This window comes from Perca fluviatilis, chromosome 19 (genome assembly GCF_010015445.1).
Source record: "Perca fluviatilis chromosome 19, GENO_Pfluv_1.0, whole genome shotgun sequence".
Lineage (NCBI taxonomy): Eukaryota > Metazoa > Chordata > Actinopteri > Perciformes > Percidae > Perca > Perca fluviatilis.
The window spans coordinates 25,007,965-25,119,397 of NC_053130.1; the positions used below are offsets into that span (position 1 = coordinate 25,007,965).

Consider the following 111,433-nt stretch of genomic DNA (forward strand, 5'->3'; position numbering starts at 1 on the left):
AAAATAGAAACACTACTACTAATGATTTGTGTTATATTGTATAAACTAAAAAGTAATGTATGTGCTATAGATCTGCTCGTTGTAAAATAAAGCTTTGAGTTTGCACGTTCAGTGCGTGTAAACACGTGGATTGAACTGCTTAAATGCATGCTTTTCAGGTGATTACACTGTGTTTTGATTTGGTGTGTGATTGTTTTGTGCTAATAAGAGGACATGCCATTTTACACCCTGAAATCACTCGCAGACTCAAAGTTGATCACATATCTCTGGGTAGCCTACTACTGGTGAGAATAACAGCAGCACAACAATAGTGTAAATAGCATAATACTATGCTCATCATACCATGTGGTATTATGCTGATGAACTCAGTACATGCCTGGGCAGCTCTAGTGAGAACTTGAATGGGGAGGATTAGTACCAGATGTTCATTGGGACTCAGTGGTCAGCCAATAGGGAGGAGGGCCGTTTGGTCTGTGGGAGGAGCTCAGGCTCTCCTCTAAACTCAAGATTTATTCTAACAGGTAGTTTAAAAATCAAACAGGCCCCCAGCAGCAGCAGCAGCAGCAGCAGCAGCATCACAACAGCAGTAGCAGAAAGACAGTAACTAACGAAGTCTGAGCAAAGGACGTTTCTTCAACAGCATCTTATTTCTGGATATGCCCGGACGCCGCTCTCCAGCATGCTGAGCAGGAAGGGGTCTAGTGCAGGGATGATGACCGCTGCTGCAGCGGGAATAGACCGCAGCAGGGTCGGGGAGAGGCTGCAGGCTGCTCTGGCCGGGCTGCAGGAGCTTCATCTGCTGAAGGACAGACAGAGCGACATGGTGAGCTGGGCGCTGCGGATGGACCGAGAGGAGCCGGCCACTGCTGTCCACGCAGGCCCGGAGAGTCCCAGGATGATGGGGACTGAGGAACAGCGGCTGGAGGCGACCCTGACAACCCTGAAACAACAGCTGGTAGGAAGCCGTTTCTATCAAAAGCCATAAAACAGAATCATTAAAATACCTTTCTAGAGACATTATGTGCATGCACTAGTTTGGTGTCACCATAATATATGTACCCTTATTATAGATTTTATTTATAACGATGGGACTAATACTCGCATTTACTTTTTTTTAATTGTCCTTGGAATAAAGTCGTCCGTTTGAATATTGTAGTCAGCTGATGCTCATGTGCATTCCGTCTTCAATTATTAGCAGACACACTTTCATGCTCTCAGCTGGGGGTAGGAAGTAGGATAGGTGTCATAAATCAAGGTTCACCGCAGGACCAAGAGGACTTTGAGTTGTGTATGTGCGCGCACACAGTGCATGTGCAGACTGCAGGGGGGGCAAACCTCAATCATTAACCACTAATGCCAGGGAATATAAAAAACAATGATAAAGTCTTTTTTTAAAGGTGGTTAATTTGCTGTGAATGACAGTCAGTTATGAGAGGCCTCTGAGTGTTAGAGACAGCTGGCTGTGTGGAGTTTTCCATGACAAGCTTTTTCCATCTAGGCTGCTATTATAACCGTTTACAGGAAGTGGAGGGATTAGGGTGCTATGCATGACTTTAAGTAGAACTGGGCAAAAGCATGGAAAGACACATTGTAAAGTACTAGGGCAACATATGGTTTAAATTGTGTTGCAAAATGGAGCTACTGCAGACTCTCAACACCCCATTTTCTTTTTTTAAAAACACCACAGCTAAATATATAGACCTAATGGCCAATAAACACTTTCCAAGAACTCTTTTCACAGTTTGAATAGAAGTCAACCAAACTAACTTAATTTTACAAGAAAATGAAACATTAATTAAATGGTGCATTTTGCAGGCAGTGACCCCCAGACCTCATTTGAAGAGCCACTGTAACAGTAAATGCCCAGCCTGAGCTGCAAAGCAAACAGTCCTTCATCCCAACCCCCAAGCTTTCCTCCTCTATTAGTTTACACAATGGCCAGGACCTCGCTGTGGGGGAGAAATGAGTTACCCACCACTGCTTCTTCCATGCTCCCCCATGTCCTGCTGGGGTTAATCATCAGCCACAGCTGAGTCGCCTTTGTTTTTCTGATGGCTGTACATTAGAGCATCTTTTATCTGAACAACGGGCATTGTCTTAATGAAATTAAAGCATTTGCTAACCCTCGTCCTGACTTTTCTGCTTAATTTTCACCTTTACAGAGAATTACATTTTTTGTGTAACGTACATGTGTGTGCGTGAGGAGATTTATTGCATAATCTTGAACTCCCTCCTTTCCTTAGATAATGGAATAAGACTTGCCCTTTGGTTCAGGTTGTATTGCACATATTTCCAAGGGTGTTGGCTAAAATGTTATTTGTTGTCTGTTTTACAGTCTCGTCTTCGGAAACAGGATGTAGGCCTGAAGACTCACTTGCAGCAGCTGGATCAACAGATCAGTGAGCTGAAGCTGGATGTGAGCAAGGCCTCCACAGAGCAGTTGGAGAGTGACAGCAGGCCAAGTTCAGGTGTGTAGGCAAACGTTCGCACAAAACGCCCTGCTGTTGTTTACTCATAGCAAGCATCCACCAAAGCTACCATCACATGATTACAAGAAAATACTCATGTGCACAATTGTCCCTTCTCTCTCCAGGCTTCTATGAGCTCAGCGATGGCGGCTCTTGCTCGTTGTCCAACTCCTGCACCTCTGTGTACAGCGAGTGCCTGTCATCTTCCCAGACAAGCCTTCTCCTCCTTCCCACGAGCCCTGCTAATTCCCACATCAGCCCGCCATCACACCTAGACGTATGCCGCCGGCGTTCTGCTGACGAGAGCACTACCCAGCCCAACCCCCCCCCCCCCCCCCCCCCCCCCCGCCGCCACCAAAAGCAAAAAAAAAAAAAAAAAAAAGCGACCAAGACCTGTGTCAACAGGTAACCAAATCTCTCAATCTCTAATTCTTGGCTTTAAGTCTCTTATGTTGTCATGGGGACCATGCAACTGTTGTTACAACATGTATTTTGCCGCATAATACCATGTTATTTTTCAGTGGATGAGTGATTTGAAAGGTTAATCGGTATTTTGTGTTGTATTTGTGTCAATCAGGTGATCTTGATAGGATGATGGCTCAAGGACCAAGCTACTGCAAATCTGTTGATGCAAAGAAACCCTCAATGTGCTCAAACCTGAAGACCACCACAGTGGACGCCAAGTTCCACAGCAACCTGGTGTCCCGCAGTGGGACGGAAGTGTACCACTACCCCAGCCCCCTGCACGCTGTGGCTCTCCAGAGCCCAATCTTTTTCCATGGTGGCGACCCAGCCACACCTGGACTTCTAGTGGGACAAGGACCCCCTATGAACGGTTCTGACACCCTCCAAGGAGCACAAATGGGCTATGAGACCAAGACTCCGGGTTACATTGACAAGCTCCTCCTGCGCAGCTTGAACAAAATCCAGAGTGAAACGAGCACAGAGACTCTGCAGAACCACAGTGACAATCACAGGAGGCCTACTGAACTTTTAACTGTGTTTTCTGACATGTCTCAGAAAGAGGTGTCTGTGCTGCAGCCTCTTCCAGCCCAGACCACAAACATTATCCCACTTGATAGCGACCCAAAGAGACACTGCATGACATTCTCCAGCCAAGAGCAAGCTGATAACGCAAACCGCAATCAGTCAGTGAGAGCCCCGGAGGTTTCATACCGATACTCCTATCCTACTGCCATGAGGGAGTACAGCTCTGATGAGGTCACCACTTTATCCATGAGAAAGAATGATAAAGGTGAATATGCTAGTGCAGCAAAAGGCAATTCAAAGAATATATGTGGGGATCATCCAGAGTCAATGCCACAAGAGAGGAAGGGCAATAGGCAAAGACCGGTGATGCCCCACAGCTCCAGCACAGAAGAGAGTCAAAGCTTTGAGGTCCATGCTGGTCACAGAGCTTCCCCTGAGTTTGTTCATGCCAAATTTGTCCCTGCTGGATCTCAGAGGGTCAAAGTGAGACAGGCAGACCGTAAAACCAAAGCTGTGAAACTGAGAAGAAAAAGCAGCGAGAAACCTCGAGCAATGAGGCAGCAACATGGCTACTCCTCGGGGGAAAGGACCAGAGAGGCTAGTGGCGGAACCAAGGGGGAACAGAGAAGATCAGGAAAAGGAAAAGGGACCCAGAAATGTACCACCTGTCACACAGAGGAGCGCAGACAGGGCTCAGGCTCAGACTCCAGCCACTGTAGCCCTGGACTCATGTACACCCACAACGCCCATCCCAAGCCACATCCCATCCCTGTTGTTACGAAGTCAAGCAAAAGCCGCAGACTGCAGTGCCTGGAGCATGAGCAGCCCGTAGAGCAGAGGAAAAGGAGGGAGGGGGCCGCCAAATGGCCGTCCGATGTGGAGATGTTCCAGATCTCATGTGCTCAGCGTCAGAGGTCCAAGGAGCGCCATGTTCAGGCACCAGGGAGCATGCAGATGGTCCGCAGTATGAGTGCCAAGTCAGGCCAATGGATAGGACCTCCTCGCTCCTTCCAATCCTCCACGTCCTCTAACTCTTTCTTCCAAAATCTGAATGCCAGATACCCACCAGCAGCCTTCCACATGTCCAGCAACTACCCACCCAGATGTGAGTCTGAGTACTCGGCCGAATGCGCCTCGCTGTTTCACTCCACCATTGCTGAAAGCAGCGAGGGGGAGATGAGTGATAACACCACCAACCGCTTCGGAGACAGTGAGTCCAGCCAGAGCTTCCAGTCCTTCTCGGACTCTGACAGCAGCCTTTCCCTGGATGAGGAGGACCAGGTGGACGGCCAAGAGGAGAGAGGGTTGGTGTGGGCTCAGGCTGCTCTGGGGCCCACCGCAGCTGGACAGCCCCTCCAGCAGCTCCCACGCCCGGAGCCATCAGCCTGCCGCATCAAAGCCTCCCGAGCCCTGAAGAAGAAGATTCGTCGATTCCAGCCGGCCTCCCTTAAGGTCATGACCCTTGTGTAGCAAAGTTCCCCCTGGGCAGAGTGTGAACTTTTGGGAAAACACAGAGAGCTGTGGTCTTTGAGCTCAACACCCTTAATCATCACTGAAAAGCAGCAATTAAACTGGACTGCATTTGTGCACTGATTGTTTTGTTAAACTAAAAGAAAATGGCAAGAACTTACAATGGTTGAACCTGAAACTGTAAAAATGGTGCATGGTACAAAAGCATGTATAACACAATTATTACACTGACACTTAATTTGTAAATATTTATGTTGTAATTGAAGTTTATCATACCATGTGGCTGCATTTGACAATTTGACATTTCTGTCATATAATTGTATGTACCTGAGAAATAAAAATAATCTTTTTACATTTCCTATTGCAAATAACTGTTTATTTTCTCTTCATTTTGCTCATTGATTATAACTATCCATATCTGTCTTATTAGAATAAACATATTTGATATATATTGGGATAGTTTGAGTGTATGTATTCTTCACTTTTATTTCATCTTTAGACAGCTAACGACATCATTGTCCGTAAGCTGATTGAAGTAAGTACTAGCTCTGGTATTAATATCACCCAACTTTTCTTCATCAGTAGTCATGTTTCCATGTAATTGTCAAGCGAATTTTAAGCAAACTTTTAAAATGTTGCAAAAAAGAAAATGTGAATTAGAAGCGTTTCCATCAACTGGTTTAGAGTGAATAAACTAGACTACGCAAAGCGTAGTTTTGTCGCAAGTTGACGTTATGCATGGTTGTAGATCGTAAACTAGTCTATATCCTTGATCGGTGCTGCAGGAAATTCCGCCGGATGCATGTATTTTCCTTTTCCTTCCGCTTTCTTTGTGTTGGAATTTTAAATTCAGTGGATTAATGAGGACTATTGTTGACTGCTCCTCAGATCTCTACAGGGTAAATTGAGACAGCTAGCTAGACTATCTGTCCAATCTGAGTTTTCTCTTGCACGACTATTTTGCAGCGGCTCTGTGTGGAGTTTAGTGCCACCCATGACAATTCTGATTGGTTAAAATAAATGCCATTAAACCAGAGCACGTTTTCCTCCCATCCCTGAATGCTTTGTGGAGTAGCCAGACCCTCCTTCAGCGTGCTTTGGAGGAGGGTCTGGCGAAGTGAGACTAATTGCAAACCGGCTTGCTAAATCAAAGAGTTTAGAAGCTAAGTTCTTTGGTTATATGGAGAGAGGTAGCATTGTATAAACTGGCCACCTGTGCAGAATACAGGGTTGTGGCAGAAACATTTGGTGTCAGTGAGTCAAGCTGTTGAACCAATTTGTCAATTTACCCGACGTGGCTGAAGCACAAGCTATAGCGCACCGCAACTCCATTACGCACCCCTGTACAAGTGTACGGCGCACTGGATGGGACCCATATCCTGATCCTTCCCCTATCCGATGGATACCGGGACTATAGTCATGTGAGTTACATGTTCGCTACGTCACAACTTATTCGGCAAAGCTGTGTTATTAAAAAAACCCACCTCAACCGAGTGTAAAAACTTTCTAATTTTGCCGTTTCCATCAACATTTTCTAATGCAATACTTCAAAATGCGCATAAAAATACGTTGATGGAAACATGAGTAGTGTGTATGCAATGTTTGCAAAAAAAATCTCATTTGTAGACTCTCATTTTCTGGTGACTATTTGTCAGACATGTTGAAAAGAAATCTCCACTTAATCCTCACAGACGTCCTGCTGAGGCAGACCAATTTAGCACAGATAGTGCTAACGGCTCCTTATCTGGTTTCCTGCCCAGCTGTTGGTTTAATAAGTTGCGTCTTCAACAATCAACCCAGACAGTTTTGTTTAATTAGAGGGTGTAACTTATCAGTCTCAGTCATTTAAATGTAAGTAAACACAGTTGCACTGAAGTATTAAAACATACAGACACACTCCTACAATTTCACAAACAGACATTAAGATGACGGGTAGCAGAAGCTCAGGTTTCTGAGGAGAGACCTGTGGTTTTAAAACAGTTGGTGTATATGGCAAGGGGCACATGGGATTTAGAAGGAATGACAGATGATAAGAGGCTCCTCATTTCTGAGCTGTCATGAGGAGATTAAACAGTGGGCAGCTGCACAGAGTTGCCCAATAATCTCATTTCCAAAATCTGCCTTGGTATCTTTCCATTAAAAATTCTTTCAAAGACAGGGTGAGCAGAAGGGCACTCGTGAAGGTAAGTAGTCCAGTGACTGGCCTTCCACGCATCAGCACTCTCTCCCGTGGTCACACATAATAATGTTCTCTCCCATTAAAAAGCCACTGCGACCTTAAAGTTCCCAACTAAGAAGCTTATAGGGCTGACAAACATTTTCAGCATTTCATCAAATTTTACTTTGAAGTTTTGTTCCCAGTTCACTGTGGAGACCATTATTTTTAACACTCGTGGATCCTTCATTTATTCATTCTCTCTCCTTTAACTAGAAACATTCAGTTCGACATCAAAGAAGAAAAGGCATCTTTCAGTAAAGGGCATGTGTTAATTCGGTTGCATTCTTTTTTCTCTATTCATCAAACACAATGCAGGTCTAAAGGGGACAAACTCCACACACAGCATTTTTAGTTTAGGAGAGTTGCTACAATTGAATCAACCTATTAGGATTTGTACATCCAGCTGACCTCTGTCCTTTCCGAAAGAGGGTCCGTGAGTGGTCGGTGGGATTAGTGCTGCTGTTTTCAACCCGGCTCAGAGGGAGCATGACAGGCGCTGGACTTGCCTTTGATGTTGAGTGTTGCGGGGCTGTGTCGGCTTGACCGTGTGTGTTTGCTGACCCTTCCAGCTGTAGAGCTGTGTCATCTCTGAGGGCACAATAGAGAGGTCAGGGGCCTTTTTGTACCCTCGCTGTCTCTGGGCTTGTCTTTTTTGTGTTCAACATGTCTGTCATTTACCTCCTTTTGACTCATTGTTTGAGTCTGTTGTAAGAAGGTGAGTTCACATGTCTACTGCAAGTCCCCTGCAAAAGTTGGTTCTTTCAATATAAATACATTGCTTTTTGCAGAATCAGTACCTTAACAACTACATAATTGCATAAAGCTAATTTGGCAAGGGAATAAAACGTCTCTAGGGTTTCGAATTGGAAGCGTAAAAGCTGTGCAGCAGGTGTGCAGGTGCACAACTGGAAACAGGATTTGGTCATGATATTTTATAGGGTATTAAATTGAGTGCACAGGGGGCGTTACTGAACCTGCTCCCTGTGGATGGCTGTCAAGTCATACTGAAGGACTACAGATGTCATGTGGGATCTCATTACACAGAAGTGCTCTGACTTTGACATCATATACATGAGAACACATGGGCGAACGGTCGCGTCGATTCAACATCAAACATTTTCAGCTGACACCACACCTGCCGATAAAAGGTCTTAACTTAGATCTTGTAACCGTGACAAAGACAGAGCTGTGATGGCTAGAGATCCATGAATACAGTTGTATTTTACTTTAACTTTTACCTTAGTCTGGATAGAAAAAGTGAACTGCAATAAGAGTGTATCTAAGCAGTAAAGGTAGTGAAAGTGCATGCAAATAAAATTAACTGATTATTGACTTCACACTAACACCCAGCTTTCCTCACACGTTCATTCTAAAGCAGTCTGCAGCAGAAGATGCTTGTCAACGTCCGGTGAGATATAAATAGGTGGAAGTGTCAGGCCAAACTACTCTGAGTACTGAGACAGGTAAACACTGAGGTAATGCAGAGAACGCATGCCTCTGAGCCGCTTTGGACATTGATCTTATTTCACATCAGGTCACTGTTCTCCTCTTTCCTTCTGCTAACAGCATTCTTATTTGATTGACAAACATTCCATTCAGGTCTCCATAATCAAAAGTAAAGTAAAGCAAAAGAATTATCAAAAAATGTATCCTAATATTAAATCCAGCACTGTTAAGTAGATTTAACAGTACCGTGGCATCCGTTAAACAAGAAAAACGTTGCAAAGAAATGCAAGAGAGAGAAAGGGAGTTCAAATAACAAAGGGTGTGCCGCAGACAGGTGTTAATTAAACTTTGACTTGGTTCACATTAGGTCACAGTTGGTGAAGGGTTCTCTCCTTACGTGTGCATGAGTAATCCCAAAACCCAACACGTACCAGCCCTTCCCAGTCTGTCTCCACGCTCAAAACACATAATACCCCATCAAGTCTGTGTTTTCTCTCTTCCTCATTGTCGATCTGTTGCAACATGTAATACTCTGATTTTTCCATTGACGTTGAGAGTAACACTACTGATCTGGTAGTACAGTTTCTTGTCTGTGTATCTTTACCCTGTACTCGTCAATATTTCCCACTGGATGTTCCTGAGGCCGTGTTGCTTCCCTGATGTGAAAACTGGAGAGAGGGTGCTGGGCCTCGGATATAAGATGTGGATTTACTATGTTGACAAGTGGGAGCTCAGAAACTCATTACCACCCCGATGAGAGGAGCTTTCCACTCCTACCCACAATGCACCCCTGGAAACACAGAGGAGGTCATGCTTTTCTGGCTTCCTGTGAAGCAAGAAGGATTATCTTTAGTTTGACATGTTAAATATCCGGCACCAAATCAGATATACTCAAGGAAACATATGAAGTTGCAGACAGATTCAGTAGTTGGAAAATTTGGCTAAAAAAACAGCATCTAAATAGCAGCTACAGGCTATTTTTGTGGACTGTAGATTCTACGTTGCAAAGTGTATTGAGCATGACGTTGTTGATAGTGAAACAATTGAGATCTACCCAGCTTCTTTGCACGGGGGATGGGCTCTATAGTGTGTGAGGTGGCTTTTGTCCCTTTGCTTACTGTACATATGAATGGGGCTGGACCGGAATGTCCAACCTCATGAATGTCAATTGTCTGAAGCCTGAGTTAAGGAGCAGGCTTCTCTGGTTGTGTAGAAGAGGACAATAGAGATAGAGAACGGCGAGATGAGATACAAAGCGAGGGAAATGAGCAGGAAGAGATGAGCACAATTCAAATAGCTGGGAGCTTTTAATACACTATGCAGATCTTTTGCCCGATTCTTGCCTCAGTAAGAGATGAGCTACCGGAGGACAAGTGTGAAAGATCGAGAGCAATAGAGACAGAGCATGAAAATGAGAACAAAAATGGAGAAGAAAGCTACAGGGAGATGCATGATGTTCGGCCTAGCTGGCCCTTTCCTCAACCACCACCTGCCCCTCTTTAAGCACATCCTGTCATTTAATACCTAATCCCTTCATTCACTCCAGTGTGTTTACTAACCATTGTCTCAACTCTCTTCAAGCTGTGGTCAAGAGGTGGTTCAAAAGTTCGCAGTGTATGGGGAGCACGCACCCACAGTAACAGAGGGCATTGTGGAGTAGTTCGCTCCTGCCAAGCAATTGTCTGAGACAGAGAGAAATCCCTGTGCACGCATGTGAAGGAGTATTTGGGCTCTAGCTTTTGAGGCTAACATCACTTACTTTCTTTGACATGATCAAACCAATATTAGGGGACAGATAATTTGACTACAGTGCTCTGTAACATGCCATGTATTACCAATACATGCCATATAAAGATAGAGACATGTATTTTAATCCACTGGCATATTTCTTTCTACAACATACTGTATGTCATATTGTAAAATGGCTACAGTAATATGCTCACAATGACAACACTAAACTAAAATGATGATGTTTAGGGCTGGGCGATATGGCCAAAATCTTCTGATATGGGTCATTTAATATCTAGATAACAATATACATTACGATATAGCATGTTTTCTGGTAATTCAATAAATACTTATTTTATATGAAATATATATGATATATGAACATAACGTTCAAGGATCCAAATTTAATGTGGCGTCCAAATGATTGATTGTCGACATATAGAGAAATATATATACGACAGATATTCTTATATCCTTTTGGCGATATATGTCGTCATATCGCCCAGCCTTAATTTAGTAGGTCTTTTGTTTATGTTATCTTATAGTTTAGTGTGTAGGCATGTTAACATTTGCTAAAAGGCAGTTAACACAAAGCACAGCTGAGGCTGATGAGATTATCTTTGCAGGTATTTGGTCATAAACCAAAGTATTGGACAAATTTATGTTTTGATCTGATGAAAGTGCTAAATGAAAAGCCAGGGGATCATCCTGAGGCTAAAGCATAGCTTACATGGCTATAAAATCACTGTTATGTTGTTTCATACCGTTGGATAAGAAAGTAGGGAGAGCAGAAGACTTGAGGCACACGTGCTCTCTCGACTAAAAACAGTTTAGCCACAAGATTATACGAGTGGGAATCCGAAACAATAACAGTAGTAATCCGGTAATCCTCAAAATGTGTGACTTTACTCTCATTTGGTTGAAACATGTTGGTGCTACTTGAGTCTCAAACTTGATCAAAACAGCCGTCGCTTACAAGAAGCTTTCATGCTTGAGTAGGCAAAAATAATGACTCCACAATCTCCCTGTATCTCACTGGGATTCTACTCAAAGTGTGCAATTTTCAAAGGAAGACATGACCTCACGAGGAACAGTGGCCAAGTTTATCTGTGAAGGGGTTTCAGATGAATACATACGTGGTGCTTCCCCTTTTATCAGTCCCACTGTCTCTGTGAGGACGTCCTGGCTGTTTTATGAGCAGGATGTCCTGTTTCAGTTCAGAGGGCTGCCTCTCTTTTGTCAAGCCTCAGGCTCTAAACAACTCAATTGAACTGCCCCAGCCCCACATCTCCTCAGAGAGCTGTAACTATCTAGCTTTATCTTGATTTTTTTTTTCTACTGTGGGGTTTGTGAACTGGCTCACTAACAAAGCCTCCAATCCTCATTATTAACAAAAACAAGCCTTGACTCTTCTGAAGTGGTGTGTGTGTGTGTGTGTGTGTGTGTGTGTGTGTGTGTGTGTGTGTGTGTGTGTGTGTGTGTGTGTGTGTGTGTGTGTGTGTGTGTGTGTGTGTGTGTGTGTGTGTGTGCGTGAGCTCTGAAGAGGGACATCAAAAGAGCGGGGAGAGTGACAGCTGGTCCTCCTCTTGGTCCTCCTTAGTCAGGGCCCCCTGATAAGATCAGAGTGACAGGAGAACATGGGACCCAACAGGTACCTCCCTCCCCGTCCCAGCACCCTCCTTACTGCTCCCATATGGCCACTAACAAGTCCCTCACCTACCAACATTTCAATTCCCCTTTTGACTCTTCAGACATCTTTTTTTTTCGCCTCCTAGAAGTTGATTGTCTACATTTCTAATGAAATCATGTTTTTATTTTCTTCACCCATAAAGCTACAATCACCATTTGAATTTTTTTTTGTTTCCAGTTTATCACCTCCACACTATTTGTCTGACCTTCATGTGTGACTGCTTTCCGTCTACAAGATGCCATAAACCCGTTGGGAGTGTTTTCACAATGACCACTTGAAAGCTGAGGCTTCCTACAGCTCCAGGCCTAATGGACTCTAGTCTAACACCTATACAAAAATGTTTTAGACGTTGGACAAAGACTTCCACTTGTCTATTGCATGTGCTCCAGTTAAAGACGGGCTCAGCTGGCATGTCTGAATGGGTCAATATTCTATTAATTTTATGAGTACGAAACTGTTAAGCTCACAGTTTTATGGCCCCTCGTGCTCCTCTTTCCCTCTCATGGTTTCCGTTTCTAAATTGTGTTTTTAATTGCTTCTTTGTGATGTAGAAGAAAAAAAGATGATGAGTTGTGAAATGATGATCTAAATTTAAAAAAAAATGTCCAAAGCGTGGTAGGCCATCCAATTAAATTGTATTCAGCTGGGGGGAATTGCTTGTCATGGGGCAAACTGCAGCATTTCCTTGGGGTCAGTAGTTTGCTGTTTGGTTTGTTTGCCTTTGTCTCCCAGGTATAGTTAGTGGTTAGCTTGCGCTCCCCCATCTGAGACAGGTCCCAGCCTGCAGGTGCAGTGGAAAAGATCCAACAGTGAGAAATTGTGTAAGATAATAAGGCTCTTTCTTCAACACACCCTGACTCAGAATTATAGTACAGTATATCTCCTTTCTATCCTCTTTATTTGTTTTTTTGCATTAGTCTCTATTTCATAGTTTTTTTGGATTTTGTCTGGCATGTCAAGGCAAAAAGCAAAGAAACACGAACCTGCAGAGCAGGCGAATGTAATTTCAGCCAGCTCCTCTAGCACATTGCAAGAAACCCTGAGGTCCTATCTCTGCACAGGGGTCAGGGGTCATGCAGGGACCAGACCAAACCTCCATTCGGTATGAAATCTCTGTACCCGTAGCAAACACGATGAGGACAGACGGGTTCAAACAGCTGTCACCGTCAGACTAACCAGAACCAGTTTAGTTTATCGTAATTAGTTTAAAAGCATGCAGGGCTTTTACAACATGCATGATTCAACACATGACAATAAATATTGGCATGCATGCAAATCAAGTCATTATCAGGGAAGGAACATTTACACCAAAATATTTAGTTATACAGTATGTCATGTGAAACTTGATAATTTCAAGCTGAAGGGAGCAACAGTTTGAAATGATGCATGGTATTGTCATTTGTGTATGTTATACTGATGAATGGGTCTTTGAAACATGACACAAAAGCAACTGATGGGGGAGGGCTGGATTTAAGCCTTTGTACTAGGGTATTAGGGAAAGTTGAAGGCGATCTTGTTGTGACCAGGGGTAAAAGGTATTGCAGGGGTAAGAGGTATCACAAAGGTTTTACTAGTGGAAGGCAATGCAAAATACTATTTCTTCATTAATTATGTTGATTTTGAATGGGTAGACAGTGTGTTTTCACAGTGGTGCCTAAACGCAACATATGGCAAGCCTTCCTTTATCTGCTCCGGGCTGTTAGCACCGCAGCTTCCTGGCATAAATATGTTAAAAGGGTGGCAACTGAACTTCCCTTTACGGCTCTAAGATAAACATTAACACCTGACAGTGAATGTGCTCCTAGATAAACCACGATTAGTATTTTGAGCTATGTTTTTCTGGTGACAAAGATGAAGGGACTTCTGAAGAAACACAAGCTGGTCATGGCTGATGTTTCATCATGTTAACAACAGAGAAGTGGATAAATCTTCAAAATCTGGACCACAGCTCTGTGAAAAGTCCCCCCCTCCCCCCCAGAGGCCTTGATGATGACATTTGGATGATATGTTTATATGTGGTGTGTACCGAGGTAATAAATCACCACAGGCCTGCAGTGTAAGCGAGGATGACAGTCTATCTGAGGCCCCATGTGTTTTTAGAGAGAAGGGGGCTAGTTTGGGGGTAAACTCTGTCACTTTGAGAGAGGTTGACCTGGCAGGTTTGACCCCGGAGTTCCTTTGAACAGGACAACCCGGGGTGACACTCTAGGCCAGTTTGTTGAGGGATTTGCACATGAAGGACAGAGGATTTCAAAGATCTTAGAAGAGGACTGCAACTGAGATACCCATCTGCCACGTGTCTTACATTAAAATAGAAACAGATGAGGTTCTCATACTGTAAATCAAAACATGATTCCCTTGGGAAATAGATATGAGTGTCTGTGTGTGTTTTTATGTATCCTGATGAGGTCAAGTTTTAACATCAAAGTATCGCTGAAACTCTATTTAACACCAGTTAGATAGATATGCTCAGTTGCAGAGGTGTCAAAAAGTATTCACATTCATTACTCAGGTAGAAGTATAGATACTAGGGTTTAAAAAGACTTCTGTTGAAGTTGAAGTATCAACTCAAGCTTTTTACTCAAGTAAAAGTGTAGAAGTTCTGTAGAAGGTTTCAAAACTACTTAAAGTATAAACGTAAAAGTAATGTTAGGGGAAAAAAATAATATCAATATGCTTTTTGGAAACAATTAGCTCGTGGTATTTGGGTGCGCAGAGCTTGCAGCACATTCAAAAGGAGTTGTTTTTACATCCGACCATTTTGAAAAATTCTTCCAGGTACAGCCAGGGATGTAGAAGGGTTGGCTGGTCTTCCTGTCTACCAACCTCCTCGCCGGTGCTCGGTTGGGACATTTCGCTCGAGTTCTCTTGAGTCTCCGCCACGGACATCTTCGTACTAGGCTACATACGTCTGCTATTTCCTCCTGGAGTGTGACGTGATTTGTGTCATGTGCAGGTGCGATGGATCATGTACAGGGTGTCAGAATGGTATATGTTTATACTTCTCATCCAACCACAATCAAATTCACTCTATCCGGATGGCGAGATTTATCGGGATAGTGTTTTTTTGAACGATGACAAGCTGGAATGAAAACAAGCCAAACTGAAATAGGAGTAACAAGACTATTTTTAAAATGTAAGGAGTAGAAAGTACAGATAATTGCATGAAAAGTCTATTGTAAAATAATAGATAAAGTATAGATACCCAAAATTTCTACTTAAGTAAGGTAACAAAGTATTTTTACTTCGTTCCTTGACACCTCTGCTCAGTTGGCAGTGATAGGCCTTGACTATCTACACAGTCCACAGAAAAGAGATTAATCGATAGAATCAGCAGCTACATGATAGGTTTATTCATAGAAAATGTACATTATGGTATTGATAAAACAACATGTCATCATGACATCACGTAAACATACACGCCCACTTTCTTAAGCCAAGTGGCGTGTTATCTGTACGCATTTTGAGCTATCCGCGTGTATGTCTATACAGCGGACGTCAACATACACGCCACTTCACGAGTTATCGCGTAAAAATGCTTATCTGTAAGCATTTTGAGCACCGTATACAACGGACGGGTTGGATTTAGGAAAAGAAGAACGGGGTTGGGTTTAGCAAAAGAAGAAAGCGACGGTCGAGTTTAGGAAACGTGACACGCGGGACACGAAGGAAACGTGACACGTTGAACACGATCCCCGGTCTCCTGGGTGAAAGTCCGGTGTTTGACCCATCAACCACCCCCGACCAACCTCCCTACGCGGATTTTCGCCCTTTCATACTACTCGCTAAGGCTTAAATTCACACGCAATCCCAAGGTAACGTAAGTCAATGGAGGCCAAACGGCGTTGATAGACACGCTAAAAAGCGAGTATGCATCTTGATAACACGCCAAAAATGGCATAGGAACTGGCGTGTCATACATACGCCACTTCATGAGATCAGTCTGGATAAAAGCAGTGCAAAAGGGTGCAAAAGCCACGAAACACTTGCCAACACACATTGTTGGTACAAAGTACTTTGAAGTGAGTGGGTGTCAGAGCATTTCAAACATATTAAGCAGCTGAGACCAAAAGCCGCACTATTTTTTCAAGCACTAATCTCCAACAATAAAGGTTTGTTGTTATTCTAATGTAGTAAGGTGTTCAAACCAACAATTATGGTACTTTCCGTAGGAACTCTGCACAATATGGTCTCAGTTGGGATTATGTAGTCACGCTAACTCATGGCGCCACTTAACAAACGCCGTAATCATTACATGTAAATAAATAAGACAAAAGATGACAGACAGGATGACAGAGCCCTAAGAGGCTCCTGTCAGGCTGCTCTCGACGCTCATTCAGTACACACTCAGTTTGACACCATCACACTCATGGCTCCACAGCGGATCCATTATATTGATCAGTGCTGGGGGTGCTCTAGTTGGATCAATGCCCATCCTCTTTCACTGCTCTTTACAATCTGTACCAAAAGTATATCCTTCCTCAGTGAGATCGATGACAGCGAAGACATCCTCTGCAGGATCCTCTGCAGAATGGACATATGGATTTGCTCCTCTCTGGTTATTGAAGCCACGAAAGCCAAAAGAAAAAGGGCTGAAAAGAAAAGAGAAGGATGATGTAGAGACAGTTTGGGAGAGCGAAAGGGTCCAGCTTTGATGCCGGCTCTGTGTGGATCTGGCGTCCAGATGACCTGTGCTCACAGAGCAGATTAGCCTTGACAGTTGTTTCAGGAGAGAGAGAGGGGGGGTAATCTAAAACGCTGTCTGGACATCCTCAGCCATGCAACTTTAAAGCCGGCGCAGGTACGCTGTGTCAAAAAAACCAAAGAGCAATTCTCTGAACCTTATCTCAAGACGCCAGTGTAACGGTCCATGAAGCAGATTAGAGTATTTACATTTAGTTAAGATTTATATCCTGACATTCCTTCAGAATTAGGCATGCTGCAAGCCAAGATTGGATTTTTGTCTCACACAAATTCTGTGTTCCTGCAGCGAGTAGGCTTCTTATTTTGGTGGTGTGACAGACATTCAGCGCATAAGCTAAAGCTTATGCGCAGAAGGGCACTGCTTGGGCATATCTCAGTGTGTATCCACCTAACAAACCCCCCAGCTCTCCAGGAGATCCACTTTGTGTTGTCATGGCAGTCCTCCAAACACAGTAGGGATGTATTTAGGGGCTTTGTATTTCCTGTGTTTACCAAGCGTCTTGGGCAATCCTGTAGTGAGGCACAGGATGCTGGTCTCCACAATGGCAGCAGTGAAGTCTTTGGATCCTCAATGGAGGAACAACACACAGGCAGAGAAGGGAAGCTAATCTTAGTTTACAATAGTGTGCAAGGACTGAGCTGTTATGTCACTACGCCATCGTACTGGCTAGAATGCCAATGACAGACATCCTCATTGCTTCTTACCCTTCCTCCTCATCATTTCTTACCTCACCCGTCGCATCAGTAGGCAGGACTCATTTGGCACATATACGCAGAGGTTAGGACAGCGCTCTGTGCCATAAGTGGATTTGTAAACCAGGAGCGAGGCTGTATTTATAGCAGGATCGGTCAGAGGACAGTAATCTGATCTGTTTTAGCCTGCTATTAGCTAACATAGTCAACTGCAAACTGGGTTGGAAGTTTAAGTGGCTTTTACAGGTATGAGATCAATTTCCCAAACATTGTTCCTTCTCACCAAGCACGCATATGCACCATTAATGGAATACTGTAAATCCTTAATGTACCATTGAGTTTGCTGGAGTGGTGGCAGGGGAATAATTGTGATCAATCACCTATTGTTGACATCAGCTCAATTAAGAGGTGATGTGTGCTGGGGTTTAGCATAATGAATGGCAAGCCTGCTCCGCTGTTGATGAAAAGCTCTTAACTGGGAGGCTGTTTCTTAACACAAGTCAATTTGGTGGCTTGTTAGCTCTCACCGGACAAGAAATTCTTACCATGGAGTAAGTGATAGTTTCTCTTTTATTGTTGAAATAAAACAACACTAAATTACAGACTGCAAATAATTGTTTTTACCATGTTAATAAAATAATTGTCTCAAGTAAAAGCCTTTAGTTTTTCTGTTTAACATCATATTGAATGTTATTTGCATTTTAATTACTGGTTTTACACTGGTATGTTTTCCACTAGCATGTATTGTCTGTTTTGGCACTTTAAATCAACAATTTAACCGCTGGGAACACAAATGGACATGTTAAAGCAATTTTAGACATGCTAGCGGTGGAGCTCAAGGGATGGCAATGTCTGTTGGTTGTTTAGTCTCAATAAACTATTAGGTGGATAGCAATGAAACTGAAATTGTACAGACATGAATGGTCCCCAGAGGATGAATCCTATTGGCTTTTGAGATCCCCTGACTTCTTCTCTGGCGCCCCCAGCAGGTCAACATTTACACTTAAACAGTCAAATATTCAGCTCAGCTGTACTTTGTGTAAATTAGCAAATGTTAGCATCTACAATAAACATACCTGCTACTAGACATATTTATTGTGAGTATGTTAGCATGCTGATGTTAGCCTTCCACTCGAAGCATCACCATGCCTAACTACAGCCTCACAGAGCTGATAGCATGGCTGCATCGACCAGATGCCCTGTTCAGACCTTGCATTAACATAGTGTCAATGGTGATCTGATAACAAGTGGACAGCTCTAAGTACGTCAGTTCACACCTGGTGTTAGAATGGGTCTCCACATGCGTCTTCAGTACCCACTTGTGATCGAATCTCACTAGCACGTACACCATTTCTGTTTGCATATACTGTAGAAAAATAGATATTTTAATGAAAATTAGTTTTTGTGTGAGAATAAATTTCATTTCTTTCATTCATATAAATCATAGACTATTACAGAAACGTGCAATGACTAATGAAAAAAATACTGCCTAAGGTCTTTTTCTGTGTTGTGAGGGGTGTAATGTGTGTAATATAATATGTTGTTTTTTCCCCGACAAAACCAGTGTACAAGTACGTACGTCCGCCTATGCAGAGAAGTAGGTTTGTCCTTTAGTGGACAGGCCAGTACACACTTATGTACACACTGCTAAAAGAATGTGATCAGAGTGATTGGATCTCAACGCGTCCTTAATGCGTCTTGGGTGCGTTCACACCTGTACTTAGAGCTGTGCCACTTGTGATTGGATCACCCAAGACACAGGTTAATACCAGATCTGACCGAGGTCTTAGTCTTGTTTAGAAATGTTTGAATTCCTTATCCTAAAATAACTGCCAATTGAGTTGGCTTGTTAGACACAATGTAATGCATTTTCATCACAATCCAGGCCACAATCGCAGATAAGACAAGTGAAAACTTATCTGAGGCTTGTCTTGTGTTGTATTTGGACAGAAGCTAAAAGGTGCATCAGTTTCAATGAAACTCAGATATTTTCCAACCTATAGAGTAATGTGTAGAAACCTCAACAATGCATTAATGTTCCTATGGTGTATTTAAGGGTATACTCAAATCTGGAAATACATGTTGAAAGCAAAGTTGATTACATACTTTGTAGAAAAGCTGAGGAAAATGAAGTGCAGAGTGTGAACTGAAGAGAAAGAAACTCAGTCCAAAGAGTAGTCAGCTGACTTTTACTTCACTACACATTCCTAGTGCTCTGCCATTTCCTCATAGCATATCTGACATTGGAGCCCCCTGCAGAGTCCCATCCTTCATCCCTGGATGAGTCTGTTGTCTAATGAGGGGCTTAGATTCAGACCCATTACTTCACCACTCTCCAGGGCCTGTCGTTCCCATCATTTCTGCTCATGCCTTCTTTCTACTTTACTGTTCAAAGTGGTCAGAAAAGCAAGCACTTCAAATTGGAGTCACTTATTTTCAGAAGTGCATAGTCATTATAAATTGTTGAGCAAAGTATTGTTGAGTCTTCATAGCGTGGCGATAGAAAAGAGTGAACTTTATTAGCCTCAGGCCACACCATACTACCACTGAACTGGTTGAATTCTTGATTTAAAATGATTTGCTGTCAGTATAAATATGCAGGAATAAAATAGGAGGACCTTGTTTCAAAAACATTATCCTCAAAATGAACTACAAATGTAACTGATATTTCCCATCATACTGTAGATTTATCAGGCAGGTTTGTCACATTATATGTAGAAAATCAGCAGATACCAAAATTGGATAACAGATTGTCAGTTTGTGTGCACCCCCTTTTGAGACACATTTCTGAGTCAGAGTATTGAAAACCTAATCTCAGAATATTAATGCCCTAAAAGAAAGGTTTTATTTTATTTTATGTTAGACGTATTATGGATTCCTTACACTTCATATGCATTTTCAATGCTAAAGCTACCTGACCTGTACTTAGAAACATTGCACAATTGCACCCATCTTGTTGTCCCACTAAAAGTAATTACAGGGTAAGTAATGTATTTAGCCTATGCTGTTCTAATGATAATGCTAATAGGTCCCAAATACAGGTTATCAACATGTAATTACATGCTGTCAAACCAATAAAGAAGAAGCATAGGCAAATGTACCTGAGCTGAATGTATTTATACATAATAAAAGGATTTTTTTTAAAGAAAAGGTTATGACCACGGAGAAACACACACTTCACACAAGTCAGAGAGAGTGTGTTGAGCTCTGAGCAGAGAGTGGTGAAACGAGTTCCTCTTTACACACAAACACAAGGTTCTCTTTACACACAAACAAAACATGTCTGAAATGAGTTTTGGCGTGAGGCTTCTACCTCATGGTGTGAGGTGCTTTTTTCAGCTAACACCCTTTCACCAAATGTCAACTGGCAAATAATCCCAGCCCACCCCTGAAGGAGACCCTGATTAGGCTAACCATTCTCTTTATACAGGGCAGGAGGCAAGAAGATGCTAAATAGAGGCAAATAAAGAATTAAAGACCTTTAAATGGTTGGAGCGTTCAAATACTAATCATTTAAAATCCTGCAAACACACAGATGCGGACAAACCGAAACACCACTGTCTGCATGACAGTTGTCTTATTTATGGTTTGCAGACTTTGAATGCTTGAAATGTTATCATCCAGCGATCACAATATGAATGGAGACAAACAAGTAGAGGAAACACGCAAACATATCATCAGCAGCACAAAAGGTCCTCATCTCTGACAAGATAAAGCCACGATAGTGACCAATGAGTCTCTCTACAAGCCTCTGGTAAGTGGACAGCATTCCTCCATTGGCTTTTGAACTTTCTCTGCTGCAGGCTATTTGTGCTACTCCAAGAAATGACCTGTGTGTGTGTGTGTGTGTGTGTGTGTGTGTGTGTGTGTGTGCGTGTGTGCCTGTGTGCGTGTGTGTGTATGTGTGGTGTGTGTATGGTGTGTGTGTTTGTGTGTGTGGGTGCGTGTGTGCGTGTGTGTGGCTTGTCTGCAGCTCCACGCTCCTCTGATTCTTGTTTTGCCATCTGAACGACACACCCCACATCACTAATGCTCTTCCAGGGAAGGCAGGAGACATCAGCAACAGAGCTGTGTGAGAAAACCAAGACATCCACAACGCTTGACGACAATTCAATGCACACTGTAGCCTATTCATCTTCCATGACCGGCAAAATACAGTGTTCTGTTTATGAGAGCTGAGGTAGAAGAGGACAATTTTCAGAGGGACTGAAAAAACTGCAAACAAACATTTTTTTTCTTAAACAGGTGGTTGTGTGAGAATGTGTTATATCCATATTTTTCCTCCACAGTGCAATTAATTCACATTTCCACCGCCTTTAGCAGTGCCTCTGGCTTTTATTCAGCTTCTTGGCAAGTACTGACCCAATTACCTCTACTCAACATGTTCACATAGGACAGCCAGTCACTGGGTTCAACCCCACAGGTGTCCAGAGTGCAAGCCCAGAAACATCAAAAGACATCTTTTATGATCTTTTTTACACGGTCTACTTGCTTAACCCATTCTGTTTACCATAGATGTCTTTCTCAATGCTAAACGAAGCATCTTCTAACAATCTATTGCAAGTCCAGCTATGTAAATTAAAAAAAACTTTGTACACGCCTTTGGTTTTTACACAACTGGAGATAGTTGTTTTGTTATTATCATGTGCTATATCTCTTTTGTTCTGCTCATTTAAAATGTGTAAGAAATATGGCGTCCCACTTTTTTAGGACACCCAACTGATTACATTGTAGGAATATAATATAAGAAATGTGGTAAAGAGAGCCAAGCAAAAGTATAGGTTTTGTGACTAATTACATGTTTCAGGGACAGGCAACCATTTCCCACGAAGAGCTATGAGAACTCATTTTGTGTACTTTGGCCAGTTTTACATGTTTACAGTATAATTATGTGGTATTAATGTGGCATTCCAAAAATATAGTGTTTCGTATTAAATGTATATCCTGCCAACCATAATCATGTAAGACAAAATACACAAACATTGTATGTTTATGTATATAAATTATATAATTTTTAACCTATGTGGGGTTTGTTCATATTGGATAAAATGTTGTATTTTTACTCTGAAGCACTGAGCCAGCTGCATTTACTGATTAGTTCCTCCTCTCCCTAGCTGACATTGTTATTAATCGGTGTACTAATGACTTCGGATGGAATGAAAACCTGCAGACTTGTGGCCTTCCTAGACAGTAATGAAAAGCCACTTTAACAGACCAACCGAGCTAACCACCAGAAAAACAATGCACATCCGATTGTTTATAGCATCCAATTTGTGTCCAAGACGCAGGCCGTGCTGTTCATCCAGCATCTGCACCTCCGGTCTATCTGCACACAGTCTGAGGGGACTACCCTCCTCCTGCTGCGTCCACTCCTTGTGCAGTGTTCCTGGAAGACCGCAAAGGAGTAATCAATGAGTCATGTGTCCTGATTACAACCAACTCCCTATGGGGCATCTTCAAAGGGCTCCCGAGGATAGGGAGAGAGGGAGCATTGCCCTCCATGGGGTAATTACTAGTTGGGGCTCCATGGTTTCTTCTCCTTTTTCTGTGGAGAGTCAGGCTTAAAGACAGACCAGTTAACAATTCAGCCAGTCCTGTTAGCGCAGTGGGAGGTGCTTCCAGCTACTGATCACCGACTGGTGGTGCATGCCATCCAGAATTATACAAATCCACCCTGATGTACACACAAAACACATGCTGTAGCACACTGTTTAGGGTGAGAGTAACAGATGAGGAGAACACTGACAGAAGATACTAAAATGAAAGACAGGAAGACATTTTCAGGTTTGGTGCAGCTGAGTACATGCCTGTCTGTCCCAGGAAAACAAGCCCAGTGTTTATGAGTTAAAAGGGCCATAAAACTAGACAAACACAATTAAGCACTGTCTGGATGCCTTTAGGCCTTCTGTTTTTCTCCACGGCTTCCACCTATATGGCTTGTCCAACAATATTCACACAGTTTCTTTTCTTTATGAAGTCTTTTACTTTAAACAGCTGAAATCTGGTTCACATGGTTGTTTATCTTGTCTTGTTACAGTAAAACACATGGTTACAGGTCTGAACAGAATCAGCAGTACCAGTTTTCCAAACAGCAGACTTCATGTTACAATAAAATATATTTTTTCCATTGCCTGTTCTGTCAGCACTGCAACTGAAAAGGCCATAGAGTTGTAATTACTATTATTACAGTATGAAAAGCAGCTGCATAACTGAATCCAGTGTTATGCATCTGCTGTCTATTTAGATGTGATTATTTATCATTATGACTGCGAATGATGGTTAATTAGTGCTTAAAATGATGACTACATGCAAAGTTTACCAGAAACGGTAGCATGGAGACAGTATGGCTGATGGTGTCTTTGGGTTAAGACTCCAGTAAACCCTGTCTGCACGGTAGCAAACAGAGAGGGGTGATCAGAGACAAAACAGCCATTAGCTTCCTGTAATGAGGGAGAATAATACAGAAACAGTGTGTGTGTGTGTGTGTGTGTGTGTGTGTGTGTGTGTGTGTGTGTGTGTGTGTGTGTGTGTGTGTGTGTGTGTGTGTGTGTGTGTGTGTGTGTGTGTGTGTGTGTGTGTGTGTGTGTGTGTGCTTGCGTGTAACCTGTGTCAATCAGGGGATTCCCATGCAGGTCCTGAAGGTCTTTTGGATGAAAATCCGCCTCACTACCTAAAAGCAAAATCTAAAAGAGACCAGGAATACATAATACTTGTACTGCTTGTATTGTTTGTACTGTTGGCAATATAATAAGTAATTCTGCTGCGCTGCATTCATGCATTTATATTGCAGCTTTTATTTTTTATCTTTTTATTATCTTTACTATGTCAGACTCTATAAAAAGTTTATACTTCATTACAATAACTAGGAGAGTCAAATCTTTGCAACCACATCATCAGGGAACCAACCGTCCATACTGGATTAGGTGCTTTATTTTGGCAGTTTAAATGCAATTCTCTTTTAGCATATCCATTTACATGTGGCGTAACCACATGCTTGAAATAAAGTAGGCCTATGCATTTTTTCTTTTTACAGTCACTGATTTTCACACAGCAAAAAATAATGTATTATCCGCTACTGCCCTCTTGTGGACAAATCGTAATTAGCTGACACAACAGACTACAGTGGCTTTTGCCTCCTCTTGAATCTGTACTTTTTATTTATAAGCTATATCAGCTAGCCTATATGGTGGTTAGCAATATAGAATATTTAAGCTTTATACAATATAACAGGTGATACAATATTATATTAACCAGGCTTATTAAATTAAAATGTAAGAATGATATGCACTCTATGGAGCGGAAGAAGTCTACCAAAATATAAGCCTATTAGTATGAATCTATGCTATATAGCCTATTTACATCAAGTTCTCATAGGTAAAAATGTAAAAGTAAAGAATAGGCCTAATTTGAAATCGTCTGAAGAACGATCTTAGGCCAAGGCGAGTTCATAATAAGGCTATAGTAAAGTAATTGATTGAATTGGAAAAATTTCCTGAGGAAAAAAACTCAAATAGTTAAACCAAATTTCCGGTCATTTTTAAGTGTTAAGTTATAAGTTTATAATTGGTCAGCTTCTGTTGCATTTGAACTGTGTTAATACTGCTACATTCGTACAATGTTATTGATTGGATTTTGAAGCAAGGCTTAAAACCATTTAGGCTATTATAGAGATTATATTTCTTATTTAAAAATAATCAGTTGTACCAGCAATTTTAGCTATGAGAATCATGTAGCCTATAGACCGAATAGGAGTCAGGAGGAAACCATTACCATTGACAGAAGCAAGACATTTGCGTTACAGTAGGGTTTTTACAATAATACCAGCAGTTTGTGTCATTACTTGTTTGAACCGTTTCCATGCTGTCAGCCCCTAAAAGCCTAACACTGGAAAGTCACTTCGTATGTTGTTACACCAGACCTATTAATCTCAATGAAAAACCCCTCTGAGAGGGGTTTTTCATTAAGGGTTTTTCATTTCATTCATTTTTTCATCACAGTTGACATTTTTATGTGTCTAACGCATGGATGTATTAAGAAAACGTCTAACGACCCATGAAGGCAGCATCACACCCTAATTTTTCCCAACATCCGGGACTTTTGGAGCTAACCAGTGTGTGTGGAAGGTGGAAATTGGGTAAGGAGGGCAGTGGAGAGCGGTGGAAAGGCGGACTGATGACAGCTGTCAGTGTGGACAAAAACACTACCAATCTCCGAAGAGAAGCCGAATGGCTCTCTCCTAAACCTCTAGGAAAGAAGGGACACACCTTGGCAGTATCGCGGGTTATTTAAAGGTGTCGCGAAGGTAACGTTATATTTTTGGGGTGGGAAATATGACGGGAGGATCAGTGCCAGTCTGCCCTGTCTGCCTCTCAGGATAGTTGAGGTTAGCCCTGCTGGCTATCCAAGCTAAAACTGTTCAGCTAGCCTAGCCTTGGCTGCAAGAGATTGTCGGCGGTGCTGGGGGTCATTGCTATGGAAGGGACATGTCTTGATAGTTGTCGTCTTTGTAAGCGCTAGCTTCAGCTGAAGCGGAGGAGTAACCTAAAAGGGTAACTTTTAATGAGAATTTCGGAAGGACGAAATGCTAGTTAGCACTTCTAGTTAGCTTACCATTGAGCTGGCTAACCTTGGTCAACGTTAGTATAATTAGCTAGCTAACGCTAACAGGGCAGTACATTGGAGTAATTTTAGATTTAACCGAGGTAAGGTAACGTTAGTCGCAATCTCTTTTCCATAATGGACATATGTCCATTATGGAAAATATTATGGTGTAGGGGCTGCAATGTTGGCTTTGTTAGTGGTTGGGAAACTGTCCGAGTAGACGTTAATGTTTCAGTAAGTTAACGTTAGCTGAAGTTGGTTGATTAACGCAACGTTAAACTAATAGTAACGTATAATGCTGTGTTCAGTTGACCAAGGGATATCCATTGATTTGTTAGCCAGCGTTTCTGAGGTGGTCAGACTGCTAATTTTGAATCAACGTTATGGATCCACACGGTTCAGATCATCAAACGTCTTCAAGGAGTGCTCATGCCTCGCTTGGGTCCTCTGACTCAGCCGGCGGGTCCTAAACTAGGCGTTTTCCTCTGTCTTTACCAGCCAGCTCCAGTTCTCTTTTGTCTTTGATCTGTTAACTTTGGTATTTTCTGGACCTCCATAATAAACATGTTGATGATGATATGCTAAGGCAAGCCTTATCAGTAAACAATCATGGTTTTGAGATTAGTTTAAAATGTGTACCTTAATATTATTATTCTCTTTGTTGACCTAATTAGCTGTTGTTTATTGGAATGCTATGTTCAAATGCTGATTTTTAAGGCTGCAGTGGTCCTGCCTGTCACATTAAGGCTGGTTCATGTCAGCCACAACTGTTTGTCCAAAGACATTGTAGGTGCCATACATGAGTGGATTGTATGGGCTGTTTGTGAGAATAGAGTGCATAAAACCATATACAATTTAATGTAGTTAAACTGGAGAATGCACACGTCCTATTATCTAACACTTGGCTTTGTTAACAGACAGTTAAAATAAGCTTCTTTTGTCTCTACTTTATACCTGTAGGTATTTTCATACAGTGTATTTCCTGGCCTTACACATCATCGGTGGAGCTACAGTTGCATTGGCAACATGGGGACACAAGGCACTGGCAGAAAGCGTACCCCTCTAAAAGACCGGTTCTCAGCAGAGGATGATGCCTTGAGTAGTATTGCCAGGGAGGTAAGTTCAAACTCCATCACACATACACTCCTCCTATGTCTTTCATTTTGGAGCAAACTAGAATGGATCTGTGCTATATTCATCCCTACATTGCTCCATTCATGCATTGCTTAATCAATGCTACTATGATTTCATCCTGCTCCAATTGTCTTGTTTATGTTTATCCAGATAATGAGTTCAGAAAATTGATTTTTTTTCTTCTCTCTGTCTCCAATGTTAATCAGCAGCACCATCACATTTTAAAATAAAGGGAACATGACTAGACATTGTCAGCACTCATATGATTGGCTGACGTTGCACTGTGGCTGAAATAGAGACAGTTTAAGTTAAAACCTATATGAAATGTATTGCCAAAGTTTAGACATGTTAATGTATATGCAGGCTATTTTCAGTTGCATCTATAGTTTGACGTATCCATTATCATGACCTAAAACAAAAAAATGCTTTGATCATCTTCCAAGTGTTACGCTGGTCAATTGTGCGATACCATACTAGAAAACATATGATTTATGAAATTGACTAAGAAAGACCCGAATGTACAGATTGGAAAAAAAAATCTGAATGTATTCAATTTGGCCTCTGCAATTTGTGCCAGACATGATTGCATTTCTGTTTTGCCAATATTTGCAGAAGCCATTGTTTGTTCTTGAGCATGTCCAGGTAATTTGTTTTTCTAAAGATTGTGGAAATTATTCAACTATTCTTGTACCTTCCAAACATCATTGAAACTTGTGATAATTTGTTGGTGTTCTTTTGAAAACCAAACTATTCATTACAACAGTGATAAATTGAGACTACTAACAAAATGAGCAGAAATATGTTAAATTGATTTTACAGGTGGAGTAAACTTAAACAGTTCTGATGATAATCAAGTACACTTTGAACATAAGATTTGTTTTAAGGACATGTTGTTTTGACAACAGCTCTGGATAGATTTCTTGAATATCGGGATCAGATTAAAATGCAGTGTGTAATCTGGGACATAATGTGTAATGTTTTAGGCTGGTTTACCAAGTTCTCTATTCAACACCCAGGTGTTTAGTCAACTTGTATCTATTACGCAATAAATTATGTTGAGTTGAAACATAGTGGTCAAAGTTAGGGCCTCTGAAGCATATCCTTAAATGTGGACATTCAGGTTCTGCTGGTTAATATGCATTTCGGCCCAAGTGAGTGGAGACAGCTGGTTTAGACAACAGCGATATTGACTTGACTTGCAGTGTTTTTGTATGGGGAAGGGGGGAAACACAGGCAGAAGAGAGAAGCTGCCTAGCCTGTAGCGACATGCCTTGGGATTATTCCATTTTGTTCCACAGCAGGGCTGCCATTCCTTTGCTTTTTTTCAGAGTGAGGTGGTTAACAACATTGAAGGCAAAGATCAGTTTTCAAAGTTTAATGTTCATTTGTTTGGTACGCATAGGTATAAAAAAAAAAAAAACGCACACACACTGTCTGTAGATTTTCTGTAAAGAATTCAGCTCAAGTCAAATGATTTCTTGCTTTTACAGGTAGACATGTAACAGTGGATGAATCTGCTTTTCATAAATATTTGCCATGGCCCATTTTAAGAATGCTTCATCTGTGCAGTGCCTCATTCTTGGGCACTAAGCACAAGGCTCCATTTGCTCTCTTTATAGTCATGCAGGCAGATCATAGAAACATGAGTCATCTGACCCTCCCAGTCACGTCCTGAAGCTGAATCTCTTTGTGGAGCAAAGCAGAGATTAGATCAACTGTGCAGGGGTCAGTGTCTAACTTGCACAACCCCACCATCCCAAACAAATCTTCAAAACACTGCAGCTTCTGCCTCGTGTTGTCTGTGCCAGGTTAAGAAGAGTTACAGCCTGCCTGCCTGCCTGCCTCTGCTTGCCACCGATCACTGATTGAGAATGACTGTGAATTTGAGCCTGCCTTGCACCAGCCCAGTTTTGAGGCCTCTTACATTACTAGGCAGCAAGTCCTTTTGAATACCAGCAGCTTCCTTAGAAATCGGACAGTGGCTAAGTGTTCAAATTAGATGGTCATCCCTCAGATTAGGATCTAAGGCAGCTAATCGTACAAAAACAAGGCAATCATTGACTTTCCTCAGTGTACAGAGGGTGTGTGCTTGTGTGGATGCTATAGTTCATAGTTCATAACAAGTGCAATGGAAAGTGTTACACTTTATTTTTGCGGAGACGGTTCAGGGATTGCTGGGGCTGCAGGGAACAAAGCACATATTACAGCGTCTCTCAACAACTGATGGACGAGGACTGTCAGTTTGATCCGACTTCATCCTCTGATAATGCAAGCTTTTTTAATGGTACTTGTATTGTACATTTAGTCGTATTAGAAGCAAGTAATTAATGATTTTCAAGAACTAGACCATTTTAATGTTGAAAGAGAGAACCAAAGGTTAACATTTTAGTGCACCTAGAGTGACTGTACTATACAGGCCTATTTTTAAATCTGTGCTTAAACAAATCTACCAATTTGTAGGAGCTGATTTATATTTTCCTTTATGCTGTCTTGGCTTTTTGATGATTGTAATTATGGGAATTGTTGAGTTGTCTTGGCAATAAGCAGTGTATTTGTTGTTTAAACTGCTAGGGATAATTGCTAGATAGAATTCTGCATTTATATATTTTAGTGGATGTTAAAGTATTCTGTTTACATATTAGCACCTTCCATTTAATATACCTATTGTAAGCTTATGCCCTACAATTCTTTTCATTTTTAGTTTCATTATTGATTAATCTGTTGATTACTTTTTTGATTGTGGTAATTTGTCATAATTTCCCAGAGCCCAGATGTCTTGCTTTTTTTCCCTCAACAGTCCAAAACCCAAATCTAGTAAATTTAAAATAACTTAAAAAAAAAAAAATGAGAAAAGTAATAAATCCCTACATTTCACTGGAGCTACCCAAACTGTTGTATTAGATTAAATGTTATTTACCATACTCTCACACAGTTCGGTGTTGTAGGTGCTCCAGGTGATCTCATGGCAGATTGCTGGATTTTTATTGCCCAGAGTGCTGGAGGTGTGTTAAAAGGTGAACTTGTGCTGCTCAGGTTACCCACCCCAGCCCCATGATATGGCCGTCAGAGGGCTGGGGCCGGATGGGCCAGGCTATAGATAGGACAGAGACAGAGAGCTCAGCTGTGCTGCTGTGCAGAGCAAGTCATACTGCCAGACAGCTCAACAGGTGCAGAGCACAGGGCCAGCTGTCGCTCTTGCTTTCTCATTCGCTATCTCTTCATACACTAACAACTTTACTTCCTTTTTCACCTTGTACAAAGTTATATTGTATGACCATCAGTTAGACTCCAAAATCACTGAGCGCCCATAGGACATTTTGATACAGAAATGACCCACATTGCACGTACGTTTGCAAAACGGCATTTAATCGTAAGTGTTCTTGGGTTTTGGTATGGGTTTTTATGCCGTTTTAGAAAATAAATATAATAAATATAAATAAATGCGTAGTAAACTTAAATACATGCAACAAGAATCACAAATTATGTGATGATATTCCTTTTGTTCACATTTGTTAGTGATGATGACATTAAGAATGGTCTCACTCATCTTCCGTACTTTGCTCAGACTATCATTCTGGGCCTATCTTGGGAAGTTAAATTAAGGTATCTTATCACTATAAAACAAGATAGTTATTATACTTAACTCAAACTATAGTCAGTCCAACTGGATTCAAGTGACTTTCTCCTACTGTTGATATCGAACTAAGCTTTTAGCCATAAGTGTCTCTTTTTTCTGTTTTTAAAATGTTTTTGTCAATAACTAGGCTTAACAATGTGCTTTTACACAACACAATGTGTACAGGCAAAAATATCAGAATTTGGGAGTTTGTTAAGCATTACTATACAACAGTGTTTGTTCACACCAGGAAACAGGAATGGCCTATACCCACAGGCCCTCTATTCTGGCAGTGCAGATAAGAAATTGCTGGAATGCTGACAGTGTTTGTCTGCAGTGAGATACTGTACACACCCCACGCTGTATGTATGGACTGTCTTTTAGTAAGAGATAAAGGGCTAGGCTCCATGAGCAAGTGTGCCGTTCTTTGTTGGTGGGATGTACAGGATGTTATTGGTATTATGGACGTAATGGAAGAATAGTCTAGTCTACATAGTCACTCCCCCACTCAGTTGGGGACAAATTGTGTGATGACTCTTCTCACTTTCCCCCCCCCCCCAGAGGAGAGTTCATTGGTCTCAGACTTGTTTGTGCTTTATAAGGTTCAGCTAAATCAGCTCCATGTTTACCGACTGAGCAGAACCACACTATTGTGACTCACTTTTGTTTTCTCTTGATTCTCTATTCTTATCTGTTAGCTTGTTTGTGCGCTACTGGCGTCTTCCCCCATGAGGTCTTTAAAATCAGCACACTTAAACTTATGGTTAGCACATGTTGTTGGTGATGAGGCATCCCAAGCACTCACTCTGGACAGGAGGACTACAGAGCTGTGACTCACGGACGAAACTGGTCAGCAAGGGCACGCCGTACAGTGTGAACTCTGTTGAGAGTTTATGCTGGACAGTGTCCATATTATAGCCTGGCGAATAATGATATCGATATTTGAGGGAGTAAAAAAATCTCCTAGTAATATATCAGCCGATATTAATATTTTGTTACGAGGATAAACAAACTTTTTGACCCCCGTGAATGTGTTTTATTAAAGACCAACATTTGTACTGAGTGGAACATTTTACATTGGAATAATAAAACCTGTCAGTGTTCTTTGGTGGATGAATAAACTATGTGACTGAGTAACTGTTTGTAAATTACCCATATCTTTTGGCATTTCTGTTCTGCAGTTTTTTGTTATTTATCTGACATAATATACGGTGATACCTGTACAACCGCTTATATTTGTCAACCTGGCTGATGCATTGGTTGGGTGAACTGCATTATTTATAGTGTGAGGTCAACACAGAGTCTCTGTGGGTGGTCTGTTGTTTTGAATATTCAGGTGTTTTTAGGAAAGCCTTTAAAAGGCAGTTGTAACTATTCCACGTATTATCTATTATCAGCAGAAAATGTATTATAGACTTAACATGTAGACATAACTGTCTAAACTGTCTTTAAAACTAGATGGTATGTCTGAGAAAACAAAGCAGTTTAGCATTTTCTTTTTCATATTTTAATTTGATTTGTTTACTATATCAGTGTTGTAACTATGCAACGCTACCATGAAGTCAACTTCTTCATCAAAATGTTTGTTAATCAGGTTCCAGCTAGTGAAAGGCCTTGACAACCACACTAAGAAAATCAACCCATGTGTACATTTTCCACTGTCTCTTTCTTTTAGGGGAAACTGATGCGTTAAGTACTCAAATACACTCATGTAAATTCAACTGTGTGATTGTGTTTTGATTGAAGCAATTCCCTTCCTTGTGTTTTATTCCTTGGACTTGTTAGGGTGTGTCCTCAGGGAAAGGCACCTTTACAAGTTTCCAGTCATGGCTAACAAGTGTGTTCATGTTGTGTCTCACAGGCGGAGGCGAGGCTTGCAGCAAAGAGGGCAGCTCGGGCGGAGGCCAGGGATATTCGAATGAGAGAACTTGAACGGCAGCAGAAAGAGGTATACAACACAAAATGGAACTGACTGACAAAGGTGCACTGTGACCATTATCCAACCCATCAAGCAAGCTAGTGCCCCATAACTGCTGCTCTCAGCACAGATCAATTGTAGATTGAACATGGGAATTGGCCTGGTTTTCTCCTTGATTCTTTTTATTTTTTATTTTTATTTGTTGGTTTTACAAGGACAGTTACTACACATTAACTGACTGAGTGTTTGCAAGCTGTTCATCTACCTCCATAGCCACTGGTGCAGAGGAGCTGTTTGGCTTCATGCCTTAGACATTTTCAGATTAATCTGACAGGTCATACACAACAAACATAATATACCCACAGAAAGAAAAATGAAAGTGCTGCATGTCCACAGATGAACCCAAAAGTTCTATTCCTGAAGTGAATGTCACCCAGTTTTTTATGTTTCAGCAGTTTTAAGTGAAGTATGATTGTATGTTTTTCCTGGCACTTCCTCCCATCTGTCCAGCGTTCTTACCAGTCATCCAGCAGCAGTAGCAACAGAAAATGGGGACAGATCCACCAGTGGATGGTAGGCGAGCACGAGAGAGTGTTGTAGCCTCTCACTCTACTAACAGCCTGTTGTGTGGGATTGAACCCCAGTCAAGCCTGACCATTTAGCTACACTTGACTCACAGACTACACTGTACCTCAGTGTGGAAATATGCCTCAGCAGTGTGTTTGCTTTGGAGACACCGTAATCTGTGGCTGTGTGTATTCATAGAGCAAGCATTGGCCTTTGACTTTATTTAGGGCTGGTGAGACTGCATGCAAGGAGTTGGTTTGGACGTTTAGTTTAGTTACTCCTCCAACTTCCAGCGACGTCAGAAAGGACAGATGCTTTTGAATGGTAATAAACAACTTTTGCATTCACTCGTGTCTCTGTGTGTTGCTGGTGTATCGACACAGTAAAGAGAAGCAGAGATTTTCAAATCTGTGCCCTTATGTTGCCTTTTTTAAAGTGCTCATATTATGCTTTTTGGCTTTTTCCCCTTTCCTTTATTGTGTTATATATCTTTTTTTGTGCACATTATAGGTTTACAAAGTGAAAAAGCCCAAAGGGACTTACCATATCCAGCAGAAAACACTGTTCACAAACTGCTCCAAACAGCTCTGTTGTAGTCCAGCCTTTTCTTCTGTGACACATTATAATACTCGCCTACTTGCTAGCATGGCACGCCCTCATACTCTGCTTCTGACTGGCTAGTAGTCGTTACCTAGTTACTGCACATGTGCGACTCCCAAAAAAGATGGAACAGAAGTGTGGTGCCTCACTCTGTCACACAGAGGTGAAAAGAGGAGCTGCAGAAATGTGCAGTACAACAAAAATATGGTGTTTTTTGAAAATTAAACCATGTAAACCTACTCTGATATAACTTCTAAATACAATTATGAACCTGAAAATGAGCATAATATGAGCACTTTAAAAGAACAGATGAGACAAATGTGCAATATATTAGCTGTTTTTGTATATCATTAATCTTGCAGCTGTGCTTTAAGAGGATAACATTTGCAAATGTTTATGACATCTGTCTGGTTATAAACATGCTGACAGAAGTTGTTTTGCACGGTTTGGGCTTTGCATTAGCAACTGTTGATCGTTGCAGTGACCTTACTCACCCCTGGGATTGAGCCTCTCTACTTTCACTCTATAATCTTTTCCAACTTTCCTTCCTTACTCCAGGCTGACTCAGAAAAAGCCCGAGGCTCTAGTAGTAGTATGTCCAGCAGCCGTCATCGCCGGGTCTGTATCTCCCCCACACACTTCCTCTTTGTCTGCCTGTAGTTCCTTTCTACTTTCTCCTTTTTAATCCTGCAGTCAATCTCTCATCACCCATGTTCCTCTCTGTCTGCTTTTCTGCTGTGACTCCATGTTTCCACATCAACAGGGGCTGGATGATGATGTCATGTCAGTCCGCAGCTACAGGGTGCGTAAAACAAAATCCCTGCCAGTTTTATTAGGACCATGCTCTCATAAGGGGCACATAGATGTGTGAAAGCCATTGTTCGTGTTAGGAAAACAAATGAATGCATTTGGGTTAATACTTTTTTTGTAATTTGGTTTTGTTCATTTACGTCGTGGCATAAAATAGTTGGCAAGGTAAAGAATTCTTCTAATGTTTGCTCTTGTTTGTTTTTTATTTGAAGTCTTCCACATCATCAGCAATACGAGACTTGGGGTCTAAGAGTCGATCCAGTTCCCGTAGAAAAGATGCGTTGGTGTGTTGTGTGTGCATGTGTGTGTGAGAGCATAATGTGTATTTGTGTGGAGTTTGGCAACTGATTGAAAACTGTACCTGGATTCTTAGCATGTAACCAGAGTTCAGGTCTGCTTAACTTTATTGTGCTCCGCAGCAACTAGCTGTTTTCGGCATTCAAATATCCCTGGTGTTTCCACTTTCCTTCAGTCTGTATCTACTCCTGCTCCAGTTATTCCCTTTTTCATATCAGAGATTCACATAATGACAGATTAGGTTATATCTGGAAGGAGACATAGCATTGAGTAAGGGTGCTCCGATCATGATTTTTGGGGCCGATCACCGATTGCTGGAAGCCGTATCGGTCAATACCGATCACCGGGTCTATTCAAAGCCTTCTATTTATCATGTCATATATTTATCATATATTCATTTTAATATTCTTAACAACAATGTATAAGTATTAAAATGAACAGAAGATAATGTATTGTGAATTGTCAACGGTTTACTTTTATTGACAGGAAATGTTCAACATTCTACTTCCTGTTAGAAACACACCTTAAACAGCAAAAAAACTGTCAGTGTGTTCTTCAGTGTGTCTTTAGTGTGTTCCGAGGCACTTTTTTTGACCAACTCGGGGAGACTGATCAGTTCAACTGCTTTTTCTGCCAACGGTCGGCCGTCTGGTTAGTGTGTAACTTAGCTGCATGTAAAAAATGTTCTCCTGAGTAGCGTGTCATCTGATCGGCCTATCTGATCGGCCTTTATGGAGACAACCGATCAAACTATTTAAAGTCTTTATTGGCCGATAACGATCGGTGACCGATCAATTGGAGCACCCTTAGCATTGAGGGTAATGTTGGAGACATCGGTTTCACTTTCTTTTTCACATTGCATTTCACCCGGTGTTATTTTTTAATGTGTTGCTGTGCGATTCTGATGGACTGACACACTTTTGAGACATTTCAGCTTTTTAAAAGTGCTGGACATTTGTACCTTGACAAGATGTTTATTGCACTAATCACCTAGAATCTGTCCAAATATACCATCAACCCAGAGAACCTCAAAGCTGTTTTCTACAGGATTACATAGTCTGCATCTGTAGCAAAAAAAATTAAATAAAACGTATGTTGCCCACTCAACATCACAAAGCCACCATAATGGGCTAAGAGCCATGACAAATGTTTTTTGTTCCTTCACTGTGGCCTTGGAAGGGTTTAGAAAAACGAATGGTTTGCTTGATCCATTGTGTTGGATTCCTTGTTGCCTGTTAAACAACTAAACTAGTGTTAGTGGGACACATGAACTGTGTGCTGCCAGTGCACGCCTAACAGCAACCTAACGGCTTCTCAGAGGTTTGATCTTCTGCTGCTCGTAATTCTTGTGACTCCTGTCCCTCTCTTCAGTCTGACGGCCTCTCCACTAGCTCCACCCTCAAGACTTCCCGTTCCACTGTATGTATCTATGTGATGATCACCTGTTTATCACTGCTTCTACGCTTTTGCCTCTCGTCCTTTTTTATCTCATTTTTGCTTCAATTTTTTTTTGGGGGGGGTGGGGGCTGAACAGAGTTCTGTGTACAATGACCTGCATGGCCATAAAAGGGCTTCATCCAGCTCTGCGAAGAAGGATCTGCTGGTCAGTGTACTCCTTTTTAATGTTGTTTAGAGTGTCTCTTCTGCAGCCTCAAGCATGAAGGCAGTGTAGTTAAAAGATATTGGCTTGCGGTGGTCATTTACTGTAGATTGACTTGACCCCCTGATAAGATTGACTATTTATTACCTTGTGAAGTGCCACACACATGTTGACCAAGCCGTGTTGAATGTGTCTAAAATTAGACATTAGTCTGACACTTGAGGATGAAATGTGTTTGTTTGAGGTCACATTATGTTACAACTCTTCTAGACTGGACTTTACCACGATCAAAGGAACTACACCAGCCTGACGAAGACCAAACCAGTGCCTCCTCCCTCCACATCCACCTATCAGCCTCGGGTTGGTCCCCCAGACAGTGCTGTCCAACTTTCAACCCTTTTTATACACAGGCTGAGGCAGTATAGTCCTATCTGCATGGTCTAGTTTATTGGACATTTATATCCCTAACAAACTTGTTCTATAACTACAATAAGATATATTGTCGATGCCATAAAAGCATCAAAGCACAGAGAGAATCCAAAGCCTGACCTTTAGATTGAGATCACTCGTTCTTATGATGGTTTGAATTTATGTAAATTACTTGCTGACCGACAAAAGTGGTGCTCCTCCGCCAGTATTAAAACAGTGGCCGGGGACAGTGTCACCTCACGTCACTTCTCCTCTCAGCACTTTTCACCCTAAATGTTACAGGGTCAACAAAACAGTCATCCTGTTTCCACTTTCTGCGGCTCTTTAGTCTCTGTCCACCTCACATTCCCGCTACAGCTTTCCTCTGTCCTGTAAACTGACATTTCCCTTGCTCCCATCCTCTCTGACAGGCCACCACTTCCTCGTCCTCCACCACTGGCACAGGGCTGCCTCGCAGCTACAGCATGGTCAGTTTCTGTCCACGCTCTGCATGCCTCTAGTTACCTTAGGAAGTAGACCTTCCCTCTCTCTTGTGGCCACATACATCTGATAGGATCCTGCTTATATTTAGCTCCAGGACACTCTGAGCACATGTTGGCTGGAGATTTGTGCTTCAGTTAGATAAGGCAGAAGTTTGCGTGAAGCCAAGACTTTTGTTGTAGAGCACTCAAACAAGTGGCCTACTTGATGTTGGAAATACAGAGTGTTTCTGGTAATTGCATGGCCCAGAGAAAGTGAGTCTACTCAACCTACTTAGCTAGTGTGTCAAAGATCCATGCCCCCTCTTTTGTTTTGCTAAGCCCTGTGTTGTTTCCCACGTGTGCCCTCAGGCCTCTATTTGCGACGACACCAGTCTTTACGGCTCGGGGAACAGTTCGAGAGCCGTAAGTCTTCTGAATGTTTGTCAAACAGCGTTTGAGCAGTGTCACCACCACGGCAGCTAACTGTCGTGCCTCTGGCCTCACATCTGTCGTCATGTTGATCCCCTGTCCTCCTCCCATCCACAGCCCTCTGAATATAGCTGGTACTCCTCTGTAGCCAGCTCCACCCGCAGTAGCCCTGTGGTGAGCACCTTAAAACCACCGCCACCCTGCATGATGTCAGCTAACACCACGGCAGATGACCACTATTAACAAGCTTCCCCTCACCCCCCTCTCAGCACTAGGCCTCCCTCCCTCCCTAGGGAAAATGTTGATCATCCTTACCAAACTGGCTACAGCTTGCTTTAGGGAACAGCCTGGTTGATTGACATGAAAGTGTGTGAATTAAGGATTTCTTCTGCAGTGCTGCTGTGCAGGCTAAGATGTTATAGCAAGGTTGTCTTATCTTACTTAGTTCCAGTTGGTGCGTTTGACAAAATTGTCCTAATTGCATGAATTAGCATTAATTATAGTGTCACGGTCATTGGAGTGATCCAATAATCTGTTTAATACAGAGAGTGGTACTGGTGTTTGAGTAAGAAGTGTGCGTGTCTCAGATAAAGCCTTGGGCAGGCAGCCATCTTACTTTACTTTGGCTCCTCATCTTGTGTGTGTTTTGTGTGTGTGTGTGTGTGTGTGTGTGTGTGTGTGTGTGTGTGTGCGTGTGCGTGCGCGTGCACGCGTGCGTGCGGTGTTTATATGTATGTGTGTATTCCTCTCAGTCTTCTTCAGATGATGACACTGTCAGCAGCGTGTCCCAGGAACGCTTCGGCAGAGGCCGCAGGGACAGTGTGGTGAGCTGTAGGGACCGGGCTGTCCAAAATCTAGACTGATGCTGTTTTATCACAGTAGTTGATGATCTAATAATCAAAGCTTTTCAACTTTTTTTTTTTTTTTATATTGTATTGTGCTGTGTAAGATCTTCAGCTTAATACATTATAAATGTCTTCACCTTGAACAGTGATCTCCTCTGTCATTGCTTTCCTTCTGTCCCCTTTTACTTGTCCCTCTGTTATTCTTTATTTCTCTGCATCTATCCTCCCTATCTTCTTCATCCTGTGTGTGTTGTAAGCAGTCGTCTGACTTCTCGGACATTAGTGAGTCGGCTGCAGATTATTTCAGCCGCACCAGCCGAAGAGGCAGCATTGTGTCTGACCTCGATGATTTGAGCATTCCAGATCTGGACGCTGTAAGTGGCTAAGCTAAGTTCACAACAGTGGGCTGAAAAGTGCATTGCAACCCCAATGCATGATTCAAAATAACATTTGGTTTTCAAAACGTTTCCCACAGCAATTGGATTCTGTCATTGGTTTTGGGAGAAGGAGTATCTCCATTGATGTGTGTCCTGTGTTGGGTTTACAATGTTGTTGGCATCTGGTGGTGCTTTTTCTGTGCATGTGTTTTTAGACATCCTGCTGCACCCTAAATTTCCTTTTCTGAGGATAAATAATTTCCTTTTCTGAGGATAAATAAAGTGGAACTTGAGCGTTTTTTTTTTTTTTTTTATTGACTGTTAATAAGTAAAGTGGTATAAGTTCAGATGAAGTGGATGTGACTGCAGTGTGCAGCAGCATGGACTTAGAAAATCTTCTTTAACGTAGTGCTGTGACTCACTCAGTGTTTTATTTGCTTTCACTTGTTTGGTTGTCAACTCTTTTATGATCTGTGAACATGCAGCACTTATCCCCGACTCCTATTAACTCCTGGACTAACTCCCTGATTTGCAGATGAGGAAACGGCTCCAAGCATGACAACCCAGGATCGGTGTTCTCAAAATAGTCTTCATCTCTTTTTATAATATGTCTTCTCTTTCTTTTAGCTGGATGAAAAATGTGACAAGCAGTATACAGACTTTAGTCGGGTGAGTGCACCATTATTTAGTAATTTACTTTATTCATTCAAATTCTTCACCGAGCACCAAATAGGCAATGCAGTAGTCGGTGAGTTTAATCTCACACTTCGCTATTAGGCAGCTACCATGTAACCACAACACACCCGCAAAGAAGCATCCATCTGGCTTTTATACACAGGGCATGTGGAGATGGGGAGCTAGTTTGTCAAGTTTATAAAATACACTTCAGCACATGACGATGACGAATGCTTCCTGGGGAGGTTTTGAATTGGGCGGGATCACTTAAGAGCCCCGCTGTGATCAGATGATGGTGTTGTATAACACCATCATCTTCATCACCTTGAATGGCCTTGCCCCACCTTACCTCTCTGAGCTGTAGCACCCCTACACTCCTAGCCGATGGTGCCTAAAGCTAGGCTTAAGCTCAGAGGGGATCGAGCGTTTGCCGTTGCAGCTCCAAAACTTTGGAATGGACTGTCTCTGCACATTAGACAGGCCTCCTCTCTGTCTAATTTTAAAACTCTTCTTAAAACCCACCTCTTTTCTTTGGCTTTTAACACCAGGTAGAGTGTTGATCTTATGTGTATACTTGCTTATTTTAATTGTGTGCGGACAGTGCATTTTAGTTTTTATTTATTCTACTTATTTAATTTAATGGTAATTTGTATTGCATTTATCTTTATCTTCATATTGGTTACCTCTGTGCTTTTTTTCATTTATTGTGTTATCTTTTTGTGCAGCACTTTGGAAACCTTGTGTTTGTTAAAATTGTCGTTGTATTGTTCTTTGTTTTTATGCGTTTCTGACTGGAGTTTTGTGGTACTTTTTGTGTTCTCAGCCATCTTCCCGATGTGCCACCCCAGGCCTGTCAGCAGCCACGTTGGCATCGCTGGGTGGCACCTCGTCACGAAGGGGCAGCACAGACACGGGTAGCATCTATGACCCTGACACCAGTCTGAGTGAACTTAGGGTAAGGTGTACAAATCGCAGTGTCACCCTTCTATACACCCTTCTATACATGTGACTGTGTTTTATCTTCAGATGTTCATTATCACATTATCAGAGCTTAAATGCTAATCTACATGTTCTGTGTCTGAGCAATTTATGTATACATCTGTTCCTTCTGCATATGAACCTCCTACAGCATTTCCTCTGTTGTACCTTCCCTGCTGTTCTAAGTGTCTGCTTTCTTTATGGATGTGACATGTTTTCTTTTGAAGCTGTTACTTATATTTCGGTGCGCTGGTCATGTGTATGCCAGCTGGATTGTTTTAAGAATGGCAGCACGGGTGCTTTTGTTATCTCACCTTGGTACTCCCCACCCTCTGATGCCCCAGTTCACCCCAACCATTCCTTCCGTCTGCTCTACAGGATATCTATGAACTTAAGGACCAGATTCAGGATGTAGAAGGGCGGTACATGCAAGGGCTTAAAGAGCTAAAGGTAGAGGGGCTTGAGCTCACAGCATGCCTTCTCTTGTTCTCTGGGGAGCAGTATGGCATCACTAACCCCTCTGCCTCCCCACTCATACCCCTCTGCACCCCCTCCTGTAGCTCCTAACACCACAGCCATGTATTTGCGTGCGTGCTCCCAGTGTGAATTGCGTAATGAATCCTTCTTTTTGCATGATCTTCCCTCACTTCCTGTTTTGATCCAACTCACTGGTTGTGGCCTAAAATGAAGACACTCCCACAATTGAGCTGGGTTCAAAGTTTAAAGAAGAAGAGTCAAAATGCTCCACCTGCTGACAGATAACAGTCATGCTTTCAATTTTAAAACTCTTCTTCCAGCCAGCCTTCATTGCCACAGTGTTGGTTGGCCTCCTGGCTGACTTCACATTCTCTTAGAAAGGACACTGTATGTTTTATTGATAATAAGAGTAGTTTACTAACAAACCTGACTCCTGGATTGTTCTTGTTAGAGTTTGATACATCTGATGCACTGTAGCTAGATTACTTTCCTTGTAGTTTTCTGGGTTTTTTTTTCTCTCTTTCAGATCCCCTTTTCACACAATTTCCTTGTTTCACTTCTGATTCAACACATTCTATTTATGTCACCACTTGCACCACAAACATTAGTCCCAAATGGCCTGTTAAAAATGGAAAACTACCACAAAAGGTGGTATGCCTTTAGAAATAACAATAGACGTGTATAGTATGTTTGGCCAATGTGTGTTAAATTCTTTTTATACCAAAGAGCCCACCGGGTGCATGTAGGTGAGCTGCGCTTGAAACCAGTTGACTCTGTTTGTTAACCTGCTCCCACCCTTATCAGGAGTCACTTGCAGAGGTGGAGGAGAAGTACAAGAAAGCCATGGTATCGAACGCACAGCTGGACAACGATAAAGGCAACCTCATCTATCAAGTGGACACACTAAAGGACGTCATCGAGGAGATGGAGGAACAAAGGGCTGAGATGAGGAGGGAGCTGGAAGACAAGTCAAAGGTGAAATGTCTGTTGGTCAAAGAAAGGTTCTGAAGCTTAAATACATTTTAATGAATGTAAAGTTACATCATATTTCTATTGAAGGGTTGTGGCTGAACTATTCTGTCTATGGTTTCAGGAACTAGAAAGACAAAAGCACACGTGTACAGTCCTGCAGCATAAACAAGAAGAACTGAAAGAGGGAATCCGCCAGAGAGATGAGCTTATAGAGGTAAGGCTGCCCTTGCATTAGAAAAACAAACTGTTTCTGCCAGCGTGACCCCATCAGACGGCTATTCTGTCAACACCTTGAAAGGTGTTAGAGCGTCTGTGCAGGCTGCAGAGGAGGCTCTGTTCTGCAGGAACTTGATAAGGATTGATTGGCACTGGCCTGCCTCTAGGTCCTCTCTGTCCCTCCATTCATTCCTTTCTCAGCATTATCTCCTCAAATGAGGGTCTTCTCACCCTGTTTCACCTGTTCCTATCTCTTATTTTGTATCTGTATGTGTTTATGTGCATTGTCACTTCTTTTGTCTTTGTTCCATTCAATTTTTCCTATTCTGTTCTTATCCTGTACTGTGTCGTCTTGTTACTGCTCAACGCCGCTCCAGGAGAGCCAGCGAATGCAGACTAAGTTAGATGCCCTCACCAGAGAGGTGTTTGACCTGCAGGAAACGATAAACTGGAAGGACAAAAAGATTGGGGTAGGAGGTCCCACAGGGGTGCTCTGACAGAACATGAGAGGCCATAGATGGTTGTGCTTTTCAGCCTTTACACATACAGTAATGTCCATCCACCTGTTTGGCCTCTCATGCTGTCTCTGCATGATGGAGACCCTTAGGCATTAGCACATAACCTGGACCCATCACAGTTTGAAATTTTGCATGTCGAGATAACAGGGTTTTCGGTTTGGATCCCGTGACCTCAGCTAACAATGCAAGTGCACTGGCACTGTGATAAAGCCTGCAGTGGGCAGCCTGTGAAATTAACATAGTTTTATTTACGATTGTCATGTAAACTAATGTGATCCATATATTCTGGCATGGCATGCATGTTCCACTTGTGGATCACTTAATTTGTTAGTTTGTTAGTGATGAAAGCATCATACTTATATGTAATTTTCACAAAGTGCTAAGTCAAAAAGATCTACCTCCTTACAGACTCTGTATCTTTAGTCCCTGTGCTCTACCACACCTCTTCCTCATCTGTGTATTGTTTGTTTTCTATGTCCTTGTTGTTGGCTTGATGTGCACAGTGCATGTTTGTGCATGTAAGATGTCTTGCTATAGCATGTGGTGTTGCATGTCTGTCCAGAGTCACTCCAACTTCTCCTCTGCCTCTTCTTTTCTCTCTTGTCCTTTTCTCGTCTGTGTGGCCAGGCCCTAGAGAGGCAGAAAGAGTACTTTGATTGCATTAGGAATGAGAGGGACGAGCTCAGAGATGAGCTTGCTGACATCAAGGGGAAGGCCCAAGCAGGAGAGGTAGGTCTTCTGAAAGTCCCAGCAGAAACAACAAGATTAGAGGAATGAGTTGCTGGCACAAAAGTACTTTTTATACTTTTCCTTTCGGTTGGAACTAAGCCAGTTAATGCTATCAAACCAGTTATTGTGTTGTACTTTAACCTCTTTGTTTTTCTTTCCATTTTACTTTCTTGACAAATTTGTCACTTTTTGCTGGTTAGCCATAACTCATTTGGTACATGGTAATCCGTACTTGGCCATGACTACAGTGTACCATATTATATTACTGGTTGATTTGTTGTTTATAGAGGGTATGCGCATATAGATGTCACCACGGTAACTTCCCACAGTGGCAAACACACAGTAGTCAGCATCTGCTGTGCATTCTCGTGTGTCAAAGAGCTGTCAGAATGGTTTCCTAAAAATTGTAAAACAAAGTTATTTCTTTATATCTGGGACCCTAATATTTGGCTACTTGTTTTTTTTTTTTTTTGAGTAACACCAATATGGAATTTCAGGGCCAATAACAGTAACAGATAGTTTTTTTTTTTTTGTAGCCAATACCGATACAATAACCGAAAAATATTACTTGTTTGTAATTAGGCTCAGCCATTCCTTACAGTTAGCGATAGTTTTTAGCTCATTCATAACGATTTACTATTGGCATAACAAGCACTGTATGGCTGTGCAGAGCACGCCGGCTGTGGGTTAAGAGGGAACAGGGAGTTGACTGTGAGCAGCGTGGTCGAAGAAGTCCCATTTCTGCAAGATCATGTTCTGCTTGGTCAACGGATAAATTGCTCGTGCGGTCTCCCTTTTCTGGCGGTTTCTCTAGTATTTTACTAGACTCTAGCAAAATGTGTGTGTGTGTGTGTGTGTGTGTGTGTGTGTGTGTGTGTGTGTGTGTGTGTGTGTGTGTGTGTGTGTGTGTGTGTGTGTGTGTGTGTGTGTGTGTGTGTGTGTGTGTGTGTGTGTGTGTGTGTGTGTGTGTGTGTGTGTGTGTGTGTGTGTGTGTGTGTGTGTGTGTGTGTGTGTGTGTGTGTGTGTGTGTGTGTGTGTGTGTGTGTGGCTCATCCCCGCCCCCTCATGCAAACAGTGACTGGCACAGGGAGAGGAGAAACGCAGAGAGGCAAAAACCTCCACCCAGAACCGTCTCTGGGCCGCAGCCATGCTCCACATTATCGGACATAATTATTGACTGAAATTCAATCATTGGAACAATAATTACATTTTCTTGCTTATCGGCCACCGATATATATATCATGCATCTCTACATTTTAACATCCACAGACTGCTGACTGTGTATGTCATTTACAATGGCGTTTCCTTTTCCAAGATTTTTGTTTTCCGTCCATTTCTAGTGGCCAACTGTTGGTCTGTGTGGTCACTCATTGGCGGTGAGGGGTGTGGTATATAAAAAGGTGACATCAGTGCATACCCTCCTGTACTTGCCAACAGAGCGAGTGGAGCCAGTCCTCAGTAACGTGTGTTCTCTCACCACAGAAACACGGGCTGGTCATCATCCCAGACGGCACACCAAACGGGGAGGTCAACCATGAGCCTCTGTCCTCAGGGATCACTGTGGTCTCCCAGGAGGCCGCTCAGGTGCTGGAGTCTGCAGGAGAAGGCCCGCTGGGTGAGTCAGGATATTACTTCTGTCCACATGGATGCTAAATAAACTGATCTGATGGGCACCAAAGCTGTAATAAGAAAAACAACTGTCACGTTTCAGTGTATTTTAGCACGCCAACCTGCTGAACACATTGCAGTTTGTCCAGTCAGCATCTTCTGCTTGTTACGGTAAATTGCATCAGCTTAATGTATTTTCCATCGGTTTTGTAGATGTCAGGCTACGGAAGTTGGCAGAGGAGAAAGATGAACTGTTGGCTCAGATCAGGAAGCTGAAGAATCAGCTGGAGGAGGAGAGACAGAAGCACTCAAAGATGGATAGTGCATACACAGACGGGGAGAGGATGGAGAACGGTACAGACCTCCACGTTATTGAGATGCAGAGTAAGTTGGCCTCATGGTCATGTTTCAGCACACGGATCTTTTGAACACTTTTTGGTATTTTCAAACTCACTGGTTGGTTGATTTATTTTTTTCTCTGTAGGAGATGCCAACAGACAGATTAGTGAATACAAATTCAAGCTTTCTAAAGCCGAACAGGAAATAGGTACAATGGAACAAAATGTAAGTTAAAAAGAAATGTCTCGTCAAACTAAATAATAGCGCACGCATTAAATTATAGAAACATGACATATAAAAAGTTGTACGTTTTAGGGCTCTAAGTCACCAAACGGTTCTCTTTTGTGTCCGTTTCCCAGATTAACAGACTTGAAGGACAAGTGTCCAGGTACAAGGCATCAGCAGATAACTCGGAGAAAGTAGAAGACGAACTTAAAGCAGAGAAACGGAAACTTCAAAGAGAGGTACGGACACAGACTTTCATTTTATAATGCGAGACAGGAAATGAAGACGGCTGAATGTAACTTCTCCCGTCTGTTTCTCCCCCCACCACAGCTTCGCACAGCTCTAGATAAGATCGAGGAAATGGAGATGACCAACAACCACCTAGTAAAGCGCCTTGAGAAGATGAAGGCCAACAGGAACGCCCTTCTGTCACAGCAGTGAGGCAAGGCAGCGTCACCACAGAAGCCCTTAAACTCGCACCTCAAGACCTCTGACTGCCATACTGCGTCTGGAGCACATTTCCATTTCTAGCTGTAACACTTTAAGATTTGTAGCTAACCAAAAACACTTACAAAAAACGTGTAGCACAGGCAGCAAACTGAATTGTCCTTTTTTTTCTTTTTTTTTTTTAAACGGAAGCGTTGTCGGGCAAGCCGCCAGTGTTTTTGGAGGAATGACTCAGAAACTTAACTAATAAAACTATAAAGTTGCTGGGAGATCCATCTGAGGACATTTCTCGAGTCACTACTTCCTTTTTCAGAGCTTTGTACTACATCATGTTATCCACGAGATTTGATCTCTCTGGCTGGGTGCTCGGCTGTTCTTCGTTTAGTTTTTTTTTGTTGTTTTTTTTTTTGATAAGTTGCATGAATGAGTATAATGATGCTTTTAAACTATTCAACCCTCACGGCTGCTCCGGCCCCGCACCTTTCCAGCTTCCCCCTCACACAGTGAAGTGCCTTTTCACACTAGGAGACTGGGGGTCCGCACCGCTCAATGAGACAATAATCCTTTTTAACAGGTACAGAATGATTTATTTAAAAAGGTGCAGTCAATATTTGAAAATATGTAGAACCAACTGTGTCTGCTGCGGTTTCATTGAACATTTTCAAATATTTAAAAGATTTCTTGAAAATAAATGTGTAATTTACAGAACTGTGTATACAATCTGAATATTTTCTTTCATGGTGCAGTTTAGAGATTTTCTACTCTTTGTGTGTGTGTGTGTGTGTGTGTGTGTTCGTGTGTGTGTGTGTGTTCGTGTGTGTGTTCGTGTGTTCGTGTGTGTGTGTGTGTGTGTGTGTTCGTGTGTGTGTGTGTGTGTGTTCGTGTGTGTTCGTGTGTGTGTGTGTGTGTGTGTGTGTGTGTTTGTGTGTTTGTGTGTGTGTGTTCGTGTGTGTGTGTTCGTGTGTGTGTGTGTTCGTGTGTGTGTGTGTGTGTTCGTGTGTGTGTGTGTTCGCAGAGTCCAAAAACTGGAGTCCAGTATACTTGTGGGGTCAAAATGCACAAGTTTAAAGGCCTGTTTGAGGGTTAATACTTGGTTATAGAATTAGGTTATGGTAAGGGTTAAGGTTAGGCATTTAGTTGTGAGGGTAAGGGGCTAGGGAATGCATTAGGTCAATGACTGGTCCCCACAAAGTGTGTGTGTGGTTTTAAACCGGTGGAGGAAAAGATGAGGCCATTCGGCATTTACAATTTGGAGTTTGCTTTTTTTATTCTCAACCCTGTTTGGTTTTTAGTTACAGTTGAATTATGTGACTGGAATAAAGATAGAAGCACAGTTGCTAAGCATAAGTCATGGAAATACATTTCCAGGCAAATAGGGGTTGCAAACTTGTAATTGTTCAAAAGGTATTTGGAAACCTTAGTTGCGCTGTTAATTTCCTCCACGCTGCCCACGTGTCTCACACTGACAGGGAAAATGTAACTGCAATCAAAGTCGAGCACTTTTAGGCATCGTTAGGGGACTCGTGGCCCAAATCTTTTTCTTTTTTTTTTTTCCTGGCTGCGTTCCAGGTCTTACTTTGAGGAAACTATGTGTAGCCTTGGCACATTTAAATAGGCTATTCAGAACGAGGGTTTCCTGTGACCTCATGGAATATGGTTTGTCACTCAAAAAGACATACATCTGAAGCTTCATGCAAAGTATTTATTTACAGAACAAATGTTACATCGAGTTTAAAACGGCAGCATGTATTTTAGATTGGACAATCAAATTTAGCACCTCTCAAACACTTTATAGAGATCGGGTAAGTTGGCGATCTGCAGCACAGCGCCGTCCTCACTGAAGCTCTTCGGAGGACTGAAGAGGGTCCGGAAAGCTTTGAAGATGACGTGCTCAACTTTCCAACGCCATGAGTTCACCTCCTGATCCTGGAAATAGCATCACACTTATCAGTTCTTTGTCAATAATTCTTGTTAAAGTGCTCATTATGCTCATTTTCAGCTTCATAATTGTATTTAGAGGTTATGTCAGAATAGGTTTACATGGATTAATTAAAAAAAAAAAAAAAAGTAAAATCTTTGTTGGGAGTCGCACATGCGCAGTAGCTAGGTAAGGACTACCAGCCAGTCAGAAGCAGAGTATGAGGGCGTGCCACGCTAGCAGCTAGGCGAGTATTATAACGTGTGTTACAAAGGGACGCACGTTTGTCTCTGAAGTAAAGGCTGGACTACAACAGAGCTGTTTGGAGCAGTTGGTGAACAGTGTTTTCTGTTGGATATGGTAAGTCCCTTTGGGGTGGACTTTGGGTTTTTTCACTTTGTAAACCTATAACGTGCACAAAAAAAGATAATAAAGGAAAGGGAAAAAGCCAATATGAGCACTTTAAGCAAAGTAAGTTAAAATGTGTATAGCACTCAAGCATTTGTTTTAACCCTTGTGTTGACTTTGGGTCAAATTGACCTGTTTTCATGTTTAGTTTTATATCATAAAATATGGGACGTAGAAATAAGCGCTGAAAATGTGTAGAAGAAAAATGTAACAATTTAAAACGTTGGAAAAAGCAAAACCTGAAAAAAAGGCGTCAAAAGAGGGTAAATATTGGTCGTCGTGTTGTTTTTTTTTTTCAAGGTTGACGGGAAAACGACACAAGGGTTTTAAACGCGAGTCTGGCGTTCCTTCCCACCTGCTCCTCTCCCGGCTCGGCCTCCAGGACGTACCGCCTCCTGATGGAGTAGAACATGCTGCACTCCTTACTGAAGTCTCTGAAGCACTCCTTTTCAACGTCCCAGTTCACCTGCACAACACGGCCGAGCAAAAGCCTTCAGATAACCGTTTCCAGAATCTCATCATAAATGAGGACAGAGCTCTGAGAAAGTTCACCTCAGTGGCCAGGCGCAGGATGAACATGGGGAGACCCTCCATCACCGGGGTGTACTTGTCCAGCAGTAACGGCAGCCCGGTTAGATTTCCTTCCTACAATTCACAAAGCTTAGTTTTACAGCGCGAGTAACAACAGACCGATAATGTGACGTTTGGTTAAAACATGAGAAAAGACACACGCAGCGAAATTAAACTTCAGATTTTATGGTCTACGGAGATTCATTTGACAAACCCCGCCCTGTTCCAACTGACCTGGTCTATCTCAACGGAGAAGTAGTCCCCCAGCATCTCAGTTTTATTCTTCAGGAAGTCCACTATGTACTGAGCCAGGCCTTCTTTAGGACCATCCTCTTCTGTCCAGCCGCTCTCCTCCGAGTCCAGAGCCAACATGGCCAGGTCATAAAGTGGAGCCGGTGTCTGCATGCAGATAAACCAGCCATGACACCAATCCTAACCTGTACAGTATATACTAAAATCATTCACAATCTAAAGACTTTACTCACCGATAGTCTTAGTACACCGAAGTTCCCAAAGTCGTAGATGAGGATTTGGTAGAAAAGCTCCTGGCTGCAACAGAAACAAAAAGAAAAAGTGAAATGGGCCATCAAGCGGCATGTTGAATCAACTCAACAGAGCTGTGTGTGTTGTTTTGTGTGTGTGTGTGTGTGTGTGTGTGTGTTTGTGTGTGTGTGTGTGTGTGTGTGTGTGTGTTGTGTGTGTGTGTGTGTGTGTGTGTGTGTGTGTGTGTGTGTGTGTGTGTTTGTGTGTGTGTGTGTGTGTGTGTGTGTGTGTGTGTGTGTGTGTGTGTGTGTGTGTGTGTGTGTGTGTGTGTGTGTTTTCTGTGGCTCTGACCTGAGTTTGGTGGTGTTGAGCAGGTACAGTTTGGTGTGATGTTGTACCAGAGTCCACTGAGGGTTGACGCAGCCCACAAACGAGTGGTTCTGCAGCATTTCCTGAAGACCTGGAGGAAATATGGGCACACTTAAAAGAAGGAAACGGTCGATAAGTGGAGAAACAACTACACTATAGAGCTGGGCAATATATCGATATTATATCGAAATCGTCTTAGATTTTGGATATCGTAATATGACATAAGTGGTGTCTTTTCCTGATTTTAAAGGCTGCATTACAGTAAAGTGATGTCATTCTCTGAACTTACCAGAATGTTGTAACTGTTCTATTATTTGCCTTTATCCACTTAGTCATTGTATCAACATTACTGATGATCATTTATCAAAACGCTCATTGTGTAAATATTAGAGCTGGGCGATATGGAAAAAATCTGATATCACGATATGGTTGACCAAATACCTCGATATCGATATTGCGGCGATATTGTAGGGTTGACAACTGGTGCTTACAAAAAAATATTTACTCAATGAGATTTTTGATAAATAATCATCATTAATGTGTACCGTATATAATAACTAAGTGAACTAAGCAAATAATAGAAAAGCTATTCAAACAATTACATCACTACTGTAATCCAGCCATTAAAACCAGGAAAAGACAACACTTATGTCACATCACGATATTACGATATCCAAAATCTAAGACAATAATATCCAGTCTCATATCACAATATCAATATAATATCGATATATTGCCCAGCTCTAGTAAATATTTTGTGAAAGCACCAATAGTCGACACTACAATATCGTCGCGGTATCGATATAGAGGTATTTGGTCAAAAAATATCGTGATATCTGAGTTTCTCCATATCTCCCAGCCCTCCTACACAGAAGTTGTGTGAGATGACAAGAAGTTGCGTGAAACTAGTTATGGAGATGGGTTAAAAATCACTCCGAAATTGAGAGGTGAGAGAGAAAGATTCATGAAAAACTACACCGTTTGGCTGGAACAGATGGTGATACACACGGTGTACCTTTGTGCGCGTTCTCAGCGATCTCGGCTCGGAGCTCTTTGATGCTGGTCAGTTTCACGACTCGTCTCTTGGGCGTGGCTGCAGCCGTCAGGTCCTCGTCTTCTTCGGCCTGCTGCTGCGGCTCTTTCCTGGGTCGCTTCCTGGCTCAAACACATCCACACAGACTGCTGTCACACTACAGCACACTCTGCACGTTTACGGACTCTTGTACTCTCTGGACGATAAATCACACCAGCTTACAGACACACCATACCGGAAGACTTAACGGGCTGTTTACACATTTAATCACACACGTAATGGGTGGAAAGTACTTTTTGTCCTGCCATAATAAAAAGCAACCCGTACTTGACAATAGGGCTGCACGATATGAGGAAAATATTTTATTGCGATTATTTTGACTGATACTGTGATTGCGATATGATTCACGATATTGGAGGGAATGATCATTTTTGTATCATTATTCTCATTTTCATTGAAAATTATTAACGAAATTAAAATGATTATGGTGTGATTGTTGCGAGGATCTGTACCAAACAAGGATTTTTTTCTTTAGTCTGTAGGAGAGGATTTGTAAGCCGGGACGTCTCTGCAGCACCACACTACTTCATGACACATATTTGGCCTTTAACAAATATTGCGCCCCCCTGCGATTTGGATATTACACTAGTCCATATTGAGATTTCGATACAATTGCGATTAATTGTGCAGCCCTACTTGACAAGTTATTAAAGCTGCATGAATTATGTTTTCAGCCACATGGGGGCAGAGGAAATCCACAATCGATGACTATAAACTTGCCGTATGATTATTTTATATTATATATATATATATATATATATATATATATATATATATATATAAAAAAAAATCCCTCTCTTTTTCTCTCGTTTGTGGTTTCTACCAACTACTGACAAGAGATATCTGGGTCCTAAGCTGCTGGATGTCTTTTCTTTGCCTAAGCAGGTAGTGCACACTGGATTTACCAAAACCTTTTTTCATAAAAACTGGATTAATGAGAGTAGTGAGACTTCTGGAATACTTTTGCTTGCCAAAACTAAAATAATAACCTAAAAAGAGGCAAAAAAAACCTGATACCTGATAGGTAGAGCTTTAAAAACATCAGTTTTTAGCTACTAGAACGTCAGCAGCAGGTAAACACAATGGGACATTTGTACTGATTGGCCCAGAGGAAGATGACGTCATCGTGAGTGATGATACACGTGTACTGTTGCATTGTTCTACCTGCTCTGTTGCTCAACTCATCTGCTGCCGGCCAATGTTCACATTTGTAACAGGATTAATCACACATCAAGACGTGTCCTGATGTGACTTGTAGAAATGCTATCTGGATTAATCATGATTGTATGATGAGTCCGTAATCCTCTGCTGAGCACACATAATGACCCGCCCAAATGTAGTACCGACATGATTGTTTTTTTGTTTGTTTTTTCACCTTTGAACGCTGTTATCATCTTCATCGCCTTTTGGCACCTCTGATTCCTGCTCTGCCAGGGCCTCCATCATGTCTGCATCATCTGCCTCCTCCATCTCTACGCCGCCCGGCTGGGCCTCCCTGCTGCTGGGACCGGCTGCTTCCGGATCAGGAGGCGGCTTCTCTCTGGGCTGGAGGAAGGCGTCCAGCTTCTGGGCACGGCAATCGGTCCTCACCATCTGATGTGCGTAGATTCGCTCGCTTGGCTCTGCCGCGGCGCTGGAGGACTTGACATCGCTGCCACCTGACACGGACAGCCCTGGCAGCAACGTCTGCAACAAAAAAATTAAAAATAACACCATGTATCTGTCACTTTTAGTGTCTGTAAAAGTGACAGATGATCTCTGGGAGGAGTGAAAAACATGTTGGCGGCAATAAAAGACAGAGATCGGATTACTTCTGTGACACTGCCAGCGTATTTGAAGAGATAGCGATCCAGTCATGTCATACCTGAGTGAAATATGTGCGCGAGGAGTTGGAGCCCAGCAGTTTGCTCTCGACGTGCTTCTGAATGCTCTCGACGACGCTGTCTTCGTGTAAGAAATGCACCTCGTGTTTTGTGGGATGGACATTGACGTCTACGTTATGCGGAGCGATCTCCAAGCTGTGGGGATTAGAAAGCGCCGGTGAATATCAAATGGATTCGACCATGATGGAATGCGTTGAAGGAAACCGACAAATGCGCGTTAATTTACCTGAGGTATAGAAAAGGGTGCGTGTTCTTGGGAAGGTATGCAGCGTAAACGGTCTCGACGGCTTTTTTCAAAGCACTCGACTCCACCAGACGATCTGAGACAACCACAGATCACAACCTCCGTTTAACAAAGCGCCGATACCATGAAATCATCCTCACCGGGCAGAGAGCCGCGTTTCCAGCAACTCTATCTGGGATACGTACGGTTGATGAAAAGGACCAGGATGCACTTCTTGACCGAGTAATTTGCGTTGGAGATGTAGCCTTTCATCTTATAAGCGAGCTTCTGGTCCTCGCAGCCAACTTCGATCAGCTCCCTGGGAACATACCAACGAACCGGTCATGCAGTCGCCGTTAAGGCGATAAGAGGTCGCACGACTGCAGAGAGCATCAAAAGCATAATCTCTTTCTTTCTTGGTTTATGAATACCTGCTGACTGCATTGCCAAAAACTCCTCGAATATTATCCACTGCAGATGCGTTGGGTAGAGTCCTCACATCTGCCACAGTCTCACCTTGCTGAAAAAAAAATAAAACAATCATCATAAATGATGTTGAATATCTAAGGAGTTTTTGTCAGTGCATTCACAAACGTACATAGATATACATACAGAGAAATGTAGAAACACAGAGATCTTTTTTTCTTCTCAATAAACGTTACAAAAAGTAAAAGAAAAAGTAAGCACATCTCACCTTTTTGACAGAAAAACTTTTTCCCGAATTGTGTATGGCGTACCTTCAAAAATAACATTTAAGTGTTGAGTTATCCAAACGCAAATGATGTTCATCAAAACGGCAGGAAACACAAGACACAATGAGGAAAGCCGCGACGACAGACCTGCTGACAACTTCTACGATCCTGGAGTACTCATCCGCGGGGCTCTTTAAAGCTTTCCTCCTGGTGGACACGTTATAGAAGAGGTCCTCCACCTGTACGCAGGGGGAGCAAACTACTGTCGGTTTCTCAACAGCCACATCCTTTGTTCTGTAATAGTTGATGTGCTCCATGAACTCACAAGAATCTGTGTTCCCTGGTTGCCAGCACACGGTTTGGGAGGGCCTTTTAGTTTGCCATCGCTGTAGCTGGCTCTGCAGAGAACCGATACATCACAAGAGCTTTGATTTGATTCGATTTGATTAGGATCCCCAATAGCTGATGCAGAACATCAGCTACTTTTCCTGGGGTCCACACAAAACATAAAACATTACATTTTCAGACAAAACAGTCATATAATATAAAAATAAGAGCAGTATAGCTAGTATTCTTTTCCTTGCATATATAGATATACATATTCCTTTCCATGTATTCTAATAGTAATATATATAATATCACAATAAATACATAAGCACAGAATATAGAAAAAGGTTAATCTTACAACAGCTTTGTTTACATATCAATATTCCTATACATTAATTAAGTACAACAATATGGTTACAGTCTTAGGGCCCTTAGATGATCCTTTACTTGTTTTTTAAAACTTGATTTATTATGCACTTTGGCAATCTCTGCTGGAAGTGAGTTCCAAGCAACCATCCCTCGATACAATGCTGTACGTTGCATTGATTGTGTTCGGGCTCTAGGAAATTTAAAAAGACCTCTAGTGGCATGTCTAGTGGGGTATTTATGTGTGTTAGAGCTAAATGTAAGTTGACTATACAAACAATTAGGAGATTTTTATTCATTAATGTTTCTAACAAAAGCCAGGAGTGATGCTGAAAGTCGCTCCACAACTTTCAACCAGGAGAGTTTGACATGCACATTGTTTACATTGCCATCCTGGTCACTTTATACCCATTATAATGTACATGTAAGCATCAAGGAGGCAAGAGAGTACATGAGTGAACAATGTATTAAAAGGTGCCGTAGGTAGGATTGCGAAGATCCAGGACTTAGCCAAAAAATTTGAACATCGACAACTTCTCAGTCCCTCCCCCCCTTTCTGCTAAAGCCCAAAATGGTCTCCTTAGCCCCTCCCCCCACAAGGGAGAATGAATGTGCATGAGCAGTGTTTGACACGCAGTCAGACACCCCCCCTGGCCCTGATTGGTTCATCTGAACAGAGAGCGGTGGAATTTTGCAAATCGCACTACAGGCTGTAGGTGGTGCCAGAGGAGCTGGATTTTTTTATTTATTTTTTTATTACCTGCTTCATGTAGTTCTACTGGAACATAGGGTCAGTTTCAGCAAATATGACAGAAAGTTAGTTTTATAAGTCTTACCTACTGCACCTTTAAAATGTGAGCATACCTGTAGGCACACTTGGCATCAGCAGTCTTAGTCGTTATGGTGACGTGGGCAACATGGCTCACGCTAGCAAGAGCCTGCAAACAAGAAGACAGACAATAAATGGGACAGAACAAAATATATGTTAATGTTTAATAACCTGAATGTTGATATTGCTCCAGAGCTCTTACCTCTCCTCTGAATCCATAGGTTGCAATAGCTGAGAGGTCCTCAAAAGTCTGGAGTTTGCTGGTGGTAAACCTCTCACAAACTATTTCCATATCTTCTCTCTGCCTCGGAAATTAAACAGACAAAGAAAAGACAGTTGCAGTGACACAGTTCTTCCGAGAGTCCCACTTACCAGCAGTCTGTGCACACACACTCTCTGGGCAGGGAAACAAAACACTTAAGTGCTCATATTATGGGCCTTTTCAGGTTCATAATTGTATTTAGAGGTTATATCAGAATAGGTTTACATGGTTTCATTTTCAAAAAACACCATATTTTTGTTGTACTGCACATTCCTGCAGCTCCTCTTTTCACCCTGTGTGTTGAGCTCTGTTTTAGCTACAGAGTGAGGCATCAAACTTCTGTTCCATCTTTGTTGGGAGTCGCACACACGCAGTACCCAGGTCAGTGCTACCAGCCAGTCAGATGCAGAGTCTGAGGGCGTGCCACGCTAGCAGCTAGGCGAGCATTATAACGTGTGTTACAAAGTGACGCACGTTCGTCACGGAAGTAAAGGCTGGACTACAACAGAGCTGTTTGGAGCAGTGTGTGAACAGTGTTTTCTGTTGGAAGTGGTAAGTGCCTTTGGGGTGGACTTTGGGCTTTTTCACTTTGTAAACCTATAACATGCACAAAAAATATAGGATATAGGAAAGGGAAAAAGCCAAAAAGCATAATATGAGCACTTTTAATCTAACATAATGGGGACAGAGAGGCCAGACTCTATTAGACTAGATACTAGGGAGGGCACAAACAACACCTTTACCATGGTTCCTTTCTGTTATGTTTCAACTTGTTGGTATACATGGCCAGGGTTCAAAATTTACTTTTTCATCCATTGGCCAAATGGCTAGTGAATGTTGACATTTTACCAACCACTCAATAGATTACCATTGGTTTTTTTGGCTGGTGAGTGAAGCAAATCTGCCAGCCACATATTTTACCAGCATTTGGCTGGTGGACGGTGCTAACTTTGAACCCTGTATATGGCATGGCATAAATTTCAATTTGTAAGACACCTTCAATTTGACCACCACCTCCAACAGGGCTGGGGCTTCCCCTGCTCCCCCTGAGGACGCCCCTGTCACCCACCCTGATGCCAGTGCCGTTGTCCTGAATCTGAAGGAGCTTCAGTCCGCCGTCTTTTACCGTCACCTGAATGTTGGTAGACTTGGCATCCAAACTGAAACATTTTAAAATACAAATGATAGTTATTATAAGCCACGTTTCATTGAAACAAGTGGAATTATCCAGTCGGTTCGCAGTGTCACATTTTATAACTGTTGTTATTAACTAGCTTTGTTACAGGTGTTGATAAGCGGCTTTGCCACAAACGTGATGTAAACAATGGTAGCTCCTGCCATATTTTATCACCTTTATTGGTGACACTGTGGGTTATTTAAGCCACTATAATCAACCACCTAACATTAAGCTAGCGGACATTATCAAAACTGTATTATGTAGCTAGCTATAGTTAGTAGGTTACCAGTTTTCAATCAGTTCTTTGACGGCGTTGGCAGGACGCTGGATAACTTCTCCTGCAGCAATCCGATTGACAACAGTCTCGTCGAGCCTCCGGATAACTCCTGCCATTTTTACACTGCTGCTGACTACGTTTCAGGGTAGTTTAAACAGCAGTTAATAGCCTACAACAGCTTACATATGGATAAAAATGCATGTATTTAAGCCTGAATGTAGCATCACATACTGTAGAAGTAACAGAGCATGAATGGGACCAGAGAGGGAGGGGAGGAGGAGCTCTCACTCTCTTCTGAAATGCCAGAGCACAGTTAAAGTCACCTCAGTCGCTCAACTTTCCCCAAAACCGCCGTATGGGTGTTATTGAGAAGGTTAAATTCATTCACTTCTCCACAAAAAAAGCTTTATCATTTCATGCAATGCGTGGCTGTTAATAAAACGATGTTGTTCCAGCCACCCTTTTCTCGCACTCAGGTGATTCATCTTCTTAATCACACACGATCTTTGATGATACTGCGCGGGGAGAAAACGTGGGGGCGGGTGCATGGATGAACGTCATTCGTCGAAAGTCTTCTTCTCTGGTAAATATTTTTGGAACTTTGTAGCTTCGAAATATGCACAGCGCCTCATAATGATGGATTACAATAATAATGCTTTTTCATTGAGACACGTTTGCAGAATCTTTTCGCATTATACCACACCGTTTGTCAAAATGCAAAAAGAATAAAAGGTCATTTCTATCAATATTTTTTTCTATTTCTTTGTAGACAATACAGTGTTTATAGTACAGTATAGTTCATAAACTTGCAATTTCTGCTGTAGAATAGGTAGGGCGTGAGCACAGCACATCATATTTTTTCAATATATATATAGCCTATTATATGTTTTTATTGCCTCTTATATTTTATTCTATTACATTTTATGTGTTTTATATTTCATGTTTTTTTTCTTCTTTTTTGCTTCTTAGATGTTTTATTATACTCTATTTAATTATATTTAATATGTCCCTTACATTTACTACTTCCTGTTTTTCTTTTCAGCATTAGCATTTCACACGTTTATGTATAACTGGGGTGACAATGAATAACTTTCTTTTTGAACTCTTAGTACTAATAATACACTGATACAGATATGTGTGTGTGTGTGTGTGTGTGTGTGTGTGTGTGTGTGTGTGTGTGTGTGTGTGTGTGTGTGTGTGTGTGTGTGTGTGTGTGTGTGTGTGTGTGTGTGTGTGTGTTATTTAGCTTGGTCTGCAAAAAGGTCAGAGGTCAGGATCAATTACAGATCAGTACTATGTTGTCCCCAAGGAGGAATTCCTTTCCACAGCACTGTAAACATCAGATGACAACAACAGCACATATAGTAACATTTGGTATAAGGTATTATTAATGTTTTACTGTTAATTGTGAACTACTGAAGAATTTAGTGTATAACATTAACACAATGAATAGTCCAAATTCCAAGTCCATGAATCTATATGTACAACATTCCAACCATTACAGCAGATCTTCATTGTTTATTATCTGACATATGGAGAGAGAAAAATTATTACAAAATGAATTCTTTTAACATGAAAATCTATTTAATCTATTTAAAATGTGGGGGAAACATGAAAACTCTCGATATTATTAGTTAAACGGTTCCCTTTTTCTGCATTGGCTCCATCAGCACATCTGACAAGGGATTCACTATCTTCAACAGTGCACACAGTTGGCCTGATCGCGTCTGTGTCTGCATTCCTCACAGGCCCAAGTCTTTCCGAGGATCAGCAAGAACTGTGGTGGTCCAAACTCTGCAAAAATACAAATGTTCTCAGAGGTATTTTATGAGGATAGTTTTTTTTAAACAAAAACTAATGCTCTACTTAGCCTATGTTGTTACAGTAGGTGCCAAAATTATGTTGCTAGGCTGCTAAACTTCGGACTCAGGCAGGATGACTTCAACAGAATAAAATTCTGCTAAAGGTTGTCCGAGGAGTGGCGCTGTTCAGATGACATGACTGGGGAGAGCTTCTCTATGCAGTCCAATCTGAACACACTTTCCTCAAATACCTGCATGGAGAAAGCAAATTACAAGAGGACAGGTGGTCAAAAATAGAGTCTATATTTTAAACTCAGTTTGTGTTGTATTTAAGAATAGAACAGAAAAGAATATAGACATTGGTTATGAGTATTTGAGAAAAAAACATGGAGAATTAATTTGATTCCGCATTCCTTTATACATAGAAAAAATTGGTAGATTTGTAGGGACGGAGATTGTGAGGGTAAAAAGTAAGGTGCCGTCGTAATACATAGTTTTCCAGGCTTCATGTCTGTAGATAGGGTCTCTGTATACATATACATATACAGCCGAGTATGGATTAAATGCAGCAGTCAAACAAAATAGAATTTTATTTTAACTTTAGAAAGTGTATTTTGATGTTTGAAACTCTAGTGGGAAACAGTTCACTCTCTCATGCAGTAACATCATACCTCTGACCTGTTATCCTTTTGGCTCTTGCAAAGCCCACCAAATTCAATGACAGCACCTGAATAAGGGAACGTCAGCTATAAAACTGGGTGTTTCTGTGTAACCCCTATTGCATTTTATACAAAAGTATAAGCCTATACCAGACAGCCCTGGCAGCTAACTTGGCCTGGTTTAGTAGTTCAGCTGCTTGTTATGCTGCTCTTTGAGCCTTTGCCAATATGACTTCAATCCCACGAACCAACCAGCTAACCACAGGCAGACACAAACACAGGCCAAAAAAGCATTCAGCACAACCTGAAAGGTCACTGGAAGTGAATGAAAGGATGTCAGTTTTGTAACCGACAAGTAAGTGGCAGAGAGAGGCCTCTGATAAATCCATGTCCCACTTCTTACATTTGTTGCATCCAGTGATATGCTCATTCTGCTCTGTCTAGCCTCTTCCACAGGGTTATCCCACAAAGACAGAAGTGACATCACTATGATGTCAAGCACATTTTCCTACATAGAACTATGCGATCATTAAATCCAGATGTGTGCACCGATCATGTTCTCGTTTAAGTCGCTCCACCGCTCCCTTTAGGCCGAGGGAAAACGTCGGCCATTGTGTTGTCTTTGCATCTGAGATGTATGGGGAATATGATGACTATCCTGAGACATGCGTCTCTGACCCAATGCAGGACATTCCAGTATGTGCTGTGGCTGCAGGATGTGCCACAGGATGCAATACAATAGAAATGGGAAAAAATTAGGGCATGTTAAAAACAAAGCGATGGAAGGGAGACAACACTGCAAAATGTAAAGCATAGTTGCTGTTCCCTGTTCTTCATCTTTTCTATTGTCAGGCAGCAATTATGATGCCAGTGCTATTCTCTATCTAGTCTGTGTAAATATACTCTTTGAAAGGATGAAACTGTAAACAGTGCCTTCAACCAACAAGAGTCTGGGTGGGGTCACAACTGGTTGTGTATACTTCAGGCCTCATTCTTCTTTTGCTCCTACTCTCCTCGTAGCGTTACAAATTACAACTGTTAACAAGAGCAGCCACTCCTGTAGCGACCTGCCACACGCTATGACGGGCACACACAAGCACGCAGGCTAATGTGATTGTGCACAAACTTGCAGACGCACACAATTATGCATGCATACATGCACGCACACTAAGCAGAAATTAAGCAACTAAGCTAAATGTGGCTGAAGAGGATTCTTTAAAAAAGAGATTATACCTTTTTCAGTACACATTGTACTTAATAACATGTACTTGTAATAGCCCACCAATACACAGAGCTCCTAAACGCACAAACACTGTCAACAGGCAAAACGACAGTCAAATCAGATACAAATGCCCTCCTGCTGCTCAGTATGCACATTGTGTGGAACGAGGTCAGCACCCAGTTGTAGTCCCCCCCCCCAACACGGCCTCTAAATAGCCTACAGCTTACCCACCAAAATGCGCCTTGGTTTATAAACGACCTGGAACTTTTTCACACCTCCGTGCTGCAGTGTGTCTGTACATTCCACACTGACAAGAGCCCATTCTTTCCACTGTTGTGGTTTTGTCTCACCTGTATGTTTATGTCAGCTGGCTCGTCACCCCCACCTTCCTCTGACAAAGCTGTAGAGTGATCACTGCCATCTATTCCAATGACACGCTGGGCTGAAAGGTGTGTGTACAGCGTGTGTTAGTGACACAAAACGAGGGAATACAATCATCTGTGGAATTTGTCACGGCCTCTCCAAGTGACATATATAGAGGAGTCTTTCCTCTTGTGATAAGGGTGGTCCCTCACACGTTGACTACTCATCTAAAATCTAATTAGACAAGTTCTGCTCTACTTTTAAAATCAATGTCCAATAATTGTATAATCTCAACTGAATCACTGGTAGACTATGTATTTATGGACTGTGTTTCATGGCTGACACACCGCCATGACACACAGTCCAAATGGACTTGTGCTAATTTGTAACTGTGCTAATTCATCATCTTTATTCATCACCTTCATTGCCTCTGTAGGCAAGCATTATCTCACCTCTTTGTGAACTGCCAAGACTTCCTGTTCGCTCCATCCAATAGTGCATCTAGAAATGGATTCTGCAGCTGCTGCTCTTCCTTTTTCCTTTTGTTTTCCTATCCTCTTCCTTCTCCTGGGACAATCTTCCTCCTGCGATCTACTTAATAGCACGACAGAAACCTTGAGTCATGTTCTAAACAAAAGATGAACACACACTTTCCTAGGTAAACAAAAAAGCGGTGGTACTGCAGAATAAAAGTGCTTTCACAGCAGCAGTTGAAGTAGTTCTGCTGACCAAAGACACAAATTATAACATGTTTAAAACTTGCACATTGATAATCTGTAGATAGAGTGAGTCCATGGTGGAGGCTGCACTAAATGCTAACATCAGCATGCTAGTATCACAAAGACAACACTAACATGTTGATGTTTAGCAGGTGTATCTTGGTTTAGCTTGTTAGCATGCCAACACTCGCAAATTAGTGAAAAACACAAAGTACAGCCGAGGCTGATGGGTCGGCAGTTTTGCAGGTATTTAGTCATAAACCAAAGTTTTGGAAAAATTAAAACTTGAACCTAATAATGACATTGGATTAAAAAGTCAGGGGATCAACAGAGTTATAATTCATCCTGAGGGGGACATGAATGTGGGTACCAAAGTCAATTGTTATTGAGACATTTCATTTCAAAACCACAATGTAAACTTTGTGGTGGACCAGAGGAAAGGTAAAGTGTTAGAATAATTACATTATCAAGAATAGACAGGACCACTGAAGTTATATCAAAGTTCATTTTACTCGAGAACCCAACAAGGAGGCAGTTACTGTACTCACAGCATGAGTACAGAAGTGACCTAACAAAAAGCTCTCTACAGCTGCTTTTGATAATACCAAGTCAAATGCAACAAATAATGATACAGAGTTGATGTTGTCAATTGTTATCTTGTCAGAGTCGATGACGTCTCCCTTATCTGGTCTGGGAGGACATGTATGGCCCAAGGAACACACCGTGCTTAGACAAGGACAAAACAGTGGCTCCCATGTTATCTTGGGAGTTCAAGCAGGGTTTTGGTTTCTTAACAATATCCACACACGTCCACAATCAATTTATCAGAGAGAGAATATAATATTATTCTATGCAAACAGTTTAATAAATAACAAGAGATAAAGTACGTATCATAATTTCCCTAACATAAGGGGAACACTAAAGTTATTAAGAATCATCCTCTGACGACCATGAGTGTCTGTCCAAATCTTCATGCCAATCTATCCAATAAATAATATTTTAGTCTGGATCGAAGACTGACTGATTTTCTGATTTTCATCCCTGGAGCCATGAAGCTAGCATGGCTAAAAAAAAAACATTCTTTTTTCCACCTGTTTAGGCATGCCAGTGCCCACATTAAACAAACACTTGCTGATACCTGTCCAACCCCACCCTCCAATTGAAGTTAGGCCTTTAGAGTTCACCGTTAAAGCATTATCTGGTCAGCTATTGCTTTGATATCAAATAGTTATCCTTGTGTGTCCTCTCCTGCTTTGAATGAAATATTCCATTGTGTTACCGTTGATTGACCCAAACAGTGGGTTCTCTACTGACCTCTTTCCAGCAGACACATGGGGGCTTCATAGTTCTGTTTTGCTTTCAGTTTGTGGATTCAAATTGGATGGTCTTTGAAGTCTAAGCCTCTCAGGTTGGTATCTGTTTCAGCTGCACTGGTGTGAAAGATGTTGACAGTTATTCAGCAGGATAATACTCTTTATTACAGTACACGTGGCATAATGGAAGCACAGCCCTCAGTTTGATAAAATGTACTGGTTACAGGAAAACGTCATACATCTGACCCCAGGTGTACACCACTTTGTCTAACAGGCATACCTTGAGTAAACCAGACTTTATAACACGGTTTTCAGTGTAATCTAATCTACTCTGTTGTCTACAACAAGGGATACTGCATCTTTGTTCACACTTTTACAATAACGTTCCATTTCTATGGGGAATGTGTTATCACAAAAATCATATCAGTTACACTTTGTGTGTCATACATTCCTGTTGATGTTTTATGAAGGGGGAGGTACCCAGCTATGATTCAGTGGTTGGTCAAGTTTGTGTTTCCTAATCACAGCTGTCAGTCACAAAACCAAAAGGCAGGACACCAGTGTTTTTTTTTTAACCTACAGGGGTTAAAAGAGTGCAGCGGGGAATGTTGCCCTGTGGTATGTAGTGTAGCAACTAGCTATGAACTCAGTGAACATTCATTTTCATATTTCTCTTCAAGCGGCTCCTCTGTGTGCCTTGGGTGGTGCCTAAGGCAAACAATAAGGGATTGTCTTCGAGTCTTTACTTGAGCAGCTACGTTGCATCACTTCCTTTTCTTTGGTCATCAGATTTGATTCTGCCAAGGCTATTTGAGGTCTTAGTGTGGAGCAACTGCTAAAGGAAAATCTCTGTATTTGGTTTGTCTTTCTCTCTTTCTCCTTTTAGGGTTTAGCAAAACATGTGCTACAAGGTCCTATCTTGGTAATACTGATGGCCTTCCTCCAACTTCAAATCTAGTTTTCCACATAAGCACTCTCACTAAACCACACAGGGAAGACACATCACAGCCTGGTAAAGTATAATTTCAGTCGGGGGGACGTTACTGTAATGTAAATAGTGCATGAGTGATTGTTAATGAACCACAAAAAGAAACAAAAGAATGAATGTTGGTTGGCAGCATGTTGGCAGGAAAAACCTTCCCGTAGGCTTGGTCCTGGCCTTGTGCTGCTCCGTTCTTTTCTTTGTGTTGGTAGACTGCACCTTCATCAAAGGATGGAACGGTAGTCTTTATAGTAATCATCCTCACCCAGTATTTCTATTGTTTGTTGACATCCTCATGACATTAAGAGGTTTGAGGTTAACACATTTAGAAGTTTTCTTTGTTACCATCCAGGCATTTAAGCCTTAAAGGGACAGTTCACCCCAAAATAAAAAAAACACACATTTTTCCTCTTACCTGTAGTGCTTTTTTTCAATCTAGACTGTTTTGGTAGGAGTTGCTCAGTGTTGGGGATATCGGCCATAGAGATGTCGGCCTTTAATATAATGTAACTAGATGGCACTCGGCTTGTGGTGCTCAAAGCGCCTAAAGAAAATACTCTTGAAAATCTCAACATTAATGTCTCTTTCCAGAAATCATGACCCGGCTACTCAGGATAATCCACAGACCAGGTTACATTACATTACATGTCATTTAGCTGACGCTTTTATCCAAAGCGACTTACAATTGCTATATTCAGTACCGTGCAAAAGTCTTAGGCAGATGTGGAAAAAATGCTGTAAACTAAGAATGCTTTCAAAAATATAAATAATGATTGTTGATTTTTATCAATTTACAAAATGCAAAGTGAGCGACCAAAAAAACATCTAAATCACATCAATATTTGGTGTTACTACCCTTCGCCTTCAAACAAGCATCAATTCTTATAGGTACACTTGCAAAAAGTCAGGGAACGTTGAGGATCGTAGACGCAGTGGTCGGCCAAGGAAACTCAGTGCAGCAGATGAAAAACACATCTGCTCAGAACTGGCAGAAACCAGTGGGACGCAGGTACACCCATCTACTGTCTGGAGAAGTCTGGCCAGAAGTGGTCTTCATGGAAGAGTTGCAGCCAAAAAGCCATACCTACGACACTGAAACAAGGCCAAGCAACTCAACTATGCATGAAAACATAGGAACTGGGGTGCAGAAAAATGGCAGCAGGTGCTCTGGACTGAGGAGTCAAAAGTTGAAATATTTGGCTGTAACAGAAGGCAGGTTGTTCGCCGAAGGGCTGTAGAGCGGTACAATAATGAGTGTCTGCAGGCAACGGTGAAGCATGGTGGAGGTTCCTTGCAAGTTTGGGGCTGCATTTCTGCAAATGGAGTTAGAGATTTGGTCAGGATTAATGGTGTCCTCAATGCTGAGAAATACAGGCAGATACTTATCCATCATGCAATACCATCAGGGAGGTGTATGATTGGCCCCAAATTGATTCTGTAGCAGGACAACAACCCCAAACATAAGCTAAGGTCATTAAGAACTATCTTCAGCGTAAAGAAGAACAAGAAGTCCTGGAAGTGATGGCGTGGCCCCCACAGAGCCCTGATCTCAGCATCACCGAGTCTGTCTGGGATAACATGAAGAGACAGAAGGATTTGAGGAAGCCTACATCCACAGAAGATCTGTGGTTAGTTCTCCAAAATGTTTGGAACAACCTACCAGCCAAGTTCCTTCAAAAACTGTGTGCAAGTGTACCTAGAAGAACTGACGCTGTCTTGAAGGCAAAGGGTGGTCACACCAAATATTGATTTGATATAGATTTCTCTTCTGTTCATTCACTGCATTTTGCTAATTGATGAAAATAAACTATCAACACTTCCATATTTGAAAGCATTCTTTGTTCATAGCATTTTTTCAGACCTGCCTAAAACTTTTGCACAGTACTGTATGTCAGAGGTCGCACGCCTCTGGAGCAACTAGGGATTAAGTGTCTTTCTCAGGGACACATTGGTTGATATATCGCAGTGGAACTCAAACCCAGATCTCCCACACCAAAGGCATGTGTCATATCCACGACGCCATCACCACCCCAACTTTGTGGCCAATTTTCATGTAGGAACTCTTTTCTTTCTACTGATCATCATGCAGAAGGAAGCATACTTATGGATGCGAAGCTCCACCAAATTGAATTCTTATTATTAGGTATTAGGTCTTAATATCTATAGTTAGGCGCCACCCTTTTAAAAAAATACTATCCAATAAGTCAACATTTAAGCAGGACGGGATTCATTTGCTGCAGGCCCCCTGGGCAAAAATCAGCCATGTGCCCCTATTGACTACTCAAATGAATATATGCAGAGGTTAGTAATTAGCTTGCGGTTATTTGACTAAGCAAAAATGTATTTAGGAATATGCACCATCAGCAAAATATGAACTCAAAAAGACCTTAAAACTCTCTACAAGAAGGGACCTCAAGATTAGTTACCTTATTTGACTTGTTGTGCTTTAGTAGAACATATGATCACACAAGTGTGCAATTAGTCAATCTACCACAAAGTTATTGCCACATAGTTAACTTGGAGCCTGTGGGACCCCTTCTGGATCTGGGGGGATAGCCCACTTTGACCTGTTGGTAGTCCCAGTAGAGGCTTTATTAATGTTGTAATAGATGGTTGTTCTTAAAAGCCTTATTAAATAATGTATTAACCATTAATAAAGCTTTTACTTACATCTCATAAACCTTTTACAGGGTGCCTCATTAGAAAGTGGTATCCTTTTGGTCACTTCTTATTACAGTAGCTCCATTAATATCAGTCTATAGGCCTACTTTCACTTAATTTAGAAGAATGACAATAATAACAATGACAACAAAAAAATTGTTTTCTTATATCACTCAATAAAATTGGGTTATACATTTAAAGGAGGGAGGCAAGTGAGGATGTCTGCATGTATTGAAGAATAAAATCATAGTGAGTTATGACAAATGCTTTAAACATGAATGAATATGAGTAGGAGGCCATTGCCTGATGTAAAGTAATTAGCAGTGACGTCACAGCAGCAGTTCGCCTACTCGGCTGGAGCGGCGGTGGACAGATAACAGATGTGCAGAGTTCAGCAGCTGCCTTGGGAGTTACAAGCATGGACACAGAGCTGTGAGAAGAGCACAAGAAGTGAACAAACTTTGGAGCTCAAGTCAAGGCGGGGCGTTAGCGGTCGACAGCAAGTCAGTTCTCTCTGTGCGCTGTCTCTAAACATCCTCGCCAACATGCCTCAAGCATGACAATAAACTGGTTTAGCTGGGTTACGGGGAAAAAGCAATGTTACAGAAAACCTTCGACAAGTCCCACCTGGACTAGAAGCACGGCGCAGTTGTGAAGGAAAACATGGTGAAGAAGGCAAAATGACGGGTTTAAAGTTTAACCGAGGAGAAGCTTGACGAAATATCAGTGGGGTAAGTTAACCGAATAACGTCAGGCTTGTACGGTGTTTTATGGATACGTAGTTTAGGATAGTTGACGTGTCTATCATATGGCTATCGCGCATATTGTGGTACAGTGCTACCCGGCTTTAAAGTTTTCTGATATGTTATCTCGGTCTCAGTAGGAGGGAAAAGTATGTAGAAACATTCTGGATTGGACTTTTAACACTTAAAGTGTCCAACAGCTGTTTAATGTAAGGTCATTTATTGTCTTAACTTCGACCTGTCAGTCGTGTTTTTTTTTGGTGTTTTTGTTTGGGCTGTGACGTTTCCTCTCGGTACTTCTTATATATGTGGCTTTACATGAACTTGCAAATGGAGACTTTTGGGCCTCTGGCCGGAGGGAGGAGCCACACCCATAACCCATCTATCCTGTGGTTAGATTCCTTCTTCCTTCATTCATTTTGCTGTCGCTAGTATTCTAACTGAGAGGATCCCTGTGGTAAGGGCTCCATCTCTTCTACATCTGAACAGGATTAGTTGAACCCTTTTAATTTAAAATGACTGTGGTAAAATTAGCTAAAGGTGGAATGTTGGAATAAATATGATATTAATGTAATTTTTACATGATATAATATACATCACAATTTGGCAAAATCACATATAAAATTGTTAAAATGATGCTCAATCCAATGTAAAACAAAAACTATAGTAATCATTCATAGGGACAACAGCATGTGATGTGATCATTTTCTTTTTCACTTTCATAATTCCTCTGAAAGACAATAAACGATGATCATGAATGTATGGGCTGCAGGCAAGGATTATTGTCAACAACTGTTGAAAAAATACCATCACAAGTCCCAAGAGCCCAAGGGCATGTCATCAAAATGTCTTGTTTTGACGGACAAACTGTCCAAAACCTAAAGGTATTGAATGTACGATAATGTAAGACAGAAAAAAATATATTCACATTGAGAAGCTGGAATCAGTGAAATTGTGGCATTTTCGCCTGTAAAGTGATTAAAAAAATTAACGTGTTATCAAAATTGTTGCAGATTAATATCGTTTTAGAATTATCTAGCTGCTATTGTTGTGCTATTTGGTGATACCGAAACAGATGTGTACTGTGAAAATGATTCACACAGTAAATTAATTTTGCCCTCGTCCTGTCTTTAGATTACAGTATGGCACATCGCTCTCAGTGTTCCTCTGCTGGGGATAACCCCCTGGACCCCAACTACCTCCCCCCTCACTACCGGGAAGAGTACCGCTTGGCTATTGACTCACTGATTGAGGACGACTTGGAGGGATACTATCAATTCCTCCAGAAAGCAGATGTGGTGGAGTTCCTGTCGTCAACTGAGATTCAGTATATTCAGAGCTCTGTTCAGCTCCCTCAGCAGAGCAACTACCCTGAACAACATTTTGTGGACACTGGAGGAGATGGCTCCTCAGACACTTACTGGCCCATTCACTCTGACCTGGATGCCCCAGGCCTGGACCTTGGCTGGCCTCAGCTGCACCACTTCATTGGGCCCACAGAAGTCACCACTCTGGTCAACCCCCCAGAGCAAAACATGCCGAGTATCAAGGAACAGGCCCGGCGACTTATCAAGAACGCTCAGCAGGTAGATCTCTCACTTTCTTGACGGAGGGAGACTTCATGCTAAACTTGTCTTTGGAGTGTCCTGCTTCCTGACAGTGTCATTTTTAATTGTATCTCCTCAGGTGATTGCTATAGTCATGGACATGTTTACTGATGTCGACATGTTTGCGGATATCCTCGATGCTGCTATGAGGAATGTTGCCGTCTACATTCTTCTAGACAAGCAGAATGCGCATCACTTCTTCAGCATGGTGTCCAACTGCAGAGTCAACCTACAGAACATTCAAGTGAGTGCATATTCCTTGAAAAAATCAATCCAAATATCAAAACAGAAAAGGCTGCTTACGCATTTAAATTTTAAATTTTAAATTAGTCTTTCCCTTTCCTTCAAATACTCCCAATCAACACAGCACACAGGTAAGGTTTTTAAAAGATCTTAACCTGAAACTAGTAGTAGTATTAGTAAATTAATTAGTAATTAATAATAATAATAATAATACTTTAAATATTAGTAATTTTTTGTGATCTCTTTCCTTTAAAAAACAAGTAAAGAAATTTATGAATGTATTAATATTAACTAACCACTAATCTACAAATATTCATCTTACTTTGACTACAGAAGCTGAAAAACATAAAAACATGCTGATGTTAGTTGTTATAGGTTTTTTTTTATATTTAAAGGTTAAGTCTGGTGATAGTCTGTATATTTCTTATTGTCAAACCCAGTGAAAAAAATCCCAAACAACAATGAATTGATCCTACAAACAAGTCTGTGTATGATGTGTATCTACAGTTTTATTCATGTGTGCCATGGAGCTCCAAAAAAGTATTAAAAACAGATTATTGAGCCACAATGTTGCAATTGGTGCCATGTTCTCCTATATCCAAAGAACACTGTATTTTACTTTGAGTCACTGTTGCTGGAAATACTCACTAGAGCACCAAATGTGTATTAGTCCGCCGCTAAAATATGTCCCCAACAAATGCACCATTTCCTCCTGATTGAGTAACATTTTCTAAAAACTACAGTGCTCAGCTCTATCTGTGCTTGTATTTGTGACCCGTTTTTAAAGATCAGTAGGGTGGAATGGGCTTGGGGCTGAGAGCCACAGACAGAGCAGGGAAAAGTATTGAGTCATGAGATTAGTTGGCGGTTGCTCCGTCGATATCAACAGAAAAAGTGGAAGTACACATAACATTTGTTGCTAGAGGTGACACCATCATACAAACAAAGAAAACATATCAGTCTTTTCTTTCCAAACATCACGTGACTGGCTTGCACTTCTAACTGACTTGAGATAACTAACATTAGTTAAATATGTATTACATACTATTATTACGAAGTTATTGAGCTATTTAATAAAACCTTCATCTTGCTTTGTCCAGCAATGTGAATCTTGCATGCAATATATCAAACCTATATCAAGGCTGTCTATGATGTTTTGTTTTTGTGTGTTGCTTTACCTTGTTTGTCATTTACTTCATATGCTATATGTTACATGTTCACTTTTATAAACTTATATAACACTAAGCTATGTTGTCCTCAAATGAAGGCATTGAACAAACCGGGCAGATTTACATTGTATTGATGTTAATTAATATAATATGTATTGTCATTGATGTTTGCAGTAAATATAGACAGCTTTCCCCATTGATAGAAATGGCTTTAACTGTATACTAATGTAAAAAGCAACTTGAAATGCAGCTATTTTCTATCTCCGATTTGGTAGTGTTTTTTTTTTTTATGTGCCAAAGCAATGCTGCCACCTAGCTTGGATTGCAATTAAAACATTAACACCACCAAATGTACTACCCCTGCTTAATATATTCATGTTTGGGGGATTTGATGTGTGTCTTGCAGTGTTTACGTGTGAGAACAGTGTCGGGCATCACATATCAATGCCGCTCAGGGAAATCCTTCAAAGGTCAGATGATGGATCGCTTCTTGTTGACGGACTGCAGGGCAGTGCTGAGTGGAAACTACAGGTGAACACATTTGAAACTGCCACAGAAAGCCATACCTCTACACTTCAAACCACACTAGGATTTAAATGATTAAGTTATGTTTTCGTGAATATATTCAGTTTATAAATGTTTGCATAAAAACAGACGTGTGTATGCCATGAATTAGGTGCTTCTAGTAATTCCTACTTATCATGTCTTTGTCCAGCTTCATGTGGTCTTTTGAGAAGCTCCACCGCTGTATGGCACACCTTTTCCTTGGACAGCTTGTATCAACCTTTGATGAAGAGTTCCGGATTCTGTTTGCTCAGTCTGAACCGGCGGTTATTGAACATGTCATTCCAATGGAAGAGCTTAGCCTTTTACAAAAGAGGCAATATCCAATAAGTGAAAGAACAATGTATAGAGAGCAAAAGCAACGTCAGTCACTGGACACGGCTCATCCAGAGGAATGGCCAAGACATTCATATGATGAACGCGTGGATGTGGATTGGAGAATGATGCCCCATAAAAAGCAGGAATCCATGCACGGCCCTGCAGATATGTACGGTAGAGTTACATCCCAGCAATCTCGCATGGACCCGTCTTTTAATCAGAGACCCATCAGAATGCCCATGATGGAAAATCCTGCCTTCAAACGTCACAGTTATGCTGAAGGCACTCATAGTAGAAACTCTTACCCATTCCTGCAGCAACAGGGAATGCCAGAGCCTGAGAACCAGGGAAGGCCGCTCTACAGGGTGCAGCAGCCGGGACCAGAAAAAGAAGCAGATTACAGTGGCTATGACAAGTTCTGGAACCAAGACTTTCATTCAGCAGATCAGCATTTTATTCAACCTGGTTTACCACAACAGATGGAACCAGCTGATAACTTTGACCCAGTGCTTAACTATTTAGCATCTACCAGAAATACAGACTTTGAACAGGGCTCAGAGAAATTACTACCAGCAGCAGATGTACCGTTTGGCTCATCCCACCCTAGAAGATTGAGTTTAGGCCAGCCGCATGCCTATCATACATCTCCCCCTCCCTCAAATCCAACTGATCAGAAGCAGTTTTTCCAGGAGCCTAACGCTGACCGCAAGGATCCTATGGTGAAACGGGGGCTAAGAAACTGGAGGATAAGCTCATACCTCAGTGCATATGATAATCCAGGAGATGAAGGCCTGCCATCGGCCCCAATTTATGCACCGGATACTTTTGAGGAGCCTCCTTACCCCATACAGCAAACACCAGGCATAGATTTATCAGTCTCTAAAATCCCTAATGTCAGAGAGTTTAAGGTTCCTGCAATACCAAGGGCAAGTCAGATGCCAAGTTATGCCAAAACTACTGCACGAGAACAGCCAAAGAAATTGCCTGATGAACCTACCGCAGTAGAAGCAGAAACCAAAATAACACCGACACCTTCAGAATCATCATCCACAACTGAAGTGGAAAAGATAGAGGAGTCCGAGCAAAAGGAACCAAAAACTGCTTTCCTACGAAGGGAGGAGTCGTTCCGTAGGAAATACAACGCAGCAATACCGAGGAGCTCGAGGTTAAGATCCTCTCTGATATTCAGCTCTCTGGACCAGCAGCATACTCCAGATACCAAAACTGCTTCAGGCCAACAGGATGAGGAAAGTGATAAAAATGAGGCAGAACAGACAAAACTACCTTTTGTTTTGGGACAAAGGAGGTCTGCAAGAGAACCTTTTGAATGGAGCCGCTACATGAAGTCAGCCACCGTCGATAACGCTGCCACAGACCCATCCCAACCAGATGATGGAAACGGTAAACCGGATGATAAAGAATCGGCAAAAGACAAAAATTCAAAGGATCTTTCAGAGGTACAAGAATCATTAAAACCACCAGATGAAGAGCAAGCAAATTCCTCGCCATCATTGCCCCGATCCAAGGCTTCTGAAGCTGATCAACCAGTACAACCAAACAAATCTTTGCTCACCACTCCAGGGTATGTAGATATGAATGATCCTGATAAGAGGTTCATGTTTTTCAAAGAGTTGGCAGCAAAACGCAAAGCTGCACAGGCTGCAGAAGCTGAAAAGGTCAAAGAGAAGGCTCAGATAAAACCACCAACTGAACTGAAAAACAACACGACTTTTAAAAAGGAGGAACCTGTACCAAAAGAAACCTCAGAAAAGAGGGCTGATGTTTCAACATCTGAGGGTTTATTAGCAGAAAATGCTAATGCAGAGGATGCAGGGAAAACACTATCCACAGAAGCATGTGAGTCAGTCAGTGTATCTTTAGAAGCCAGCGATAAGACTAACAAGCAGGACAGTCAGGTCAAGACTGATCCCAATACCTCCAAAAGCTGTAAACAAGAACAAACTATTGTTTCACCTAATTCAGAGAATATAGAGCTGAAGAGCAGCCAATCAGCAGCAACTCTGCCTGTTCCTGCAGAAACAGAAGCACTCCAGAGCGAACCATCAGTAGAGCCAAAGCTGTCAAATCCTGCTGTAAAAACGAGTAGCCCCAGTCATCCACCTACGCCAACAAATGCTACTCCTAGTGTTCCTTCTCTTGCACAAGGTACTGATAAAAGTGACAGCCTTGATTCTACCTCAAAGGAGTCCAGTTCACTCACTCCCAGTTCAGTGGAGGTGCCACCATCTTCTGCATTTGCTGCATTGGATTCGAACACTGAAAATCCTGAATCAGCTCAGAAACCAGAAACCAGCCTCTCCTCTCCTCCGGTGCTACCAACAGAACACCACGCTGGATCAGAACTCAGCTCCTCTAACCCATCGGGCCAAAGATCTTCCTCTGATCACATTCTGACACATTCTGGTTCACAGATGAGCCCAACTGCTTCGCCCTCTAGCTCTGCTTCTCTTTCCACTCCAGCAGAAACCATATCCTCTAATGGGACCCCAGGAGACTCAAGCTCAACTCTAACATCCAGCATATTGTCCCCAAATCTACAGGAATCTGTCTGCCCCTCACCATCAGAACCCTCCAAATTGACATCACCCGAGACCCTTTCAGCAGCTGACTCTGCACACGTGGAATCTGATATTTCTCCTGACACATGTGCTGCTGGTTCAGAGCCTAACACATCCTCATTGCAGTCCAGTACAAAGACAGACTCTAAAGAATCGTGTGCTCCTACACCTCCAGAAAAAGATGTTCCTGAATCAGAAAATAACTCTGTTCCAAAGGGTGTTGGAGAGGAATCTGAGGGTCTTGGATCATCAAAGGATGTCAACGCTGATAGCACAACTCCTAGCCTTAGCCCTTCATTGCCTGAATCATGTTTACCTAATGTATCTGATCCAGAAAGTAAATCCACAATTGCTCAAAATGAGACGATTACTCCTACCCCCTCCCCAGCAGACACTCCATCCAAGCCTTGTCCAGCAGAAACAAGCTCTCCTGTCCACCCAGACTTCACTCCTATTCCTTCCCAGTCAGAAAGACAAGTGACCCCTCCCTCCGAACTTAACCTGACAGGATCCCCACCCCCCTCTCCTGCTGACACAGTATCACGTTCTTCTCCTCTAACAGTGTCAGTTGGATCAGTTTTGTCCCCTGAGGCTGAAAAAACATTGACTGCATTGCACAGCCCCTCAGATACTAAAAGTCTTCTCAAACAGATTGCAACAGACTCAACCGAAACTCCAAAGCTCTCATCAACAGAAACGTTTAGCCCAACTGAGCCTGATCTGCCATGCAAAACTCCTGAATCTGTGACTTCTGAAACCCATTCTTTAGAGTCACCTGTAACTGCTGAAAATAGTAATATGGACAGTCAGAATGAAGTAAGCAAAGAGCCTAAAATACCTGACCCTGGTGAGAAAAAAACTGATGATACCGAGGCCTCAAATAAGGAAAATATAGTAGCTACTACACAGGAGTCGGTCTGCAATGAGAAAACAAATGACCAAGTAAGGCAAAATAACTCCTCTGAACCGCCAGAGATCACATCAGATGAAGTCGTTCCTCTGTCACCACAGTCCAAGCAGCCAAAATCAAGCCAGTCTCGCTACCAATCATCCACAGCCAACGTGCTCTCAAGCAGCAACCTCAGAGACGATACAAAGCTGCTTTTGGAGCAGATTTCTGCTAATAACCAAAGCAGGAATGAGGCTGCCAAAGAGTCTCCCGTCACCGATGATGAGAAAGAAGACAAAGCTGACAAAAATGCCAAAAGGGAGCAAGAAAGAGGGATCAGTTTACTTAACAAAGGTCAGCCTAAGACAAGCCAGGAGCGTGAGAAGCTGCTGGAGAGGATTCAGAGCATGAGAAAGGAGAGGAAAGTTTACAGCCGATTTGAGGTATGAATACATTAACACCATAGTTTTTACCTATTACCTACTGAAATGCAAGTTGTGTTGCCCCGGTTGTAAATCATATTGTGTCTCCATTACATTCACAGATGGCACCTTAAATGGGATCCAAAGAAAGTTGAGTGAATACAACAAGCAGCACATTAAATGCGTGTAGAAAGAAGCAAAGTCGGTTAAAAACTGAAATGATGACCAAGACATTTTCTCACCAAAGACATTTAATAGAAATGGGATTTCTCTGTTTGTTCTCTGCAAACAAGGCATATTATGCGGAGAATAGGGGACCTGTATCGCGGCACTGAACTTTAAAGGGTAAAACTATCAGTAATGCAAATGAATGCGAACCTGATGTCCCAATTACATGTGCCATGACCAACAAAGGGTTTCTTCCTATGGAACATGGACTGAGACTAGATGTTTGTGATCAGATAGGTTTTTACTGACTGCATGGGTAAAGTGCAATGTTTGCAACAGGTTGTCTCTGTTCTTGCCTTTTGTACAGCACTGACAGCCATTACATTAATGTTAGCTGGTTTTAAGACAAAATGTGATGTAAAAGTATAATAGACATTAGTCAGTTTGTAAAACTGTAATATTCTGTAGTTTATATTGTAGTATTTCACAATCACGTTAAACAAAGATGTTGATAAATACATGTGTTTGTGAAACAAATGAATATGTAAATTCATATCCATGTAGAACTGTTTTTGTTCTGGTGTAAATAAATTGTAGCTTTAATTCTTTGTAATCTGAATCAAATATAGAATTGGAAATTTATGAACAAACCTGAGATTGAAACAGAATTGCATCTTAAACATGACATACCTGCAATAAGAATTATATAGTAAATCGTTGCACACCGTACACTGTGTAATGTTTTTTGTTTATTTTTTCTATTGACCATTTTCTAGTAGGAGTCATTGAGGTTAAATGTTTTCCAAGCGGCACCTGGTTGCCTTAAAGAGTCCGTTCACCCAAATTACCTGAATCATTTAAATTATTTTATTTTGATGATTTGTAAAACAAAATAACATTAGGAAAAATATGTAGCGTTTTAAGTGTTTGAATGTTATGTTTGGCCATGTAAAGCTAAAATTACCTGCATGACTAGATTCCACTAGAGGTAAGTGACTTCATAAGGGGTTATTTTTTGTAATTTGCTGGAACGAGCCCTTTAATTGTCTCTAAAAAAGTGCTTTTTTTAAATGAAAACTTGCCATACATACGAAACAAGGAATTCCGAACGACAAAGACTTTACACAATAGTATGTAGAACTGTGCTCTGGAAGTTACACTTTTTCAGAATGGATTTATGAAACCTGACTTCAGCAACACTTACAATTTGTAAATAAAAATTTCCTAAAAATTTGTTGACTTTTTTCTGGCTTCTGTGTGCTGACATTGCAAAAGGAAGTTACTGAGAGAAGCTTAACTGGTTCAGTTAAATAAATGAGACAAAACGTAGTCATTCACATATATCACTTATAGATGTTTTTCACAGCAGACATTTTGACTTGTCATAGTGGAAAAAGAATCAGAAAAGGTTTTATTGCCACAATAAGTACACTTCTGTGGAATTTGCCGTAGCACAGTTGTTACTAATAACATTAACGCTGGCTCTGTTTTATTCAAGTGTCTCAGTAAGACATGAGAGTGAGCCATCATGCACAATACCAGGACCCTCAAACTGAAGCAGCTAAATGGAATTAGACCATCATTAATTTGATTATTCGCACCTGTGCTTTTCCTACTGTAATATGTTAAAATGTCTTCTGTAAATAAGACCCATATATACTCATATTTAAAAATATACAACTTATATATAACTTGTTCTGCAAAAGACAGTACTTCCTGGAAACATCCAGTTTATGAGTAATCGGGTCTTAAACACTTGCAAAAATAGACATGAGCATGACATTTTAAATGTTTTTTTTTTAATTCATGACATGATTAGAAGTCAGTTGTCCAATGTGAATTAACGAACACGTCTTTCTGTTCTGCAGCTGAATGAGAATCATGTGTATCATAACATCTTAGGTAACATGTCATGGTGGTATCAAATCATGACTTACTTTTACTCTGTGATTCCCAAGCCTACAAAAGGCCTGTGTCTCACCCCAATAACCTTTCTCTAGCACCACCCTCAGGCCAAGAGTATCAGTAACTAGTGCCATGCAAATCCCTCAACATGTTTATACACGCCTAATATTCACCAGAACGCAAAGAAAGGCAAGATTGTGTCTATTTTTCATCTGTCAAACAACAGATAAAAACTGTATTATCTAATTGATATTATAAGGAGCAAAATGTGGCAGTGTCTGGACTAGTCTATCCTGTGAATAGCAGTTCAAGTGTATTTTTCATATGAAACTGATTCACTTACCTAACTAGCTTCTCTTGCAAAACACTACGCAACCATTAAAGCTCTCACCGTGAATAAATTGTCAACCAGTCACATGCTACATGGCATTGGTTATACAAGAAGGACTAGGATATATAATGAGAAACAGTGGGCCTCTTGTCCCCACCGCTTGCAAACATCTCGATAAGCTTGTGCTGAATTACACTAATCTTTAAAGAACCCACACTGCCCGAGGTACCTCAATCTTGAAGAGAAAACTCACACTTTGAAAACTAGTTTTTGCCAGTGTTTAATTTACTTTGGTTTTTGTCTGGGATCAGTATAAGCTTACGTTAGAATGACTTCAACCCTGAGCAGAGGGTACCATATTGCAGCATTCAGCTGGTATGCCTTCGTTGTGAAGAGTCTCGCTGCTAAGAATGAAGAGAAGCTACCACCAGGAATCTTTGTTTATGGAGGACCTTGGAAGTACCTTACTTTTTTGAATTTGGTAAGTACATTACTCATATCATCTAGTAATAATAGCAGTAGGACTAATACATTGGTGTACAATAACATATATTGCAGATTTGAAAAAAAAGGATAATGGAAAACAATAGTGTGGCTTGTAATATTTCAGTTATTACAAATGTCCTTCTTTGGACTGGCGGCACTGAATGATCTACAACCTGCGAAAAAGTCAGAGAGTACTCTGAACAGATGTAAAGACCTTCTCTTCTCTGTCTTTGCCTTCCCTGTGGGCATGGTGAGAAACAAATGTTTAAAAATCTTGCTTTTTCTAATCATAAAATAGAATTGTGCTACACATTAACTCCATGTTCTATGCATTCCATTTAGTTTGTTGTTCTACTTTTCTGGACCATCTTTGCCTATGACAGAGAATTAGTCTACCCGGCAACTATTGACACCTTCTTCCCTCCCTGGATAAACCATGCTATGGTCTGTAAATCTGCTTTTGTTTTTTTAACTACCGTATGCCAAAATTGAATGATCTTGATTCTCCTGCCATAAACAATCACTCATAATGAGTTATTCACACACTGTTTTCTCAGCACACATTTGTCCTTCCTATTTTACTGGGAGAAGTGCTGGTGCAGCCTCACATCTATCCACAGACTAAACATGCACTGGCAGCATTAGGAGGTGTGGGCTTGGCTTACTTATCTTGGTAAGTGTAACGTCAGCATATACACAACAGAATCTTGACAAAACATTTAATAGGCATATAGTTTACACACAAATATCACAGTATTTAAAACAATGAAATTCTTCTTGATTTATAACATGCATTTGAAGCTGACTGAATCTTTCATAAAGCCTGATGGGGCTAAAAGCACAGCAGTAACTAAATGTTCTTTTCATAACTAGTCCAGACTAGTCCAGTGCAGCAGTGTTTATCCTTTCACAATGCAAACAGCTTGAGGGGTAAAAGCTTCCTTCGAACCTTCAATAGTTGGCTCACATTCCGTAATGCTACCTACAGATTCTCATGTGTCTGATGGTACAAAACTCAGTTCTACCGTATGCTGTCGATGACATTCTTTATTCTTTTGAATTTTTTCCTGATACAATCTTACAATCACAGTCCTCAGTGTCAATGGGTGGAACATATGTGCACAAGACTAATTCTTTGAGACAAGTCAGTACAAGATCTTCTGACAGATACAGTTTATCTCTCTCTGAACATGTTCTGCAGGATTATATGGGTGTACTTGTCAGTTGGAATTTGGGTGTATCCCCTTCTTGGGCACTTCAGCACCGCTGGCTTGATGGGCTTCTTCTTTTTTAACATGTCGGTGGTGACAGTGCTCTACGTGATAGGAGACAAGCTCAACAGCCATGTCTGGAGTAAGATACATTAACATTACCACTATAGAGACAAACATGGAATCACATGTCCATTTGTGTCTAATCTCTGTCTCTCTTTTGTCTCCTCTAGGTAAGGACATGAACAAAATGAAAACAAAAGCAAAGTAATTCAGCCTCTCAGCCACTTCAAAATGGTCAAACAGTAATCACAAAAAAAACATTAAAGTTTTGAAAGAAGATGTAACACATTCTTCATCTTTCTAATTCAAAAAGTTAAATTTGTAAGCAATAAAAAGGCACCATTGCTCAAATAAATACACTCAGGGGTTTTGCTGCTACAGCATTTGTTGGTCTGGTTATGACAGTGTTTATACAGTCATTGGGTATGAGTATGACCAGTAGCGTTTGATGGCTAAAGTTAGTAAACCAAATTGCTGTATAACGCACATTACTATATTACATGATTGTTCTCTGCTTGTGCTACTGTAAGCATTTAGCTAAATGCTAAACTACTGTTAAGCAAACAGTAAACTACTTTCAGCATTCAGCTAAAATCTAGCTGTAGCATTATTCCATTACTGTCAGTTGTAGCCACAGTAGCTGCTGTGAAGCCAATGTTACATAGTTTCACTTTAAAGGGGTTAATCTGTGCTGAAGCTGTATACAACATACATTGTGTAACATTGTTATACACCAAGGGGTATTTAACATCATACAAACACTTGAATAATGCAATTTAAACTTCAAAGCAAGCATAATGAAGCAAGTAGCACTGACAGCAACAGCACAAGCAATCGTCCTGTTTCTATATTTTCATTTTATGCATTTCCTGATTAAAAAGAAGTGGCTGTTGAATGTAACATATCAGATGCTCTTTTCCCACAAAGTATACAGCCAGGCAATAAAGAAAGCAGTCAGGATCCACCATCAATATGATCACGTCCATATTAAGCAGCATTGAGTTCTCCTCTGCGCAAAGAGGAGGTTACTAATGTCAGGTTTGACCTGAATAAAGTGCATATGTTTCCATTAATCATGGAACATCTGGAGGGGCTGCAGGAATAACTGCACTTTTGGTAATCCAAAACACAATGCTGAAGAGCCTTGATTTGATGTCATCACATATCCATGGTTAAATCCAGAGACAGTGTGTGCTGTCTATTCATCTCTGTAAGTGGCCTTATTGCGGTCTTCTTTTAGAGGAAATCATGCGCCATGCAAGTCTCTGTAGCCTTTAAGATGGTGGAGATAGTTTGGATCTGCATCCACCAATCCAACTGAAAGGATCTTGGCCAATAAATGCACGTCTTCTTCACTCAGATCCTTCTGTCAAAGAGATGAATGTAAAATATATCATCTTAATTATCATAAATAATGGCAGCATTTTAACTTTGGATAGTTACTCACCTTCATGCTGTTGGCAGATGATTCAGGATACTGTATTTTTTTAGGATAAATTCCCTGTCAAAGAAATAAATCATTTCTGAGAATCACATTTCATTTCCTCCTTCCTTACATTGGTCACTTTGTCTAGCAGCTGCAGTGTAGTTTTTGTTTCTGTCTTTTAAAGGTTGAGTTATGTGTCTTATTCTTTATCCAAATTACATTTTAAAACACAAAATAATGCACAAGAGAAACACTGTAAAGGTTTGCTCACCTCTTTGAGTCCTTTGGAAAAGCACATTATGATGAAGAGAAGGCCAACAACGGTCTGAGCATTTTAAAGACACCAGTCAAAATTACATATAGATCACAGTCCTCATCAGACAAAAAAAATGGGATTCGTTGTCATGAAGAAAATTATAAAGAGTTTTTACTTACTCCCAGCAAGTGCAACATGTTTCTCTTCTTCTTCTTCGTTCTGTCCTGCTTGTGCGCTGATTTGTAACTTGTGTGAGCAAAATAAGTTCCTCCTGCTCTGAGACGTAAGTCACAAGGGAAAAACCCCAGCAAACCAGCAATACAGGATACACTACATTTCAACAAGCACCTGTTTGTCTGAAAGATGTTGATTATGAGACACATGCTGTTACGTAAAATGGGGTGTTGTTATGGAAAGAGGGCTATTATTGCCTTTCATTGTTGACGCAGTCTGAAGTTTAGAATCTAGCTGTCTGTCACCTACAAATAGAAATAAAAGAAAAGAGTTATTTATGCCTGGCCCATGACGTATGATGTCACATTTGAATGCAGCATTGAGAAACAAAAAAATCACCACCTGTCACCACCTGGCCATTTCAATTCTATCTACACCCCAAAATACTTTGGATCTGCGTATAGTGATAGATTTTTTTTTAAATAATTCATCGATCAACCTGACACCTTTACGGTCCCTTTCTGTGGTGTCTGTCCACTCAAAGTTTAATGGCATGTGTTGTGAAGCACCAGGAGTTTAACGTAACTAAGTAAATGTACTCGTGAGTATATTTTTGAGGTACTTGTACTTTACTTTAGTAGTTTTATTTAATTTAACTTTATACTTTTACTACACTACATTGAGTGGAAATTGTACTTGTTTGCTATTTTTTGACTTCTGTAGTTATTTAGAATTTTAATAGCAAATATAAGTCTATAAAATATTCTTTAAAATACAATACAATGTTATAAACAACCCAAAAGTATAAAACATATTTCAATTTAGCTCCACCTGGACCTGCTACAACAATAAAATGCTGCTTACATGTGAATACATGAACATAAACAATCAAAATATATACTTAATGATACTGGAACATTTGGGGTAACATTTCCCTGTGTTAAAAATACGTATTTTGTTATATATAATGTTGACATCATTTTTTAACAATTTTAATCTAATCTCATATATTAGAATTCTAGTGTTTTTTTAAAGTATAGATTTGAACTTAACTACACTTTATATATTGGACTGCATTCTTATTGGATCTGCATCTACCAATCCAACTGATAGGATCCTGGCCCAATAACTGCACATCTTCTTCACTCAGATCATTCTGTGGAAACAATATCCTATATAATTACAGCATATAACTTTGGATAGTTACTGAATGTCATGTTGTTGGCAGATGACTCAAGAAATTGGAATTTTGAAGGATGAATTCCCTGTCAAAAAAAAAAAAATCATTTCAGAGAATCACACTTTGTTTCCTACTTCCGTATTTTGCTCTCTTCCTCTAGCAGATGCATTTAGCCTATACAATATTTCAGCATTTCATTATTTACTACTAACTTCATTGTTAAGTTGCTTCACTACTAGTTACTTTTGTTTATAACCCCCAAAGGGGGGCAAAGATGTTTCATCTAGATACTATTTTGGTAGCAAGCATTTTGTGTGTGTGTGTGTGTGTGTGTGTGTGTGTGTGTGTGTGTGTGTGTGTGTGTGTGTGTGTGTGTGTGTGTGTGTGTGTGTGTGTGTGTGTGTGTGTGTGTGTGTGTGTGTGTGTGTGTGTGTGTGTGTGTGTGTAAAAAGTCCACTAGAGGGAGCCAAATGTTCCATATCAATTTATTATCAGGTTGACTTGATATGGTTTGAAAAAGGCAAATGAGGTCCAAGCCAGATAGTTCCAGATCCTTCCAGTAGATTCATAATTGTAAAGGTGTGCAAATAAATATTAGATTTTATATAATACTGATGTTGTGAATTTTTGGATAACTTTGATCAAATCATGTATTCAAACTCTGTTTTTTTTATAATATAGAGTTGAACTTTTCTACACTTTGATGCCTTTATATAGCCTGGAATTGGAATGTATTCTTGCTGCCTAATTTTCCTCATCATATTTATATATATATTTATATAATTTTCTTTTATTGTTAGTTGATATTAAAATGACAATATGAACCCCCCTCCCCAAGTTTATGTAGGAGTGTGTGTGTGTGTGTGTGTGTGTGTGTGTGTGTGTGTGTGTGTGTGTGTGTGTGTGTGTGTGTGTGTGTGTGTGTGTGTAGGAAGACGCATGCGCGTGTGCTCACCATCTAGAACATTGTATGCGTCGCGACATTCTTCGCCTCCATAAAGTAAAGTAAAAGCGAAAGAAGGAAAACTTCCGGTTAAATGAGTGTACCTTCAAATTAAAAGTTGATGATGTACCCTGAACTCCCCACACCAGAGAATTCTGCCCACACTTTTAAAATAAGGTGTTCAGATAATCCCGATAGTACTCTCAGTATCTAATGAAACTGGAGAGCACAGTTGATTAAATGCATTGTCTTGTACGCCAAGTACAAAACGAGTGATTTCAGGAAATACCGGAATTTCAGAGTTTAATGAAGCTAACTTGACGTGTTTCTACATAAGCACTGTACAGCAGTTGTTGACAGGCACTGGAGTGGAGGGATTGGGTAGAAATTAAAAATATATATTAATTGGCCTTTTATATATTAAATACTGAAAGTGTGCTGGTATGTGCGTTCTTAACAATCGGACAAGCTAGTGAGGAAAACCCTGGAAGACAAAATCATTGTCAGATCTGGCAGATTTGGTAAGATTTGCTATTTGGCTTCAACGAAGGACACTTAACATTAACGTTAGACCTGATTGTAACTTGTTTACTGCTTTCACAAGACGTAAAGGAGTAACGTTAACAGATCTTTAAGTTGCTCTACTTAGCTATGCAGTGAACTCTAAACGCTAACTGTCAGATACATTATGTTGCGACTAACGTTAGCTTGCTTACATTACAGCACTGTTGGAGAAAAGCTATGGAAACGTTACATCAATGTGACCACGTGTCGAACGCGTTTACTAAAATGCGTCCTTAAATCGTTAACCGTCATTTCTAACAGTAACACGTATAACGTTAATTAAGGCCAAATTAACTTAGTCAAGTCGCATCAGTCATGACTGCCTCGCTAGTCGCTTGTAATCTTGATGGTAAACGACTGTCAAGATGCATGCTAGCTGTCTTTATCCACGGTCTTCCAGAAAGAACAAGAAGAACAATACTTCAGTTTTTAATATTAAAAACATTTTCTTCAAATCTCAGAAAAATTTGGCAGCTATTGTTTTTATGATCAATACCTTAAACTCTCATTTGTGGGTTAAATATGTTTAAATGCAAATATTAATAATATATATTTAAAAACACGTTCAGACCTGTGCTTTTATTTGGAATTCCAGACGCCCCAAACGGAAGTCGTGTTATTCGATGATGTAGCTAACCTGACGTCATGTAACCGTTGATTTAACTGTAGCTAGCTTACCTGGTGGCTAATCTGTTTACATATTACGGGTCAGCTACGAGTTCACTGTAATTGTGATATAAATATACATGTATATCATTGAATCCCAAATATATTAATTAAGCTAGCGATGTTATTTAGCCATAACGTTATTTGGCTACCTTGCTAGTTGATACCAGCTGAACTGTATTTTGCAACCACCTAAAGTATGGATATTATGTGAATTTGCTCTGTAGGGCTAGCAATATTATCCGAGGTGTCTCTCTCGTTTTTTCACAGGGAGTGCCAAAGGGAAGGGCTACGATGCTGTGCTGGGGTAATGCTTCCTACGGACAGTTAGGCCTGGGTGGGATTGACGAAGAGATTGTGGTTGAGCCACGAAAATGTGAATTCTTTCACGGGAAGCAAGTGTGCGATGTGGGGTGTGGCCACAGACACACAGCCTTCCTGCTGGAGGATGGGACAGTATACACCTGTGGCTGCAATGACCTAGGACAGCTGGGACATGAGAAGTCCAGAAAGAAACCAGGTTGGTGATATGTTTATTGATTTAGTTACTTTTATGATCCTACTTGGTGAAATCATCCATCACATTTCTCTTTGTCTTCTATTAGAACAGGTTGTGGCCCTGGATGCACAGATCATACTGGCGGTGTCATGTGGAGAGTCCCATACGCTCGCCCTGAATGACAAAGGGATGGTTTTCTCATGGGGTCAGGGCTCAGATGGGCAGTTGGGCCTTAATAACTTTGAAGAATGTGTTCGTGTGCCTAGGTAAATTCTGAAACTAATGTTTCATATTTACTGATATGCCTGAAAAGTTTTTGGCTCGTTTTGCACAACACACTATTTGGTCACTCTTTCGTGTTGAAAGACACAATTGAAACTAGGGCTGGCAACGATTAAAATGTTTAAGCGGGATTAATCGCATGATTGACCATAGTTAACGCACGAGTTATTGCAAATCGATCACACATTTTTTTTATCCGTTCTAAATGTACTTTGAAAGGGATACTTTTCAAGTTTTTAATGCTCTGGCGAGCAGGCAAGTATGCTTGCTTTATGCAAATTATTGGAACAATCCAAAACAATAATGACTGTCTACAATATTCTCAAGAAATAACCTCAAATATGCTCAAAAAATATGCTGAAAACATAATGTGGCAAAATCAAGCCCATCAAGCAACAACAGATGGGCATATTGACCTGAATGTAGAGCTGGGCAATATATCGATATTATATCGATTATCGTGATATGAGACTAGATATCGTCTTAGAATTTGGATATTGTAATATGGCATAAGTGTTGTCTTTTCCTGGTTTTAAAGGCTGTATTACAGTAAAGTGATGACATTTTCTGAACTTACCAGACTGTTGTAACTGTTCCATTATTGCCTTTAGCCACTTAGTCATTATATCCACATTACTGATGATTATTGATCAAAAATCTCATTGTGTAAATGTTTTGTGAAAGCACCAATAGTCAACACTACAATATCGTTGCGGCATCGATATCGAGGTATTTGGTCAAAAATATTGTGATATTTGCTTTTCTCCCTATCGCCCAGCCCTACCTGAATGTGACATTACTAGTTAATACTGACACAATGTAGTGTCCCACTTAACACTTGTAAAGGTTAACTAAACATCAACAGACATATTGTATTAGTACATGCATTCATCCAAGTGTCTCCGTTGTAAACTATCTCGCACGAGGGGGAGGAGGGTTCTCTGCATCAGCCGTATGCTTGGCCAGCAAGTTGTATTTGAGACTTGACGTACAGACTGGTTCACATGATGAGATATATTCAAACATGTTCATATATTTAAAAATAAAAACACAAACAATGCTTATTTCTTTTCAGAAACATCAAGAGTTTGTCAGATGTACAAATTGCTCAGGTAGCCTGTGGATATTGGCACTCCCATGCACTTTCAAGAGGTGAGGATGGTTTGTACCCACATAAAGTACATTTATTCATTCAGTTTATTATGTTTTTTTTTTTTCTTTCACATGTTAAGACATTCTACGTTATGTCTATTTCTTTTCACAGGGGGCCAAGTCTTCTCTTGGGGCCAGAATCGATATGGACAACTTGGGCTAGGAATAAACGGACAGAGCATTCCCACGCCCCAAATCATTCAGTCTCTGCAGGGCATTCCTTTTGCCCAGATATCGGCAGGCGGTGCTCACAGCTTTGCCCTCACTCTCTCAGGAGCAGTGTTTGGTTGGGGTTGCAATAAGTTTGGTCAGCTGGGTCTCAATGACAGCAATGGTGGGTGGTCAACACCCTAAACTACTACTACTACTACTACTACTACTACTACTACTACTACTACTACTTGTGAGCATTCAAGTCCTCAACTCAGACTAATTGTCTGAAGGTCTTTTTCAGATCGGTCTTTCCCAGCCCTGCTGAAGTCTCTTAGATCGCAGAGAGTGATTTACATCTCCTGTGGAGAAGATCACACAGCAGCACTGACCAAGTTAAGTTATATACTTTTTGGTTATTTGATATGATATATATATTTCATTGTTATGTGTGTGTTTAAGACCTTGATTTGAATCAAAGTGGTTTGTGATAAAATGGTGGTGAATTCTTTGTTTTTTTACAGCCTTGGCCTTATAAAATATTTTTATTTTATAGTTTTAACCATCATTCAAATTATATTTTGGCCATCTTAATTGCTGAGATATGTTATTAGTATAGCCTTACAATGTGTTACAGAGTCTTAAGGGCTTTGTCAATTCAACCTTTCAGGCCAGTTTTAAACATTTAAACAGTCACAGTTTTACTAATATATATATATATATATATATATATATATATATATATATATAAGTGAAGATTGACGCAAACAAATGATGATGAAGGCGAATGTCATATCAGTTACATCATTAACTTTGTATGGCAATACTTGCCATGCAGTAGGTCATTGTTGAATCAGGAAGTAGTCCTTTACAATCTAATATGCTTTCAAATTTAGGTTTATAATCTTAACATCCAATTAATCTTCTCTTACCCCAATTCTCATCAATTAAGCAAGTTAGTAATGCTGTCAAGTAATATGAATGGTGGATGGGATTTTAAAAAGTAATTTATTTTCACTCACCAGGCAAACACTGCTACAATTTGTCTATAAGCAGCTAAACAACCATCATATTTTACCTACGGAAACCTATGTCTAGTTAAAGGTGCTCTAAGCGATGTCACACGTTTTTTAGGCTACAACATTTTTTGTTACATACAGCCAACATCCCCTCACTATCCGCGGGCTGCCGGTCCCCTGAACACACTGTAAAAAAGCAGCGGTCTCTGTAGACAGCCCAGGCTCCACAAATGGCAACAAAAAACAAACTGGGCCAACCTGCCCCACCAGACATAACAAACCGTGTTCCAGTGTTCCAGCCAATAACCGACAAGAAGGATTTGGGGGTGGGGTTTGGGGGGTTAGTGCGCGGAAGCATGGAAGGGAGGGGGAGGGGACGGGATGAGGAGGGAGGGAGGGGCGAGCTAGCCTCGTTTTGTTTGAAAATACTTTGAACGTCAACAAGAAGTGCCGTCACCCAAGTAGTTGGTGAATTTTAAAATGTCCACGGCTGGTGGATGAAGAGGCTCACTTCCTGTCTAGTAAGTTTCTGTTTCAGTAGTGGGCTGAAGTTGTGAAGGAGGATCTCTGCAGGTTAAAACACATCCCCGTGACGGTGTCTAGTGTTCTTTAGCTGGCTATTTCTTATTAATAAAAAAAATAAATTAAAAAAAACTGGATAAAGTCACTAAGTACAGTACAGTATTCATGTTCATGAGAAGGTCAGAATAACAGGTGTTGCTGATTTTACAGGAAGGAGGTGTGTTTACATTTGGAGCAGGAGGATACGGGCAACTCGGACATAACTCTGCAAACCATGAGATCAACCCTAGGAAAGTGTTTGAGCTCATGGGAAATGTAGTCACACAGATTGCATGTGGAAGGTAAAATATATGTGTATTTGTACACATTTTATTTCAAACATGGGGACACATGCATTTCTTTGTGTGTTGACATCACCGTGCATACTGTAATATTGAGTCATCAGTGTAAATGGATATCAAAGAACTAATCATTTTCTTAAATGACTTTAAGGCAGCACACGATTGCTTTCACACCCTCCCGTGAGAAGATGGACTCATTTGGGCTCGGTGGTAACGGGCAGCTTGGGACTCGCTCCACTTGCAACAGAAAAAGCCCCGCCCCCGTCAAAGGCCCCTGGGTTTCCTGCAATTCTCCAACAGATACAGGTGAGACACTGTCCATAAAGCTGCATTGAGTATTTTCTGTGGACTAGAAGGCAGAACAGAACAATGAATTTCCAGCAACAAAGAATTGATATAATAACTAGCTTATTAAGCTCTTTATGGCAGATTTTTTAAATTATATATCTGGTTTGATTCACTAAAAAACATCTGGTTTTTGGGGGGTTTCAGAGTCTCTTTTAGTTCATGGCAGATAATGTATTGTGTTAGGGCTGGGCAATATAACGATATATCGATATCGTGATATGAGACTAGATATCTTCTTAGATTTTGGATATCGTGATATGACATAGACGGTGTCTTTTCCTGGTTTTAAAGACATTACAGTAACGTGATGTACTTTTCTGAACTCACCAGACTGTTCTGGCTGTTCTATTATTTGCCTTTTCCCCACTTAGACATTATGTCCACATTGCTGATGATTATTTATCTAAAATCTAAGTGTGAAGATATTTTGTTAAAGCACCAATTGTCAACCCTAGAATATCGCCACAATATCAATATTGAGGTATTTGGTCAACAATATCGTGAGATCTGATTTTCTCCCTATCGCCCAGCCCTATATCGTTTAAACAAGCCCATGTCTGCCTACAGTCAAATGCTGGGGCTGGTGGTGAGACACATAGGCTCTGAACCATACACACTGGTGGTGAACCAAAAACAATGAGCTGAAAGATGCAGAAAGCTACAGGGTAGGCTGTTGATTCTCAGTGGAATCTGAAGTAGTAGCATTGATTTCATATTAATATTAAAAATATGATGGATCTTTAAGTTGACACGTTGTACTTCTACTCTATATATACATAGGTCATCCCAACCTCCTCTTCTTTCCAAACGTTTATTTATTGCCGTCATTGCATAACATTGCAGACTCGGAGCAGGGCTGTTTTGTCAAGAGGATTTATGCCGGAGGAGACCAGAGCTTTGCTCACTATTGCACTGCCAATGTAAGTTGTTATTATTCAAAGGCTTTGAGGTGCTTACAAATCTTATATATATTACAAGAATTGGATCTCTTAACATGCAATCAAATGATTTGTCAGCCCCTGATTCACCAGACGCTGCAAGGTTTATAAATGTTGGTCTGGTTTTTAATCATGTAATCGTGTGTATAAAGGAGCTCCTGATTATTTGTGATTTGTTTTGGGGTGGATTCTAGTAGTGCTTCATGTATTCTGTTTTGAACATCAGAGACCTGACATTTCTCAAGATGCAAGCACGTTGAAGTAAATACCACTTAGATTTTGCACATTTAAAACTTTTTGCCTTGAGATTTTGAAATTTGCCTCCTTAACTTTATTTTATACAAGTTCAAGATGGATTTATTTGTTTAAACTTTTTTGTAGAAACTCCAGAACATAGACGACGTGAGGATACAAGATCCCTACAGAAAGATCTGCACCTTGAATGAGGATATTATACACAAGTGGTGCAACCACTCCCCAGGAAGACTGCCACAAGAAATCTCCAAGTAAAGGGACCTCATGTTATTGGTGTTACAGTTTCTTCAAGTTCATTGTAGATGTTGTAGATGTATTTATTTTTTTCAATATTTTATTAGTTTTTACATTAACAAAGAACCAGACAGCTCAGAGCTTGCCAAATTACAACCGAGTAATAATGTACATTGTACATGTTACATCAACACACATTAGGACCATATCATATATGTCATTATTTGCATTAGAGTCATGTCAAAGGAAGAAGTTAAAGAATCTATGACTTATTTGTAAAGGCAAGGTGCAGACGCTCTTTCAGCAGTAAATCAACAAGATCACTAAGAAAGTAATCGAGAAGGGGTTGCCATATATTATTAAAAAAAAAAATGTTACCCTTTAAAATAGCGCTAAGATGTTCCGTAGGAAAAACCTTAAATGTTTCTCTGTAGGCTTCTCCTTAATCCACTGGAACAGAAATAGAGATCTTTTTTTATTACAGTTAAACAAGTTGTCATGAGTCTGTAACTTCTTTATATGATACGATACAACCAGTGGTGTAGTCTAGTTTCTTGTAGTGAGTATACTGTAATTTTTTCCCTCCCAGCATTAGACTCTCCCGTCCCAGAGCGATGACCCCATGGGGTTTTTGTAACGTTACCGCGTAAAGCATCAGCCTCACCTGGCTCATTTTCTGTAGTTTCTGTAACGTTAACGTCTGCGGCAGTGTCATCCGAAGCTGTAGTATAGCTTCAGCGGCAGGCTTACCAAATCACTGAGAGAGTGTAGTTTAAATTTGCTTTCGTTTCATATATCTACTTGAGTGATTCACATTTGTTAATTTCAAATTTGCGCAGAGAATGACTTCCAAGCAACTGTGTTGTTGTTCCTAGGCGAACACAGACGGTGTGAAAGTTCTCTCACCAAACAATCATCGTTACGTAAACGGTATCTTTGCGTTTTTGGAAGGCGGGTATACTGAAATCCTTGACCTTTCCTAGTGGGTATACTCCATATACCTGCGTATCACGTAGACTACACCACTGGATACAACTCTATTGTCAGTTCACACCGAAATTCATTTAGCGTTCCCGAGCAGCTCCGCTCAAAAAGAAGAAATAAAAATGAAAAATACACACAGAGCTAGACAACACTTACACATATAGTACAAAGATGAAGACATGTCAACAGCCATGGCATAGAAACGTGTTTCATGATATCCTCGGGTCCAGATCTTAATTGGCAGCAAACTGATTTTGGTTTAGCAACAGGATAGACTGATGTATTAGAGTTCTTAAGCCCGTCCTAACTAAACGAAGGGACTCATCGCCGGTTAGAAGGCAGAAGTTGGTATTCATAATTTAAAACGGGATTCTTCGTTTTTAGCTGAAAAAGAGACAGAGCAGGGACCCTTTACTAAATATAATGTATAAAATTGAGTTGCATATTAAACTGTACCTACAATAACGTGTAGGGTGGCCTAGAGCCTTTATATGCCTTTTTATGGTGCATACAATACTAAGATATTAACATAATTGTCGAAATAGTGGGTCATGTTTTAATGTTAAAATGTTGAACCGTGAATCCTTGAGCTTAACTATCTGTGGATGGCTACCTTACCTACAGTCCAGTAAGCCTATCATGAATGTTGTGTAAATTAAAAATAGATTTAGCTTTACAAATATGTTGGATTCATGTTAATGTACACTTTTAAACAATGATTTGGTGGCCCCCCTGCAGCAACTCTGAGGCCCCCATAGGGGTCCTGGACCCACTGTTGAAGCTCTCTGATTTCAAACATGAATGGAGTCAGAAGAGATGCTGTTAGCAAGTCTGAGCGTGCTCTTCTTGTGGATTGTTTGAAAGGACTGTGCAACAGGTTGCTAACTTTGAGTTGATTGTATAATTTAGTTTTAAGTTTAGCAGATAGGCTGCTGAGTCAGGCTGTGATGCAGTACAGCATGATGTCACTGAATCACTGAGTTATGAAATAGAGAAATAATCTTGCCGCTGGTTCCAAAAGAACTAAGCCTACGGAGGAAGTTCCGTAAAAGTGCTGCTGTATCTTTTTGCAAATGTGCTCTATGGAGATTTTCTTGTGAAAAATCGTCCCACTAATGACTCACTTTGATGATTCCTTTAGTGAGATTGACCTCGTGTTCTCCTCAGCAAGCTGCCTCAATGGATCCTTTCTGTCAATGAGGTAATCACATTTTAGATTCACTCCATTTTCATCGACAGTCTGCTCTAAAAGTCTTCATTATTATCAAATCCAATGCATTTTCTTTACGCATTTGATCCTTCTTATTCACACACTATTTGCAACTGATGTATGTCTAAATTGAGAACTCCTTACCACGTTAGTAACCTTGAAGTATCAGACCTACTCCCAGGTGGGGCTTTTTTTTGTTACAGTCAGTGTGTATTGTCTAGACCAGAGCGGCACTAAGTTACCAGTTGTCTTTACAGTCCTATATTAAACTGTCTGTTTCTTTTCCACAGTCATCCAGATCACTACAGTACCAGCAGTAAATGTTCAGGGGTGGATATGAACCAGGCTCGCCTCCTGTTTCACAGACTGGTCCAACAAGATCACCCTGAGATCGCTCAGCAGGTCAGCGGTCACAAACAAATCCTGCTGTTGCTGCACCATTATCCACGTTGCTGTTTTCCCACTAGTTTATTGCAACCATTACATAAAATGTATATTGTTCTTTATGCTTTACATATTTGCTGTAAATGTGCATAGCAGTCCTCCTGCACAATTTGCAGAAATTGCAATCCATTGTTGGATTTAATTGAGATTAGTATATATATATTTTATAACAGTCAGTGGCGTAGCGCAGAAATCTGTGCCCCAAACATACAGTATGTACCCCCCTTCCCCTTATACATCAATTGTCATACCTGTACATATTGCTGAATCAACAAGTAAACACAATCACATGTAATGGTTAATAGGGTTTACTACAAGCCAGACCCACATCAAGATGTTGGGTCTGGGAACTCACCATTGGCAGGGCTCAATCCGAGGGGCGGGATAAACGGTTGTCTTTCAAATTCCCTCTGCACGCAATAGGATAGCGCTATAACCAGGCAGAGCAACGAAGAAGGTAGCGGAGCTAGTTGATAGATTCAACTTTTGTCGTATCCGGTCGGCAAAACTCTGAACACATCTTCCTTTTTGAAGAATGACTTCAGTGCCGTTCGTTGTTCTTTTCTCAAAGAAAAGCTGAACTCCTTCGGGTCACTGGGACCCGAAGGACCACACAAAGGTTAACACAGTGTTTATGAAACTAGCATTGATTCAGGAGATGCATCAATGAGGGATTATCACATTATTCATAACAGACCTGTATTCTTTGTTCTGTCCCCCTCAGATTGCTGCCAGTCTGGAGAAGAACCTAATTCCCAGACTAAGCAACTCTCCTCCAGACATTGAAGCCCTGAGACTCTACCTCACTCTCCCCGAATGCCCTCTCTTCAGTGACCGAAATAATTACGTGACCATCGCTATCCCGTTTGCCAAATCACTCCTCAGTCTGAAAGAGGCTCCACTGAAGGTGCTAGGTAGGATGAAGAATGTTTTTAAATTTTTTTTTATGCCAAAAATAATCCAACAATTCCTTTGAAAATGTCTGCTTTTCATCTTTCTTTCTTTCTTTCTTCTTACGAAATGTTTGGTCTTGGTATTTGCATTAGGAAACTGGTGGTCTACGTTTGAGCCCCGAGTCTTCCAGCGGCTGGTCGAGTTGTACAAGGGAGTGGTGGTGTATCTGCTTCAGATGCACAAGATGGGCATTCCTTCGGTAGAGCAGAGAATTTTCACCTGTTTCCTGGACACGTCCCTCCGACTCCTGGAGATCCTGCACATGGTGAGAAACGAAGAAGAAAAAAAAAAAGATTCCATGGATTTGTGTTAGAACAGCTGCCGCGTGTACGTCATACAGTACCTGGAAGAACTGTTGATAACATCCATTTTTCTTTTGCTTCAGGTGAGTGAGAGAGCAGGACACATCATTCAGTACGATAAATTCTACATCCATGAGTTGGATGACCTGATAGACATCCGAAATGACTACGTCACATGGATTCAGAGGCAGATGTACCCAATGGTGAGTCCCCTGTTGATAATATCATGCTAACTACATTCGTCTACATTTAGGCATCCGTGTGAACCATTTGTTTATGCCTCTGTATCCTCAGGGTCCTGATGGTGGGGTCACTCTGTGCAGGTATCCCTTTGTGTTTGACGCCCAAGCGAAGACCACACTGCTTCACACTGATGCTGTCATACAGATGCAGGTAAATAAGGAGCTGAATCTAGTGCTGTCAAACGATATATTACATCTTTGAAGCATATAAAGGTGTCAATAATTCATCATCCCCCCTTGTCATATTGGTAGATGGCAGTGGACCAGGCACAGATGCAAAACTTCAGCTCCATGTTCATGCCAGCGGTGGAATCTGTCAACCCGTGCCTCATCCTCATCGTCCGGAGGGAAAACATTGTTGGAGACACCATGGAAGTCCTCAGGAAGTCCAAGAACGTTGACTACAAGAAACCACTCAAGGTAAAAGCTGCTATAATAATTAGGGATGCACCGAATCCAGATTTGGAGTTGGGGTTCAGCGACCAGCGTATCGCGCGTGGTGCAAGCGTAGGGTTCGGTGGAAAAAAAATTCTAAGGTTCGGCAGAAACTTAACCCCGTCAAAAAGCCCAATATTCGTCCGAAGCCGAATCCTGGATTTGGTGCATCCCTGATGATAATAATAATTATTTTCCATTAACAATGGAACAAATGAGTGAAGTGTATGTGAAAGGTGCTCGCAGTGACGACCCCATAGATAATAACTCTGCGGGTCCTCTCAGCGTTCTAGCGTCTTTCAGCTTGTTATTTTGGCATTTTTGGTTCAGTCTCATTGCAGCAGGCAGCTGTTTCCAGCAAAAAAATAAAAAAGGAAGCTCTAAAAACCCACTGTACACTACCTGCCCAGCACCATCCAGCACAAAGAAAGTTAACAAATAGTTGGTGAGCATAGTGGAGCATTTAGCTGCTTAAAAGACCGATATTTCCCTCAGAAGTTGGTGGAAACCAAAGCAGAGCTAAAAAAAAAAAAAAAAAAAAAGAGGGTTCAGGGAATTTTTGGACTTACATTCATCAGGTGGACACAACACTGACTCATGCTCAGGTTGAAAATAAATGTAATGATTTCATACAGGTTGTCTAATTTAAGGGATTATGTCAATAATTAAATAATTCATGATATCAGGACATGGCTATATGGATGGGTTCATTAAATATGATGTAGCTTCAAGTGTTAATGGCAGATGATAATTCGGAGAAGAGGCCGTTGATGCAGGAGGCGTGAGAAAGGAGTTCTTCCTCCTGATCATGAAAGAGCTGCTGGATCCAAAATATGGGATGTTTCGTTACTACGAGGAGTCCAGGCTCATCTGGTTTTCAAACAAGGTACATACTCTATACAAATATATATATATATATATATATATATATATATATATATATATATATATATATATATGCGTAACCAAAATGCATCACTACTACAAACCCAGGAAGACAGTTTTCTCCCCTTATTGGTCCGATGTGTCTGGAGCAGGAGCTAGAAAGTAAATACAGGAGGAGAAGGTTGTGTCTTCTGTCCAAAATGACCCGCACCTAGGGGGTAAATGCTCCAGGGTTCAATCAAACCAAACTCAACGAGGTCCTGCCTTAGTGAAAATGCCCTTAAAACGCCCTCAGTGATGGGGACACTGAAGTGATCGTATTACGGATTTGGTCCTTTCCGTATCCCTCGCAGACTTTTGAGGACATCGACTTGTTTAACCTGATCGGGATCATCTGCGGCCTGGCCATCTACAACCTCACTATAGTGGAGCTCAACTTCCCTGTGGCGCTTTACAAGAAGCTCCTGAAGAGGAAGCCGACACTGGATGACCTGAAAGAGCTAATGCCAGATGTGGGAAGGTCAGATCAAGGAACAGTCATCTGAGGTTCCCATTTAACATGTTTGTGAATGTCAGTTTACCATGGTATTCTCTGAACTGCATCTGAAATTGAGTCTTTTACTGTTAATTATATTACCACACAGAGTTATTTGAAAGATAATAAGAAAGTGAAAGAAAGTGTTCAAGCTATGTCTGTTTTAAGAAAATAATGGGAAACGTTCTTTCTCCTCTTAAACTAGGAGTCTGCAGCAGTTACTGGACTACACAGAAGATGACTTGGAGGAAGCCTTCTGCTTGAACTTCACAGTAAGATGATTGTCAAACAACGGTCTCTGTGGTGCATGAAGTGTAAAACACATAGTTGTGATTTCTGTATATCATAGCAGCAATATCTTAACACGGTCTATTTTTTCAGATCACAGAGGAAAACTATGGTGCCACAGAGGTCTTGGAACTGGTACCGAATGGCGAAGACATCAATGTCAATCAGTCAAACAGGTTCAATTGTCTCAGTCATTGTGTTAACCAATAGCAGATGTTGTTTAAAGGAATAGTTTGACATTTTTGGAAATATGCCTTTTTGCTTTCCTGCCGAGAGTTAGATGAAAAGATCGACAACACTCTCTCGTCCGTACAGTAAATATGGAGCTGAAGCCAGTTAGCTTAGCATAAAGACTGGTAACCGGGCAACATGGCATCATGACTTTGCGTAAACGTACACGCCACTTTCCTAAAGCCAAATGGCGTGTTATCTGTATGCATTTTGAGCTTTCCACATGTATGTCTACGCTGCAAACAGTGGATGTAAACGCCACGTGGCGTCTTATCGCGAGAACGTGCTGTACTATCGCGAGAACGTCACGCGTGTAAAAAAAAAAAAACAAAGTTGGGTTTAGGAAAAGAACATTGGGAAAGGCTTCAGTAACACAAAAAACAACAAAAACACGACGGTGACCAACGTCACACGCTTAGGAAAACAAACGGTTGGGTTTAGGAAAGAAACATTGGGGAAGGCTTAAAAAAATTATTAACAAAAGCTACACGCGGGACGCAATGATTCCTGTGATTTACACATCCGCCACCCCAACCAACCTCCCTCCGCAGATTTACGTCCTTTCATACTACTCGTTATGGCGAAAATTCACACGTAATGTAGGTCAATGGCGACCGAACGGCATTGATAAACACGCTAAAAAGCAATTATGCATCTTGATAACATGCAAAAGCGGCATACGAATTGGCGTGTCATACATACGCCACTTGATGAGATCAGTCTGAACAGGGGAACAGCTAGCGTGGCTCTGTCCAAAGGTATCAAAATCCCCCTACCACCTCTAAAGTTCACCAATTAAAAGTTTGCATCATCCGTTTAAAAGACTGAAGTGTAAAAACACATTTTCACAAATCGTTTCCCAAAATGTCAAACTTAAGACTCTGTGTTTAGTGAAGTCTCTCTGCTTCGGAACGAACCTTTTTAAAAAGGTCCAATGTGTGGGAATTTCTCCCATCTAGCGTTGAGATCATATTTCGCAATCAACTCTCTGGCACCACGCAGTTCAGAGTACGTATTACAGCTACGGCAGCCTTCACGCTTCAAAAAGCCGGTCTCTTGCTCTTTTCGATATCCTTTTTCTTTTTTCTGGGCGAAGAAGACTCCTGTTCCTGAAATTTAGATTTTCAATACATGTGGTCCTCCATGTATCCTTCTTCAAACTTGCCAGGGGACGCGAAGCTACGATACCCATTAGCAGCATTAGCAGCACCTGTGACTTTATCATCTGACAGCGAAAGGCGGCGCAGTATGTCCTTTACCGGCTAACGTATTTCAAGATGGCGCATGAATATGGAGCGTCTACCCCAGTTCATGCGAATGCAAATGTAAAATTTCAAGCCAAAAGGAATACTTGGAATGGATGGTGGTGGTAAATATTCATGAAAAAGGACAAGTTTGTGAATGGGCAACCCAGATTTTGATAATTAACAACTAAACGCACACGTTGCACACTGGACCTTTAACCACTAAATTGTTCTCGTTTTACAAATCTGGTCATATTGCTGTATTCCCCCCCTGTATTTTGCACATCACGTTTACAAAAATCACTTTACTTTTATATGGATTCCTTCTTTCTTCCTTTAGGCAAGACTTCGTCAATGCATACGTGGACTACGTGTTCAACACATCAGTGGCCCCGCTGTTTGAGTGCTTCTACGCAGGCTTCCACAAGGTGTGCGGTGGGAAGGTTCTAGAGCTGTTCCAGCCAAATGAGCTGCAAGCCATGGTCATTGGCAACACCAACTATGACTGGACGGAGCTCGAAAAGGTCTCGTTTCACATAATGACGAACGGAAAGGTCATCTCACCTTCTTTGTCAAAATCAGACGAGTAATTTAAAATGGTACACAACTTTTGTCTCCACCTTTCAGAGCACTGAATACAAAGGGGAGTACTGGGCGGACCATCCCACCATCAGGCTCTTCTGGGAGGTGTTCCACAATCTTCCTTTAGAGAAGAAAAAACAGTTTCTCTGTAAGTGCTGCCCCACCATGCATGGCTTGTTTTAAAAAAAAAAAAAAAAAATTAAAAAAAAATTGTATGTGCATCTTGAAAAGTGAAACTCTGGCCTTTTTACAGTGTTCCTCACAGGAAGTGACCGCATACCCATTTTGGGCATGAAAAGCCTGAAGCTGGTGATCCAGCCAACCGGTGGCGGGGAGCATTACTTACCTGTGGCCCACACCTGCTTCAACCTGCTGGACCTGCCCAAGTACAGGAGTCTGGAAACCCTCCGGGAGAAGCTTCTACAGGCTATAGATCACAACCAAGGCTTTAATCTGGCCTGATGGTCCACAGAAATGCCTAGACTGTTGACGGCAACCACATTACCAAATGTTTTGTTTCACAGTCTGGATTCTGCTGTAAGAACTGAACACTGGGTGAAAAAAAAACGAGAAGGCCACATGGCACTAGAACTGATTAAGAGTTGGATGTCTAAACTTACGTCGGTAATCTTGACTTTAATTTTCCAGCTCATTTTTTTTTTTTCAGCTTTTTGCCCCTCACAGTATTTGCTCTATTACAAGTCAAATCACATTTGATATGGCTCTTGTAGATGATTTTCTTTGTTTGGATAGGAGGAGTATGATGATGCAAACTACTGGTATATGCAGGGAATGCATACAGCAACGAGAATACCTGTAAAATTCAATGAAATGCAGTAGCACTACCTTTCTGAAGCTTATAATGTAATGTTATGGGGAGATTTTTCTGTTATGTCTAGCTATACTGGTGGTGGGGATATACACACAGTGGCCTCAAAATGGACCAGATTTAAATCAAAACCTTTCAGACAGGGTCTTAACAAAAATGCCACATTTTAAGCTCCATTGTGGTGGTGATGTGGTAGTAGTTGCTGCATGGCTACTGCAGTGAATCATATTGTATTTTACAGGACATACTGATGTTGTGTCCATACCCTGTGCATGAAGTGTCTGAACCCAGACAATGTAAACTAACTCTTTATTTCACATGAGTATGTTGTGAGATTTGTTTCAGAGCAGTTTGCTTTAGATCCAGAGTGGATTTTCTTCGGCTGTCAGCCTTAAAACAATCCACGAATAAAAAAAGTACAGCCACTGAAACAAATCTGAGTTACTTTGGGGATAATCTCGCTTTGCCAGACAGTGCATACAGCATTACGGGATGGGAGAAAAAAAAACATGCTCTGGTTTATTGGCATTTCTTTAAACCAATCACAATCGGCATGGGCGGTGCTAAGCTCCGCTGTAAAATAGCCTCGGGAAGGAACTTGTTGTAGGAAGGACAGTGTGCGTTCAAAGCTGTTAAGTCGTGCGTGAGAAAACTCAGCTTGGACAGATAGTCTAACTGGCCGTCTGGATTTACCCTGCAGAGATCTGAGGAGCAGTTAACCACAGTCCTCAGAAATCCAGAGTTTAAAATGCCAACACGAAGAAAGCGGAAGGAAACACATCGGCAAAACAGACGTGCATCCAGCGGAATTTCCTACTGCACCGGAGCAATCCCGAAAGTGGAACGTCGAGGATATAGATAGGCATGGGCCAGTTACCGGTTTCAAGGTATACTGAGGTTTGAAAATAAATAAATAAAAATCACTAAAACATTGTCATACCGTGGTAGGAGCTGTATTTTAAAAGTGCAGTTTAGAAATCCCTCTCCCTGCCAGTGTGCAGTGGGTTAACATAAACTTGTGTTCAATGGAAAAGTTTTTTTTTTTTTACCCAAACATTTCAAAAAATAATACATTTATAGCTGTCATTGCAATACCGTAATACCTTGAAACAGTGATATTTTTGCTGAAGGTTATCCTACTGTCAGAATCTCCTACCGGCCCATGCCTAGATATAGAGTACTTTGGGGATAAAAGACCTGTTAGAAAGGCATTAAGGAGTCTTCCTGGATCATTGGTTTATTGCAACATCTTGCCTTTGGGAATTTCGGCAAAAAGTTCATGATGACTGAAATTCAACGATCGTGGTACCACAAAATGTAGCCCAGTTTATATAATTTAACTGGCCCTTTGTCACAGCATGATGATGATGTGGATTGGTTTCTTAATTCAAATCTGAAAGAGATGTCCATCAAGACAGTTCAGGTATACATTTTAATAAGTGATATGCACATATTGCAGGCCATTAAGGAGGTAAATATGAAGGTCGTTTGTCCCATTTGTACAGAGCTTTTGTTAAATTTAGTTTCAATGGGGCAGCTCGTGGTGGACCAGCTGATAGTGGGAACCACAGGAAGGACAGCGCTGGGCATCTCCCTCATGAAGCCAGAACCACACAATAGCCGTGTTGTCTTCCTCACCTGCAGAGAATTATATTACGATTTCACCCGGTTTTGTAACGTACACATGCATACAGATCACTGGGCTTCGCCTTTAATGGTCTTTACTTACAAAGACAGCCAACCAGCCTTTTGGGTCCAATGCCTGGCACAATGTGAGGGTCCTCCTTGGTGCCAGCATACTCCTTGGGCTTCAGCATACTGTAGGGATCCTGTAATGTAAAATTGAAGAACATTAGTACATGCAAGGCTAAAACACAGTATACTTGTGTGTTTTGTAGCATACCTTTCCATGTTTGAGGGCCTGCAGGGCACGTCGCTCCAGTCCAGTGGCCTGTTCCTCATCTGTTGGTACTCCTGAAAAATAAATATGGGAAAGGTTTCCATTAAAATGAATGATTCAAAGTCATCGAGTCACGTTGTGCTGTGTGCACATTACAGTCGGGCTGTCGGTCTACTTGCATGCCATAACTGCACGTCGGCAGTGGACACCACCCACCCCAGCCTGCTCCTGTCCCCTATCAGGATACTGGCATCTATCCAACAGACGCCTGCCAGAGGGGGGTGGTTCTATCAAAGGCCTTTCCACGAGTTTCAATCCAAATGACCTTCATTATTTGATTCAAACGTTGTACTTACATTAAGGCAGAACATAGTGACATGCCAGTGGTACATAGCCATGTCACACCACATTAAGTAATCACAAAACAAGCCATTTCATTACTGCAAGTAAATATTTGTCAAAATCCAATGTTATTTATCCTCTACATAGTAAAAGCACCAGTGGTAGTGAGATAACATCATGCAGACGTCGTGTAGGATTATAGCTTTTTAGCCACCAAACTACGCAATAAAAAAATATCGCTTTAATACGTACGCGACTAACGTTACCAGTCTAACTTAACGTTAGCTCCCTCAACTTAACTCCCATGGCCGATGACAGCCGTGCTTTCACCCTAGTCTGCTGGCCTGTAGTTAGTACGGTCTAAAGTCTTCGTCGGTTACAAACTGACTCTTACCTTTCGCCGTGGCTATGGCACGGTGTAACGGTCTGGCTACCACACTGCTCCTCAGCTGCAATGTTGTTGTTGTTGTACAAGCTCGAAGAAGAAGACGTCCCGCCATTCTGGTAAATCACAATTTCAGGTACCTGCTCTGAAACAACTCACGACTATCAGCTGGACTGAAATGAACCCGACAGCCGTCTGAGTGACAGGTGGTCGGACCAATAAGAGCAGAAATGGGGCGGTGTGACAGGTGGCCGGACCAATAAGAGCAGGAATTGGGGCTGCGCTAACTAATTAAAATGAGCAGAGGGGGCACGAGGAACAGCTGGTAAATACTAGTGAAATGGTACAATCTAAAACAGATACAGGAGGAAAATAAATAAATCATATACCGTATGAAAAAGCAATTTCCATGTCTTTTTTTCTTCTTCTCAAAAATCACTTTTTTACGAATTAGGAAATATCACAGTAACATTTGAAAGCAAAAATCAGTAGCCTACATGTTTTACAAATTTGACATCCACACACGCACAGGGAGAGAGATGGATTATACACTATACTCACAATTGTATGCTGTTGGTTAAATGTAATTTAGGTAAGTTAATGGTAAATAGAAATGTGAGTGGAAATTTGTGAGTCCAAAAAAACAGAGAATTAATTGCTGTGAATTAATTGTTGGTTGCTCCTTTCCTCCAGATGTATAAACAGAACTGGTTTCTGAAGGTTTACAAGAAAATAAAGAAGCATGCAGTGATCTCCCATGTCACCATTGTTACATCCCCAGTGAAATATGTTCCACATATTGTCTTGTTATTGAGTCAGAACAGGCCTCACTTGTAGATATAGCCTAACATTTGAAATGATCAGTGTTTTGTAAACAGTTATTTCCCTGAAGAGAAATGTAGAAATAAGAGATAGGACTATTGTCTATTGCAGATATTAATGTTTTGTGAGATGAACTAGTCATTTTCCACACATGGCCTATCAGAGAACAACGTATTACTGATGTAGGCCTAACTTGTAACTGGGTGCGTTTTTCGTCACTACATGCCGCTGGAGCGTGCTCCCTGATGACGTCACATTTGTAAATCTCAAAACCTCTATGAATGAAGAGGTCTCTCGCCGGGTGCGGTGGCGCGCGCCTGTAATCCAAGTTACCGGGAGGCTGAGGCTGGCGGATCGTTTGAGCTCAGGAGCTCTGAGCTGCAGCGGACTATGCCGATCGGGTGTCCGCACTAAGTTCGGTATCGATATGGTGCTCCTGGGGGAGCCCGGGACCACCAGGTCGTCTAAGGAGGGGTGCACCGGCCCAGGTCGGAGACGGAGCAGGCCAAAGCCCCCGTGCCGCTCAGTAGTGGGATCGCGCCTGTGAATAGACGCTGTAGTGCAGCCTGAGTAATACAGCGGGACCCAGTCTTTTTACACTCTTTCTACTGTTCTACACACAGCTGGGATAACACACACGCTCAACAACAACAACGTTACACTATGTTACAGCAGCTTCTTTATTTAATTGTTCCCATGGAAACCTCCAGAAACCAGTTGTGTTTGGTTGTCCTCCACCTCCTCCAGCTGGACGAGAGGAGCAATCACATCATCACACCAATTCATTCTCCGCTTTTCTTAGACTCACGTTTCCATTTACCTTTCTCATTTCTGTTGTCTCATTCAACGGACAAAGCAACTAAATAAACTAAATAATATTGTGACCATGTCTCCATGTCTAACAGACACACAGCATCACAGTGCAGCACTGTCTTTGCTGTGTTTCTGCTTGTTGTCATGATTGTCCTGTGTGCATTGGGGGAAAGCAGCTACAGTAATAGTCTACATTTGCTCAACTACTGTACTTAAGTACGATTTTAATTGTATTTGTATTACGATTTTTATACTCTAATCCGTTATATCTCAGGTGCAAATGATGAAAAAAAAAAAAAGTTCTACCTTTTACTTCTATTAGACAGCTTGACTATAGGCTTACTTTGAGATAAGGGTTTTACATACTGTTGTGGAAGTTTCTTTTGCACTTTCTCATAGGACTTAGTTGTCTATTGTGAATAGATTGCAGATATTAATGTTATTAAAAAGGCAGAAAAGTGCAATGTGATATAAAAAGTATAGACAGGTGGTGCATAGGCTGGACAAGAAATATATTGCAGTGTTATAAGAGCAGAATAAGTATGGCTACGTAATATAAACAGCGTATGAACAACATGGACAGATATGTGCAAGCAGTGACATTATAATAGTAATAATAATAATATAGATATATGCGTGTATTAGCAGAATATATAATAAGAAAAACAGGACAAATATGGATATTGAATGAACCATATAGACAGATATGTACAGCAGTGTGGTAACATTATAAGAGTAGAAAGAATAAGTGTATGTGCAGGATGAATAGTATGGAGAGCAGTAGAATATGGCTATGTATAGGTGTAATTACAGTATGTACATTTGTAAATAAATAAATAGAACAGTATGGGTGGGAACAGTATTTGTGAGATGAACTGGTCATTTTAGCCTTTCAGAGTACAACATTTGAAGTTCCTCCTGTGTTTACAAGCATTACTGATGTAAGCCTAACTTTAACTTTGATCAGTGAGGGAGTTTTACAGATGCTGATCAGCCTTTAACTCTGCAGCTGCACGTTTAATTTCCGTCACTACATGCCGCCGGAGCGTGCTCCCTGGTGACGTCACATTTGTAAATCCCAAAACCTCTATGAATGAAGCGTTCTCTCGCCGGGTGCGGTGGCGCGCGCCTGTAATCCAAGTTACCGGGAGGCTGAGGCTGGCGGATCGTTTGAGCTCAGGAGCTCTGAGCTGCAGCGGACTATGCCGATCGGGTGTCCGCACTAAGTTCGGTATCGATATGGTGCTCCTGGGGGAGCCCGGGACCACCAGGTCGTCTAAGGAGGGGTGCACCGGCCCAGGTCGGAGACGGAGCAGGCCAAAGCCCCCGTGCCGCTCAGTAGTGGGATCGCGCCTGTGAATAGACGCTGTAGTGCAGCCTGAGTAATACAGCGGGACCCAGTCTTTTTACACTCTTTCTACTGTTCTACACACAGCTGGGATAACACACACGCTCAACAACAACAACGTTACACTATGTTACAGCAGCTTCTTTATTTCCTTGTTCCCATGGAAACCTCCAGAAACCAGTTGTGTTTGGTTGTCTTCCACCGCCTCCAGCTGGACGAGAGGAGCAATGATATCATCACACCAGTCACTAACACCGCAGAAACAGCAAACTAACCTTATATACTGTCTATGAAACTAACAGGGTTTTATTTCAACCATTCAGTGAAATTGATGGAGAGGAAATCAGTTTCACACTAGACACTGTTCTCTCTTTTTTTTTTTTTTTTACAGTTCAAATCCCACATCCAAAATATGTGGGCTACCCAATAATTTTTCCACGTTTAATCATCAGATCACAAACATTAACAATGTCTTTTTTTCTTAGAAAGACAAACAAGTCCAGGGTGCTCAGGAAGTTCAGTCAGATGTTTGAAGGTGCTCTTTGGGGTCGGGAATTCAATTAAGTAACCCTAACCCTAACCCTTTCCTCCTATGTCAACATCCCAGAATATCCACCTTCTACATGCTCCCAAAGGTTCATAAGTCCCTCGAATCTCCTCCAGGCAGGCCTATCATGTCGTCCGATGGCTCTCTTACAGAACCAGGTTCGCAATTTATAGACTTTCACATCAAGCCACTGGCTCAACAGCTTCCCTCCTATATAGGCGACGGGATACTACTCATGTGTTGAAGGCCTTAAGTGAAATGAGAGTTCCAGACAACTGTTTCTTAGTTAGATGTGGAGTCTCTTTACACAAATATTGCTCATGATGATGGACTGAAAGCTTTACAACATTTTCTAATGAACAGGCATACAGGCTCTTTGCCTCCCTCTGAATTTATTATTCAGCTCACTGAACGGACATTTAAAAATAATGTTTTCCTTTTCCAAGACCTATTGTACATTTAGGTTCAGGGGACTGCAATGGGTGCATGCTTTGCCCCTAACTACACTAACCTTTTTTTTAGGTTTATGGGAAAAGGATTTTGTCTATATAAACAGCTACAGTGACAAGATAAAATGGTGGGGGAGGTACATTGATGGTATTTTTTTGACATGGGGTGGTTCTTATGAAGAACTGCTACTGTTTTATGATCACTTGAACAACAATGACAGGAATATAAAACTGTTCATGGAACATTCCAAAACGACCATTCACTTTTTAGATCTAACCATTTCTAATGGTAAAGATGGGAAGCTCCATACTACTGTGTATCGTAAAACAACAGATAGAAACACTATGTTAAAAGCAGACAGCTTCCATCCAAATTGGCTCAAAAATAATATACCTTTTGGCCAGTTCCAACGTCTTAGACGTATTTGTGATACTGAAAATGAATATTAAGTGCAAGCTAAAGTCACCTCTAACCGATTTTCACAAAGGGGATATCACACAGAAATTGTACATAATGCCTACAGGAAAGCCCAGTCCATTCATGGATCAGAGCTACTCCAGAAAAATAAAAAAAACGATCCTCCAAACAAAACCAGGCTTATTTTGTTACAAAATATAGCTCTTTGGCCAATCCCATAAAAAGGATAATACATTCAAATTGGAATCTTATCAAGAGTGACCCTGTGCTTAGAGAGGTGTTTTCTGCACCTCCACAAATTAGCTTTAAGAGGGCTCCCACACTACGCAACAGGTTAGTACCAAGTCATCTTCTCAATTCTGCAAGACAAACAAGATGTATAATCAGAATCAGAATCAGCTTTGTTGGCCAGGTTTGCATAGACAAACAAGGAATTTGAGGTCATCTTTGCTCTCAAAGTACAACACTTAACATAATAAGAATGAAAACAGAGATGAGGGTAAGAATATAAAAATATATATATATGGAAAATATGGTTAGTGTACAGTATAACAATACAATAGAATTTACAATTTTTTAAATTATATACAAAAAGAGAGGGAAGGAATAGAGCAATATCGGTCAATAGTCTGAGATTTAAGGATTTAAATTTGAGTCCATGCAAGGCAGATCAGTGCAATGGTGGTACATTAATAACAATATTTTAATTGTAGGATTGAAATAGACATGAGGTAGATGAGCAGAACAGTGGTGATTGACTTTGTTCAGTGTAAGGGTGGGGGCTATTTCTGAGTGTTCAACAGAGTGACTGCTTGGAGAAAGAAACTGTCTCTGTGTCGGCTGGTTTTGGCGAACAGTGCCCTTAATCGCCTACTGGAGGGAAGGAGGTTGAACAGTTTGTGACTATAAAAGTAACATAAAAGCATTCATTAATTGTAACACTAGCCTTGTGGTATGCAGGTTATCATGTAAATGTGGATGCTTCTACGTAGGCTGGACTAAGAGACGTCTTAAAGACAGAGTGAAGTGTTGTGTTTTGCACTTCAAGGCAACCTCTCTAATGCACTGAAGTTTTTTTTTCAAACTGGCTTTTGGGACCCTGCTGTTAGTTTTTATTCATGTCATCTAGTTTTCAGCATCAGTCCAGAGGGCCCCAAGTGTACCTTCTGCTTTTCTGTTTTGGGTTAGCCTGGTATCCCAACAGAAAAATCAGTCGCTGGCAAATGTCTGGCGAAACACCAAGCAGATGCAAAAATTACAATTCTGCATTTTCATAGTAACTCTTCATCCATTTTCTTTCATTCGTTTTTATTATACTATTCCTCCCATAACAAAAGCTGGACACTGACAAATTGCGCTATATATAATGTTGCCTGTAGCCAAATTTGCAAAGTTAGAAGTCAGTTGTAACATTAGTGACAAGCAGGATGATTTTCTTTTCACTAGTATATTATTGTTCTTACAACATTGGTTAAATGATACATCTCTTCTTTATAAAAAAAAAACAATTATCATATAATGTGTAATACATTCTAAACTGTACTAATATAATCATTCAACATTGCATTACTGTATAACATCAGCAGGTCTAAACAGTTTCTGTCCCATTCATTATCTACTATGGATTACCCAGGAGTATGTATTGTTCTCACAGTAATAACTGACTGTTGTCATCATTGTTTAGGGGATTACTGCCATCGACGTTTCCGTTGGGCCGCTGACACCCCATCCACTCTGCTGCAGAAGTTTAGAAATTATGAAATATAAATATATTAACAGTTTCATTTTGTTTTAATGTTTGTGTTTTGTGTCTTGTTGATGTCCTTATTCAGTGGGGACCCTTTTCAGCATATGAGATTAGCCTAGTAGCCTAATAAAACAGTATTTTTTTAGACTTAAGGTCCAGATAGAAAAGTACACGTAACAAGAAGGGTACACACAAACATACATACATACAGACAAATAGCTATGCACAATAATTAAAACCGGTACAGATTCATGTTCCAGTGTTTCCAGAGTTTGGAGGTATATCTGGTATCACTAAGTGCAGGGTTGGTTAAGACATAGAACTCTGTTAATCGACACATCTATCTAAAAATAAGAGATAGGAATAGTTGTCTATTGCAGATATTAATGTTTTGTGAGATGAACTGGTGATTTTCCACAAGTAGCCTATCAGAGTAGGCTAGCCTATAACATTTGATGTTCCTCCTGTGTTTACAAGCATTACTGATGTATCTTAACTTTAACTTTGATCAGTGAGGGAGTTTTACAGATGCTGATCAGCCTTTAACTCTGCAGCTGCACGTTTCGTCACTACATTCCGCTGGAGCGTGCTCCCTGATGACGTCACATTTGTAAATCCCAAAACCTCTATGAATGAAGAGCTCTTTCGCCGGGTGCGGTGGCGCGCGCCTGTAATCCAAGTTACCGGGAGGCTGAGGCTGGAGGATCGTTTGAGCTCAGGAGCTCTGAGCCGCAGCGGACTATGCCGATCGGGTGTCCGCACTAAGTTCGGTATCGATATGGTGCTCCTGGGGGAGCCCGGGACCACCAGGTCGTCTAAGGAGGGGTGCACCGGCCCAGGTCGGAGACGGAGCAGGCCAAAGCCCCCGTGCCGCTCAGTAGTGGGATCGCGCCTGTGAATAGACGCTGTAGTGCAGCCTGAGTAATACAGCGGGACCCAGTCTTTTTACACTCTTTCTACTGTTCTACACACAGCTGGGATAACACACACGCTCAACAACAACGTTACACTGTTACAGCAGCTTCTTTATTTCCTTGTTCCCATGGAAACTTCCAGAAACCAGTTGTGTTTGTTTGTCCTCCACCGCCTCCAGCTGGACGAGAGGAGCAATGACATCATCACACCAGTCACTAACACCGCAGAAACAGCAAACTAACCTTATATACTGTCTATGAAACTAACAGGGTTTTATTTCAACCATTCAGTGAAATTGATGGAGAGGAAATCAGTTTCACACTAGACACTGTTCTCTCTTTTTTTTTTTTTTTTTTTACAGTTCAAATCCCACATCCAAAATATGTGGGCTACCCAATAATTTTTCCACGTTTAATCATCAGATCACAAACATTAACAATGTCTTTTTTTCTTAGAAAGACAAACAAGTCCAGGGTGCTCAGGAAGATCAGTCAGATGTTTGAAGGTGCTCTTTGGGGTCGGGAATTCAATTAAGTAACCCTAACCCTAACCCTTTCCTCCTATGTCAACATCCCAGAATATCCACCTTCTACATGCTCCCAAAGGTTCATAAGTCCCTCGAATCTCCTCCAGGCAGGCCTATCATGTCGTCCGATGGCTCTCTTACAGAACTAGGTTCGCAATTTATAGACTTTCACATCAAGCCACTGGCTCAACAGCTTCCCTCCTATATAGGCGACGGGATACTACTCATGTGTTGAAGGCCTTAAGTGAAATGAGAGTTCCAGACAACTGTTTCATTAGTGACAAGCAGGATCATTTTCTTTTCACTAGTATATTGTTATTGTTCTTACAACATTGGTTAAATGATACATCTCTTCTTCATAAAAAAACAAAACAATTATCATATAATGTGTAATACATTCTAAACTGAACTAATATAATCATTCAACATTGCATTACTGTATAACATCAGGCCGCTGACACCCCATCCACTCTGCTGCAGAAGTTTAGAAATTATGAAATATAAATATATTAACAGTTTCATTTTGTTTTAATGTTTGTGTTTTGTGTCTTGTTGATGTCCTTATTCAGTGGGGACCCTTTTCAGCATATGAGATTAGCCTAGTAGCCTAATAAAACAGTATTTTTTTAGACTTAAGGTCCAGATAGAAAAGTACACGTAACAAGAAGGGTACACACAAACATACATACAGACAAATAGCTATGCACAATAATTAAAACCGGTACAGATGCATGTTCCAGTGTTTCCAGAGTTTGGAGGTATATCTGGTATCACTAAGTGCAGGGTTGGTTAAGACTTTGACTCTGTTAATCGACACATCTATCTAAAAATAAGAGATAGGACTATAGTCTATTGCAGATATTAATGTTTTGTGAGATGAACTGGTGATTTTCCACAAGTAGCCTAACAGAGTAGGCTAGCCTATAACATTTGATGTTCCTCCTGTGTTTACAAGCATTACTGATGTATCTTAACTTTAACTTTGATCAGTGAGGGAGTTTTACAGATGCTGATCAGCCTTTAACTCTGCAGCTGCACGTTTCGTCACTACATGCCGCTGGAGCGTGCTCCCTGATGACGTCACATTTGTGACGATATGGTGCTCCTGGGGGAGCCCGAGACCACCAGGTCGTCTAAGGAGGGGTGCACCGGCCCAGGTCGGAGACGGAGCAGGCCAAAGCCCCCGTGCCGCTCAGTAGTGGGATCGCGCCTGTGAATAGACGCTGTAGTGCAGCCTGAGTAATACAGCGGGACCCAGTCTTTTTACACTCTTTCTACTGTTCTACACACAGCTGGGATAACACACACGCTCAACAACAACGTTACACTATGTTACAGCAGCTTCTTTATTTCCTTGTTCCCATGGAAACCTCCAGAAACCAGTTGTGTTTGGTTGTCCTCCATCGCCTCCAGCTGGACGAGAGGAGCAATGACATCATCACACCAATTCATTCTCCGCTTTTCTTAGACTCACGTTTCCATTTACCTTTCTCATTTCTGTTGTCTCATTCAACGGACAAAGCAACTAAATAAACT

The 111,433-nt window shown here is 41.2% G+C and overlaps 7 protein-coding genes and 1 long non-coding RNA gene across 31 annotated transcripts; 6 read left to right on the forward strand and 2 right to left on the reverse strand.

Moving 5' to 3' along the window:
- Positions 1-509: 509 nt before the first annotated feature.
- On the forward strand, positions 510-5,285 carry dact2 (dishevelled-binding antagonist of beta-catenin 2). Its single transcript, XM_039782959.1, is given in 5 exon segments — positions 510-955; positions 2,336-2,468; positions 2,594-2,804; positions 2,806-2,873; positions 3,046-5,285. Coding segments are annotated over 5 exon segments (2,571 nt in total). The 5' UTR covers positions 510-679; the 3' UTR covers positions 4,929-5,285.
- Positions 5,286-25,507: 20,222 nt separating this feature from the next.
- lrrfip2 (leucine rich repeat (in FLII) interacting protein 2) lies at positions 25,508-46,983 on the forward strand. 22 transcript variants are annotated; one of them, XM_039783618.1, is made up of 27 exons: positions 25,508-25,709; positions 26,969-27,124; positions 32,620-32,706; positions 33,187-33,249; positions 34,402-34,461; positions 34,607-34,645; positions 34,866-34,937; positions 36,322-36,369; positions 36,485-36,553; positions 36,821-36,910; positions 37,390-37,446; positions 37,810-37,863; positions 37,987-38,043; positions 38,622-38,693; positions 38,975-39,088; positions 39,719-39,760; positions 40,590-40,721; positions 41,123-41,194; positions 42,026-42,196; positions 42,315-42,407; positions 42,787-42,879; positions 43,555-43,656; positions 45,139-45,271; positions 45,478-45,648; positions 45,749-45,828; positions 45,963-46,067; positions 46,159-46,983. In XM_039783618.1, exons 2-27 carry the CDS (start codon positions 27,035-27,037, stop codon positions 46,267-46,269), a joined length of 2,277 nt encoding a protein of 758 aa, XP_039639552.1. In that variant the 5' UTR covers positions 25,508-25,709; positions 26,969-27,034; the 3' UTR covers positions 46,270-46,983. The 22 variants fall into 22 exon arrangements, with proteins under 22 accessions (XP_039639552.1, XP_039639559.1, XP_039639556.1 ...); XM_039783619.1 differs by lacking the exon at positions 25,508-25,709 and adding an exon at positions 25,762-25,956; XM_039783625.1 differs by lacking the exon at positions 42,787-42,879.
- Positions 46,984-47,957: 974 nt separating this feature from the next.
- On the reverse strand, positions 47,958-57,562 carry mlh1 (mutL homolog 1, colon cancer, nonpolyposis type 2 (E. coli)). Of its 3 annotated transcripts, XM_039783642.1 has the most exons (20): positions 57,384-57,562; positions 57,162-57,285; positions 56,768-56,858; positions 55,639-55,737; positions 55,472-55,545; positions 54,240-54,312; positions 54,062-54,153; positions 53,917-53,959; positions 53,654-53,742; positions 53,429-53,541; positions 53,226-53,319; positions 52,981-53,134; positions 52,492-52,802; positions 51,039-51,178; positions 50,006-50,114; positions 49,657-49,720; positions 49,406-49,570; positions 49,154-49,246; positions 48,957-49,067; positions 47,958-48,201 (listed from the first exon to the last, which is right to left on the reverse strand). In XM_039783642.1, the coding sequence occupies exons 1-20, from the start codon at positions 57,400-57,402 to the stop codon at positions 48,046-48,048; spliced, it is 2,214 nt and encodes a 737-aa protein (XP_039639576.1). In that variant the 5' UTR covers positions 57,403-57,562; the 3' UTR covers positions 47,958-48,045. The 3 variants fall into 3 exon arrangements, with proteins under 3 accessions (XP_039639576.1, XP_039639577.1, XP_039639578.1); XM_039783643.1 differs by having other exon boundaries at positions 57,162-57,428; XM_039783644.1 differs by lacking the exons at positions 57,162-57,285; positions 57,384-57,562 and having other exon boundaries at positions 56,695-56,774.
- A 9,687-nt stretch (positions 57,563-67,249) lies between these two features.
- On the forward strand, positions 67,250-76,806 carry fam83ha (family with sequence similarity 83 member Ha). Its single transcript, XM_039784171.1, has 6 exons — positions 67,250-67,604; positions 68,751-69,202; positions 69,303-69,467; positions 71,042-71,166; positions 71,351-75,428; positions 75,530-76,806. The coding sequence occupies exons 2-6, from the start codon at positions 68,759-68,761 to the stop codon at positions 75,539-75,541; spliced, it is 4,824 nt and encodes a 1,607-aa protein (XP_039640105.1). The 5' UTR covers positions 67,250-67,604; positions 68,751-68,758; the 3' UTR covers positions 75,542-76,806.
- Positions 76,807-77,949: 1,143 nt separating this feature from the next.
- On the forward strand, positions 77,950-81,106 carry LOC120547833 (androgen-dependent TFPI-regulating protein). Its single transcript, XM_039783532.1, has 6 exons — positions 77,950-78,292; positions 78,422-78,547; positions 78,640-78,741; positions 78,855-78,970; positions 79,499-79,650; positions 79,742-81,106. Exons 1-6 carry the CDS (start codon positions 78,140-78,142, stop codon positions 79,777-79,779), a joined length of 687 nt encoding a protein of 228 aa, XP_039639466.1. The 5' UTR covers positions 77,950-78,139; the 3' UTR covers positions 79,780-81,106.
- A 2,815-nt stretch (positions 81,107-83,921) lies between these two features.
- On the forward strand, positions 83,922-100,116 carry herc4 (HECT and RLD domain containing E3 ubiquitin protein ligase 4). Its single transcript, XM_039783534.1, has 24 exons — positions 83,922-84,071; positions 85,051-85,300; positions 85,386-85,545; positions 86,637-86,713; positions 86,826-87,047; positions 87,168-87,259; positions 88,615-88,745; positions 88,897-89,051; positions 89,937-90,013; positions 90,413-90,537; positions 92,646-92,705; positions 93,005-93,116; positions 93,883-94,072; positions 94,205-94,377; positions 94,498-94,617; positions 94,709-94,807; positions 94,909-95,086; positions 95,844-95,977; positions 96,330-96,496; positions 96,717-96,783; positions 96,893-96,975; positions 98,615-98,798; positions 98,902-99,004; positions 99,110-100,116. Exons 2-24 carry the CDS (start codon positions 85,075-85,077, stop codon positions 99,316-99,318), a joined length of 3,144 nt encoding a protein of 1,047 aa, XP_039639468.1. The 5' UTR covers positions 83,922-84,071; positions 85,051-85,074; the 3' UTR covers positions 99,319-100,116.
- A 982-nt stretch (positions 100,117-101,098) lies between these two features.
- LOC120547834 (cytochrome c oxidase subunit 5B, mitochondrial) lies at positions 101,099-102,519 on the reverse strand. The gene is made up of 4 exons (XM_039783533.1): positions 102,322-102,519; positions 101,589-101,659; positions 101,415-101,514; positions 101,099-101,323 (listed from the first exon to the last, which is right to left on the reverse strand). The coding sequence occupies exons 1-4, from the start codon at positions 102,425-102,427 to the stop codon at positions 101,211-101,213; spliced, it is 390 nt and encodes a 129-aa protein (XP_039639467.1). The 5' UTR covers positions 102,428-102,519; the 3' UTR covers positions 101,099-101,210.
- A 6,606-nt stretch (positions 102,520-109,125) lies between these two features.
- On the forward strand, positions 109,126-111,160 carry LOC120547601. Its single transcript, XR_005637083.1, has 2 exons — positions 109,126-109,266; positions 111,026-111,160. It is a non-coding gene; the product is annotated as an uncharacterized LOC120547601 (long non-coding RNA).
- Positions 111,161-111,433: the final 273 nt, after the last annotated feature.

Excerpts from the sequence above, each read along its gene's own strand:
- lrrfip2 (XM_039783618.1), top strand. The coding sequence starts at position 27,035 with ATGGGGACACAAGGCACTGGCAGAAAGCGTACCCCTCTAAAAGACCGG. Across the intron at positions 38,694-38,974 it reads GAGGCCGCAGGGACAGTGTG|TCGTCTGACTTCTCGGACAT; the intron begins GTGAGCTGTAGG and ends TGTTGTAAGCAG. Across the intron at positions 40,722-41,122 it reads CCAGTCTGAGTGAACTTAGG|GATATCTATGAACTTAAGGA; the intron begins GTAAGGTGTACA and ends TCTGCTCTACAG.
- mlh1 (XM_039783642.1), bottom strand. Across the intron at positions 49,721-50,005 it reads CTCAACACCACCAAACTCAG|CCAGGAGCTTTTCTACCAAA; the intron begins GTCAGAGCCACA and ends TTTCTGTTGCAG. Across the intron at positions 49,247-49,405 it reads TCTCCGTTGAGATAGACCAG|GAAGGAAATCTAACCGGGCT; the intron begins GTCAGTTGGAAC and ends TGTGAATTGTAG.
- fam83ha (XM_039784171.1), top strand. The coding sequence starts at position 68,759 with ATGGCACATCGCTCTCAGTGTTCCTCTGCTGGGGATAACCCCCTGGAC. Across the intron at positions 69,203-69,302 it reads TTATCAAGAACGCTCAGCAG|GTGATTGCTATAGTCATGGA; the intron begins GTAGATCTCTCA and ends GTATCTCCTCAG. Across the intron at positions 69,468-71,041 it reads TCAACCTACAGAACATTCAA|TGTTTACGTGTGAGAACAGT; the intron begins GTGAGTGCATAT and ends TGTGTCTTGCAG.
- LOC120547833 (XM_039783532.1), top strand. The coding sequence starts at position 78,140 with ATGACTTCAACCCTGAGCAGAGGGTACCATATTGCAGCATTCAGCTGG. Across the intron at positions 78,293-78,421 it reads ACCTTACTTTTTTGAATTTG|TTATTACAAATGTCCTTCTT; the intron begins GTAAGTACATTA and ends GTAATATTTCAG. Across the intron at positions 78,742-78,854 it reads CCTGGATAAACCATGCTATG|CACACATTTGTCCTTCCTAT; the intron begins GTCTGTAAATCT and ends CTGTTTTCTCAG.
- herc4 (XM_039783534.1), top strand. The coding sequence starts at position 85,075 with ATGCTGTGCTGGGGTAATGCTTCCTACGGACAGTTAGGCCTGGGTGGG. Across the intron at positions 89,052-89,936 it reads CAATTCTCCAACAGATACAG|ACTCGGAGCAGGGCTGTTTT; the intron begins GTGAGACACTGT and ends ATAACATTGCAG. Across the intron at positions 96,976-98,614 it reads AATGTCAATCAGTCAAACAG|GCAAGACTTCGTCAATGCAT; the intron begins GTTCAATTGTCT and ends TTCTTCCTTTAG.
- LOC120547834 (XM_039783533.1), bottom strand. The coding sequence starts at position 102,427 with ATGGCGGGACGTCTTCTTCTTCGAGCTTGTACAACAACAACAACATTG. Across the intron at positions 101,660-102,321 it reads TGCCATAGCCACGGCGAAAG|GAGTACCAACAGATGAGGAA; the intron begins GTAAGAGTCAGT and ends TTTATTTTTCAG. Across the intron at positions 101,324-101,414 it reads AAGGCTGGTTGGCTGTCTTT|GTGAGGAAGACAACACGGCT; the intron begins GTAAGTAAAGAC and ends AATTCTCTGCAG.